Source organism: Lissotriton helveticus, chromosome 12 (assembly GCF_964261635.1).
Source record: "Lissotriton helveticus chromosome 12, aLisHel1.1, whole genome shotgun sequence".
Lineage (NCBI taxonomy): Eukaryota > Metazoa > Chordata > Amphibia > Caudata > Salamandridae > Lissotriton > Lissotriton helveticus.
In genome coordinates this window covers 682,280,192-682,424,370 of record NC_136073.1, presented here as the reverse complement: position 1 = coordinate 682,424,370, position 144,179 = coordinate 682,280,192, and the positions used below count along the sequence as shown (strand labels likewise).

At 46.6% G+C, this 144,179-nt stretch overlaps 2 protein-coding genes across 2 annotated transcripts; one reads left to right on the top strand and one right to left on the bottom strand.

Annotated features, from left to right (window-relative positions):
- Positions 1–93,309: 93,309 nt before the first annotated feature.
- Positions 93,310–94,125, bottom strand: IMMP2L (inner mitochondrial membrane peptidase subunit 2). Its single transcript, XM_078670434.1, has one exon. It carries the CDS (start codon positions 94,005–94,007, stop codon positions 93,450–93,452), a length of 558 nt encoding a protein of 185 aa, XP_078526560.1. The 5' UTR covers positions 94,008–94,125; the 3' UTR covers positions 93,310–93,449.
- Positions 94,126–94,353: 228 nt separating this feature from the next.
- EXOSC6 (exosome component 6) lies at positions 94,354–142,622 on the top strand. Its single transcript, XM_078670433.1, has 2 exons — positions 94,354–95,133; positions 139,701–142,622. Exons 1-2 carry the CDS (start codon positions 94,429–94,431, stop codon positions 139,860–139,862), a joined length of 867 nt encoding a protein of 288 aa, XP_078526559.1. The 5' UTR covers positions 94,354–94,428; the 3' UTR covers positions 139,863–142,622.
- Positions 142,623–144,179: the final 1,557 nt, after the last annotated feature.

The following is a 144,179-nucleotide window of genomic DNA, read 5'->3' as shown; positions in this document are numbered from 1 at the left end:
CCGAGGTCCCCGGTCAGGCCGCCACCGCATGTTCCTCCGCAAGCACCCGCGGAACGCCCAAGGCCTAGAAGACCTAGATCTCGCTCCGGACAGAGAGGGAGATCAAGGAGTCGCCGTCGCTCATCGACGAGATCTAGACTACGCCATAGGAAGGGTCGGTCTAGATACAGCACGGGTTCGTCCAGCGCAAGGGATTATTCGCCAACTCTATCAGAATCCCCTTGGACGAGGGTATCCCCTGTGGACGACGTGGTCTCCTTTCAGGAAGTCTTGTTGAGGGGTGCGAGCAAGCTGGGCATCCAACTGACTGTGCCCACGCCTACAACCACCGTAATATTTGAGACTCTCCACAAGAAGCACCTATCTAGGCCTCTGTTGCCCTTAGTGCCTGGATTAGTGGAGCCCGCCATGGAGCTCTTCCTCACTCCGGCGGTGGCGAAAGCAGCCCCCTCTAGGCTGCAAAAGAAATACAAGGCTCCTGATGCGGGCCCGGCTTTCCTCCGTTTGGATCCAACTCCGGATTCCGTAATTGTGACGGCGGCCAGGAAGCAACATGCCACCACTCCATCCTCAAATGTGCCTCCGGACAAGGAGAGCCGCTGGTTGGACTCGGCAGGCAGGAAGGTGTGCGGGACAGCTGCTACCTCTATGAAGGCTGCCAGTGCATCTGCGCTGTTTGGGTGCTATGATTGGGCGCTTTGGGAGTCCCTCCAACAGTTCGCCGACCTCCTCCCTTGGGAAAAGAAGGAGGATTTTATGGAGATCCTGAATGAGGGATTTCTGGTGTCGAACCAGCTGATCAGCGGAGCTGCAGACTCGTCGCTCCTGGCAGCCCACGGGTACTGCCATGGAGTTAATTAGAGGTGCCACGCTTGGCTCAGACTGAGGTCACTGAAACCTGAAGCCCAGCAGAGGGTGGCCAACCTGCCCTTCTCGGGCGAGACCCTATTCGGGAAACACGCCGACGATGAGATGGCCCACATGAAGGCGAAGGCTGAGACTCTGACGGCGGTGGGCTTGGAGAAGCCCAAGGACCAGAAGAAGAGCTACCGCCCGTTCCAGAGACAGTATGGGGCACAGGGCAGAGGGCGAGGTCAACAGTCTGGACAACAACAGCAGCAGCAGCAGTTCCAGAGGAAGCCCTTCCAGAAACGTCAGAGGAGCAGGGGTGGGCAGCAGTCTGCCACCGTGATCAAAGGCCCGGCCGGGTCAAGGCCCTGAGCGATTACTTCCCCGTCATCCGTTACCCACTCCGGTGGGGGGAAGCGTTCAATATTTCCTGGCAGAGTGGAGAAAAATTACTCCGGACAAGTGGGTGCTGAATATTGTTTGCAATGGATACAGTCTTCGGTTCACCAGCCCGCCTCCAGCAATTCCACCGGTTTGCTCGCAGTTTCAGCTGCGCGAGCTCCAGGCGGAGGCCGATACCCTGTTACGAAAAAGGGCGATAGAAGATGTCCCTCTGTCTCAAAGGGGAAGAGGTCTGTACTCACGGTTCTTTCTGGTCCGCAAAAAGGACAAGAACGAGTTTAGGCCTATTCTGGATTTGCGACAAGCAAACAAGTGGATTCGCAGAGAAAAATTTTGCATGCTGTCTTTGCACCAGATTTACCCTCAACTGCAGAGGGGAGACTGGCTGTGCGCGATAGACCTACAGGATGCATACTTCCATGTGCCCATCGCACAGAAACACCAGAAGTTCCTGCGATTCCAAGTCGGCGCCAATCACTATCAATACACAGTGTTACCGTTCAGGCTGAAGTCTGCGCCCAGGACCTTTTCCAAATGTATGGCAGTGGTAGCGGCACACCTGAGAAAGAAGAAGGTGTTTGTCTACCCGTACCTGGACGATTGGTTGATCAAGGCATCCTCCTTATCGGAAGCTCAAGCGCACTTCCAGAAGACGTCCGTTCTTTTGAACAAGCTGGGGTTGCACATCAACATGTCCAAGTCTGTCCCGACTCCGGTCCAATGCCTACAGTACTTGGGAGCCTCCATCAATACGCTGTCTGCAAGCGTGTCTCCTTCGGAGGAAAGACGTTTATCACTCCTTCGGAAGGCTCAGGCTCTTATGACCGCTCCATCTACAACAGTGAGGACGGTGTCTTCTCTACTGGGGTCAATGGCCTCCTGTATCTTCCACACGCACGGCTACACATGAGACCGCTGCAGGAGTGTCTGGAGGATCAGTGGGACCAGAGGAGAGGAAACTGGGACGACAAGATACGACTGTCTCTGCATGCTCTACAGTCTCTGAAATGGTGGTGTTCAGCGGAGAATCTCCTCAAGGGAGTTCCCTTCCACAAGGACATTCCAACTCAGACTATCGTGACGGATGCTTCTCTCCACGGCTGGGGAGCGCATTCCGGGGAGTTACAGATCCAGGGAACGTGGTCCCAGACGGAGTCCACGTATCGCATCAATTTTCTGGAACTCAGAGCTGTTCACTTGGCACTGAAGGCCTTTCATCCGTCCTTCCAGACCAACTCTCTGCTTGTACAGACTGACAATACGACCACGATGTATTACCTCAACAAGCGGGGGGCTCGAGATCGTGCACCCAGTCGCAGGAGGCGCCGGCGATCTGGCACTGGCTTCTTGCCAGAGGACTGACGATAACGGCTACTCATTTACCAGGTGTGCAGAATGTTCAGGTGGACGCACTGAGCAGACTGACCCAGGAAAACCACGAATGGGTCATAAACGACGAAGTGCTTGGAGACGTCTTCGCCAGGTGGGGCACTCCAGAAGTGGATCTGTTCGCCACCGCCGAAAACAGCAAATGCCGAGACCTCGCATCCAGGTACTACCAGCAGGGAACGCTGGGGAATGCGTTATGGATCAACTGGTCGAACAGCTTTCTGTACGCTTTTCCACCCATTCCCCTTATTCCGGCGGTGCTCATCAAGCTGGCCCAGTCCAGGGCGCGGATGATCCTGATTGCCCCGGAATGGCCCAGGCAGTGGTGGTTCACGGACCTGCTTCATCGGTCTCTCCTTCCTCACATTCGGCTGCCGTGCCGGCAGGACCTTCTCACGAAGTTCGGGGGCAGATGGTGCACCCCATTCTCTTGTCTTTGAGTTTGGCGGCATGGCTTCTGAGATAGTGCAATATGGCCATTTGAATCTCCCTGCAGATTGTATGGACATACTGAAGGAATCCAAGAGACCTTCCACTAGGACTTCTTATGCGTACAAGTGGAAGAGATTTTGCATCTGGTGCAAGTCCAAGAACTATGATCCAACGACATGTAAGGAAGATGTCATCCTTCCGTACCTTTTACATTTGGCGCAGTCTGGCCTTAATTTTCATTCCATTAAGGTTCATCTCTCTTCGCTGACTGCCTACAGGAAATGCCCTTCACAGACCTCCTTCTTCCAGATCCCTGTGATCAAAGATTTTTTGGAATGCTTGAAGAAAGTGTTTCCTCCTGTACGGCTTCCTTCACCTTCATGGGAATTGAATGTGGTGCTGTCCAGATTGATGAAGGAACCTTTTGAACCTATTCATAAGGCTTCGTTGCAGCACCTGTCCTGGAATGCGGCGTTCCTCGTGGCCATTACATCGGCCCGCAGGGTGAGTGAAATTCAGGCGTTGTTACCAAGAACCTTATACTGTATTTCATGCTGATAAGGTTGTTATGCGTACTTACCCTAAATTTCTTCCTAAGGTTATTTCTGATTTCCATGTTAACCAGACCATAACTTTACCTACGTTTTTTCAGAATCCTTCCTCTCCAGCGGAAAGATCTCTACATTCCCTGGATGTCAGGAGGGTGTTGAAATTTTATCTGGATAAAACTAAGGATATTCGTAGGTCAGACCAATTGTTTATCAACTATGGGTCAGTCAGGACAGGTCTTGCTACCTCAAAACAGTCCATTTCGAAGTGGATTGTGTCCTGCATACAATTGTGTTATCAAAAGACTAATAAGACCTTAGGGGGTAAACCTAAGGCTCATTCCACCAGGGGCAAAGCTGCCACGACTGCTTTGTTATGTAATGTTTCCTTTTTTTTTTAATTTTTTTTTTCAACATCAGAGTTACAAATCTATAATACGTTGCCAGAGAAACAGAAACAGAAAAACAATCTTACAATTCAGAAAACATTATTGTCAAGTTTAAAACAAATAAAGCATTTTTTCCAAAAACACAAAGAGCTTTAGACTGGGAGGAGTCAGTTGGAAAAGTGAGAAAAATTGATCTCGAAAAACAATAGAAAACAGTCATTAAGAATTATTATATAATCTTAATTGCATCTGACTCACCCCATTTCATCTTAAGTCTCTCCCAGCCTCCTTTTCCATTCAATTATTGGGGCCCATATCCTCCGTCCGGCCTCTTTTTTTCTCTCCCTCTTTTTTCATATAGGGCCATTTCTAAGATATATATGGCCAGCACACGGGAGATCCATTGTTGTAATATTGGGGGGTTAGGATCTTTCCAGAGTGTGGCTATGCATAGTCTGCTGAGGGTCATAGCTAAATACAAAAACTCATGGTGAAGAACATCTACGCCCGCCCTCACTACTCCCAAGGTCATAACTTCATCTGTCAAAGTTAAATGTATCCCCAGAGAATCAGCGAAGAATTGTTCCAAAGATTTTTTAAATAGATCCAGAGAGAGCGCGATGCAAACATATGAATTGTATCTGCTTGCGTGGATTGGCATCTCGGACAGATGCCCCCATTATTTCCCCCCCACTGCGCTATTTTATGAGGGGTGTAATAAAGTTCCAAGATAGTCTTGTATTGTTGAGATTGTAAATTTGCCACTCTTAAGACCGAGTTTGAAAATTTTAATGACTTCTCTGCCTCGTTTCCTGTTAAACCTAGTTTAACTCTCCACTTCTCATACATTCTATCACAATCATCCTTTTTATATTTACAAATGTCTTCATATAGTTGCGAGATGGAGGATCCCCCTTCATCCCTTACACATTCCAGCAATTCGATTCTTTGAAAATTCATGTCTCCTCCCCGTTTCTTTAGCAGAACTGACCTCACTTGTAGGTACTTAAAGAAGTCTCTACGCCCTAAGTTATATAAGCGTTGTGCCTGCTCAAAAGAGATCAGACCGGTAGCCCCTATAAGGTCCCCGATAGTTTTAACCCCTAGTGCGTCCCAGCCCCTCATAACTGGGTCGTGAAATACCCCCGGCAATGATGGGTTCCCGTACAGAGGGGTATAATAATTCATTCTCCCTATTTTTAATTTTCTCCTTATCCCAGACCAGACCGACCTTGCAGCCGACAAGGTCTTAAACCTTACTTTTTTGTGATAGCTCCTCTCCTCATATGTGAGTAACCATTGATTAGAGTTTTTCACTACAAGTTCATATACGTCTGGGACACCATCTCTACCTCTCCATCTATCTATAACACTCCCCCCCAGCATACCTCTAGTGTATTGCAGGACCGTTGCCCAATAATATGCCTTAAAGTCTGGTAGTGCCAGCCCCCCTCTCTCTCTTGGGAGTGACAGAAATTTTTGGCTGCGGCGTGTTTTGCCCTTGGCCCAAATAAATCTATTTGTCACCTTTTCTAGCTCCCTGAACCAGCTGTTGTTAAATATTAGCGGTATGGTCCTAAATAAATAAAGGACCTTTGGCATAAACGCCATGTTAATGACATTACAGCGACCAATTGTTGTTAAGTGTAGATTGTTCAGTTTGTCAAAATCAATTTTGCCCTTATCTATGATGGGGCTTAAGTTCTTCGATACCACTTTAGAAAGGTCTGAGGTTATGCGAACCCCCAAATATACTGCTGTCTCTACCACTCTTGGATCGACTAAAGATATTTTCTGATTTATTACTACCTGGGTCTTATTTGCATTTAATTTGTACCCAGACAGTCTTCCAAATGTGGCGGCTTCCTATTCTATTTCTATTAGGGCTGATATTGGTTCGCATGATGTTATGGCCAGGTCGTCCGCATATCCTAATATTTTAGTTTCATTCCTGTTCAGTGTTATGGGCAAGATGTTTCTGTTCTGCTCTATCCTCCTAATGAATGTATCTATATATAAGGCGAAGAGTAGCGGGGAGCAAGGACACCCCTGCCTAGTTCCTCGTCCAATATCTATTATACCACTCATCTCCCCCATGATTCTAACCCTTATTCTTGGATTATGGTATAAGGGTTTCAAAGCTCCCACATAGCCCTCCCCCAGATTCAGCTTCTCCAGCGCAGCCCAGAGAAATCCCCACGAGACCCTATCAAATGCCTTCTCAGCATCTAAAAGAATCAACGCCATAGGGTCTCGTGAGGATGCCGTGCCATCAAATAGCGTAAGAACTCTTCTGACATGTTCCGCAGTTCCTCTCCCTGGGATAAACCCGTGCTGCCATGGAGAAACGATCTTGCCAATTACTGCTGCTAGCCTATTTGCCAGCATCTTAGAGTAGATTTTCACATCGCTGTTCATTAGGCTTATCGGCCTATAAGACCCAGGATTGGTTGCGGGCTTATCTTTTTTTAGAAAAACTATCATAGTTGCCTCTCCCCATGACTCCGGAGGTAGCGCACCCTCTTGAATATTTACAGCCATCTCATATAGTTCTTCTTCTATCTCCGCTAAGAATGTTTTGTAAAACTCCAGGGGTATAGAATCTGGGCCTACTGCTTTGCCGGATGGTAAGTCATAGATTGCCCTCTGTATTTCTGTTTTATTAAATGCCTTCTCCAATGTCCCCCTGTCCTCTGTCGTTAACGAAACTAAAGATGCCAGGTTAACAAAAACAGAATGGGGGAGAGTGAAAATGAAACAGAAATGCCTATGCGGATAGTTTCACTGAATGTTTGCGGACTAAATGATGGTAAAAAACGAAGAGCTATGAGGGAATATCTAAGAACATTGCACGCTGAGTTGATCTGCTTACAAGAAACACATATAGAGGCCTCTCAAAAGAGACTCTTAGAAGAGCTGGGATACCAATTAATATCATATACGACGCAAGGAACAAGAACAAGAGGGGTAGCGATCTTAGCAAGGCATGGATGTGTTGTTGTAAATAGGCAAAAATCAGACCGCTATGGCAGATGGGTTTTGGCGGAGTGCCAGGCACAGGGTTTTTACTTCACACTATGCTCACGGTATGCTCCCACTGTAGACGACCCGGAAATTATGGACTCTGTTAACTTAGAAATAGCCAACTGGCCTCTGCCATTAATAGTTTGTGGAGACTTAAATGTTAACGGACTGAATGGCTTGTGGAAGAACGATCCGGGGAAATTCTCGGGCCGGAAGAAGAGAAGCCACAGATCACTGATTCAATTGATGTGTGATAACGGTCTAGTAGATATATGGGAGCTGCAAAATAACTTAGGGAGCGGAAGTACATATTATTCTGCCCCTCATAAGGTCTTAGCAAGGCTAGACTATTTTTTGGTATCACCAAAAGTAGCATCCACAGCAAAGATTAGCATACTACCCCGGGTAATGTCCGATCACAACCCGCTTATCTTAGATATAACAACAGCTGCCCAACAAAAGAAGGTGACAAATTGGACATTTGAGAGAGCCCTGCTACAGGATTCAGAGTATACCGCCCTAATGAAAGAATGGATAAGAAATTTTTTGGTACTAAACAAAGGCTGTGCCCCCCCCTACAGTAGTGTGGGATACCATGAAAGCAGGTATACGGGGGGGAGACAATCAGATATTCAATTAGGCGGAACAAGGCAGAGAGGGAGGAAGTAGAAACGAGAATAAGAGCAGTTGCTAGACTAGAACATGAACTTAGTAGCGCAATTAGGGCGAATCAGGATATTGTTTGTATAACATATGAGCTTGCTATGGCTAAGGCAGTGGTTGGGGAGCTTTTTGCGTCTAAAGCAGCAGGGAAGTATCTGGCATGGAGAAAGGATCAATATGAGTATAGTGAGCAGATAGGCCGCATGCTAGCTGTCCGAACAAGGCAGGCTGCCACTAAGGGGGATATTTCCGAGATCAGGACTGAGAACGGCAGTGTCTCAACAACACCCAAGAGTATATGTGCTAGCTTTCGGGACTACTATCAGAAGCTATATGAAGCTGACTATATGGTTCCTAGTGAGGAAATAGAGAGGTATCTTGAGAGTGTTAGACTAGAGAAACTAACGACAGAGGACAGGGGGACATTGGAGAAGGCAGTTATGTAATGTTTCCATTGCAGAAATCTGCAGGGCGGCCACTTGGAAGTCGGTCCATACCTTTGCTAAGCATTACTGTCTGGACACTGATGCCAGGGAAGACGCTCAGGTTGGGCAGGCTTCGCTGTGGAATCTGTTCGCACAGTAGTGGTGTTGTACTTCTTTTTCTCCACCGCCGCTTTGGTGTGGGGATGGGCTTGCCATTCCATTCACTAGATTATGACTATACACAGAGATCCCCTACTACAGAAGGAGTAGTTTCTGTCCTGTAACTCCAGTTCAGTAGTAGGGGTATGTTTGTTATAGTCATAAACGCCCACCCTCCTCCCCGGTGGAGAAAGATGTTCATGTTCGGAATGCTACAGTACAGGTCTAGCGTTATACGCCTTAAAAAAGAACTGAAAGTAAATGGGACCTGCTGAGCATTCCGGGATACCAGGAAAGTTCTGGAAAGTTTTCTTAAAGGCACGGTATCCTATTTAAGCCACATAATGGCAGCCTATGGGGCTTGTCTGTCCTCCCCTTCCTCTCTATCATTCCAGAGGCTTTGTTGGTATAAGGGAAAGTTTTTCTCTATGAAGAAAACTTGACAGGCTGTGCTGTTTGTGGTTTTGGTGGAATGTCTAGTTGAAGTACTGGACAGTGTAGCCTGTGGATATAGGCTGCATTATATGTCTTTAAATCTCTCTTAAGTGTCTTGCAGGACTTCATTTTTAGACAGTTTAAGAGATTATTTTTGATTGCTCCGGGGTCCATGCTCATGAGCGGGACTATTCACTAGATTATGACTATAACAGAGATACCCCTACTACAGAACTGGATCGCAATTTTGCGTTGTGGTATGTATGAGGCACATCTATGTGCAAAATAAGGAATCGCAAAATTTGTGATTACTTATTTTGCAATTGCATTTAAGGAATCGCAATTTTTGCGATTCCTTAAATGCAATGTAAGAAGCACCAAAAAAGTGCAATTTGGCCTTAAGAAATCGCAAATTACCACCAACTTCAAGTTGGTTGTAATTTGCGATTTCTGTGAAAAATGCACTTTTTGCATTTTTCAAAGTGCAATGTGAAGCAAATACATGCCCTTAGGGCATGTATGTGCGCCACATGTGCACCGATGCCTATTTGAGGGGTGCAACAGGGTGTCCTTTTTACACCCTTCAAATTGCATTCTCAATTTGCGATTCGCTAATTGCTAATCGCAAATTGAGAATGTCTTCCCATTCATTCCTATGGGCCTCTAGGCCCCCATATGAATGAATAGGGAGGTATTCCTTAATTGTGAATGGCAATTTGAGATTCGCAATTAAGGAATATGTAGGATTTGCAAAATGTATTGCAAACCCTACATACATAGCATTTTGCGATTCTCAAAGAGCGATTCACAAAAAATCGCTATTTGAGAATCACAAAATGACTTTTTGATACATATGGCCCATAATGTAACAATTTGAAGTGTGCAACTTTTACGAAGGTCCCACTTTGTTGCATTCAATCTCCTGTACCATTAGCTGTTACACAAGAAGCTTGCACTAGAAACTGCTTTCTGCCCTCGTAGGTAAACATGCTAACAACTTCCAGAAAAGGAGAGAATAGGGGCCTGAACTTGAGAGAGGTGTTGACTACCCCCTGCAGGAAATCATAGAGGTGTTGGTCCAAAAGGTGAGCTTTAAAGCTGAAGCTGCCTTTGACAGGCAAATAGAGAACACTTGGGAGAGGGGCAGTCCCATTGTTTAGGCAGACTCGCTGGCACCTGGGAAGGAGCGGTAACCCTGTTGTCAAACCTTTTTTTTTCCCCCCACACCTATGGTCTGGGCTAGGGAGTTCTGGGCACCGAGATGGGGTTCTGCCATGCTGGGAGTGGGCCGAATAGTGCATCTTGGGATATTAAGATTCCACACTCACCAGGAAGTGGCCCTCTAGGGAGGGAACTTAGCAGCCTATCGGCTACAAACCGCATCATATCCTGAGCAGGGCAGATTCTCCATTAGGGCTGTGCCCCCCCCCCCCCCAATATTAAATCGATCAATTCATTTAGAGTTATGATTGTATCTCTAAACAAATCGATGTTTTTAAGTCTGGGCTGTCTGTCCCAGGCTGCCTGACCTGCTTCGCTCTGAAGTAGGAGACAGAAGCCAGGCAGTAAATCAGCTTTCTGATTTGTGACGCAGGGCTTATTGTTCAAAAGCTCTTCATAATGAATCATTGCCATTGTACTCTATGCCAGTATCCGCTATAGGCCAGTGACGCTGTCAGCGTCATGGTCTGGGGCGCTGGAGTCTCCGTCCCTGCATGAGAGCAGGCGTCCCTCATGCACTGACATAAATGACACTCTTTCCAATTAGTGAAAGGGAAGTGGGAGACCCAATCAATAGACCTTTGGAGGCCAGCTACTCAACAGCTGTGAGTTCGAACTCAAACACGTTTTAAATGGACAAGACTACATCATCTTTTCTAAACTACTAATGTAGTCCTCAGAGGGTCATTCAACATATGAATTTAACGTCCTGAAGATGGTCTAGCAGATGTCTTCACAGCATAGACCGACATAGACAACTACACCTTCTTTGTGAATCTTTTCCACTTAAAGATTTGTTTTCTGTATGATCATTCACAATTTCCTTTTGTACATCTTGTTGGGTATAGGTGATCACATTAGTGACAATGAGAAGAATATAGTAACAAATGACTTCCGAATCTCAGTCACTGTGTGACGGTGTATGTTTACGATATGTAGCATGTTTTGTAGTTCACATGTTGAAATAAGTAATCTAGCTTGTTCAAATAACTCAATGTGAGCTACTGTGTAGAGCTCATTGCTGACGATTGCTCGTAAGCAAGAGAATAATTTTTGAAAAGAATCCCTTGTAGGCACGTTTACCCGTTGACCTTTTCTAATTTAGGAGTGGCTGCAAGCCCATGTGTTTTGATGCCATGTCCTTGGTAATGATAAGTTTTAGAATCGTAATCTTCTGTTATGTATATTGTTCTGAGACCCCTTACCACCCCAACCTCCCCCACTGTGACACCCCAGGCTCTGGCTGCAGTTGCTGACCCTAAGAAGTGGAACTGTGGCTCTTGTTCCCTCATGAAATGGATCCAAGAGACGAGCAGGCCAGGGTTCTTGCTCCCTTGTGAAGTTGATCCAAATATGGAGTCAAGGGCAAAGGGAGAGATGAGTGCTACAATAGCCAGTTATCTGCTGTATGACATTTAAACTGGCTCTATTTTATGACATTAGCAACATTAATGCCAAAAACATGGATTGATTTATGAAGAATGAGTATTAACCCCTTCGATGCGGATGACAAAGCCAGCTCGTCATGGGCGTTACCTGCGCTACGCGGATGACGAGCTGGCTTTGTCACAAACCGCGCATTTTTGAAATTCCAGCACACAGCGGAAAAACGCGGTAGCGGTTACAAACGTTGAGGCAATGCATGTCAGCGATAGTGTGGTCAGCCCTGAGCGTGTACCGTGACAAAGGGACGCACTCCAAGGGCTCTGGTCCATGACCCCACATTGTAGTAATTATAAACACAAAGGGTTACCCAACACCACATCATAAGACATAAAACAACTCTAGAACAGGATTTTGGGTTTGCATCTAATATATGAAAGGATAATTTCTCAATCATTTTGGTTTGTATCTATTACACAGAAAGGGCTTTATCTCATTGTTCTAATGTTATTAGTTGAGCTCTTGTTTCCAGCCGCTTTTTAGGTCTCGGCTAAAGACGCGCGGAAGCGCGTCTCCGCCGAGATCTTATGTTAGGGAGTGTGCTCCCCAGGAGACAGTTTGGGGCGCGCGCATCCCTGGAGCCGATTTGAAACGGGAACGCGCGCTGTGGCCAGGCGCTGTCTCCTGGGAAGCGCATGCGCATACACACACAAGCACCCATGCACGCACATACATACATACATACAGAGACACACCCCCCTGACACATACGCGCGCACACACACAAGTGCACCGAGGCCCCCCCTCCCCCCTCCCCCGCCGTCACCGTCGCCATCGCATACACACACGAGCATACACGCACACACACACACACAAGTGCACCAAGCCCCCCCAGCCTTTTGAAACTTACCTGGGCAATGTCGGGGACTCTTCTCTCAGCACGCGGCGCCCAACCTCCTGCTAGCGCGGCCCCGGGTCTCCACACCGCTCACAGGAGCCCCGGGCCGCGAGACGCATCGACTCCGCCTGCCTCCTCTTCCGGTCTGGACGTGGCCCCGCCCCCGTCACAGGCGACCGTGCCTGACTTCCGGGGCGGCCTCCGTGTATTCCGTCCGTGGATTCTTTCCGTCTTCTGTTTTTCTTGTTTATTGTCTAACGGGAAGCCATTGCACACGAGACGTCCCCAATTCGGTGGCAACAGTAACATCCTCGACCCAGCTGTGTGGACGCGGCAACCATTTTGAAACAATATGGCTCTCTGTCAGTGTTATTATCACACAAAGAGATATTTAGGCAATATATGTTTTAATCGTGTTATCCTTTCTTATGTGGCATCGTTTTACACCCCTAGGACAAGAGCAAAGGTAGCAGCCACGTTTTAAGGGAACATTTACGCTACCCAAGAAAGGGGTAACTGCTTCGAGCCCGGCAAGCAGAGATGCGAGCAGATATCGGGAGTGCGTGAGACAGCATCACCCCTCCGCCCTCTGGTCCCGCCGGCTCTCGCGTGCTCCGGTACATAAGTTTCAATTTTGAGAGCCTTTGCCTGGAAATGCATGGAGACCGTCACCCTCTCTGCTGCCCTATCTAGTGCCTCCGTTCATAGAGCGACTGCAAGCAGGTTGCTTCAGGTTTGGCAGCGCGCACCCCCCCCCCTATTTTCCCCCGATCGGCTCCGCTGAGCCAGCTTGTTGTCTACACTGGGATCACCGGGCAGATGCAATTGCATTTTCGCTGCAAAGCTGAAAATCTCCACGCTCTTTCTAGCAGTTGCTCCTAAGCGATAACTGCGCGCACCAAGAGCACTGAAGTCTCCTGCCACGGCGCCTTCAAAAAAAGTGGTTAATTGAGTCTAAGTGCATGCTGTGGTGGTTTATGAGTGTTTTTGTAATACTGTGTGAGTGGATTGCGCATGAAGCAGCGGGGTGTAATGTTTTTGTGAGCATATGTGTTGGATGCAAAAGTGTTTTTGGAGTAGTCAGGAGCAGGTTGGGGCGTGCGTGTGTGTGTGTGGATAGGTGTATGCGTGCATCGCGTGTCTGAGGCGGGTGTAAGTTTGCCCTTGTGTGCGCTTTTGCTCGTGTGTGTTTTTGCAATGTGGCCAGACCTGGACTCAAGTGGGTGTTTTGACAGTGAGATGATTGGTTAGCATGTGTGCTTTTGTGTGTGTGTGGGTGGGAGTGCGTTGTATTCCTTGCACTAGGAGGGCAGATGACGTCGCTGTGCTTGCATGGGACTGCTTTCTCTGGCCGCGTTGTTCAGGCAGAGGCTCGGTTTCTTTCATTCACGTGAGGCTGACGCTGGAATAACACAGATAATGGGTTTAGCTCTTTCATCTCGCAAAGCAGATGTGCGGGTCCCTGCACCTGCTGACGGGGTTGAAGTCTCTGCTTTGTCCTGCTGCTCACACACACACTCTTGTCCCCCGCCTCGGGAGACAGCCCATCTGGTGGGGACTGCCGGCTCTCTTTTGGGGTGTGCAGCCGGAGAGTGCCACCCCCAACCAGCATTGTCTGCCTCCACTCCTCGTGCTCCACGTGGGACCCACGTCCTCGAGCATGGATTAAAGGGACGGCGTCGCATTTAACTTGCTGCTCTAAAGGTAAAAAGATATTGGAGAGGAACAGCAGGAAACACTGGTTTTCAGGCTCAATGCACTGCTGTTCTGGCAGATAAGTGAAGCATTGCGCAGGGTGGGGATGTGCTGCCCAGGAGCGCACAAGTTTTAGTCGAGGCTGCCGAGATTAGAAGACAGGTCTGCTTGTTCCTACGTCAGCAACAAAGTCACTCAAGAGAGGCACGGAGTGCATGTCTAGGTGAATACGTGCTCTTGTGCCTACGGGCCGGATGTACTTTATTTTTTATTTTTTACAGTTTTATATAGCGCGAACTTGAGCCAAAGGTTTCAGAGCGCTTTACATGAGCACCAGTTGCGTGACAGTCGGACACATTAACTTCTAGGCCGGGGACGGGGAGATGAAGTGATTTGCCCAGAATCACAGGATGCTTGAGTCTCCCATCAGCCTTGAGCCTGGGCCCCAGCTTCAAAGTCGTCTGTTCTAGCTGTTAAGCCACATCCTTTCCCCTCCGAATATCCTGTCACAAAAATTGCGGAGCACTGTAGTTGGAGGCTATCACAGGGATGGTGGCCTGGTCGGAAAAGCAGAACACCATGTCTGTTATTGACTTGCAGTAGAGTAGACTTGTTTTACTGCAGTCTGATGTACTTAAAAGAAAGAGGACTGCGTTTAAAATGAAAAGTTTACTTTTTGTTTGTTTCTTTAGTAGTTTTGTGGACCACTGCCTACCCTTTAATAGTTTTTTATAGCCCCCCTCCCCTTGCTGCCTCCCTCACCTACTCTTAAAAAAGCTTTTGCACGTTATTATTATTTTATTTACTTACCTATCCAACTTGGAGCGCTAAATAAGACAAAAGGTGCCGGCATAATTTACAGGACCATGCGTGTGTGGTGCACATGCCTACAAAACCACGTTTCAGTTGCATCATAGGCTATTTTGTATTCCTTTTTTTTGCCATGCTGCACAGCATGGCCAAAACCATTCACAATCCAAGAAGTCCCTAAGTTAAGATCTAGTGGCTTGGCCGCCAATGCTTCTTTCATCTCGTTATAGATAGAGACATAGCCATTTCACTAGCGCGGTACATTTTATCTTCATAAACCTGCTTTTGAAGGTCAATTGCCATATTCTTTGTACTCTAAATTATAGACTGTGTATTTTGGAAGGAATGAAAACTGATAATCATTGTCTAATGCAGATTTTTACTTATAAAGCCACAAAACAATTTAAGAAGAAGAAGGAAACAGCTTGCAAATGAAAAATATTAAATTATACATGCTGTCATTTTTTTTCCTTAGGAGATCAGGCAGTTGATTCTGTTAGCGCTTGATATATTCATGTTATGTATTTGTTTCCATTATTTAGTTAAATATTATTTTCTCCTTTTACATTTCAAATAATGTTCTTAAAATTCAAGGTGATGAAGACCAATTACATTTTAAATCAAGCATTGGCAAACTCAATCGGTCTGGCCCTGGAAACTGGTGTGATTTTTTTAAAATCTTTAATTTTTATTGCAAGCATACATAACTTAAAAAGAACAACAAACAAGCATTTGCTATGCAATAGGTCTCGCATTTACGCAAGTTTAAGCTATTGGCATTGTAAATGACAATGCCTTTTATTTATGTTTTAAAAACGAAAACGTAAATAAAAGGCATTGTTATTTGCAATGTCTCGCATTTGCGAGAGTTTAACCTTTTGGCATTGTAATTGACAATGCCTTTTATTTACGTTTTAAAACCCAAAACATAAATAAAAGGCAGTGCCATTTACAATGCCACTGGCTCAAACTCTAACAACTGCGAGACCTATTGCATTGCAAATGCTTGGTTTTTTTTTGGAGATAAGAGATGGCACAGGATGTGTTTTGTAGATGTTGAATATTTAGTAAGTGGAACAGGGTTTGCAGCACTGGCTGCAGCCTGATCTGCAAACTAGAATTAGAAAGAAATCGTCTGTTTGAATATTATTCACTTGCATTAGATCAGTAGTTGAAAGTATGCATGGCACAGAAACCTTTAAATAGACACTTGTGGAAAGCCCCGTACTCTGCACTTTCCTTTCATTGACAAGATCCAGAACATGCACTAGTTCCAGGGCGCATTTTTGAAATCTTAACCCGACTCTTCTTTGGCACGGGTAAAACAGCCTAGAAGTTGAGTGCGCGCCGGTAAGATCTGCGTTAGCTGTAGATTCGAATTACCTCAAGATTTACTAAGCCCTTCATCCTCCAATGATGATAAAACGTGTACCAGTATTGCACCAGATGTTTTGGAAATAAAATCTTCGCTACAAAGCGCGGTGGCAGAAAGCGCTATATCCGGTCGTTGTTTATTTGCACAACAGAGGGTAGCTGCTCATGTGGGCTGAGTATGTCTAAAGGAAGGTAAAGGACCAGCCCTGTGCTCCCTTGAGGCGAGGCATTCTGCTTTGTGGTGCTGTGCGCTCTGAGTGACAGTACTTATCACTATGTAATCCTTGCAGTCTCTCATGACCTCAAGGCGCTGGAGGGCGAGGGGCAGGCGAAGAACAAGCAGAGGAGAAGCCCGACTACTTCATTACACGCTTCAAACCATGTCTTCCTTTAGGCAGCTATGGGGAGTTCTTTCAGTGTACTCCTTTTAACACACATTTCCTCTCGCACCCACTGTGGCAATAAAATATTCAGCTTTGTGCTGGATCAGGGCTTCAATGTGACTGAGGTCAGGCCAGAGCAGCGCGGAACATTTTATCTCTCTATTTTCATAGTATGAATCTAAACTACAATATATTGGATGTGACTAGATCAGTAAGATTATTGCCTGCAGGTTGCTGACTAAAACCTCTTTAGTGCCAAACGTTCTGGTATGGGATTAGGGAATTTAACAAAACAAACCTCCTGCCCTGCTGCTACCTGAGCTGGTAACTTGTGTACGATGTTTACAGATGCCCCTGATTAAAAACTCATAAGTTGCCAAGAATAAACCATTTTTGCGCTTTACAAAAGGACCCCTACTGAGCTTGAACCAATGGTTGTTTATTCATCAGAAAGACACGAGAGTGGGTGAGACATTACAACATCACAACTTTACCCTGCGGCCTGCGCTTCACACTAAACGACTCCCGGAAACCGGCGGTTGTAAGAGCAAGGCCTGGAGGGGGGTCACGCCGCCCCCTGCAGCCATTTGTAAAGAACGTCCGGACACATGGGCTGCAGGAATAACTTTGTTTTATTGATGAATGCACCAACACAAGCTCCGAAAGGATCAGAGCGCAAGGAAAGCCCCCGCTCAGCCGGCTACCAGCTGTCAACTGTCAACATTCCAGTGGTGACAGCTGGTGAGGTAGGGAGCTGAGGTACGGTGTCCGTGTGCGACAGGAGACTCCCCTTAAGTAGAGAAAGGAAAGGAGAGAGAGATAACCAGAAGGCGAGAGAGAGAGAGAGAGAGTAAAGAAGAGATCAGAGTGAGGCATAACAAGGAAATAAACTGAGGCGTGATATTACAATATATATATATTACTCATTAACATAGTCCGACAATTTCACAGGTGGCAACAACCTCCTTCCCGCCCTACTGGTGGCAAAGTTTGAGGCAACGTGTGTGGGTGGTAACCTTCTACCAGTTCTACTCGTGCTTGTAGAACACGGCCCTCTGAGGATTGAAGCGCCATCGTTTGGTTTATGAGTGGGGTGCCCTGTTGTGTTGCTGGTTTGTGGTTCACACACTATTTCTTTGTCTGACAACCCAGTAAATTGACTGGCCAAGGCATTGGCATGTGTTCGGGTGCTGCTGTCGGGGTCAACCGGGATGTTTTTGCACTGTGAAAGGGCTGAGAAATGCCACACCTTACCATCGCTGAGCAGGGCTGAATTGCAGTACACTTTGCGTACAGTTAGTGGCTTTGTGAATCTGTCACTGCCCTTGCTTACATGACCGCTTCTCTTAACCTTGACGGTGTCCCCCTATCTCTAGCTTGACTGGTTTCCACCCATGCTTTAAATCATACTTTTCCTTGCAGCTGGCTTGAGCTGACCTTAACTTTTCCTTAACTTGCTCTGTCGACCAATTGACCCTTTTGGCTGCTTTGAACCAACCTACATTATCCTTTGATAATGGAGTTCTGCCTCGCATCAGCTTAAAAGGGCTGTGACCAGTAGTACTGCATGGTGAGATGCGGTACGCCCACACTGTTTTGCGTACTTCCTGTTTCCATTCCTTTCCATTGCTATTAGCTAGTTGTACAATGCCCTTGATGACTGTTAAACCTCTCTACCGCCCCGTTACCAGCGGGGTGGTATACAGAGGTGGTTTTGTGACAGATTTTGTTTCTCTGGGTGTAGCTCTTGAAGGTGTCGGACGTGAATTGGGACCCGTTGTTACTTATTATGGTTTTAGGAAGTCCCTCGCGTGTAAAGACTTCGTCAAGAAATTTCACCACACTTAAAGAATCTGGCTGAGTGACGAACTTAATCTCAGGCCATTTGGAGAAATGATCAATAATGACAACTACATACACATGTGCTCCCATTTGCATTATTGGCCCCATGATGTCCACCCCTACCTTCTCCCATGGCATGGACGGGCAGGAAATGGGTTGTAATGGGGGCCTAAAAGTCACCTGGGATTTGTCTGGTTTAAGACACAAGGTGCAGTCCCTGACTACTCTTTTAACTTCTAGACTTACTCCTGGCCATCAGTAACTGTTCTTAACTCTATTCTTAGTTTTAGCGATGCCCAGAGGCCCTTTGTGGCAGATGTCAAGCATTTTCCTCCTTAGCATGTTTGGTGGAACTACCTTTCCCCCCCTTAACAGCAATCCGTTTTCATGTGAGAGTTCATGTTTCACCTCCCAGAAGTGTTTTAATCTCTCAGGCAGGTTTTTCTTTGAACCCCAACCATTTGTTTTCATCTCAATCACTTCACACAGTATCTTATCATTGTTTTGTTCAGAGATCCACTCACCAAGAGAAATTCCCTCTAATTTTTCTTTTACACTAGCAATACATAATTCTTCACTCTCATCATGTTTCTCACGTTCTGGTAAGGGCATTCGACCTAAAAAGTCCGCAACTACATTTTTTACTCCTGGTACATACTCTACGACATAATTGTAATCAAACAATCGCACGCATAGTCGTTCTAGCCTAGGTGATGCGGCATATAATCCCTTAGTGGTAAAGACTTTTGTCAACGGCTTATGGTCGCTGCGCAGAACAACCATTCCACCCCAGACAAACTGTCTGAAGTGTTCAAGGCCCCATACGCATGCCAGTGCCTCACGCTCAATGACTGAAAATTTGTTTTCACTCGGAGTCAAGGAGTGTGAGGCAAAGGCTATAGTACACTCATTACCTTTATCATCTCTTTGGATTAAGACAGCACCCAATCCTTTACAACTTGCATCCGTTGTAATAATGTTCTCAAGTAAGGGGTCAAAACCTTCCAATGGAACAGTTGAACACATATCCCTCTTCAAAGAATTGAAAGTGTTCTGACACTCTTCATCCCATATAAATTTGTTTTTCAATTTTAACAATTGTCTAAGTGAATATGTTTTGTGAGAGGTTCTTTATGAATTTTGCATAAAACTCTACCAAACCTAGGAAGGGTCTTAACTCCTCTTTGTTCTTGGGTACTGGAGCTTCTTTGATGGCTTCCAAAAGCTCTTTCTTGGGACAAATTCCCTCTCCTGTTAATTCATGTCCCAGATAGTTAACCTTACGGCAAGCGAATCTGCACTTCTTGAATTCCGCTGTCAAGCTCTTTGCCGCAAGTATGTCAAGAACTTGATGTACCTTGACGTCATGCTCCTGCCTAGACCTTCCCATGATGAGGATGTCGTCTTGGAACATCAACAGATCTGGGATGCCTGCGAAAATGTTTTGCATCAGTCTCTGAAACATTGCGGCTGCAGACGCCAATCAAAAGGGGGCTCTGTTGAACCGGTAACATCTGAAAGGCGTTACAAACGTGGTCAGTTTCTTGCTCTCCCAATGCAGAGGGACCTGGTGGTACACGGATTTCAAGTCTATTGTTGAAAACCATTTCACCCCTTTCGTTTTAGCTAGCATTTCGTTGATCCTCGTCAACGGGTATTGTTCAACCACTATATTTCGATTAAGATCGCGCAAATCGATGCACAGTCTCAAACTACCATTGGGTCATTTGGCCACGACCAATGGTGCTACCCACTCAGATGCCTCAACGCTTTCTATAATTCCATCCTGGAGAAGCTTGTCCAGTTGTGCCTTCACTTCTTCCTTTACTGAGAATGGCAAGTTGGGTACTTTATGCACTGCTGGCACAGCATCGCTCTTGACTTGTATTTTATGTGTGTAATCCCGTAAGTGCTCCAATTTCTCCATTGAAGGCACTAGGAAATGTATTTAACAAGGTCTTGTTGTAATTCTCACTGTCATGTACGACCAGAACTGGATCTGGCCTACTTGGGTCAAGCTTCATTCCCAGATCCCCTTGGTCCATCCACCCTAATACGGAGGGTCCCACTGCAGACACATAGAGCTTGCAGACAGACTCCGTTCCTTTGAAGGCAAAAGTCAATTTCCTGAATCCACACACCTCGATGGGGTCCCCAGTGAATGTCTTGATTGAGATGTCTGCTTTGTCCAACTGTTCCCCTAGTTGAGGAGCAAACTTCTCCTTCCATACTTCATTGTTCACTATTGTGTACGGGGAGCCAGAATCTGCCACTATACTAATCTCAATTCCACCGATTGTCATGTCACAAACAGGTTTCTTTGACTTGGACTTCTTTGCCACATCAACACTTGAGACGCATTCCTCATCAAAATTTAACACAAACATGTTTACGTCCTCGTCATCAGATGTGTCAAGGTTTGATTTTTCCTCACATTCTACCATTTTTACTGCGCTTGTGCCTCTTCTGTGGCACACCTTTTGGAAGTGACCCATTACACCACAAAAAGTACATTTTACGCTACGTGCTGGGCACTTTTTGTCATCAGCTATGTGATTTGTGCTTCCACACCTATAATAGCGCCGTCTGTTGCTGTACTGTGTTCTTCCTTTCATGGGTTTGTAACTCCTGTCGTTACTGTTCTGTTTTGTTACTATTCTTTTAGAGTCTGTCACCCAGTTTACTGTTCCTCCTTCCTGCTTTTCGTTGCTTTCAGCAGTGACTGCTTTGCAGGTGTGGGTTCGGATCCCACCCTCGTCGCCAAATTTCTGTAGAGAACGTCCGGACACATGGGCTGTAGGAATAAATTGGTTTTATTGATGAATGCACCAACACAAGCTCCGAAAGGATCGGAGCGCAAGCAACGCCCCCGCTCAGCCAGCCACCAGCTGTCAACTGTCAACATTCCAGTGGTGACAGCTGGTGACGTAGGGAGCTGAGGTATGGTGTCCGTGTGCGGACAGGAGACAATCCTAACACCATTGGCGCACAAAAGGGCCCCGACCCGGTTTAAAGGTTATAGATAGCTATGTGATATGAAAGTCTAGGGGGTGGCTCATCATACTGCAGGGGGCTCCCATCATTTTGTGGTACACAACTAGTCAATGTGTTCTCCTGTTGACCTCTAATTGATGTGTCTGTTTGGCTGAACCTGCTCTTTGTTTCTCCGCTTTGTTGATACTGACTATCGATATTTAAAAAAGAATTTATTCTGACCACAGCAAATGGGTGTTTTGTATTCCAATATGGAAGAAGAGACCAAAGTGATTGACCCAGACTTGGCACACACGCTGCTGTAGCTTCATCGCTTGAGATTCATCCAATTGCAAATTGATACATAATTGGCAAGAGTGATCTGACCTTGGGTTTGGGATGCGCCATGTGAGCAGCCTTGTGGACTTCGAGCTGAGGCCACTACACCAAGAGTGTGCAGAAGCAACTTCCCAAATGCCTTTTCTGGTAGATGCAGAGTTAGCATTGTGGTGGTTGAAGGCCAGGCTGGACCACAAAGTACCAACAAGGCCTCATCAAATTATACTGCTCAGGATAGGAATTGGCTCTCCAACTATTGTCATTTGTGAAGCTGCCACATGTTCAAATGATAATGTGCCCCTCCCACAGAAAAATGAGTAGTTAAAATCATGTATTGTGTAAATTCAACACAGTGATAATCTCTCTCTGCGTGGCTGCATATCTGCTATGCACATTCAAAAATATTAATTTGGTCAGGTGTGGAATAAGTGCACACTTGTTATCTTCGCTACAGTAACAAAAAAAACCATTTCAGCCTTGACAAGACTAATTGTATTTGAGCAGAACACGCTATACATGAAGGCCCCTCTTTATTGATGCTGTAACTACACTTTCACAATTACTTTATTAACCTTGTTTTGTTAAATTTGCTTGAAAATACACCATTTGCCCACCGTTTTTCAAAGTTGTCTTGCTCGCTTGCCACTGGGCACTCATCCAGAAATTATATGCCCACCAATTTCTAATGTTACCGGCCGCCACTGATCCTGGGGGTATTTTTTTTTAAACATAAATAGGCCACCCCTGGCACCCAGAACGCAGATCCGGAATGGACTGGAAGAAGGAAGGAAGGAGGACTGCCCTGCCCTAAACGTAGTGGCTAGCAAAGAAAAGGGACTGTGCCTTGCTCATGGAGAAGTCTTCTCCAGAGCCCCATCAAAGCAAAGAGGCTCCAAGGGTCCGTTGGCTGACCACCTCTTCAGAACACAGGATCACCAAAGCTGAGACACCTCCTGCGGCGAATTGGTAGCCCAGAACCTTTAGATCACCGCCAACCGCTGTTGTGCAGCACCGTAGACCAGGACCCAAAGCTGCACCTGACTTCGCTAAGCCTTTCCTGCATTTTCCCTATCATGCAGCGTAGCAGGGTGGGTACCGGATAGCCAGTTCTAGCAGTTTTAGGTGGAAGCCCTCCGGTTATTGGTCCTGAATCTGGGAAGAGGAGTTTGGGAGTAGCCATTCCAACATCTCAAAGAGTTTCTTGGTCACTTTTAGTGTGTGAACCCCGGATTGAGGAATACAAACTCTTGCTACACTGGTTAGAAGTTTCTGTCCTGTCCTGCTGTTGTTTATTCCATTTGTAACTCCGGAGTCCAGTTTTGGGCAGTTCTGGGTTTTTGCTTATTCTTTGCTATGGGGTGTGAGCAGGAGGGTTAGGTGGAGCTTGAAGTCTGTCATTAAGAGCAACTCAAAGGACCATAAAGGCAAGTTTGGCGGTGCCACTTAACTACCTGTTAACCTGTGGAAGTTGGTCCTCCCAGAGGTCAGTGGGCCAGGAAAGGGCAGGTAGAAACTCCTCTCTTAACATTCCTCAGGTTGACCCATTACAAGGGCTCCATGAAGAGTTATTAGGAGGGGGGGCTGCAATTTACAACTGTTGTTTGGGTTCTTCCTTTAACTGTCCATACTAGGCGCCACCTGAATACAGTAAGCACAACATGGAATTCGGCGTGGCCATGTGCAATCCGCACATACCCATTGCACATATAAGGGAGATGCAGACACCTGACATCCATGTCCCACGTGGATGTGGGGTGGACACTGTTTTAGTGGACTGGCAGGCCGATTTAAAGAAATGCAGGAGAGCACAGTAGGCAGCGCTTTTTAGCAGGTGATGGGTAAAAAGGCCAGTCCTGCTATCATAATTGTATAGCTGCCACCACTGTCAATCCACTACATTCTGGTGAGTTGAGAGTAATCCCCCTTGACAAAGAAGGTGCCCATGTCATGCTCTCTAGACCATAAATGGTACAAAAGGGGGTGATGATGGACGGAGCATCTGAACCAATCAAACACTCACACCCAGTCAAAAGATCCTGGCTGAAGATGGCTGGAATGCCAGAAACCGGTCCTAGGAAGCTTGTTTCCGATTCAAGCAAGCCTGGCAGAAGACGGCTGGAATGCCAGTAACCGGTCCTAGGAAGCTTGTTTTCCTGATTCAAGCAAGCCTGGCTGAAGACTGCTGGAATGCCAGAAACCGGTCCTCAGAAGCTTGTTTCCGATCCAGGGAAGGCATGGCTTGGCAGTTCGGGCTGGACTGTTCCCATGAGGCACAGGGTCAGACTGATTTGCATATGGCCATGTCTGAACTGGGGTGGCAGAGTGGGCTAAAGAACGGTGATGGATTAAACCCAGATCTTTTGACTGGGTGTGAGTGTTTGATTGGTTCAGATGCTCCGTCCATCACCACCCCCTTTTGTACCGCTCTAGACCATAAATGTCAAATGTCCATTCTAGGTCCCAATCCTTGGCATATAGGTGCTGTTAGTACACTTGCATGATTTTCATGTGTGCCAAGGCAAGGGTCAAAAATCACAACTTGCTTATGGTGATGTGTAGGCCGGGGCAAATGCGCCCCGGAGGCTTGAGGGGGGAACCTTTCTCCATCACTACACTGTCAGTTTTGTTACAGCACTGGAGCAGAACTGACCAGCTATTCCCAAAACCAGCATAAAGGTGGGAAAACAAAAAACAGTGGAGTACTGTTTGATGAGAAATCCCAGCACACTTGTAAAAAAACGAATCAAAGCCAATGGTAGCGTATCATGTAAACCTATCTTAAATGCAGCAGAACTTTTTTTCCAGATAAGGATCGTATATTCTTTATGATCTGGCTTTTAGAAACTGCCTGCAAAACACAGTGTTCTCTTATATGTTGTACACTCTGCCTCTTTAGGTAAACACAATGGGAGCACCTCAAGGACAGGTTATACTTGGCACAGACATATTCCTAAAGTTTAGCTTCTCAAAAAGCATTCTCAAGTGTGAGAATCACAAAAGACTTACTGCCCAGTTGAAGGCGCAGATGTTCTTCAGAAGATTTTCAAGCAATCAGAGATATCCCCAGGCGCATCCATAGGGAAAGAGGCCTTATGGTAATAGTAGATTTCACAGCATTTAAGGCTAACTCCATCTCCAGGAGAGACATTAGTGTACCTTGTCCCAATGAAAGCAACCTATGGCCAAACAATTTTCATCAGTCGGTATGACCTTACAATTATCGGTGCCTCAGATACAGTCCCCTAACTGACTTTGCCTGATAAATCTATGCAACTGCAACTCAACGGCTGCCAAACTTCCTAAAGAACCTAACCATGGTACTGGAGAATTGGATCAAGCTTTTTACAGCTTTAGCCACATGGTGGCTCAACAGTACTCCATGCAAATCGGATCCACAAGTAGTGATAATGTCCCACACAGAAAAATTCCCTAATACATTGTACCTATGTCATAGCTGTTGCCTTTGTTGCTTGTATTGCAACAAATGTATTCCCACAATACCCGCCACAAAAGTTCCGAAATAAGATAGGAAAAAAATGTGGCCTTGGCATTCAGCATAGCACTATACAGAAATAGCTGAACTGCCATGGGCTTGCGGTGCTCCATTGGTATATCTGCATAGTGGTACTTGTTACCCCAGGGAGGTAATTTAGGAACAGGATAGAAAGAGTTGTTGCTTAGATGCATCCTTTCCCAAGACCATGGTTACGGAGGCGACCTGTGTTGGTTTCTTTTTTGTGGCAAAATGGTCCTGAGCTGAATTATCTCCTTTTCCCCTCATTCTGGCTATTCAGTTGCCGTCTTTCTTTCAGAATTTATTTCTGGTAGTAGGTAAGGCTTTACATACTATGAAGGTCCTAAAGGCTATGATATATGACTTCATTGAACAAAAGTGATCAAATAGAACAGTAACGTTTTAATCCCATGCCTGACATTTAATTTGAAGATCTTTGACTAAAGATTAAAGTAGTAGATCGTTAATTGTATTGATTAAACGTCTTTAAAGGTGGCCGGGAATACAAGCATAGCGGATGCAAGAACCTGAGTCTCCTTTTAGCTAGCCAAGCAGATCCATTTTATAGTGGTAGAAGTCTCCTTGTTGGGCAGTACAGTGCAGGTAGAGACAGGGGAATTAAAGGTAGACCAGTGGCTCAGAGATGAGAAAAGCAGAGTATAACCCAAGATGGTACAGACATAGAAATAGGGCAGATCATCAAACAGAGGAGGCCTCACATTGGAGGCTATGGGGATGACATGGAGGCCACGCGGAATGCCAAAGAGGAGAATTAAGTAAAGATCCTCCTTCACTGCACTGCAATGGGCATCTTCAGGGAAGCAAAGGGAGTTCTCAAGACTGAGACCGAAGCAGCAGTTAGACAGGGTGGAGCGGTGGCCCATGAGTGCTGGAGGAGTAAGGGACCCCATATTCGTTGCCTCATGGCCATACTCTCCTCTAGGGCCTGAGGGCAATATCGAGAAAACAGAGGTTACTTTTGAGACCTTGCTTATCGCCATAGGCAGCCCTTGCAACTTTACGACATCCAACACAGCCCTTTTGCTGTGCAACAGGATGTGGTGATGGCAGAGACTATGGCACCACCATTCTTCTTCTACCTCCTCCCCCGCTACAGGCAAGCCGCTTTGATTCCCTCTCTATCTTTGTGTGCAACACGTAGGAGCAAAATTATTTTTCCTGCCAGACTAGCCTGCTAGAACTTCAGACCGGTGGGTGCTGCAATTTGTTTAACAGAATGATGCCCTCCCTTCACATCCAACTCCCACATGGCACCTGTTTTCATTCGAAGTTCAGTAGATCAAGCCTCATACTAGTGCAGGAAATCCAGCCCCAACTGGCCATAGAGGCATAAGAGTGGGTCCTGTAGACTAACAAGGGCAGGGGAGGTCTTACTCCCAGTATTTTCCACTGTGCATAAAAGACAGGAGACTATGGTCAATTCTAGACCTTCAACTTTACAACACCTTCCTTCAGAAGAGCAAGGTCAAGATGTTGACTTGAGCCCAGGACGTTCCACCCAGAGTCCGGTGGAATGGATCGTATTTTCGAACTTGTAGGATGTGTAGTTTGATCTCAGCACTTTCAGTCTGTCATTCTAATTTCTGGCTCTCCCTCTGCCCCTCGTTGTTCACAAAGGTGAAGGTGGTGTTGTTGCCCATATTCACAGGTCAAGGATACATTAATTCCCCTCCCTCAAAGACTGGCTACTAAAGGCGACTCATCACAGCGTAGACCATCTCCAAATGACAGACATCCTTCTTTCATCTCTAAGATTTTCATTCGACGAGCTGAAATTGTGCCTGCAAAGAGGAGGATTCCCTTTGTAAAGGCCATCCTAGACATATCATTTAAAGCCTTTTTGCCCCTGCAAGGAGTCTGGGGGTACAATTGGGTTTTGTTCCCGATATTTAGGGCTCAGTCCTGGATTCCGCTGTGGATATTTCTATTCTTCTTGGCCTCATGCATCTTGCTGGTCTCACATGCCCATTGGCACATGCAGGCCTTGTAGTGTAACCTTTGCCTATGGTGGAAACCACACCAGTGTTGCTGTTCGATCAACACCTGCAGTTCAAAGGAGACATCCTGCCACCTTCAGGGATGGCTGGTGGATACCAACATTTCTTGACAAACTCTTCCTACCACAGCCAGAGCTCACAGTAGTGACAGATGCATCATCTCTGGGCTGAGGCATTTGTCGGAGAGGTGGAAGTCGGGGGCCTCCAGCAGAGAAGTACTCCACAGCAACCTCTGGAGCTTTGCGTCATTTGTACGGCTTCAAAGGCCTTGCTCTTATCCATTAAAAGGAAGCCAGTTCAGGTTTTAACATGCAGCACAATTTCTATGTGGTACTAAAAAAAGTGGGGCTATATCTGTTTGCGGATCCTTTGTCAGCGGATACTGTACCTCTAGAAATGGCTGGACCTTTAAGGGATCTCCTTGGTGGGTACGCAGAACACCAGAGCAGACAAACTCCGCTAAGTCCGCTTGTGTACAACAAATGGCATCTTCATCCACAAGAAGGCATCTGTGCAAGGAGGGGCTTCCCTTGGTTGGATGTTTTTGCCAATGGAATTTTCGCCAAGAGGTTCTCTGCAAGATAAATTCTGCCTCCACTGAGAGACAGGTCTCCTGTACACCTTCCTCCTCTGCTTGAGTTCTGTAAAATATCAGGAAAGAGTGGACTCAGTCATCTGACATCTCTTTGCTGGGCCAGGAGAGTCTGGTATCTTGATCCATTGAGCCTAAGCATTTGCCCTCCGATCTTACTTCCTCTTCTGGATGATCTTCTGTCTCAGCAGCAGAGAAAGATTCTGCGTCCAAGTTTCCCCAACCTACACCTTCAAGCTTGGCCATTGAATGGCAACAACTAAGCAGATTTGTTTTGCCTGCTGAAAAAGTGGATGTTTCTCTTGTGGCTAAGTGAACCTCTACCAAATCTGTTTACTTTGGTCGATGAGCAAAGTTTATGATCTGATAGAGACTACTAGCCATAGATTCCTTCACGTAGAATTATCCCCAGGCGTGAGACTGGATCCGGAAACTTTTTTGCCACAGTATCCCTGCGCGCCGGAGGTGGGGCGACATCACACGACTCCGGCCAGGCGTCGTCCGTGTACGTGACGTCAGCGCGGTCACATAAGCCCCACCCCGGTGCGCCTATGTCCGTTTTTTTTCCTTTTCCTTGTGCAACGCGGATCCGGTCTTGCTACGGGCCTGTTCTGGGCCCTTCTTTCGCCTCATTGTCTTTTCTTTTGGAGAACAGTGTGCGAATGCCTTCGGGCTTCAAGACTTGCACGTCGTGTGGGTATCTTATGTCGGCGACGGACCCTCACCTCATTTGTATGTGGTGTTTAGGGGAGGATCACAGCACCACTGATTGTGAAGCTTGCCAACAGTTGAAGCCGAAGTCTGGCGGGAGCGCCGGATGAAACTACTCTCGGTGCATCTCTCCATGTCGACTTCTTCCCCTCGATCAGCCTCGACAGACGGCTTCAGATTCGGATGTGATTGTCGTCCTCGCCCTTTTCCAATGTCGCGTGAGCATCGCTCCCTGGTGGGTAAGTGTCGCAGTTTGTCCCCGGGGGCTGGTGTCCGGCCTACCGGGGGCATGGGCTCTCCGCAGGTGATGCGGCCCCGCGTGTCGTCCTATCCACCGTTTCCCGGTGATGGGGCGTCGAGAGTCCAGATGGAGACATACGCGGCAGCTTTGCAGGCCTCGCTGGCGTCTCCTCCTCCTTGGGCGTCAGCGGATCCCTCGCCTTGCGCGGGGCCCTCCGCGGCTCCGCCGGCGGCTCTGGCCCCGGCGCCGACTGGCTCGGATCCAAGCTTGGAGGATGTGGTGCTGTTGGGGTCCGGCCCCTCGGGGGTCCCTCCTCAGGCCATGGCACCTTTGCCTCGCCGCAAACTCCCGCGGGACTCTATGTGGTGTTGCAGAAGGTCGCAAGGACTCGGGTCGCATCCCCGAGCCCCGCTCGGCCCCCTGGGCAGGCGAGAGCCTCATCCACAGCTGAGCTGACACTATTACCGTGCCAGCACTTTCTGCTCTGGGCGGCGCCACAGGGGTCATGACCTCTCCTCGTCCCGCTCTGGGTCGAGGCTGGTTGGGGATCCCTCTCCGGACCACTCTCGTCCCTCCCCGCGGGCGGCTGCCTCGTCTGAGGGTGAGTCGGAGGTTGAGTCGTCCCTGACGCCGCCACATGGGTCACCGGGCCACCTCCGCTACATTCTGGGCCGAGGCTGGCAGAGGGCTTCTGGTCACTCCCCTGGTCATACTCGTTCCTCCACGCAGGCGGCTGCCTCAGCGGAGGTCGAGTCGGCGCCGGAGGCCAGTTTGGCTCTGACCCCACTCCGGTCCCCGCCGTGGTGTGACTTGGGAGGAGCCCTGTCTGGCGTCTCCCTCGGCGCCGGATGGTGTTGACGTCCTGCCTCAGGCGGCGGACTCAACGGCTCCACACAGAGGTTGGGCCGTGGATTCGTCTTCGGACGCTCCCTCTTCTCCGGAGGCTGGCTGCATATTGGTGTCGTCCTCCCCGGAGACTGGCAGCCGTGTGGTTTCTTTTTCACCTGCGTCGTCAAAGGGTGGCTCCCCGCCATTCCTGATGCCAAGGTGTTTGTCGGAGGAGCGGCAGGTCCCCCATTCTTCAGTTCCTGCTGACTTCCAGGTCTGGCCTTTGCCCGTCCCGCTTGGCTTCTGAGAAGGCCGCCTAAGTTTTCAGCCGTCGCCCGCGTAGAAGCTGCTTTCTCCACTGCGGGGCCCTACTGAAGCGGGTGCGGCCTTCGCTCACGCAGTGTCCACGGCTGTGGGCATTCTGCACATGGGTGAACCCGATTGCCCATTTCCCCTGCGGACCATCTCTTGGAGGTTCTCCACCAGGGCTCTGGTGGGAGGGAGATCTTGCTTTCCTTTGAGGGTTCCCTCCTTTCTTCTCTGACGGGTGCTCCGAGGCGTCCCACCTCAAGGGATCCGGTGCCTCAGCACCTTCTGCACCGACACCTTCTGGCGCCGCGTGACCCGGTGTGCCTTCCCCTCCCTCCATCCCTCTGCTGCCAGTCCACTTTTGCGTACCGCTTTTCCCTCCTTGCCGCCACTGTTGACTCCGCCGTCCCGGGAGGCCCGCTGGCTGTACTCTTGGGGCCGCAACATGTTCACCTCGACCAGCGCTACTCTGCGGGCCCTTAACACCTGTGTGTATTGGCTAGGGCCTCCTCTTGTTTGATCTGGGATCCGCAGCTTCCCAAGAGACTGTCCAGGTGGACTTACGGCATCATGCTTTGGATGGCCGGGAGCTAGCGGCGTTTATTCTCCACTCCGCTCTGGACATCTCGGAGGTTCTGGGCGCCGGGCCGTGTCAGCTTTCAAGGACTAAAAAGACTTGGACAAGAGACTGTCAAGCGCACGGAACCTGCCGGAATCGGATCAGGTCGCGCGCGTGAACACGCGCTCCGATTCCGGCAGGCTCCTCAGTCACCATGGATCACGCACGCACACAGAGACACACACACGAGCGCACACATACAGACACACACCACACCACACCTCCCCAGCCCCCCCCACACACGAGCGCACACACACAGACAATCCCCCCCGCCGCCGCCCACACACACACGCACACATACAGAGAGACCCCCCCCCCCCCCCAACTAACCCCACTCACCGCATCGCCGGACTCTGCAGCCTCCGCGGGGCTCCCCCTCGGACATGGGAGCCCCGCGTCACCACTCCTCTGGCCAGGCACTCCGTGTGCGGGCTTCTGAAGACGGAAGTTCCGCCCCACACCAGGTTTCAGTTTCGCTCATCTTCAAGCGTCCCTGTAGTTCAAAACCGGGCCCCGTCCAACAGCCGCCTCTACAATCACAAGCCGCCCTAGGGTAACGAGGATCACAACCCCTACCCCTCCAGACGATTGATGGCTCTTGGGCAGCGCTGAAGTTCTTGAACACCTCTGCTCAAGGCTTCACTCGGCACCCTGTGCACGGAGATTAAAGATGGGCGTGGGGCTGGGGAGGAGGACGCAGAAAGGACCCTGGCAGGGAGGAAGGCCCTGGATGGGAACCAGGCGCCTCCCTGGCAGCACAGTGGAGACAGCAGCAGGAGTGAGCTTTTAATTAAAGAGGGACAAACGGCTGAGCGAAGTCTGCGCAGCTGCCAAGTAACCCAGCCCGCTGCCCTCCAATGCGGCCTGAGGGGAGGGGAGCCCTGGTCCTGTGCAGGCCTCAAGCTCTGGAAGATGCAGAGAGCTCAGTGGGTTAATGCCCGCACCGTAGAAATTTCTACATAGCAGGCCAGACACAGGATCACTTCCTAGGTAGGCCTTTCTGCCTCTCATCCTTCAGAGGTCGGCAAACTGAGCCCCGTTACATGGGGTGACCGGGACACCTGCTATTTACAGTGCTTGAAAGCGGCAGGAGAACGGTTTGGAGCACGATTTAGAAAGTTCTTATTTTGCAGAGGTGAATCCCTCGAGTGATATACAGCTGGACAAGAGCAACAAGTAACTATTAGGTCCAGTACCTGCCTCTCCTGTGGACACTGGAGCCTGGAAACCCCGAGCCGATAATGCCGCACGGCCTGCCTATCGCAACACATTTGGAAGATGGGTTAACAGCCTCGTAACCTGTGCTTGCGGGTGTAAAGCCAGGGTGCACGCCACGGAGCACTTCTAGTAACTTACTTATCAAGCGCCAGTTCAGCTGAATGCCGCTCTAGGCGCTAGTCAGGTGGTCCTTAGCGGGAAACCCATTTCAATGACAACCATTTTTTCCAGACCGCGACGTTTGCACATTGTGCGAGCGGCCACTGTGACTCCTGACACATGGGTCGGCACTCTGGCCAGGTGCCCCCCTCCCGACCCCCTCCACCAGCATTAACAAGATGGCGGCCCCTCAATGGCACTGGGCACACCTCCCAAGGACCCTAATCCAGTGACTCTGAAGGTAAGTGCTGGCCACGCACTACGAGAAAGTAATGGGAAGGCTGGGCTTATTTCTGACTATTGGTAACAACTAGTTTTGTTTAAGCACTCTGACCGTCTGTTTTCCCACTGTCTCTGTTGTATCTGCATAAGATATTTTCATAATGTGGTGCAATGGTAGCCCTGTTATTAGTTATTAGTCAGCAAAACAGTGAGAGCAAGCAGTAGAGGCTGGCAGGGAATGAGGGTGGCCAAATATTAACAAAACAAAACAAGCATTTGCAATGCAATAGGTCTCGCAGTTGTGAGAGTTTGAGCTATTAGCATTTTAAATGACAGTGCCTTTTATTTATGTATTGGTTTTTAAAACATAAATAAAAGGCATTGTCATTTACAATGCCAATATCTTAAACTCTCACAAATGCGAGACCTATTGCATTGCAAATGCTTGTCTTCCTCCTCTTCCTGTCTTGGCATTGGATGGAAGCCCTGTTGCCTTGTAAGGGAGAGGGGTGCTTCAGCCTCTCTAGCCTTGCCCTTGGTTCCCCTGCTCTGAGGGTACAGGCCTCTTCAGTCTTCTTTCTTCCTCCTACACCCTCTGGGGTCGTGGTGTTCTTTTTGTGGGGGTTCCTCTTGCCTGGCGGGGATGAGGTTACTTATGTGGTCCACAGATCTGGTCCCCTGTGGGACCCTCTGTTCTGTCCAGGCTGGTGGGGTCCTTTCGCAGACCCTCCTTCCCCGTGGGTATTGCTAGGCTATCTATTCTACGTGAAGGAATCTGCGGCTAGTAGTCTCTACAGATGTATGAGTTACTTACCTTCGATAATGATGTATCTGGTAGAGACAATTCTAGCCACAGATTCCTTCACGGCCCGCCCTTCCTCCCCGTTCTGCGAGGACCCTAGGTTGGTCTTCGTTGCTCGCCTCCCGGTGGGGGGCTGTGTCTCCTGTGAGTGCCTTCCTTTGCTCTTGACGGGTGGCTTTGTCTGGTTGCAGTTCATTCCTTCTCTTGGTTCTTGGAGGATGAGGTTACGGTGCTATTGCGCCCCGCTGCTCTGGTTACTCCAGGTCTGCCTTCAATCTCTCCTTCCCTCTCCTCCCTTCCCTTCCTCTTGCTGCTAGGGGACTTAGCCCCTCTGCTGACCTCTGAATAGGGGTCCTCTGGCCATGCCTTGCCCTTGTTCCTTAGGTGGTGGTTACCCTCTATGCTGGGATGGTTTGGAGGTTTGTTGTTCCTGTCTGTCAGGGGACTGGCTCCCTTCTCTTGTTTCTGGATGAGGGTGGTAGGCCTGCTACATGGGTCATGATTTTTTATGCATGTTCCTTGTCTCCGGGACACAGAGGGGGATGGCTGTCTACATACTGACAGGGTGGCTGCTCAGGGCTCTGCTCTGTTCTTTCTTCTGCCCCTGCCTTTGGACACTGCAGTGTTGCACTGTTCCTTATGGTGTCGTGTGTCTCCATTCTCTTTTTTCTGCTCTTTCGCACACTGTTCCATGCTCCCATAGTTTTTTGTCTGGTAGCTCCGAGTTGTGGTGCGGAAAAGTTCTCCAAAGAAAACTGACGTAGGCGCGCCGGGGTGGGACTTATGTGACCTCGCTGACTTCACGTACGCGGAATCTGCGGCTAGAATCGTCTCTACCAGTTACATTGTTACCGAAGGTAAGTAACTCGTACATCTGGTGCTGAGACTGTTAAGTTGACCTTCTGCAGGCCAGAATACCAGATGTTTTGTTTATTTTATCTCTGGACTAGCACTGCTTTGCGGTGGGCACTGTTCAAGGTTATTTGTGGCCCTTTCTGCCTTTCTATGTTTGCCTGACTCAATTTAATCATTTAAGTCACCTGTAGTGATGCGTTTTGTCAATGGTCTCACTTACATTTTCTCCATCCTTCATTAAGCCTCAATAGGACCTCAATTCCTTTCTTTGGTACTACATGTGCAAGCTTTTCGAGCCCACAGATGTTCTCTGAAATGTTGGCCATCAAGGTGGTATATTTAATTGTGATTACTTCTGTGCACTGAGTCAGTGAGCTGCTGTCTATGCAACTGCTGTACACCATATTTTTCCCCAGATATACTGGTTCTGCAAACTCGCACTTCCTGGTTTTCACGAAAGTGGTATTGCCCTTCCATGTGGGACGGTCCATCACGCGCCATGTATTTTTGCGCTGTGCCCCTCCCCTTTAAGGAGGCAGGAGGCTTTACCAGAAGCAAACCTTGGCAAGGTGGATTGGCCTGTGCTTAAAAACATGCTATGCCCTGGCCAGAAAAGTTCCTCATAAGGGTCTTTGGGCTCATTCCTCCAGAGCCAAGGTTGCCCCAAAGATATTGGCAAGAGATGTTCTGGTGCTGGACATTCTATTACATGGGAGTCTGTGCGCATCTTCACTGGGCGTTACTGTCTCAATAGTCAAGTCCGCAGGGAGGACATTTTGCCTGCTTGGTCCTACATGAGTTCCTGGTTCAAGGCCACTCCACAGACCTTCCAGCTTTTCAGCGGTACTGTTTTAGTTTGTATTCAAAGGTGAGAAATCTGCAGGTAGAAGTATCTATCAGAAGGATACGTTATTTCAGTAACTCTCGCTCTTATGGGTACTATATCTACCAGCCTATTCCTCCTGCCACCTCTCCTCTCCATTCTGTGGAGTGGACTGTTAAGGTCCTGAAAAGGTCTCAAATTTGAATTTGAACAATGTTATTCTTCCAATATGTCATGGGGGATCTGTTTCTTGGGACGCTAAGAGTTTGAAGGTAATCTGCGCTCATAATGCAGGGATGGTGCCTATATATGACTCCGGCACATTCGCTTGGAGGCATTGAGGTCGCCAGAGTCTGGTAGTTCCAGCTGCCGGCTCGCAGGAGCAGTTGCTATGAAAACATTCCAGATCCAGTTTGGTGCCTTGGGGAATTCCAAAGGTGAAGAATCGGAGTTTAATAAAGTGTCCACCAAAAAGAGTGGTGACTAGTTCTTCATGAACGGCGAACTATGGTGGTGGACAGAAGAGGTGGATCTCCGCCTGGACATATAATCATGTAGCTATATACCTGCAACTTGGTGCCCACACATCTGTGAGGCCTACCTCCCGCCTGAGCTTCAATTCTGTCCCACGCCCCTATGTTAATAATCTCAGCGTTGGCCCATACCTGAGTAACACCCCCTCAGGCGAGGCTGACAATGGTCATGAAGAACACCCGCCCCAAACCAGAACATGCAATCTCTGCCCAAATCAATAGAAAGACTACATGATGCTGGGAGAGGCACAAAGAAACTGTGCAACACAATAAACACCCTGAAATAAATGCAGCTTACAATGCAAGGTGGTAAAAACAGCAGAGAACATCTGCACACTGCTGGATTTTGCTCCTCTGGACATTGTATGAAGTTTACATAGTCGAGCCAGAGAGGGAAGCAAATAGTCTCTCATTGTAAATCCCAACCTGGCTGACTCAGCAAAATTGGACAAGGAAAGGGAAATTCACTTAAGCCTTAGGAAATAAATCTTAAGGACATGGCCGCTAGGATTGACAGAAGGCTTGAAAGGAAGGCCAGCATCAGGAGCTCGAAGAGGCCAGTAGGAGTTTGAAGGAAGCAATAGGGGCAATGCTTGGAGATGTGAAACAGCTGAGGGGAGACAATAGTTGAGACGGAGGATGAAAAAAATGAAACTATTAAGCTCATTGATTATCGCTGAAAAAAAGAAACTCAAATTCAAAGTAAAAACTCCAACTGAAATGTGAATATTTAGAGAATAGGCAGCAAAGAGGCAATAATGGATGCAGAATGTCTCTAGGATTGCAGAGGGCGCTGACAGCGGAGTATTGCATTGCATTGTAATTGCATTTATATAGCGCTTACTCCCCCTGATAAGTAAATGTAGTTGCTGTTTAGCCATGTGCTACATATCCGTAGTGATGGTGAGACAGAGTGGAAAGAGGGCATGGAGTACGTCTTAGGAAGAGAGGAACGCCTTCTGCCCCAGGGACATAGTGGTGGAAATAACATTTTACCCGAAAAATTGAGACTACTCCCCACTAGTGTTTGATGAGGGTAAACTCATCCTGCTACAAGACTTGTCCCAGTCTTGGAGCCACTAACAGACGTGTTGAACAAAAAGGATATCAGAGTCGGATAGACATTTCTGAGTGGAAGAAACTTTCAGAGGAGGATAGGAATCATCACATCCAAACAGTCCAAAAGGTCCTGGAGCTCTGAGGACACCAACAAACACTGAAGAAAATTTGGAGAGGACAAGCTGCTGAGAAAGGGATCATGTGTCACCCACTGAGGAACAGAGACAGGAACATCCGTTCTGCAAGGCTGCTTTAGAGAAAGAGAAAAGTGGCACCGATTCCCCCAGCTACCAAATACCAAGCAGGTTTGATATGACTGACAGTACAGACAGCTTCTACCTTGAAACGAGGCAGCTGAAAATCTAACTAGCATTTGCAAACCCAATAGGTCGTACCTACAGGAGCTATTGGCTTTGTCGATATTTTGTAACCATGCAAGTTTAACTTCAACAACCTGAACATAGCTTTTCTCAGTGTCTTATTCTTAGGATATGAACTTACAAATTAAGGTAAAAGTCTTGCTCCTAACTTTCTGGGAATAAATGTGCTAAATTGCAACCAACATCTACACTTAAAAAGTTCCCATCCCTGTTGGGATTTCTGTATTTTGGCAGAACTTACATACCTGATTATGCACAACGTATTGAACCTCTTGGTGCCTTAATACGTCCTGATTGTTCCGCTTCCCATTGGACGTCGCAACACGCAGCAACCCTCAGGCCTGTACAATCTGATTTTCTTGAGACACGCTATTTACATGCCTGTGTCAATACTACAAAGTTAGTCATTCATATTGTAGTGTAGCTCCTATTTTCCCAATAGGCTCTGCGCATTGGAATAGTACCTACAGCAGTAAAGGCCTAGACCAGACGTTAACTAGGTCTACTACTGTCGATACTAGACTTAATTTTTGGGTTTGCCAGCGTAGCTCAGAGTTCGCTAGAAACTTTCTCGAATGTTCAAGGAGGAATTAACTTCCCTGATTAGACAAGAAGGGATTTAGTTTCTGACAACCATAGAACATGACAACTTTGCTCTCCCCTAATCAAGAGTCAATCTCGAGAGTCGTGTGAGCACAAGGCAATTATTTTACTCAGTCAGTACGTGCATTCTTAGTCTCATCAGATTGTAGAGAAAAGGAAGAGACGGGCGTGTTCAATAAAAAGTGTTATTTATTGATCAGTCTCTTTTCTCGTACAAGAGAAATGGATCGATATTATTGCAATACTTATAGTTAAGTAAAGTGCATACATTAAAAGCAATAGTATAAAATAATACTGTAAAAACATTGATATGGTTTCTGAGCCATATGATGTTTAAAATGATTAAAATATATTTACATACACATATACATTTGACTAAATGTACTCAACTGGTGTTTCTAAATACGCCTACCCCGTGTACCTGACCTAAGTCTAATGCGTGGGCGGGAATAGAAAGTTACAGTTTAAGTTAAGTTTGTTTTTGCCAAGTGAATAACTAAAGAATTCTCTGTGAGGGGTTATTCAGTTCTGTACCTGGAAGTTAGGATGAATGAGGAATGGTATCTCTTTCTCTGCTCTCGATATTCCAGGCTGCCTGCGAGGGCTGCCCAGAAACGCCGGTGCTGGGTCTCTCGGCTTGAGATAGCAGCGCGTCTCTCAGCGCGTCAGGAAGGCGGGGCTGCTGCCAGCGGGGTCTGCTTCTGCTCTCGGCTTCGGCAAGTGTGGCTGCTCCGTCTTGTCACCACGCGTGTGTTTGCATAGGGCAAGATCGGCAATATTTATACCTTAAAGGTGCCGAGATTGACGTAAAGATGGACATAGATACGTCAATAAAGATGTCATACGACTTGCTCGTTAGCACATTCTTTACTAAAGTTCTCTGTGAAATCAAAACAATGGCCGCACGGATTTTCCAGGTTGTCATACGTTTGATTTGTTATGAGAACGTCGTATGCCTTATCAGGGGCTGGAGGAATGTCGCTTGTCTAATTAGATCTCAAGCGTTATGACCTAATCAGATAACACGTTCCTGTGCCGTAGTGTGACTGCGTCAGATAACGGTATCTGCATCATGGGGGCTGTTCTTGCCTCATGGGCTGACTGTTAGTTAACTTGATAGTTAGTTTAACCAGAATAGGGTCAGGAATAGGGGGATCGATTCAGAACCTATAGGAATACACGACACCCACTCCACGCTAACTATGGTCATATTTACTAATCTATGCATAGTATAACATAGTACAACATACTATAGACAATAGTGTATACCTTACCACCCCAAAATACATAAATGCATTTTGAAATTTTCAAATATACTGAAAAATTGCAGTCATATATATTGTATGCACTCAAGCTATGAATTAAATGCAAAAGTAAACACGCATTTGTATGCATTATTGCTAATTTGGTATTTGAAAAATACACATGAAATGGCTCTTAATATAGCTATACAGAAAGGAAGTTCGAGACCATCTCATCACATAATAAAATATTTGTGAACATCCCAGCGGGCAACTAAATTTTATAAAGTATCTAAAAATAGAAATCTTAGTTCTCTAGGAATAGTTTCTTACTTTAAGCAGAAGATAAGTGTCCCGAAAAATTTGTGAAAAATAATTTGGGGCTGCTAAAAAATTGTTGTCCGTGAACTGGTGGGAAGAATTGTTCATGTGACTTTATTTTTAAAGTTGAAGGCCGAATTCAGGGAACGCCGTGTGCGAGCTTGCTCAAAAGTCTCTATTTCTGTTCTGGAGAGAACATCATATCATTCAGGCTTTCGAAAAAACTGTCAACAGCTTCATGGGAAAGTTCCACTAAGTCGGAAATAGGGGTAACCATGCATTCGTGCGCATGATTGTCTGCATTGACATTCTGATTCGCATTGCTGACAGAAGGTCGTACCTGTTCGATGCTGCTTTCATCTTGAACTTCACTACTCTTCAATCGCAGTGGTGAAGATTCCAGGAATGCCGTCATCAGGATTGGCAGCCTTTGAGGGCAGCACAAAGCGTGAACCTTGGTAGGAACCAACAGTGTATCTGCATCCACTGGCGCATCCGATTGTAGCGTCAGACAGGTGTCTAACACGCATTCTTCTCCGCATAGCAGACACCTTAGTACAGGTAAAACACACCTTTGCCACATTGGTCGAAATGATAGAAACCAGGTCATGTTTAGGTCTCTAAGCCGGGAGAGTCCCAGGATTTTTGATATCCGGTCCCGGTATCCAATGGCTAGGATCGTATCTTCCATTGTCGCGAGAGTTTGATCTGTGACATGGGTTGCCATAACGAAAAATAAGGACTAAGAATAGGATTCCTGCAATTAGTCCCAGGATCAGGGGAAGTCCGCCAAAAATCGAATGGACGAAATCTGGAAAAATACCCAGTATGGCTTTGAATGGTGTTAATGCCATCGAAAATACTGTCTTAAATACCCCTGAGATCCCATTGGTATCAGAAATACCCAGTATGGCTTTGAATGGTGTTAATGCCATCGAAAATACTGTCTTAAATACCCCTGAGATCCCATTGGTATCAGAAATATTTAAGATTTCGCTCAGGATTTCTGCGAAATGTACGGGGGAATTAGTTGATAATAATGTATGTATCTCTGCAGTCGTCCTTGCGACTTGTAGATCATACGTTTCTTTTGATGACGTGAGCCTTGTAGGCGTCTGAAGAAGCACTGTTTTCATTCTGCTTAAAGTATCTATTCGAATAGAAGTAATTTTCAAATTGGGCCATGCCCTTGCCTCCCTGTCTGGAAAGGAGCTGGGGAATAAAGAACGTCCACAGCACTTGACCTTCGCCGTCGTAGTGACTAGATAAGGAGTCCCGGGCATAAGACTACAACATCTGCGGTCTACAATAAGAATGTAACTCCCATTATAGAGTCTTTGAAAGAATGGTTCTATTTCAGTTGCAGGTGCGCCTTGCTGGTGACATGAAAGGTTGTACGAATTCCCTTCACAGGCTCCGTGCAAACTAATACCGTTACACAGAAGCGTGCCGCTTAGTGACATAGCACAATTGTTGCCACTAAGAAACACTTTCTGTCCTTTATTACTGACACATGCATGTGAATAGGGCAGGTTCCAAGTTGTTTTAAGGTACCCCTTTCCCAATTTCTCGTACATGCCAGCCTGTATATATTTTTGGCAGTATTGAAACCTGAAGGTTGAGATTGGAATATTTATGATTCCGTGTATTATCCATTCACTGACAGGTCGTTCTGACATTGTCATTGGTAATCTTTCTAGTTTTTCAATGCTCAAGATTGTATAATCAGCACCCTTTTGCGCCATACCGATTTGTCTATCAGTAAGGTTAAAGATTTGGAATAGTGACGTTGTGTTGATTAAACGCCAAGGCACATAGCCTGAACGCAGATTTTGTAACGTCCAGCCAAGTTGTACAATAGAACGCAATTGTGACTGACCATGTTGTAATAACAGTAAGTCTTGCGATAATATATCGATTGCTGACGACACAATGCTGTCCAATGAAAAAATTCTGGAGGACAGAGTCATTAACCCATTGTCCACTACAGATAGTGATTTTTCCAAATTAATACGGTCAATTTCCCGTATTCTTTCTGCTGTCTCAATTTGAGTAACCTTCCAGGCCTCATTGTATGCTGCATATACAGAGGCTGCTATGAAACGCTTTTGACGCTGTTTGCGTGGTCCCATTATGAAATCAGGCAAGTCAGCACCATCAGTAAGTAAAGTTAGGTGTTGCTTAATTTCAGGCAGTGTGGAAGTTTGTAGCCATTGAAGGCATAATTTGCCCACACTGTAGGTTGTTATTATCCCGGGGTAGACGTATTTAGAAACACCAGTTGAGTACGTTTAGTCAAATGTATATGTGTATGTAAATATATTTTAATCATTTTAAACATCATATGGCTCAGAAACCATATCAATGTTTTTACAGTATTGTTTTATACTATTGCTTTTAATGTATGCACTTTACTTAACTATAAGTATTGCAATAATATCGATCCATTTCTCTTGTACGAGAAAAGAGACTGATCAATAAATAACACTTTTTATTGAACACGCCGGTCTCTTCCTTTTCTCTACATTCTGATGAGACTAAGAATGCACGTACTGACTGAGTAAAATAATTGCCTTGTGCTCACACGACCCTCGAGATTGACTCTTGATTAGGGGAGAGCAAAGTTGTCATGTTCTATGGTTGTCAGAAACTAAATCCCTTCTTGTCTAATCAGGGAAGTTAATTCCTCCTTGAACATTCGAGAAAGTTTCTAGCGAACTCTGAGCTACGCTGGCAAACCCAAAAATTAAGTCTAGTATCGACAGTAGTAGACCTAGTTAACGTCTGGTCTAGGCCTTTACTGCTGTAGGTACTATTCCAATGCGCAGAGCCTATTGGGAAAATAGGAGCTACACTACATCTACATCTACATCCTACTACACTACCCTATCCCTGGGTGGTGTCTTTGAGGATATCTAGGGTCTGGCCTGGTCATTTTGAAACCTTGTGTTTTATTCAGGAATCTATCTTGACAGTTATTTGTATCTGTGGGCCAGATCAACCATTGTTTCCAATCAGGATGTGTTCTGTTTTGGTTTAGTATATGGTTTACGTCTATCTCTTCATCTGTATCAGAGCTATTGCTAAACATTGTTGGCTTTGGAATAGACGGTTTAATTAAATCTTTGATTTTGGCTAAGCCAAGACAGGTGGTTTGTTGAACAGTGTCATTTAAAAATATCATTTGTTCTGGGATCATGCAGGCTCTAAACAAAGCTTCTAAACCTTGTACTTGACAATCTTTTGTACCCCAAACACTTTTCAAATCAACATTTTTGTCCCAATAATCAAATCCAAATGTATTCATTTTTTCAAAGAATGAATCTGAATATATCAATTTTGTGTTGGTTATCATGGTTTTCATCCCTGTCTTGTTTGACAATTTAAAATAAAATGTTTCAGCATTACTTGTGTTAAAACCTGAAAAATATGAATATTTGTCATATACGGTTCTAGAGCTCCCTTTTGGAGGTGTAGCACAATGTTCCCATTGATTATAACTTAAAACATTTCTAGGTTGTGCAGATTTATGTAAAAAATGGTTACCTTAATGGTTATAGCAATACATACTATCATAATTTGTAGAACCTTGCAAATAATCATGTTTTGTAAATTTAGCAGACATTACTAAGTCAGACATCATGTTGTTAATACTTTCGAAGTCCCAATCATCAGCAAATGAGTTTGGTTTTGCAAAGTCACTCAAGGAGATCTTGATTTGGTGTGGATATTTCAGGATCTCGACCGGACCATAAATTTCATAGTCAGTGTTGTCCCAGGCTACCCCACCAGGTGTAGGATTGGCTGAAGAAAGTTCTGAAGAAAGTTCTCTTTTCTCGACGTGTGAAGATGTGTGTGGTTTGAGGATCAAGTTGATGTTCTGACTTGCTGTGTCCATTTTAGCATATTTTCCCTCAATGAAGCGTCCCAAAGTAAATACCATGATGAGCCAAAGTATGAGGATAAATGCACCAAAACCCACCCAAAATTCAATCCATGGAGAAACCAGATATGTTTCTTTCAGTTGTTTCAAAAGTTCCTTCGCTTTGTCTTTAAAGGATTTTGATGATGGCTGTGTCTTTGATTCACTGAAGCCGTCAGAGGAATCATCGAAGTTGATGAAGTAACCGGATGCAGTTCTGTCAATTGTTCCAATTGGTTCAGGATTTCTGTTTTTTGCATTTTCACTTGGTACTTCAGTATAGATTGGTGTGTCTCTGCTAAATGTCTTTATTTGGGTTTTCAGAGGTCTGAGTTCTATTGCATTGTTGCATAGTCCTTCTTGTTCTTCTGCAGGCGTTTCGAATGTGATCAGCCTTTTTGTTAGGACCTCTGTGCTGGTAGCAAACCTTGGTGTTCTGCTACTTATTGGGAGTCCACTTGGCCTACTGTTTGTTATCGGCCACATGTTGTGGTTTTACCAGGTCGATGGATACAACTCGGTTCTCCTTTTTACCAGCAAGTGGCGGTAGTACAACTGATCTTGTCCCGTTGACAGACAAGACAGGAACTGCTTTTCTGTAGGAAGGCCCAAATTCCTTCTTTACCGCGATCTTTTCCCTGACTAGATCCCCGACTTTTGGAATCCAGACAGGTCTTGCTGGGACAGGTGGTGATTCTTCAGTGGTCGTTGGCTGTTGTTTCAACTGTATGTTGCTCAGGTCTTTTCTTGTTTTGTTTAAGTCCTGCAAAATAGCCAAACGGTCTTTGACATCAAAGCTTTTTTCTTTAACCACTGAAGTCTGACTATCAAGGTCAGAGATCAACATCCTAGTTCCAAATAATAATTCGTACGGACTGAATCCCTTCAGAGAATTTCTTGGCAAGTTATTTAGACTACGTTGGACACTTATTAGATGTTTGACCCACCCAGCTCCCGAACCTAATATCCTTTCCATTATAGATTGCTTTCTGCCTTGGTTTTTCTTTACACCATCCAGTACCCTCAGGAAGGAAGTGAGAAGATTCCCGCTGGGCTGTGCTCATTTGGCCATGTTTCCCCCCAGGCTGGTGTGCCAGAGTGAAAACAATGGTCAAACGTAACATGCTCTTAGCGTATATGCCATTTAGACTCGCAAATCTTGTATAATAGTCCGGACGTCAGCCGAGTGCTGGTGATCTACATTATAAGTGGAAACTAGCCTGTATATGTTAATCGCAAGCCATTCTTTTTGCTGGTAATATTATCTGCCTTTATACGACGAGGTATTAAACTGCTTCTCTCCCCACTGCGATCTCTGTTGCAGTTTGGGCAGTTTTTTACAAACATGGTGTAGTGCAGGCTCATGCCTGGCCACCAGTACCGTGATTGTAATTCTTCCAGAGAATCTTTCAGCTTGAGGTGTCTGAGACCCTCGCCCATATGTGCGTCTGCGATTAACAAGCTTCTCCTGTCCATGTTTGGAATCACTCTATCCCCCACTCCAGGGATTCGAGCAAAAGGGACGGAGTTTGCATCGATTATGTATGTATAATTGAGTGGATAGTTGATCGGTAACGCTGAGCAGTCGCCTTTTGATGACGTTTTCACCGCCAGCATTGTTTCACCGTCAATGTATTTTAATGTACGCTTTTTTCGATCTACGGGAGCCGGTATAGTGGCTGCCGCTGCGGCTGCTTCAGCCAATGAATTCCCCACAACGTGAACGCCATCACGCTGATGACTCAGTGAGTGTGTCACGTGAGTCTTTGGTAGTTCTTTTTGTAAAAGAGCTACTTGTTCCCAGAGCAGTTTCTGCTTTATTGGTGCATCTGTGTCATCTTTGTAACCATTCTCAATCCATGTCTGCAAATCCTTGTTATATGCTTTGACGCAGTAATATGAATCGGACACTATAAGTGTCGGGAATTCACGATCCGCATTATCCAGCGCCATTTTTAATGCTATTATTTCAGTTTGTAGTTCTGAATTAGTTTCTACTGAGTGTGATTTTGTTAATAGAGGTCTTAGTTTACCTCCGCGCCACACTTCTTTTGTAATCTCACATGTGGGGTTGTATGCATGTTCTCCCCAAACGGAGGGTTGAGCATGTCCGTCTGTATAGATTACACAGGCGTAATGTCGTAGAGGAAGAATGTCGATTGGCAGAGGATACGTCTTTTCATATTTTAGATTTTTTAATTCTTCTAGTTCTTAGAAAATTGTCAACCAGGCTATACTTGATAATTCATATCCTACGTACAAGACTGTCAGATGGGCAATTCTGGACTTTTTAAAGTTGAATTTGTAACCCTCTGCAGCGAACCCAAGTATTATGGTGTTCACCCTTTTCAAGTGAGTCTCCAAGTCATCATCTGTTAAGTAAATGTCATCGACATAAGATAATGCTTCATCATCATATAGTTGTAGTAATTCTGTTACTCTCGCTGAGAATACCCCCGGGCTGTTCTTGTACCCCTGGGCTAACCGACAGAATTGTTTTTGAGTGCCATTTACTGAGAATGCAGTTAAATATCTGCTCTCTGGTGCTATGTTTTGACAAAAGAATCCATTGGAGATGTCCAAGGTTGTTTTGTATTTTTTGCGCACTATGTTTTTCATTAGTGCAGCACTGTGTGAGTTTTGCACTGCAAAGGTTTTGCAACATGTGTTAAGGTGTCGGTAATCCAAAACTAGACGATATGAATTGTCTGGTTTGGAGACCGGAAACAAAGGATTGTTCATTTGTGAGGTGCAAGTTTCAATCACCCCCTGGTATTCTAGCTGATCTAGTATTTCATTTACCTGTTTTTTAGCTTCTTGCTTAATTGGGTACTGCCTTTGTGCAGTAGGTTGTGATTTTAACTGGATTTTGTGAGGAGGGGAGTCCTCATCCCATCCTACATGATTTTTATATAAAGCAGGTGCTAAGGCCACTGCCCACTTTCTAGCAAGTGTGTATTTTTTATGAATCGGGATTTGATTCGAGAAGGCAGGCATAATTACTTCTTCGCCATGAGGGCACTCCCTGACAAACTCTGGTGGCCAGTCTTTTTCAGCTAGAAGGATGTCATAACCCTTTGAGAGGTTATCCCAAAATAGTCCCCTTATTTTCCTAGTCTTATCTCCCTCTATACGTAATGTTATCTCGTATATCTTGTGGGGCTTGCTAACTCTGGTGTCTGCAGTTTCCACTTGAAGGTATTCATTCGTGTCCACTGTCTCCAGATGATTCATAAGGACTTTGCGAGCTATGCTCACCTCTGCTGCGCTGTCTAGCATCGTCTGAGCCCACTCTCCGTTTTTCAGTTGTGTCCTCAGTATTCTCGGCATTTTTAACTACCTTGATACTGGCTACCTTCTTTTTGGGAAATTGTAATTTCTTTTTTAGTTGAGCAGGTTCCTTGTCTTTGGACTTGGCGTGCTCTTCTGATCGTCCTCTTCTTTCCGATTTCTGCGAGGAAGTCTGAAAAGATTGAGAGGGACGTGTATCAATGTCTTGATAGCTATCAGGTTTTTTAATATTATCCCTATTTCTAAGGTTATATCTATTCCCAGAGGGGTCACTCTGCGGTGACCTCTGTCTTTGGTTTGGAGATTTCTCTCTTCGCCTGGGAGACCTCCCTCGGGACTGGAATTTCTTTTCTTTAGGATTGGATTGTTTGTTTCCATCCCAGTTCTTTTTTGGTGAATTATTATTAAAAAATATTTTTTCTGGACTTGTAGTCAGTTGCGGTTTTACTGGTATTCCACCTAGACTATCTCTGCCTAGTTCTTCATAGGATTTTTCTATGATTCTGGCAATTTCAGCTGGTTGGTCTGCTATATCTGTCTCTTTTAACCTCTGGCGGATCGCCACGTTTGCTGCTTCACCTTTTATGTTGGCTAATAATATAGCCGAGACCTGCTTGAAGTCTTTTAGTAATTTCATACCAAGAGTTAAAGCAGGTTCTGGACCGTATTCATCTTGAATTTGTTTTAGCACATCTGGTATTACCGAAATGGATGGAACACCGTGCGTTTTTGTGTAGATGGAAGCAAAGACTGTACCCCAAGTGTCACAGTCCTCAATGTGTGGTGCGATTCCCATTGGGAGACATATAGTCAGAATCCTGTGTTTTTCTAATGGGGTGCTGTCAGGAAACACCGCCTCTATTTGGGTGATTTTCTGTGCCAACCAGAATGGTATCTGTTCCCGTTTAGCTGGAACTTTACCTAAGCAGGATTGGATGTTCTGTGGTGTAATTTTATTTGTGTTCCCCTGGTGAGGGGTCAGCTGTGGAAGTTTAATCGCTGGCTGAATTGTTGAAGTCCGCATTACATACTGAACTAATTGTCTATGAATTTTTAGTAGTTGTTTTAGCTGTATTAACAGCTCTGCTGCAGGCATTCTTTCGATGTCTGGATGTGGTGTGTATCCGGCTAAGACCGGCCACGTTGCTCCTGGTCTTCCTAAAGGACCGAGCCTTGTAATGTGATTGTTATGTATTAGGGCGCCATCAAATAAGAGCAAATGCTCTTGGAATTTGAGTGGTACTTCCACCTCCTCGAAAGGAGTGTACTCATTAGGAGGTTCCTCTACTTTGTAATAGTGGAAGTACTTTGTTACAGCATTAGCTGCTGGAAAATGTATCCATGAATAGTATACCTCTGTCTGCCGATATTCGTGTGCCTCGATTACGAATATGACTGTGCCACCTCTAGGTGTCAGTCCATTTTCTATAAGTTTTAAGGTTATAGATCTCCTTTTAATGACCGGAATGAGTGTTATATTCGGGTCTGCTGCTTGCATGGTAGCATCAGCATCTGCGAGTTCAGTTGCTAATCTAACTGCCTCTCTTTCATCATCACTCTCTGCCATTTTACAGACAGGATGGTATTATGTTTGTTTGTAGATCAGGTTTCTTTATGGAAACAGAGATTAGATGCACAATATTTTGGGACTGTTTTTATCCTTCAACGTTGACTATACCAAGAACCATACATAGGAGTTCCCTCCTGCGAGGTTTTGGAGGATATTACCTTTCACCCACTCCAGACGTCTTTGGAGTATTTGGGAAAAGGGGTCTGAGTGAGAAAGCACGACTGAGTTACTCTAAATGTCTTACGTTAGTTTTATCGCCCTTTCCAAACGCGTTGGGCGCCATGTAGTGTAGCTCCTATTTTCCCAATAGGCTCTGCGCATTGGAATAGTACCTACAGCAGTAAAGGCCTAGACCAGACGTTAACTAGGTCTACTACTGTCGATACTAGACTTAATTTTTGGGTTTGCCAGCGTAGCTCAGAGTTCGCTAGAAACTTTCTCGAATGTTCAAGGAGGAATTAACTTCCCTGATTAGACAAGAAGGGATTTAGTTTCTGACAACCATAGAACATGACAACTTTGCTCTCCCCTAATCAAGAGTCAATCTCGAGAGTCGTGTGAGCACAAGGCAATTATTTTACTCAGTCAGTACGTGCATTCTTAGTCTCATCAGATTGTAGAGAAAAGGAAGAGACGGGCGTGTTCAATAAAAAGTGTTATTTATTGATCAGTCTCTTTTCTCGTACAAGAGAAATGGATCGATATTATTGCAATACTTATAGTTAAGTAAAGTGCATACATTAAAAGCAATAGTATAAAATAATACTGTAAAAACATTGATATGGTTTCTGAGCCATATGATGTTTAAAATGATTAAAATATATTTACATACACATATACATTTGACTAAACGTACTCAACTGGTGTTTCTAAATACGCCTACCCCGTGTACCTGACCTAAGTCTAATGCGTGGGCGGGAATAGAAAGTTACAGTTTAAGTTAAGTTTGTTTTTGCCAAGTGAATAACTAAAGAATTCTCTGTGAGGGGTTATTCAGTTCTGTACCTGGAAGTTAGGATGAATGAGGAATGGTATCTCTTTCTCTGCTCTCGATATTCCAGGCTGCCTGCGAGGGCTGCCCAGAAACGCCGGTGCTGGGTCTCTCGGCTTGAGATAGCAGCGCGTCTCTCAGCGCGTCAGGAAGGCGGGGCTGCTGCCAGCGGGGTCTGCTTCTGCTCTCGGCTTCGGCAAGTGTGGCTGCTCCGTCTTGTCACCACGCGTGTGTTTGCATAGGGCAAGATCGGCAATATTTATACCTTAAAGGTGCCGAGATTGACGTAAAGATGGACATAGATACGTCAATAAAGATGTCATACGACTTGCTCGTTAGCACATTCTTTACTAAAGTTCTCTGTGAAAATAAAAACAATGGCCGCACGGATTTTCCAGGTTGTCATAGGTTTGATTTGTTTCGAGAACGTCGTATGCCTTATCAGGGGCTGGAGGAATGTCGCTTGTCTAATTAGATCTCAAGCGTTATGACCTAATCAGATAACACGTTCCTGTGCCGTAGTGTGACTGCGTCAGATAACGGTATCTGCATCATGGGGGCTGTTCTTGCCTCATGGGCTGACTGTTAGTTAACTTGATAGTTAGTTTAACCAGAATAGGGTCAGGAATAGGGGGATCGATTCAGAACCTATAGGAATACACGACAATATTTTACCGGGTGCAATTGGATTTACATATATTACCTTTAATGAAGGTGAAACACTACCCATAGTGTAGGAAGCTGGCTCTGTATATGGTATTCCACTAGGTGGTTATACCATGAGTCCAGACATTCCCCAAAAGTGTACAGGGCAAAATGCAAACCCAAGTTGCTCTGTTAGTGGTATTCTGGGCGAGCAGCCTTAGGCCTAACAAGGCATTTATTGTACATCACTGACCAATAAGGGAAACACTATTCAAAAAGCAGACCCACACCAATTTTATAAAAATAAGCTTTGTTTGAGTTTTATTTTAAGACCGAGATCTTTGTAATAAGGTAAGTATGTTTTTAAATAAAAAATACTTTTCAATTTCAAAAGTCTACAGTGCAGTTGTCAAAGAGTTCAATGTTATCCTATTGAGGAAAGCAAGAATGTGGTTATACAGGTAAGTATCCATCTTACAGTCCTAACTTTGATACCAAAGGTCAGCAAGAGGCAAGGGGCAGGCGAGTCTCAAAATTTCTCCACCAGTGGCACGGGGCGGCCTGGTTCAGAGGTCAAAATCTTAGTTCAACCCAATGCGTATCAATGAAGACTGGGGTTGCTCAAAGCCATTGTGCTTGCAGGTAGGTAAATCGGTAGCAGGGGCCAAGCTTCGCTGTCAGGGGGAGCCTCTGGATTCAGGCTGCAGGCATTATCACGAAGTCCAGGAGGGGTCAGTCAATGTTGGACTTGAGGTCAGGATCTCTGGAAACCCTGTTCTGGGTCGGTGGTCCACCTTGACACGAGCCGGAAGCATCGGGTGTAGAGTGGGCAGGACTCATGGATCTGCAGGGCACCGGAGTCCTTGGTGTTGGATTCTTGGGGACAGACCGGCTGTACTCTGGAGTTCTGATCTTTTTCAAAGTTCAGGCCGTCTTCCTCAGGTTTCTGGAAGTCACTGGCTGCATGACAGGCGTTTTCTTCTCACAGGGTCTTTGAAGCTGGAGACAGGCCAGTGGGGCTGAGGGCCAAGTCAGTAGCTCTCTTTAGGCTTAGCTGCATGGCGTCTTCTTCCTCTTTCTTCGGTCGCATATAACTATTTTCACAGTCTGAGGGATCCTCATAAATACTAGATTTAGGGGGCTTTTTAAGGGAGTAACCGGTAGGACCAATCTGCACCTCACTTGGGTTGATTTCACCCTTTTTTATGCCACCCTGCTGTGGGAGGGGGCATAGTCCTAGCCCTGATTGGAAGAGTTCCCTCATCTTCAAGATGGAGGGGATTGAAAGTGTACTTAACTTCACCTCCTCCACCTGAGGGGTTGAGTTGGCAAAAGGTGGGCACACCGCCTAGCCTTTTTTAAGTTTTCCCGCCCAAAGTGGGGGTGTAAACTTGGGGCTGCCATCTTCTGATAGCAGCAGAGGCTGTGGGTTGCATTTCAAAGGCGGCAGGCCTTTGACGCTTCCACTTCGAGCACTGACCCCATCCTCAGTGAGATGGTGTGACACCTCCGCCCTGGATATGCATTGTTTCTGGTCCCAGAGAGCAGAGGCTCTCCACCCAGGAGCCCGGAAACATGTCTGTGTGTGGCAGGCGGCCTAAAGCCAGTCAGTGATCACACCAGTGTTGGTAGGTTTTCAGGAGGCACCTCTGAAATGATGAAGTGATGTGAACAGGAAGGTGTGGATGCAAAAGAGGTCGAGTGACGTGCACAGTTCCATGCCTTAATTTAAAACTGTGCCCGTCCTGCTATTAAATCCTGTAAATGCCCCTGATCCTTGAATCCCCCCTGGGACGACCCTGATGCCGACATCTACTCAATGCGACCATCTAAATATCACGTACAGGTTTCTTCACACCGACGTCACAAGTCCCCTGATGGCTTGGTATACTTACTCTTACCAGGATCCACCACGTTCACCTTAATCGCAGACATTCTTCTCAGGCATCAATTGTAATGTCCTGATGATGATTTAATTACCAAGTTAAGGGATTGAAATGTCGTCGACTCCAGCACCTCAACACAATTGAGAATTTGTGGTATTATAAAGTGATATGGTGCTAATGTGTATGTTCCTTGGCCCAAACTACCTATCTGTACTTTGGCCAATATAGGCAATGCCTGAGTTTGGAGACCTGTGTTGTTTGTAAATTGTCCCACTTTTATGTTCTTGTGTATTTCTTGTATTGAAATATAAACATCCATTTGAATATATGAACATAGATGTCATTGTATCTCTATCATCAATAATAACTCTGATTCCATCTTGAATTTCCAGACAACTATGTTACATATACGTAACTGTAGGAATAGTAACCATTTAAAGTTGAACTGATCTTAGTCGGGGCAACTCGAATGTCTGGACTGCTGAGCTGGGAATGCCACTTCAACCCTCAAGATCAGCCAAGAGTCTTGGTGTTGCAATTGACCATGACCTCTCTGTGAAGTCCAAGATTCGGATGGTAGTTACCACCAGTTTTTTCCAGCTTCGGAAGATCAGGAAAATTTGTAGATTTCTTACTCCAGAAGCCCTCATTCAGGTTGTTCTATCCTTGGTCATCTCTCACATTGGTAATGCTAATTCACTCTACTTCGGCCTCCCGGTGTCCTTAACAAGAAGACTGCAGCTGATGTAAAGCCAAGCAGCTAAATTGATTTATCATCAGCCGAGATGGCACCACGTCACGCCTCTAATGAGGAAGCTACACTGGCTTCCAGTAATACAATGCAGTGCATTCAAGATAGGGTGCCTTCTCTTTAAATCCCTTCATAGCGAATGCTTGGAATTTGTCTCCACCCTTATCCAGAGGTATGTTCCCGGCCGGAACCTGAGGTCATCTCACCCTAAGCTCCTGGCTCTCCCTACCTTTAAACAGAAGAGATTAGGTGGATCTAAATGTGCTGTTCTGGCCCCTCATTTTTGGAATTCTCTCCCCTCTAACATAAGATCTTCAATAATTTACCCTCAATTCAGGAGACTTCTAAAAACGTGGTGTTCTCCCAGACATTTGAATGACTCAATGAACAGCAGGCTACCTCTTACATTTAGCACCAAGAAACCATTTGGTATATGTGCGCTCTACACATATTTTTAACATAGCATAAAATCCCTGTGTTAAACACAAAAGCGAATCTATGTTGTGAGGGACCACTGTTCCTATACAAATACTCACACCCAAGGTCCCTTCCGGATAGCTTGGGTGCCCTTGTTTCTTCAAAATATATAAAGGGTTAGCCAGGATGATGTTGTTAGGCATCTTATAAATGTGACTGTAATACGGGTTTTATGGTGTGTCATCTTTCACCTTCTAGCTGTATTTCTACACTAGAAACTCAATAATGGGAGTTTACTTGTCCATCTGATCTGTCTATCTAAACTTGTCCATCCGGCATCTCCATCTAAATGTATTCAACAGTTGAAGTTCTAGTAAAATACTCTTTGGCCACAAGCGTTCTAACACTTGTGAGAAACGTTTGTAGGGAACCAAAACATTTTGGTGTTCCTTTCCCATTCTGATGAACTATGCACTTTAAAAAAAAGCATGACACACACTCTGGATCTGGTGTTTTATTTAAAGTGTATAGTACTTCAGATTGGGAAATGATGTGTTTTAGCGCTCTGGGAACCTTTCTCATTACTTTAAATAAAGCACTATATCCTTAGTGCACTTCCTGGACTTTTGTTCTATCACAACAAACACATACATGTATATGCATGCATTTGCGTCTGTACAAAATTAATTATACATATAAGATCTCTCAGTGCACAAAATATAGATTTCCTTTATTACAGAGGAAAACCACATTTAGGGCCTGATTACGAGTTTGGCGATGCCAGAGCAGAATGCCACAATGGCAGCCCGCTCCAGCACCGCCAAATCATGGTCGCATGCTCGACTAGTGTGAACTTGGCAGCTAAATACCACCGTTGTCATACGCCTGTAGTAATTGGTTGCTGTTCCTTGGGGACCACCGAGGAGGCCAGAAGTTGTGCACCTCGGTCTGTGTTCCTCACCCAGATTAATCCAGTGTTGATTGGCAGCCCTAGCACAATCTTTAAGACCATGGTTCAGAAGCTGCACCTGTCCAGCCGGTGATGTTACGGAGGCAGATGTAGCCCCCAACCGGGCCAGTATAAACACCATAGCAGTTGCAAAACCACCAGGCTGATGCGAATATCACTCGTCACCAAAGGTATCAACCTAGTGTGATGAAAGCTGGGCACCAAACTCGCGTGGCGCCAACCGCTCAAGCGTGGGGAAGGAAACAATTCCTTTTTGTTAAATAACCCTCACACACTCTAGTAGTGTCATGCTTCATCATCGGGTTCAACCTGACTCCTAAAAGTCAGGGTGGGCTCCACCGTGTTTCAGGAAGCACTTAAGAGAGATAAGCCAGGGGGGGTCTAAAGATTAAAAATCCTTCTAAGTCTCTAGGTATCCCTTTATTAGCGGAGTTATAGGGAATATTTACGATGAATTGAAGGGGAGGTCGTCAGGAGGTAATGGTCCTATGGCCCTAATGTCATGCCAACATGTTTAAACCCTTTTGGATGGTCCACGTGGATCCTGGGCTTTCTTCAGGGTGACTTGGGGTTCCCTCACTGGTTCTTCAGTTAGGATATTTCCCTATCTTTTTCTCAATGAAGAGTGCAGATAGCTGCACTCTTGTGGAATGGTAAATAGTATACTTATCTCCCATCCAGTACTGTATTGTTTCGAGACCGCCCCATTCAGGAGGTTCTAATATGTCTCAAGGGACTGCGGTTATTTGGGGTAGCCTTGTAGTCAAACTTTCTTCAAAGGTCCTGCCCCACAGTCTCACCTGCTTGGGTCCTGCGTCTCCCCGCGTGCTGTTAAACCTCAACGCCTACCAATTGCTATTCCTTAAATCAGAGTTCTTCAATCTGTGGGGCGCGCCCCCCTGGGGGGGCGTGACACCATCCCAGGGGGGGCGCCACTCCACTCCAATCTTACTTTTGTTTGGAGAACTCTGGTAGGGGGGTGCGAGTGGAAATCGATGGGGCACTACGCCCGTCCTTTTGTCTGGGTAATTCTCCCAGGAGGGGGTTAATTCAGGAGTTGACAGTTTCAGCAGCAGTGTGAGGCAAGGAGTCTCCTCTGCTAAAAACAAAGCAAACAAACAGACACGCTTTCGGTTTTAGCAGAGGAGACCCCTTGCCTCCCACTGCAGCTGAAGTATTTCAGCGCTGTGAATTAACCCCCTCCTGGGAGAGCTAGCTCTACGTTTCCAGAGAAGTTTTAAGGCATGGGCAAAGTGGGCTCTGGCCCAGGGCCCCAGCCTTTCAAAGGGGGTGGGAGTGAAGGGGGGTGGGGCGCGGTGAAAGAGCCAGCTCTGTTCTACAGAGTCTTGCCCTCATGACCTTGAGTAATTTTAAAACAAAGTTGTAAATAATGTTTTATTATCTATCATTCATATTTAATGTGTATTACAGATATTTTGCAGACAAAATGTGTTATACAAGGAAGCCATAGCTGGATGGATTAGTGAAAGTATGAATGGATGAGTGAAGGGGTGAATGGAATGATGAGGGAAAGGATGGATAGATGAGTGAATGAGTGGAAGGATGGATGAGAGAAAGGGTAAATAAATAGATGTCTGGGAAGAATGGTAGATGTATGGGTGGAATGGTGGGTGGTATGGTAGATGTATGGGTGAAATGGTGGATGTATAGCTGAAATGGGGGATGTATAGCTGAAATGGGGGATGTATGGGTAAAAGGGTGGATGGATGAGTGAAAGGATGGATAAATGAGTGAAAGGGTGGATGGATAATGAGAGAAAGGGTGGATGGATGCATGAGTGGAAGGATGGATGAGAGTAAATAGATGTATGTATGGGTGGAAGGGTAGATGGATGGGTAAAAAGGGTGGATGGATCAGTGAAATGGTGGATGGATCAATGAAAGGGTGAATGATGAACGAGTCAGTGGATGGATGAGAGAAATGATGATGGATTGATGTATTGATAAGTGAAAGGGTGAATGAATGAATGGATAGATGGATGGATGGATGAGTGAAAGGGTGGATTTAAGGATGGATGAATGAGTGAGGAGGGTTGATGTGCAAAAGGATGGATAGAAGAGTATAAGTGTGGATGAGTGGTCAATGGATGGATTCATGAGTGGATGAGTAAATGGATGAGTGGGTGGATGGATGAAGGGTAGATAGAAGGATGGGTGTCTAAGTGAAAGGGGAATGGAGAGGGAAAGGGAGGATGGATAGATGGATAAGTGAAAACATGGATGAATGATTGGCAGAATGGATGGGCAAATGTGTGCATGGATGAGTGAAAAGAAGAACAAAGATGGATGAGTCAAAGAATGCATACATGAGTGAAAGGGAGGGTGGAGAGCAGGAAGAAAGGATGGATGGATGAGTGAAAGGTTGAATGGGTGGATGGATAAGTGACTGGGTGGATGGATGAGTAAGTGAAAGGATGGCTGGATGGGTGAAAGGGTAAATGGTTGGATGGATGAGTGAATGGGTGGAAGAGTGGATGGATGAGTGAAAGGATAGCTTGGGTGAAAGGGTAAATGGTTGGATGGACGAGTGGATGGATGGGTGGAAGAGTGGATGGATTAGTGAAAGGATGGATTGGGTGAAAGGATGGATGGATGATGGATGGATGAGTGAAAGGGTGGATGGAGAGATGGATGAGTGAAATGATGGATGGGAGGATAGATGATGGATAGGTTTGCAAATGTTTGAAAATGTTTGGATATGGATGGGACACAGATGGAAGGACAGAATGAATGGTGAAAGAATTAATAGATGACAGAATGTACATGATAAATGGGGAGGGTTGTGATGACTTACTTTGCTTTCTTGGTGCCATAAGAGCTGTAGTTCAGAGTGGGAGGTATTTAAATTGTCTGGCTACTCCCTTGCCTATGTGTTACTATTCTGTATTCTACGTGTGCTCATGTGTGGGATCTATACAACATGCATATGACATTTTGCGTGCCATCCAACTGCTACTTGAATGCAAAGCCCCCATAAGCAAAGTCAGGTTCCATATTTTAAGTTCCACTTAATGAAACACCCATAATGTATTCCCTATAGTGGGTTCATCACAACAATCCTCCCTTTAGTTCACTTATGCATGGTGCTTTACATCTTACAAATTATTTATTTATTTATTAAGGAGTTTGTGAGATTGGGTTCTCACTACTTGCGGTATTAAAGACTAAGTACCGTTCAAGACTGGATGTGGAGCACAACCTGCGGATGGCAGAAGTAAAAATCCACCCACAGATTGATAGTCTAAATGTGGCTAAACACCGGAACATCCGTCACATTCATGTTGGTGGTGTTATTATTAATCTATGTCCTGTGTAAAACAAAGCATCCTAGTAAAAATAATTTGCGCACATTTTATCTTGGAAAATTATGTTTTGGGCTGTGTAATACGCCTCTGTCATTTCACCACACCCACTCACAAACCTGCAGTTTACTAAACACTCTTATTGTGTTGAACATTATTTGCCGGATATGGCCCGTAATAGGCACGTGGCAGTCGATCATGTAGTGTACCAGATTCCAGAAATTTCTGTCAGGTGGTGGGGGGGCCCAACATCTAAAATAATTCAGCTGGGGGGGCTCAACCTAAAAAAGTTTGAAGACCTCTGCCATAAATGATGCTATTGCCTTTCCTGTACTACCCAAAGTAACAAGGTTAGGGTGCATGCGTTTCGGTAAATAAAGTGCTGGTGCTTTTACTACCTGCACCAGTTTTGCAAACCAAGCAGGAGTGGTGCAAATATGGCTGGCGTCTGTCACTTCTCATGCCTTATAGTTAATCTTTAGGCCACCCATTGCTGCCCATATCAGTTGGATGTTACAATGCTTGTGCATTGGGTGAGGAAAAGTGCAAGTGCTCTTGCAGCTTACCCAGTCTTGCGCTCCGGAGAGATAAAGTGAAGGTTAAGCCAGAACGTAAACCTATTCCCGCTCATAACAATTAGCCATTGAGCTACCCTGAGTTTATCAACTGACTGTAACATGCTTGTGCCTTAGTTAGTAAAAAGTGGTAGTGCTCCTGCCCCCTGACCAGTTTTACCTTCTATGTGATGAGAGCAATTGTTCTTGGGTATTCACCTCCTGCTGCGTCCTTAAAATTAAACTCTAGTCTTCACAGTGCTGCCTATACCTACTGGCTGTTAAAGGGCTTGTGCCTTAGCTGATAAAGTGCTAGTGTTCTACACCTCAACCGCTCTTTCCTTCATAAGGAATACAATTTGAGTGCAGATTGTATCCAAGGATTAGCCTCATTCTGTTCATCACAGTTTGATTTTATGCTGCCCTGTGCTAACCAGAATGATTGACTGTTAGGGTTTTTATGCCTTAGCTAGTAAGGTGCTGATGGATCTGCTACCCAATCAATTTAACAGTTCGGAAGATGCCAGCTGAATTAAGCTTGAAGCTCCTTGGCCAGAACCCTTATTTCAACCCTCTAGAGAAATGTCACCATTGTGCAGCTCAGTCAGGGGTCAGAGGGGTTGAATAAAACTACCACTGCCGCCCTACATGTCCTTATATATCTCTCCTTCACTTTCCTGCGCAGGATTATTCGGCGGTCTCCCAAAGTGGATCTACACAGGCACAAAGCGTGAAAAATGTCCACAGAACCTTGGCTGCACAGCCTGCAGGTTCTTTGGCCTTCGGTTCTTTTCCATGTAGGATAGGGCTTTAGAACAGGCAGTACCCCAGCCTGTATTTCATGAACTTTAGCTTAATCTGGTTACTACAGGGTTCTCCTAAGTAACTTTGAGGTTTAGCCTTGGAATAATTACCAAGAGTCATCCAGTCATTACTGTGCCTCACCAAGTTGGTTTTAGCCTATATTGTGTGTTGAGTTTTATCAATTTTTAAGTTCCAGACAGCTTAGAGGTAAGGGCCAGGCAGAGGAGAGGCCAAAGTAGCAAGGGCCCAGATGTAAGTAGGCTTTTGCAGGAGAGCAAGCCCTACCTTGTATTTCCAGCTAAAGGTGGTGCTCCAGGGAGCCCTCCAGTGCAAGTTTTAGGCCGTAACAGCAGTTCACGAATGCCGCTTGACATGCCAAGCTTGCTTTACTGGGCCAAGCTTCAGTCTGATTTGGGCATGTGATGTATATGCTGGTAGATGAAAGCTGGACCTATAGATTTTCATTATTGTAAAGTGAAGGACGGTGCTGTCCCTACCCCTCAGGGTTTCGCTCCCATTGGTCAATGTGTGGAGAACCTTGGCTTGGGCCACTTGTAGTACTAGAGTTACCATTGGCCAGGACCAGCTCCTCTATTAGAACAGAGGAGTGTGGCCCCGCTAATTACAATGTCCCAGAGATGAAAAATAAAATGGTAATTAAATTAATTGATTACCATTTTATTTTTCACTACCCCTGTCCCAAGCTGAGTGCCAGACATGCTCACTTTAAACCTGTCAAAGATCAAGCACAGGCCTCCAGTGCCCTTGGGGACGCTGTGAGAGCCCGCTCCATCCAATCCTGGCACTTCTCTCATGCTGGTTAACAGCCTAAGAGCATAGCCAGGATTGGTTAGGGGAGTTATATATAAATTTCTTTATTCGGTTTTTTATCATTATAAAACCATAAAACCAAAAGTAAGAACGAAACACAGTACATTAATAAAATTCACTCAATATTAAAGATTTTTCCTATGCCTGATAATACATTTTAAAAAATTTAGTACATGATAACAAGTACGCTCAGAGTCTAACATCTGTAGGGATAGCATAGCCGGGCGACATTGTCTGAAACCCCAAGGCTTTAGCAGTGGAAATAACCAAATTTTTCTGTGGGGCTGAAAGTATTTACAGAACAATATCGTGTGCATACACGTCTGTGAAGAGGTATCGTCACACGGACAACAAGTCAGGTTTGGATCCCAAGTGTTCTTTTTTGGGAAGGCCACTAGTCTATGGAAAAGGTTGAGTCTGAATCTAGTCAGGAGCATCTTATCATATGTGCTGATTTCCAGTGTGAGATAGGGCTGAATTTGTAGAGTGAGCTGTACCATATTTGCATGTTGGACAGATTGTTTAGTTGAAAGCAGAGTAATTCTAAGTGTCTCTAGATGATTCATCGCTTTCTGCTTCAGCTCTTTCTTGGTTATCTCAATTAAAGATGCTGGAGTGAGATAATATCTTTCCAGGCCCATGTCTGTGAAGAAACGCCTGACGTAGGTGAGCTAGGCTATTTTATTTGTTTATTTATTTATTTTTTCTTTTTTTTTCAAAGTACCGTGTTTTTATTCACAGAGTATTCTCAGAAAACTTGATTAATAGGCAAGGATAAGTTTCAACAATGATTTCGCACTTTTTTTCTTTTTTTGCGACGGCGGCTTGTTAGACGCTGTGAGGCAGCTCCCAAGCCAGCACTTCGAAAGAAGCAGTATAGAGAAGGAGAATCGAAAAATGCCTCGCTAATAATAAGTAACAATTGAAAGTGAGGCACTTACCCTATTTCTTGCTGCAGTTGAGGTTGTTAATGCCCAAATGGCGAACCTGGCGTGATGTCCGAGATCAGAGCTGAGGATCAGCTGGACCCAAGTGCATTACAGCAGCGTTTCTCGTTCTGCACTTCCTTGATCGGTGTGCTTGTTCTGCGGTTCATAGCCCGCCTGCAGAGCAGTGGAGGAGCTGAGCGAGCTACACAAGTGAGACGGGACGGGCCCCCGGAGTTAAAACGGCTCACGGTCACAGCTTCACCTCTACTGAGTCTCTCCTGCATCTCCTGCGGTATGGCGCCGAAAAACGCCGCTGCTGTAGCCGCTGCTGCAGCCAAGACGAGGGCAGCAAAGCAGGCTCTTCTTCGGGACAGGGAGCTAACTACAAAACGAGGCGGTACACGTCTGGAGGGCAGCAGTGACCTTACCGACCTCGATGCGGGAGCAGGAGCTGGTAAATCGGCAAAAGCTTCGAGACAACAGCCGAGCACACCTATTGCTGGTCCTTCTGTGATTGATTTGCTCCGGAAAACTCCCGCTTCAATGTCTGCTCCGGTCCTGATCCTGGCTCCTACACCACAAAACCCAGCAGTTCTGCCGATAACCGAGGCTATCCTGAGAGTCAACTCAAGGTCTACAGTGGCATCTAGTGGGCAAAGAGAAAACGGCATAACCAAGGAAAAAGAGAATAGGAATATTAGCGTAAATATTCCATTAACTACAGGAGAGGATTCCTCAGTGAAATGTATGGAGCCTACAGTCGTGGTGGCAGGAATATTAGATCCTAAGGCTGGGGCGGATTCAGATGCAGAAATACAAGGTATGGAAAATCTTTCCTTGTGTGAAACTCCTGATTTTTCTACTGTTACGTTAACTTCTTTAACTTCAGTGACACAGACCAGTCCAGCAGGCGTATCAGCATCAGCGCCAGTAACAGAAACAGGACTAGAAACTACACCAACAGCCCATGAAGCCCCAAAGACTGTAGTTGTGCAGGAAATACTGCAAAATCAATCATCAAGCAATGCACTAGAGAGTGATCTCGGGACATCAGATTTTAGAGATATCACAAAAAATCTGGGCGACTTGCTGGAGGTCACTGATGGCAAGGAGAGGAGTGACAGAGATGCGATAACTTCCGACCCTAGCGACACTGATAGGGATCCATCAGACTTTTATTCATTATCGGAAGGGATAGAAGATGCAAGATGGTCAGATGACTCTGAACTGGAAATCGAAACTAACACTGGCTCCGAGACGGAAAGTGACCAAAAGACGAGAACGGTAGAATCCAGGGAAAATAAAAGGACTATTATACGGAAGAAAAGGGCCCAGGGGCTGACGTGGGATTACTCCCCTTCGATCGCATTGGGGTCTCAAGAACATGCCACCGGTCCTCGTCCAACTCAACGGAGCTCTACACACCAACAGGATGCCACGCTCTCCACGGTAATGGATACAGTCCTCCAGGCTATCGCCTCACATCGAGAAGAGACATCAAGGGATGGACGCAAAGCACAATTAGCGCTACATAAGGTTCAGGGTGTAGTGCGTAAATTGTCAAGATCTGTTAATACCTTCAACACCAGAATGACAGAGATGGAAGAACGAATAGTCATTAACGAGGCGGAGGCCACAGCCACACAGGAAAAAGTAGAATTTCATGAAGCAGAACTAAGCGATGTCAGATGGAAGCTCGAGGACATGGAAAATCGCCTACGGCGTAACAACCTGCGCGTCCTTGGAATACCAGAAAATATTGAAGGTTCCGATATCCGAGCCTTCATCATCCAACTCTTTAAAGACACCCTTCCAGAACTCTCTTCATGGAATTGGGAGCTTGAAGTGCAACGAGTGCATAGAACTCCAATCACTTTGAAACCCACTGGAAAGCAGGGGGGTTATCCACGAGCAGTCCTTGTATTTTTTGGAAACTTTCTTCTCCGGCAAGCCATCTCAGAAAAAGCCAGGCCAGAAGCACGCAGGACCAGGGACTCCATTTCCTATTTTGTAAGACCTGATTTCTGCCACACGACGGTGGAAAGGAGGTGGCGTTTGCGGCAACTTATTAAACCCTTTATGGAGAAGAAAGCACAAGTCTACTTAAATAATCCAGCCAAACTGAAAGTGATATACAATGGCCAGACCAAATTTTTTACTTCTGAAATCAAAGCGAAAGAGTTTTTAAATAGTCTCACTTAATGATTCACTAGTGATAAAACTAGAATAGACGGCCTTTTTTTTTTTAGTAGCCATTGGATGAGAAAAAGAGAAAACAGAGAATTCGGATGCGGGATTTCAGTTAGTCTAGATGAATATAGAGAGCGTATTGGACAGTACTGAAACTCCATATGGATATACTAGAATAATTCGCCTCTATATGTCTCTCTATATTTTCCTAAAATTTTTTCTTTTTTCTTTTTTTCTTCCATTCCCATCCTTCCTTCTTTTTCTTTTTTTTTTTTTTTCTTCTTTTCTGTGTTCATTTTTAGTCTGGGCCTGGCTTGGGAGTGTCTCTCCATCACCAAAGACTCTCATAGAGTCTAATTGCCTCACATTGCGGGTGGGGGAGGGTGGTGGGTGGGTTGCATGGGTTTGGAGGGAGTGGGAGGAGGAGGGGGAGGGTAAAAGGGGGGGAGAAAAAACTGTAAAAATGAGTGTGATCTATAGTATAAGAAACCTCAAAGAAGTTTTGGCTATTCTAATTTCTTTAAATAACTGGAGTACTTTACCATGTATTTTGATTAACCTAAACAGGGAGAGGAATGTCAATTTGTATAATGAACTTAAAGTAGGATGGTGGTGGTACAGGTACAAAATATATTATAGAGATGTGTGGAAAGGCCACAATACCTGCCTTAACAGAGAGACATCCTCGCGCGGGGATGAGTCCGTATAACCCAGAAGACAACTTGTTCCCTCTCCATAGGACTTCTTCTCTCTCTCTCCCTCTGCAGGTACGCCGAGGTCGGAACCCGGAAGACGGACAACCGGAAGTAATCCTGCCTGAACCCGGAAGTCCCGCCCCCGACTACCTCCCGGAAGATAGAAAAACCGGCGAACCACAACAAAGGGCGTTCCAACCCGCGGACTTGTGGCAGGAGGCAGCAAGGAAGGAACCGGAGCTGAGAGAGAGAGACGGGGAGTCGGAGAACCAAGCGGAAGAAGTGGAGGAGGACGCCGACGGCGACGTGTGGTCTGAGGACTGGTTGAGTCCTCAGGAGGTGGCTGGAGAGCGGCCGCAACTCACCAGGGAGTTGCGGCGGGCCACGTGAGTACCCGTCATCCTTCTCCGTGTGCCGTTTTGTAGATAGTTGTAATTAGTGTAAATAGTAGAGCGCTGCACCTAGTTGAGCACGAGAGCACCATATATGTATATAGACAGAACCCCCCCCCCCTCACCACGAGCACCCTGTCGACCCCTTTCCTTCCCTCCTGTTTGTCGGCCTCTTCCACCTCCCCGTTTACCCCGCCCCTCACTATCCCTTTTCCGTATCCTCACTTCCCGGTGGCGGTGGTTGTTACCGATCTTGAGAGGAGCAAAAGACTAACGGCCCTCTGTTTCTTTTCTCGCCCCAACCCTCTGAGGCCCACCGACGGAAGTCAAGGACCCTACGGCACTGCAGAGAAGGAAGACGTACCCCTTCCTGACGACAGCAGCCCAGCGGCCGGACGTCTTCCACTTCCCTCCCGGACCGGACGTCTTCTCTTCCTCGGACTTGACCAAAGGACTCCATCCGCCCCCCTTTGTTCAGAGACATTTTGATCACCACCTACCTGTGTCCACAATAAAACTCGCTAAACATAGCGCACTACATCTGGCCTTCCCGCCTGTTATTCCGACCCGCTGAAACCCACACCCCACAAGTGGTGTCAGAAGTGGGATACCCCGGAGGCATGGAGGCCGCAGTCAAGAAGCTGGCCGAAAGCCAGGAACAGCTTGGACTGATGATGGAAAAATTCCTGAAAACCGCGGAGGATGACCGGGTCAACTCCACGACGTCCTGAAAGGGCAAGGCACAGCCCAGGACCAGGCCCTTGGGAAACTCACGGAGGCGATGGGACAGCAGAGGCCTCTAGCACCTTTACCATCGGTGGTTTTACAAAAGTATGTCGCGGGGGAAGACCCCGACTTCTTTTTCACAAACTTTGAAAGACTGGCTCAAGCGGCGAATTGGCCTGAAAATCGCTGGGGACATTATCTGGGTCCATTGTTGACTGGGGAATTGCAGTCTGCCTATCAACAGGACAACCTACAGGGGCAGACGCCGTATGCCGACATCAAGACCTGCATCCTCGAGCGTCTGGGGATAGACGAGGAGTCCTATAGGGTCCGCCTACGACAAGTCAGAGAGGGGCCCCAAGAAACCCCTCGGGCCCTCTCTTATCGCATCCAGGACCTGACCACCCGGTGGTTGAAACCCGCTACGGCCACGAAAGGCGAGATAGTGGCTAAAATCAACCTGGAACAATTCCTCGCCTCTCTTCACCCGGGCACCCAAAAATGGGTGCGGCAACATGCACACCTGACGCTCGACAGGGCGGTGGAGATAGCCAGTGCCTACAGCAAAGCCCAAGAAGTTCAGAAACCCAAAAAAGAACACCTATCTCGGGGGCCACATGGTGGTCACATCCGTCCACCCAGACCTCCTGTTCCCCGAAAACCAGATCCTGTCCCTTTCGTGCCCTATCCGATGATGCCCCGACCAAACCCACCCGGACCTCAATGCTACCACTGCGGGGGTTTTGGCCACATCGCCCGTCATTGCCCGCAGAAGGAGGAACCCATGGAGGTCGGGGTGACCCGGAATTACGTGTGTCTTACGGCAGGAGTCTCACCCCCACCGTTTCGGTGTCGTGTTAAAATCAATAACCAACCCCTGATGGCACTGGCCGACACCGGGTGCAGACACAGCGTAGTACGACCTCAGGACATGCCGAAACCCGTCGGCCCCTTCACAGGATCAGTAGCCATCAAATGTGTCCATGGGGACACCAAGAGCTACCCCACAGCACGAGTCACAGTACAAACCAGCACCGACCCCGGAAGGACCCTGAATGTAGGACTAATACCAAACTTGCCAGAGCAAGCAATACTAGGAAGCGATTATAGCGGTCTACCCCTTCTCCTACGAGACACCACAGATTCCCTTGAAAAGTGGTGGAAGGAAGCCCCGTTTTCGCAAAACCAAACCCTGAACCCCTCACCCGAGAAACAGACCAAAACCAAGAGCCAGAAGAAAAAAGAACGAAGGAGGTACGTGGAAGCTTATCCGGTACAAGAGGCCCTGCATCCCTGGGAGACGGATCGCGAATTCAGAGCCTCACAGCAGGAAGATCCCGCACTACTGAATGCATGGGGACAGGCCCATGACGACGAGGATCCGCTGCATGTAGGTCCCTACTTCTTCCGGTCTAGAGGACTGTTGTATCGGAAAGCGGACCCACAGAAACCCCCCCCAGTTAGTTATCCCGGGTCCGCTCCGGGACAAGGTGTTGTTCCTCGCACATAGCCATCTCCTGGGCGGCCATTTCGGGGAAGAAAAGACGGGACAGGCAATACTCGAGAAATTTTACTGGCCGGGAGTGTATAGCCAAATCAAACAATATTGTAAGGAATGTGCCATCTGCCAGAAGAATAGCCGCTACCGACCCCCCAAGGCACCCCTTCGCCCTCTGCCGCTCATCGACATACCCTTCAGCCGGGTAGGAATGGACCTTATTGGGCCCATGTTGCCCTCTAGAAGCGGTTGTAGATATGCCTTGGTGGTGGTGGACTATGCTACACGCTTCCCGGAAGCCGTCGCCCTGAAACATCCCACCACCCAGAATATAGCGAAAGCCCTGATTTCCATCTTTTCACGGGTGGGTTTTCCACGGGAGATCTTAACCGACCAAGGGACCCCCTTTGTATCCGCCTTGATGCGTCAGGTATGCTCCCAGTTAGGAATCAAGCAACTAAGAACCTCGGCATACCACCCCCAGACCGACGGGTTAACGGAACGCTACAATGCTACCCTGAAAGCCACCCTAAAAAAACTATTGGACCTGGAAAGCAAGAGGTGGGAGGAGATGCTGCCTCTGGCTCTGTTCGCCATCCGGTGCAAAATGCAAAGCAGCGCCGGATATTCCCCGTATGAACTGTTGTATGGAAGGCCTCCCAGAACACTCTTAGATATGGCTCGCGAAGCTTGGGAGGCGGAACCCGATCGTACCCGACCCCTACCCGAGTATGTTGAGAACCTGAAGACACACCTAACCCAAATCCGAGACATTGTACGACAGCACATGGAAAAGGCCCAGACAACCCAAAAGCAACAGTATGATAAGGGAACCAAGAAGAGGTCCTTGGCTATTGGTGATCTGGTGTTGTTGCTCCTACCTTCCTCTGACCACAAACTTCTAGGGCAGTGGCAGGGACCATTCTCCGTCATCCGACAGGTAACTCCCGTCACCTACGAGATAGAGACCGAACCTACTCGAGGAGTCCGGCAGATATATCACATCAATCTCTTAAAAAAATGGGAGGGGCCACGACCCGTCCTATCCGGCGAACCAGTGGTTACCCCTATACCCTTTGAAGGGTGCATAGATTTGGATCTACCTCTTCTATGAAAGAGGAACTAAAAACCATGTTATCCCCGGTACAGAACGTCTTCTCCTCCCTACCCGGACGCACAACCCTAGTGGAACATGCCATCCAGACGGATCCCGGGGTAACCGTGAGACAACGGCCATATCGTGTTCCGGAAGCCCGCAGAAACGTAATAAGGAAGGAAACAGAACAGATGTTGCAGATGGGCATTATCGAGCCGTCGGTTAGCAGCTGGAACTCTCCGATAGTCCTGGTCCCCAAACCCGACGGCTCGGTGCGTTTCTGTATTGACTTTCGAGCTGTAAATAAAGTCTCACGATTTGATACGTACCCCCTGCCACGGGTTGATGAAATGGTGGAAAGGATCGGCACAGCGAAGTACATCAGCACCCTCGATTTATGCAAGGGGTACTGGCAGATACCCCTGAAAGAAGATGACAAACGGAAGACCGCCTTTTCTACCCCTGACGGCCTATATCAGTTCCGAGTAATGCCTTTTGGCTTACACGGAGCCCCTGCCACTTTTCAGAGGGCCATGAATAGGGTCCTACAGCCCCACTCCCACTATGCTGGGGCTTATTTAGACGATATAGTGATTCACAGCACTACCTGGGACCAACATTTGGGACATCTCAGGGCGGTGGTGTCCGCTCTGGGCAACAGTGGGTTTACCATAAACCCGGCCAAGACAACATTAGCCGCTCAAAGCGTCAAATACCTGGGCTATCTGTTAGGGGAAGGCCTCATCCGGCCCCAAGACAACAAGATAGAGGCCATCCGATCGATACCATTCCCTCAGACCAAGACAGAACTTAGGGCCTTCCTGGGACTACTAGGGTATTATAGACGGTTCATACCGAAATTTTCCCAAACAGCTGCCCCCCTGACCGACTTGCTGAAGAAGAGTACCAAAACAGAAGAGGCCCTGAGACATCCCTCTGTTCCTTTAGTGCAGGCATTTGAGGCATTAAAACAGGCCCTACTATCCCGACCCGTCCTTGTTAGCCCTGACTATAGCCAACCGTTCATCCTCCAAACGGATGCCTCCGATCAAGGGTTGGGGGCCGTCCTATCCCAGAGAGACCCCTGTGGGAATGAGAGACCCATTTTATACATAAGCAGGAAGCTCTATCCCAGGGAAATGAACTATGCCTGTGTCGAGAAGGAGGCCCTGGCTATAAAATGGGCAGTGGACAGTCTCCGCTATTACCTAGAAGGGAGGGAATTTGTGCTATATACGGACCATGCCCCTCTGGCGTGGATGGCCTGCAACCGAGGCCACAACGACCGTGTCCTCAGGTGGTTCCTTTCTCTCCAACCCTATAGGTTCACCACCGAACATAGAAAAGGGGCCGATCAGGGAAATGCGGATTACCTATCTCGGTTTCCTTGTTCTCCCACCCCCACAAGAAAGACAGCTAGGGAAAGGGGATGTGGAAAGGCCACGATACCTGCCTTAACAGAGAGACATCCTCGCGCGGGGATGAGTCCGTATAACCCAGAAGACAACTTGTTCCCTCTCCATAGGACTTCTTCTCTCTCTCTCCCTCTGCAGGTACGCCGAGGTCGGAACCCGGAAGACGGACAACCGGAAGCAATCCTGCCTGAACCCGGAAGTCCCGCCCCCGACTACCTCACGGAAGATAGAAAAACCGGCGAACCACAACGAAGGGCGTTCCAACCCGCGGACTTGTGGCAGGAGGCAGCAAGGAAGGAACCGGAGCTGAGAGAGAGAGACGGGGAGTCGGAGAACCAAGCGGAAGAAGTGGAGGAGGACGCCGACGGCGACGTGTGGTCTGAGGACTGGTGGAGTCCTCAGGAGGTGGCTGGAGAGCGGCCGCAACTCACCAGGGAGTTGCGGCGGGCCACGTGAGTACCCGTCATCCTTCTCCGTGTGCCGTTTTGTAGATAGTTGTAATTAGTGTAAATAGTAGAGCGCTGCACCTAGTTGAGCACGAGAGCACCGTATATATATATATATAGACAGAACCCCCCCCCTCACCACGAGCACCCTGTCGACCCCTTTCCTTCCCTCCTGTTTGTCGGCCTCTTCCACCTCCCCGTTTACCCCGCCCCTCACTATCCCTTTTCCGTATACTCACTTCCCGGTGGCGGTGGTTGTTACCGATCTTGAGAGGAGCAAAAGACTAACGGCCCTCTGTTTCTTTTCTCGCCCCAACCCTCCGAGGCCCACCGACGGAAGTCAAGGACCCTACGGCACTGCAGAGAAGGAAGACGTACCCCTTCCTGACGACAGCAGCCCAGCGGCCGGACGTCTTCCACTTCCCTCCCGGACCGGACGTCTTCTCTTCCTCGGACTTGACCAAAGGACTCCATCCGCCCCCCTTTGTTCAGAGACATTTTGATCACCACCTACCTGTGTCCACAATAAAACTCGCTAAACATAGCGCACTACATCTGGCCTTCCCGCCTGTTATTCCGGCCCGCTGAAACCCACACCCCACAAGATGGTACTGGTTTAATTGGAAACAAATTTGAATGGGGAGAGTAAAATTGCGATGTTGGAATATAGCAGGTCTTAATGATGGGAGAAAAAGGGCCCAACTCTTTCAACTGTTACGTCAAGACCCTGTAGACATCCTCTGTATTCAGGAGACCCACATAGCTGGCTGTGATAAAAATTTGTTAACAATTCCTGGGTTTAATTTGTTAGCAGCAACAACACAAACGTCTAAAACACGGGGGGTCGCCATCCTAGCAAGACCCGGAATGGGGAGTCCTAGACGCCAACTTGTCGACAAGCATGGCAGGTGGGCTGTGGTTCAATTAGAATCAGATATAACCATTTGCTCACTTTATGGTTCTAATTTGGATGACCCACAACTCTTTATTGAACTAGAACTGGAATTGGCCTCCTGGGTCGGCCCACTAATTCTGTGTGGGGATTTTAATATAAATCTCGAAAAATTAGTAGCTAACCGACTCCCACAGAATTATAGTGGCCGTAAACCCAAAGTTTATAAGGCAGTATCCCATCTGATGGATAGTCACGACTTATTTAACGTTTGGGATATGTTGAAGCATAATGCAAATGCCTTTACCTATTATTCTTATCCCCACAACAAGTATGTTCGGTTAGACTACATTATGACATCATTACACAAGACAGCCTTAATAAACATAATTAAATCCCCCAAAACCATCTCTGACCACAACGCACTAACACTAACTTTTGAACTGGATAGTTTTAACAGACCTAATATCCAATGGTCATTTGACCGAAAGCTTCTTACTAACCCAGACTATATTAATCATATTACACTATACGCTCAATCTTTCTTCGATAATAACCAATACAGTGCACCCAGATTCAGTGTATGGGACTGTTTTAAGGCAGTAATCAGGGGAGAGACGATAGCGTTTGTAGCAAACCAAAAGAAAACTCAAGATAGTATTAATAAACAACTAAACGTAGAACTCACCAATTTGGAAATAGTGCATGCCAAACAAATCCAGCAAGGAATATCAACCGCCGATACACTACAAAAATTACTGATCCTTAAAACAGAAATTAATAGCTCGCTAACTCAAAAAGCAGCAGAAATATATCAAGCGAACAGAGCTAGAATCTATGAAGCAGGGGAAAAAGTAGGGAAGCAATTAGCTCTCAAAACTAGACAAAAGCAAACATATAATAGGATAAAGAATATCGAATATGAGGGTCAACAACCTACCTCCCCTCAAGATATTGTAGAAGTGTTTCGAAAATACTATCAAAAACTATATCAAAATGAGAATGAACACCTATCTACAAGAGATATGAAAATCTTTCTTAGAGAGTGGTTACCGGAACCAGGGATGTCTAGAATACTCGATCGAGTTGATAGAGAAGAACTGGAGAAAGAAATCACAATGGAAGAACTAGAAAATGCACTATCAGATCTAGCTAATGGGAAGGCGGCTGGGCCCGACAAGATCCCATTAGAACTATATAAATTGTTGGGTAAACAGATACTACCCTACTTATTGGATCTGTTTCTAGGGGTACAACATCACTCAGCTACACCAGAGTCATGGAAGCACACCAATATAGCGATATTTCCTAAAAAAGGAAAACCACCCCAGCTTCCCTCTTCATATAGACCCATATCGCTCATAAACTCTGACTCAAAGCTTTACTCGAAGGTACTTGCAAACCGTCTAAGGGGGGTCATCGAACATCTCGTATCCCCATGGCAACACGGCTTTATCCCAGGGAGGGGAACGACTGATCATACTCGCAGAGTCATTGCCTTATTCGACATCATGGGTGCCATGGGGGGAGAGATGTCGATGGTCCTACTCGACGCCGAAAAGGCATTTGATCGAGTGTCTTGGCGGTTTTTATGGGAAATTATGAAATTTAACAACTTCGGCCCTGGCTTTATTAAAGCCCTGAAAGCTCTCTATATCAACCCTAGGGCTAAATTATCTATTGAGGGTTTTGAGTCAAAGTTTGTAGAGGTACAAAGAGGTACTAGGCAGGGATGTCCCTGTTCCCCGATATTATTTGCCCTAGTAATTAATCTTTTAATTTTAAAGCTTCTTAACTCCCCTCAAATTCAACCAGTTAAGGTGGGTCCGTATTCTACTAAAATATTGGCATACGCCGACGATATTGCTGTGCTCACAACCAAACCAGCAGACGCAGTAGCTGAAATAGAGCAAATAACTCAAAATTTCGGACTCCACTCTGGCTATTCACTCAACAGAGATAAAACCATGGTTTTATGTACAAGCAACATCATATACGACAGTCCCTATAAAGTTAAAAACGCAATATATCTGGGTGTAAATATCTCTCCTGAGATAAAAGAAATTAACCGGCTTAATTATGATCCTCTGATCAATTCAATAAAAACAGATTTGAAGAGGGTAGATAACTTGCACCTTTCAATAACAGGGAGAGCAAATTATATTAAAATGAGTATATTTCCTAGAATACTCTATCTATTCCGGGCTATTCCATTGATGGCTGAAGGTACCACTGTTAAAATTTTTGACTCAACCATATCTAAATTTATTTGGAATTATGGTAAAATAAGGAGAGCATTACCAGCTTTAACTCTTCCCCTACATAGAGGCGGCCTAGGTATCCCGAATTTGACATTTTATCTCTGGGCGACACTACTCCAACAAATGGGCCTGCTCTTCAAAGTGAAACCTTCCAACGTACCCATCATAGATTCTTATATCCCCTCTATTTTCGAATTTGGACTAGGAGATAAATGCCGAGGGCTATTTATGAAACAGCTCGAAGCATCATATTATAAAAAGACCAAGTTCAAGGTAATCGAAGATGCATGGAAAGTCTGGAAACTTGCCTCCAAACAACTAGGCATACCGAAAATAACAAGGTATACCTCTCTCTGGAACAGCAAGATCGTATCATCATCTCTAATAGACACTGTCTCCAGGAGATGGGAGAATTCAGGCATATATACACTTGGTCACTTTTTCGGGCAGAATGTTGCTCCATCTTTTGAGGGACTACAACAGAGATCTGATATACCAACTACAGATTATTTAAAATATTTTCAAGTATATACCAACATTTGTAACTTTAAATCTACTATTAATTTAGATAGTTTTTATTTTTTTTCTATTATAGGGAAACGAGCTACTAGAATAGGTACTCTATATGATTTATTTTTCCAATCTTTTAATGATGATTTAGATAGTGTTGAGAGATCCTGGGCACAAAAACTTGGAAACCCAGATGTAGATATTAATTATTCTATAACTCTTTACACAACATTATTTTTAGCACCTAACCTTAAAGCGCAATACTTTAAAACTATCTACAACCTTTATTTTACTCCGGCTAAACTCTTCACCTGGGGTATGCGAGTAGACGACTGCTGCCCCAGATGTAGACAGGGACAAGCAAATTTAATCCACGTTTGCCGAATGTCCGAAACTAGATAACCTACAAACAATGATTGGAGGATTTTGGACTCAAGTTTTCGGGCGGAATCTCAGATCCTCCGCTACTCTATATCTTCTAGGTCACGACGAATCCTTAGGTTACAGCTTAGAGGAACAGAGGATTGTCTTTTTGGGTACTGCCGTCTTTCGTATTATTCTTGCGGCACGCTGGAAAGATCCCAATGTACCCACCTTTCAGATGTGGCTTTGTCGATTTCTTGCCACTTATAAGCAGGAGATAGCTATATATCGCACAAGGGGTAGGAAAACTAGAGCCCGGGGCACCCAGATCTGGGCCCCAATTTCTAATTGGTACTCCAATGTAAGATCCCCCCCCCTGATATGAGAAGGGCCGACATGGGCTGACATGGTAAAGACGAGGCAAACTGTGTAAATTATAATTGTCCTTCTCCCTCATTTTCTTCTATTTTTCTTCCGTATGTATCTTGTTCTTAATAATTTTTCGGATGTATTATTGCTTTATTAAGAATTTATTCCTTTTTGTAAAGAAAATGTTTTTTTTTAATACTACAGATCATGCTCAATAAAAAGAAAAAAAAAAAAAAAAAAAGAGCCAGGCTATTTTATGCGCACGATCCAGTGCCATTGAGTCCTCTAGGATGTTTTTAGTCAGCATGTTCTTGTCCGCTAACCAACTGCGTCTCCAGATTAACAATGGCTGAACTTTTATCAAATCCTCTATGTAGGGGATTCCCAGTTCCGCGTGACATGCGTAAATGGAGGAACACTTTGGGGCAGATAGAAGAAATCTCATAAACGAGTTCTCAGCTATTTGGAGGGAGCCAACATCAGCGTGTCCCCATACACCGGCCCCATATAGAGCGATGGCTTGACATTTTGCGATGTAAATTTTTAGCAACTCAACTGGTGGTCTCCTTCCGAGTCTTTGTGAAAAGTTCATCAGGGCAACGATAGCTCTCTTAAAAAGGTGTCTCCTGGACTCTATAGCTGCTTTCCAGTTTAGTCTTTCATCTATCATTATGCCCAGATAAGGGTATTGGGGAGTCCTCTCAAGTTTTTGTTCATTTAGGTGGATGTTCTTTGTACGTTTTCGCCCTCCACCTGCCACCATGACAAAAGTTTTTTTGACATTTATGTGGAGATCTAAAGCGCTCATAAATTCAGCGTATTTGTTCAGGGATTTCTGAAGTTCTATTGGTGTGCGGGCCAGGATAACTGCGTCATCCGCATAGAGCAGTGCGGGGATCAGGCGTTGTCTTAGTCTTGGTAGGTCTTGCCCCCCCCTCAACATCCTCTCCTCTAGCCCGTTTGTGTACAGAGAGAAGAGGAAGGGGGCAAGGACGCACCCCTGCCTGACTCCTCGCTCTACTCTAAATGACGCAGTAAGCTCTCCCTTTGTCCCATAGCGCACTCTCGCAGAAGCTTCCCCATATAGTTCTCTTAGGAAATCCAGGAGTGGAGGATCCACCCCCATATTTCTCAAAAGGGTCCATAGCTTCGCGTGTGATACGCAATCGAAAGCAGAGGACAAGTCCACGTATACCATGTACATTGTCCCCTGCTTTGCGTGAATGTACTTGGACACGATTATGCTTAGGTTGAGGGCCTGTTCTACGGTTCCAAAACCTTCTCTGAACCCGAATTGTAAGTCCGATAGGATCTTTCTTTCATCTGCCCATTGCTGGAGTTGTTCTAGGACTATTCTACCAACTACTTTTCCTAGAGAATCTAATAAAGAAATAGGACGGTAGCATTTGACGTCTTGGCGGTCCCCTTTTTTAAATATAGGCACCATGATGGAGTTGGACCAAGACTCCATCAATCCTAAGTTCGCTGCCGCAATGCAAACTCTTGTCAGTATGGGGGCCCAGAGATCCGGAAGATGTTTAAAAAGATCTACAGGCACCCCATCTGGTCCTGGTGCTTTGCCCCCTTTACTTAAGTTTAATGCCTGCACTACATCAAGTATATCAAATTGTAGGCTGATTGGGAAGTCGACGGGAGGAAGGGAATGATACAATTCTTCTATTGGGGATGTTAATTTAAAAATGTGGGAGAAATGGTTTACCCAGGTTTCCTCTTCTATTGCCACGTCGATCTGGGGTCTATTAGAATCGGATAAAAAGGGGGTTTTTACTATTCGCCAGAAGGACTCGCTATTTCTTGTAAGTGTGCTTTTATGTAAGTCGTCCCATAGAGCCTGTTTCAGCTCTAGTTTCCTCAGTTTCCTGGCCTTTTTGTACTGGGACCTTAAATGCTGGATCAGTTGTTGATCTCTTTTCGGATGTCTGAGAGCCTCTTTTAACTTGTTTTGCGAAACGGTACAGTCGTGGTTAAACCAACCTACTGGTTTTGTATTATTTTGATTGTTTTTTCTAGTCAGCATTACTTTTATTTTGTCCAAGATGATCTTAAAATTTTCGAGAATAGTGTTATCATCTGTTTCCAAATCTAGACATTTTATTATATTAGGGTATAATGTCTTTATTAAGTTGTTAGTAAGTTGGATGCGGTCTATCTTTCCCCATTTTAACGTGAATCCATTTATTCTACCCAATTCGAGTCGATTTTGGGAAAGAGTGTGTGCGATCATTGTTGTATGCGTTAATTGATTAAAAAGGTCTAAATCCAATCTAAGCGCAGAATGATCGCTTAGAATGTTTGCCAGTAGTGTAAAGTCCCTAATTAGAGGCCTCAGCCCATCCGTCGAGAGAATGTAGTCAACGGTGGTCTCATGGCCCCTCCCCAGATATGTAGGTTCTAATGCGTTGTTAACAGGGTTTTTCTTATTTACTTTTGATAATTCAAGGTCTGTAAGAAGGTTGTTCATTACTTCCCCTATTCCATCATGATGAAAGTGCACGAGAGGGTTGTCGTGCTCGTCCACTAACCCGCAATTCTGATTGCTCAAGCGTGGGCAGGGGTGCAAATTAAAGTCCCCTCCCCATAATAAATGGACAGTGGCCTTTTTTTTGTACAGTTGTCTATATTTGGTAATTTTTTCCTGAATTATTGAAAGGGTGTTAATAAAATGGTCCTCCTCTAAATTATTATAAAAGTTTATTAGAATAACAATAGCTTCTTTTCCTACTGAAAGGGAAAACAATTGGAAATTTGGCGTGAATTCTGTTTTTAATAACTTCAGGCTTGGAGTTGTATTCGCTATATATGTAACCAAACCCCCCTTAGGCCTGCCCGCACTACTTGGGAGGGCTGGGAAAAAAAATGTTTTATAACCCACAATATGCAGCTCTTTCGTGGCCCATGTTTCTTGTAGGCATATTATCTTGCCTTCTTCAAGAAAATGGGCTGCTGAACCGTCCTCTATTTTGGGGCAGAGACCCGCAATATTCCAGAAAATAACAGACAGAGATTGTGTCCTGTTCTCTGGAACTGCGGACGTCCTCCGTATGAGATCTAGGGGTGAGATAGGTTGTTCATAAGTGGGAGATTCGGGTGATGGTCAATCGACCATTTCTAGGCCGCTAAACCGATTCATGATCGGTATACCCGACCAATTTTCCCAGTGTGGTATTTCTCTATAAATAGGTCTATATGGTCGCTGAGGTGGTGCACCCCATTGCTCCCATTCTCTTCCTCTGTTACGGGGTCCCACGATCTGCCATGGACCCTCCTGTGGCTGATAATTGGGATCTACTGGCCACCAAGGGATCTCATGTTCATTTTGTCTCGGGGCCATTTTTGGTCTAGGAGTGGTAAATTCCCAGGGCTGTGGGACTGCTTTGCGCCAAATATTGTCAAATTCATTAAGGTGGCTATTGTGATGTTTCTTAGGGTAAAAGAAGGAAAGACACTTTGTGTCAATCCCACCACTTATATTGTGCTGTTCCCAGGAGCATATGTACTCGACAACTCTTGGATCCTCGAAAGTAATCACAATGCAGTCTCCCTGTATTGCTTTTTTGGTGTGTCCCACCCATGGGGTCCTGCATACCGTTGCTATCCTGCTTGACCAGTTGGGGGAAATAGGTCGATTTTTTTTTAACCAATATTGGACCTTATTTTTTAAGGACCAATTAGGCTCTATGGTCTCCCCCGTTAGTTCTGGTACCCCGGTCATCACAACCACGAATGGTGATGCTTCAGGTGGTAGATTCGTATAAAGTCTGCTCTCATGAGGTCCTCTCATGGTTGCTTTGTTCGCTATAGGGTTTGGTTTTTTTTGGGCAGAGATTATGGTAGCTGGTGTTTTGGGGACTGGCGTTTTTTGAACTGTTGTTTTTGTTACAGGGATTTTTGAAGCTATATTGCTCTGAGGGGTAGGTATTATAGCTTTCGGGGGGGGGGGGGATTTCGCCGCTGTGGGGACTTTTACTACTAATTGTTGTTTGGGTGGAGGACAGGCTAAGGTTGTTTTTTCCTTTTGTGGGGCTAGTACTGCCGGATTGTCTATTCCTTTTTTTTGAAGTTCTTGAATGGGCCTAGATTGGATAGATTTTGATATTTTTAGCAAGTGATTCTCGATATTAGTTAATCTAGTTTCAAGAGGTAGAAAAAGGGAATGTAATAATGAAGTTATTTTATTTACTAGCTCCGGAGTATCAGGTTCATTACTGTAAGGAATTAGAACAGGTGAGCCTGAGACGATGGTGCTTGGAATATTATTAAATGAAGAGTGGTGTACCAATACCTGGTGGTCGGTGATGTCAACCGTTTTGAGGGTAGGACCTACTGAGTTTGAGATTATTGTTGGATCAGTTAGGTCCGCCGTATCGATGACTGTGGTTTTGTCAACTTTTTCCTTATCCTTTCTTTTCTTAACAGCCCCCTCCCTCCTCCCTCTTGCTTGTCTTACTTCCTCTGGTGTGTGGTCACATAGAATTTCGGGTGTTTTTTCTAAATCAGAGTTTGAGAGTGATAGAGAAAGTTGGGAGGCTGAAAGGTCTACTACATTTGGGAGACTAAGTCTATTGTTGCCTTGCAACGATTGTGCTAAGGTACCCTCTGCCTCTGGGGATCTTACTCTGGCCAATGGCCCCAAAGAGGATCGCCTCGCAGTAGCGAGGTCAGTAGATACTCTGCCCTCTATTAGGCTGATGCTTTGATCAATAAAAGTGTTTGCCTTGGTGATAAAATCGTCCATAGGCCCTAACAACTGTTCACCAATCCCGCCCTTTTTTAACTTCTTGGACTTACTACCCCTGGTGTTCATTTTCGATGGGAGAATTTCTCAGGGTCGTGATGAGTAGGTGGGAAATAATTTGAGTGTGACGAATGTGATCCGTTTATGGAGAACTTAGGGGGGAGGCCCGGTCTCCTCACGTTCTCGAACGGCCTCAAACGGCCCGCTCTTTGCCCGGTCTTCGCCCCGGGCTACGACCCGCGCGCGTCCCGCGATGCGCGTTAACAGGCCCACTTTTGGTTGGCAAGGTATGGCAGTGAAAATCCTCTCACGAGCGGCACCCGCGGAGCGGGGGCCGCGAGAGGTAAATAGCTGGCTGGTAAGGAGGCGTGGCACTGGGAGGGGGCGCGGCTCGGGCGGGAAGAGGAACCAGCTGCGGATGTTTCAGGAATGCTGGTCCTCGCAGTCCCGCTCGCCGCGCCTCGCACCTCCTCTGCGGCCACGTCCAAGTGTCAGGAGCCTGCACCCAAGTCCAAAGGGGAGAACGACTTCTTGTGCCACTCCAACAACAGAAACCAAGGTATGGCAGTGAAAATCCTCTCACGAGCGGCACCAGCGGAGCGGGGGCCGCGTGAGGTAAATAGCTGGCTGGTAAGGAGGCGTGGCACTGGGAGGGGGCACGGCTCGGGCGGGAAGAGGAACCAGCTGCGGATGTTTCAGGAATGCTGGTCCTCGCAGTCCCGCTCGCCGCGCCTCGCACCTCCTCTGCGGCCATGTCCAAGTGTCAGGAGCCTGCACCCAAGTCCAAAGGGGAGAACGACTTCTTGTGCCACTCCAACAACAGAAACCAAGGTATGGCAGTGAAAATCCTCTCACGAGCGGCACCCGGAGTTGGGTAGTTGGCTGAGGCCCATGCTGGAGGAGAGAAGAACATTGGAACCAGAGCAAGGACGTGCAGGAAGGTAAGCAACTTCTATTTCCTTTTTTAAAAATGTATTTTATGTCTGTTACTCTGTCTGTTTATGTGCACCAAATCACCGACATGCATTACATTACCAATTTAGAGTTAAACATTTGAACTTTAAAATGATAATGTAATGCATGTTGGCCATTTAGTGCTTGCATGCACTCACTACCTTTTTGCCCACTGCACTACTCCCCATTGTTGGCATTCACCACTGGCTCTGGCCCACTTTAAATTCCTGTACAGAGACCCTAAACTAGTTGTCAGTGCATTACCGTTCCTTTTGATTTCATTCAGTTGGTCAGTAAACCTTCCTTTTGAGTTCATTCAGTTGGTCAGTAAACCTTCCTTTTGAGTTAAATAGCACATCAAGGTACTTGTAGCCATTTACAGACTCTACCTTATCTCCACCGAGGACCCAAGTGCATTTTTTCAATCCTTTTCCTTGAAATGTTAATGTTTTGGTCTTTTTCATGTTGATAGTCAGGCCATTTGTCTTTGAGTAGGCCAAGGTGGCATCTAAAAGTTGTTGTAACACCACACTGGTCCTGCTGACTAGTACTAACTGGTCAGTGTAGGGTAAGTTTGAGAGCTGGGGGCCACCCAATTTTTGGCACGTTGCAGTTCACATAAAGCTGGCGGGAGATCCGCCAGAAACAAGTTAAAGAGGATTGGAGCCAACACACAACCCCACTTAAGACCTTCCATTGTTGGAATAGCCCTAGACAGGTAGGAGCCATCCCCCAGCTTGACATGAATCCACATATTAGTGCGCAGTAATTGTATGGCCCTGAACAAGCCGGCTGGAATGTTCCATTCTGCACATTTTTTCTATAGCTTTCCCCGGTCAACCCTATTGAAGACGGATTTGTAATCTATGAAACAAAGGTGCACCGAGTAGTTATTTACTCTTGCAAGGTCGCTCAGCAAGGAGAGGGCCATAATGTTGGTTATAGTCCCCATTTGCTTAGTGAAGGTGGTTTGGTTTAATGGTATCATGGTGTTTGCTGCAACCCAGTGCTGGAATTCTTCTAGAAGGGTCCCTGCTAAATATTTGACATCATTGTCTATTAGGACCACCAGGCGATAGTTCTCTGGGTTTTCTTTGTCGCCCCCTATAAAGATCGGTGAGATGATTAAGCCATGCAATAAGATGGGAGAATAGATCCAGCCTATGACGAAGTTGAATAATGGAAATAGTTAATCTGCCCAGTAAGTGGGCTCTTCCTTATAAATCACCGGAAGGATCTAGTTTGGACCCAGGGCCCCTTCTCAGCACCCCTTAGATATTTTCCTCCGGATGGCCCTTCTGCTGATTGAAGGCTTGAATACGTTAACAATAAAGGGGCTGCTGGAAGATCCTTGTTCGGCAATATACCATCAAGACCCAGGTGAAGTGCCAGAGCTGGCACCTACAGGGTTATTTGCCGCAATACAATGAGAGACCTTCCTGTTGGGTTTTGTCGGCTCCTTGTCCGCATCAAGATAGAATTGCTGCACGTCAATCATGTGATTATGTTGCAGCGTTCTCCCACCAGAATACACAGGGTTCCCAGAGTCAAAATATCCAGACAGGAAATGCATGCAGGCAGACTCCGTTATGTCTCAATTAGACACTCTGGGAGGAGAACTGTCGTTCAACATCCGCCAATAGCTAGCCAAGTTGTTTCTCCTAATATCGCACAACAATTTTGCCCAGACGCCCCTCAAGTGCTCTTATTTTGATATTTTGAGCCCTTTCTTGGCTTCCATGACCTCTTGACGTAGGTCTAGGTCAGTTGGTGACCTCCTAAGGGCCCTCCACAGCTGATATATTTGCGTTTTGCATGCCTTAATAGAACGATTCTCTTTGCACGCATATTGATGAGGTCAGTTACAGTTGGTGATCTTTCTTCGGGCCAAGACTCGTTTGGCATGTCGACCAGAGATTATTGTGGTGAAGCTTTCTCAGAGGCCTTCTTCCTTCCACCGTCATTTCTTCCAATGTTTGCTTGCCGCCCTGGCCGAGTTGTTGTAGGAAGGTGGCCGTGCATGTAATACACGTGTTGTTAATTGTGTAACATGAGATTCCCTGATCAGCATAGATTGCATGTTCTCCAATAGCAAATAACAGGGCTCCCTCTTGTGGAAGATGGTCTCTGCCTGATCTCTCGCCATATCCAAAAGAGATTGCAAACTGCAATAAGGGGAGACTCGCCAAAGTAGTCAATCAGAGATGTACCTGTTTTGAATGATATGACTGTCCTGGCGGTATATCTGGGGCAAAGCGAACATTCAGAACTCGAAGGCCAAGATGCTCTAAATTGCTAAGTAGCAGCTGGCCTATTTTATCTTTTTTGTGCCAATATGCCCTTTCTTGGTGTGGTATAGCCCAGTGTGATTCTTGTGCCTCCAAAATTTCGTTCAAGAGGGGTGAGCCCATGAGCCACATGTTAAAATCTCCTGAGAGTATAAGTTCCGTTTCTGCTTTCTCTGTTTGGCCTCATGATCAGGTTGGTCAATTTGACTGCAAGCTCCATCCTCACTATTTGCTGGAGTGGATATATACATTCCCTATTTTGATGGTTTTAGTAATGCTTTCAGGTGAATTCAGAACCATTTCCACAGATTGCAGGCCATCATCACTGCCTCCCACTTCTTTTCCTTCTATAGCAGTGGCTGCTGATATGTAAATTGCGAGTCCCCCCTTATAGTGCCCATGTTTAAGAGCTTTGGTCACAGAGGTAAAAAGTTGATAAAACACTCAAGTGACAAGGAGCCCTGTCACCCATGTCTCCTGTAGTAACACCACTTGGAAGGTGAGAAAACAGTGAAGGATTTCCGGATCTCTGTTTGCTGGTCAAGCCACTGATGTTCCAGGAGTTCTCTCTCAACATATTATCTGTCTGGGAGCTTATGTTTGCTTCTTGTCATCTGTTTCAGCACTTTGCTTCAAGGCGTGTTCACTGTGCTCATTCCTATTATGCCCTGGAGATTTACTTAGTACGTTTCTCAAAACGGATTAAGCTCTTTTTAAATGACTAGGCAGTGTCCCCTCGAACTTGAACGCTCTGAGTAAGTATGGGTAGCCTGTGCTCCTTAGAATAGTGATTGAAATCCCCCAGCTTTTGAAAGTGTCTGCCTCATCCAACACCCTCAGAGCCTGGTCAACAGTCAAAGAGTGAGGATGGGCGGCCGCTCATTTAGAGTGGCGGCAGCTAAATTGTGGAATTCTCTCCCACTCACTCTCAGGAGCTGCAAGGACTATCTTCCATTCAGGAAAGCCTTAAAAACTCATCTCTTTCCCAAGTAATAGCTGCGCGTCTGCTCTGGTCTTGTGCGGTGGGTTCTCTGATCAAAGCGCCAGGATGCCCTCTGGGTGACAGGTCTGCGCTCTAAAAGTATGCGAAATAAATAAATAAATAAATAAACAGAGCCCCAAGTAACTTTGGTAGTTTTACTATTTTGTCCATGGTTGGGATCAAGAACCTCATTTGAGACGATGTCCTTGGATGTAACTTCCCGAAGCGAGTTGATAGAGTGGATGAGCTACAGGACATTGCCCCTGTTTACATATCGAAAGGCTCTTTTGATATGCTAGTCTGGATGTAGTAGGGTGCTTGCAACTTTAGTGTTTGTGCCTTCTACCCCATGTTTTGTGGCTGCTGTGGCCATTGTAGGTGAGGAGTTCTCCAGCTGGCTGCATCGCACCTCTTCGCCAGTGAGTGTAAATTCTACCCCCGGCCTAGTGACTACTAAGGCCCTTGTGGGGACTCGTTTGTCCAGCTGTCTTGTAGATGGAAGACTGTTGAAACTGTATCCCGAGTTCGAATTATCTTTAACTCTCTTCAGGAGTGTATTCATTTGATGAGTTTGAGGGTGCACTCTTTGCCGAATCACCGGGCTAGAGACTTTTTCTTCTTTAGCTTGTCCATTGCATCTTACATTTTGAGAAACCTGAGGGTGGGAAATTGCCTAGTGACAGATCCTTTGAGGGGAGACATCTGGGATAGTTTGAAGAGTGATTTAATCTGGTTGCATGATCTGACTTATCTAACTGCACCTAAGGAGTCACCTCCAGATCCGTTCTTCCGGATCTGTTCCTGTTTCAATTCTTCTTTTGAGTACATTGCTGGATTCTTACTCCATGCATTTCTTCTAAGAGCGCATCTAAGCCTGTTGCATATTTACGGTCATAATTGAGGAGCACCTCCCTGCTTTGTACATTAAAAATTGGATAGGTAGCTAGCTGGCTTGCCGCAAAAGATTTTTTATTGCGATCCTTTATTTTCTTAGCTCAATTGCCTTTAGAAGTTGCCCCTGCCCAATGGAGCTCACAATCAGTACTCAGAATTTGTGTTGCTACATATGTCATCCCAGGATGCAAATCCTTTTGTGCTGTTTCATTCTGTTGTATTGCTGGCTGGGGACCTTTGCCCTGGGGCTCTGTTATTAATCAATAAATCAATCAATCAATCAGGAGTCTGTAGAGCGTGCTACTCACCCGTGAGGGTCTCAAGGCGCTGGGAGGGGGGAGAGGGTGCAGCTCTGGTTCACTCGAAGAGCCAGGTTTTGAGGCTCTTCCTGAAGGTGTGCAGCGTGGGGGAGTGTCTGATGTTGACTGGGAGCTCATTCCAGGTCTTTGCTGCGGCGTAGGAGAAGGCTCTTCCGCCTGCTCTGGTTCTGCGGATGTGTGGTTTCTCTGCCAGGGCAGGGTCGGCGGAGCGGAGGTTCCTTTTGATTATGTGGAAGGAGACTCTTTTGTTGAGGTATTTGGGTCCAATGTTGTGGAGGGATTTGTAGGCATGGGTGAAATGCATGAAGGTTACTCTCTTCTCGATAGGGAGCCAGTGGACGTCTCGTAGATGCTGGGTCATGTGCTCTTCCGAGGACGGTTCTGTCTGCGGTGTTCTGGATGGTTTGGAGCTTGTGTAGCAGGGTTTTGTTGATTCGGCGTAGAGGGCGTTACCGTAGTCCAGCCTGCTTGTTATGAGTGTGTGGGTGACTATCTTTCTGTGTTCTGGGGGTTCCACTTGAAGGTTTGCAGACGATGCGGAGGGAGTTGAAGTAGGTGGAGGCGACCGCGTTAATCTGGCGGGTCAGGGTGAGAGAGGAGTCTAGAATGATGCCGAGGTTCTGGGCGTGGTCCATCAGGGTGGGTGGGCTTTTGAGGGAAGAGGACCACTAAAAGCTGTCCCAGGCGGTGGGGAAGTTCTGAGGACCTCAGTCTTCTCCGAGTTCAGTTAGAGGCAGCTGTCACTCATCCAGGCTGCTATGTCTTTCATTCCTTCTTGGAAACTGAGTCTGGTGTTTTCGGGGTTCTTAGTAAGAGAGAGGATGAGCTGGGTGTTGTTGGCGTACAATACTGTGCTGAGCCCATGCTGTCTGACGATGGCGGCGAGGGGGGCCATAGGCCATGTAGATGTTAAAGACCGTAGGGCTGAGCGAGGATCCTTGGGGTACTCCACAGTTGATCTCAGTGGGTTCAGAGTGGAGGGGGGGGGGGGGAGTATGATCCTTTGGGTTCTGCCGGAGAGAAAGGAGCGGATCCAGTTGAGGGCGATCCCCTGTATAACGGCGTCGTGGAGACTGGCTGCGAGGGTGCAGTGTGAAACGGTGTTGAAGGCAGTGGCGAGGTCTAGTAGGATGAGGGGGGCGCCATGTGTCCCTGGTCGAGCATCAGGCGGATGTCATCGGCTGCAAGGAGGAGGGCAGTTTCAGTTTCTGTGGTTGCTGCAAAATCCGGACTGGGAGGAGTCGAGGATGGCGTTCTCTTCAATGAAGGTGGTCAGCTGGGCATTGATGAATCTCTTGGTGACTTTGGCTGCGAATGGGGAAGAGGGAGATGGTCCGGTAGTTTTCCGGTTCGTTAGGTCGGCTGATGGTTTCTTGAGGGGTTTGACCTCTGCCTGCTTCCAGTCATAGGGGAAAGTGCTGGATTTGAGGGAAGCGTTGATGGCCCGGCCTAGTTCAGGTGCTATGGCGGCTCTGTGGTAGATGTGCAGTGGGCAGGGGTCCGTGAGGGCTCCCGAGTAGGTGTTCTTCATGGTCGTGGTGGTGTCTTCAGGGGTGGCAGGTTTCCAGGTGGTGATGGTTGGTTTGTTGTCGGTGTTGGAGAGGGGGGTGGTGTCTGGAGTCTGTTCACTGAAGTTGTCATAGAGGACCTTGATTTTCAGGTGAAATTAGGAGCTGAGCTTGTTGCAGAGCTTCTGAGATGGTGTAACATCCGTGTCTTCGCTGGGGGGTTTGGTGAACTGTTGTATGGCGTTGAAGAGTTATTTTTGGGTTATTTGCGTTGGAGTTGATTTTGTTCTTGATAAATGTTATGGCCTCACTGCCTGTCACCTTCGCCCCTGCTTTAGCCCCAGAGGGCTCAGGAGTCTTGATGCATTATCCGATTCAGTTACTGAACCACTGGGAGACGTTTGTTTGACAGTTTCCCTTAGATCTTTAAGTAGTTAGTAAATAGACTCTAGGAGAGTTGCCAGTTTATCCAAGATGGGCGAGCAGCTGCAGCGTTGCTCATCGCCCTGTGTCAGCTTGTTCTCTTATCAAATTGTTCAGGCATGCAATCTTCTCATCGATCCCCGACACATACAAGGCCAGGGTGTTTAAAAGGCTAATCCATTTTGTTTGCTTGGTAATTGATTGCCTCTACCTAGCTCTGTAGTGTTCTGAAAAGGAGAAGCAAATGGCCCCCTCGTGGTTCCTTGCTAAGTGCTATAATGGGGCTGGCATATGAGGCTAGCATATCTTCCTATTCCTTAGCCTCGGGTATGAAATGTCTTTTGTCTGATCCTGCTTGAGGTCAGTAGCTGATGCAGTTTCTTTTTTCTTTCCGTGCTGATTCTTGGGGCAAATTCCTTTTGCTCTCACTTTGCACAGTTGGACATGCCATTTCCACCACTCGGTTGTCGTTCCCAATTATGGGGTGGCCACCTCCCATAGGTTCCATGTCACCTATAGAGGCCCCTTTGTTGCCAAGTAGTTACTGCCTGGCTTCCTCCTCCTCCAATAAATGTATTAGGTGAGAGATTGTCCCTGCCTAACGAGGACCACGGCAAGGCCATAGAGATGTCCTTCTCTGCCCTCCTTGATCTCTTCGGTGCAAGGTTGATTCAGAGAGCTGAGTCAAACTGGTAGAGGGCTGGGCCTTGTGAAGTTAGTGGAAGCAGCCTCCCCGTCCGTGCCGGCTCGATCTATAATATCCATCCTATCAAGAACCCTCAGGTTGATGCCAGAGGCTGCTAAGCCACCCCTGTTTTCAGTCAGTAGTAGGGTGTCTAGACCCCTCTGTTTTGGCACTACCGCGGTGGGGCTGAGTGCAGTGGTAGCCCAGTAATGTTATTGTTACTTGAATAGATTGCAGCATCTGCATCCTTTAAGTACTTGAACTTAGTTGTAATTTTTGGTTGTGATGGACTTGGTCCCAGATTTGGCAGAGCGGGTTCAGGAAGGGCAGCCATTGCGGGTTGCTGGGGAGTTACCTAAATTAGCGGTGAGGTCTAACCTGTGTGCCCAGCCGCTAACAGTGTTCTCCTTTTCCTGCAGTTCAGTGGCCTCACTGGGCCCCTGGTTTTACCAGAGCGTATAGTGTGACTTGCCCAATGTTAAAACATAGCTCCTTACAGCCGTGAGCTTTCCCTATTGAAGTTGATCAAGCCTTGTGCAGACTTGTGATTGCAAACCACTTAAAAAGTTCAAATAGGCGAATTTGTAGATTGTGTGGTATGACATAATCCAGGTGAACCAATTAATACCAGATGCGTAGGTCAAGGGAGCAGTTCGATTACGCATTTTAAATGGTGTTCCTAAAGTGCTCATCTCAATCCTGGATTCAATGAGGGCAGTTTTCAACTTCCAATGAGAGAAACAATGCGATGAGGAATGCAGGAGCAGGCTGACAGCGGGGATAGCAAGCGATTATGTAATCTGTGAGGCAGACATTGAGCCCTAAGGGTATGTGCCTGAATTGTGCTATCTTTCAGGTGTGTGGGCTTGAAAGCCCCTCTATGGGGAGCAAGCCACACCAGCCCAACAGCAGCCGCCTCTACCCCATGCAGAGAAAGCATTGATGCCTACTACCTGCCCTCACGCTACACACTGCCGCGCGCAGTTCCAAAATGCTAACCACTCAGCACTTTGTATCGTGCTCCAGGCCGTACCTCTATTGCCTTTATCTTTTGCTGGCTCTGCATATCCCAGCTTATTCGACTTCTTTAACATCCTTAAGATGCTGCTGCAAAGTGCGGAGTAGAGAGCAGTGTGGCACAGTAAAGTACTGAAACAGTTGCTTGAAGCCACAAATTCCGAGGTGCCGGGGGGAGGAGGGGCAAGCCGACAATCCTCCAAAGCCCATGGCCACTTGCAAACATTGTGCTGCAATGCTGGGCACGCCCGTTTCCTCGCCATCGTCAGCTTTGCAAGGGTAGGAAATCAAGAGCCCTCAGTTCAGGCCAATTTTGCCTCGTAGGTGTAAGAGAACAAGAGCGCTCTACCAAGTTTCCGAGTATTTGTGACCTGTCACCACAGTCAAATAGGAGGACAAGCACTAGTCTTAAATTCATAAAGCTTGCAATTTTCCGCAAATGGACTGCCACTGCAGTCTAAATTTGTTGATGGTCCCTGCTTATTCTTTCAAGTTGGGTTTCCCTTATCACAGGCTAGATCCTTTGTGTTATGGTAAATGGTCATGTTTCAGAATATGGAGCTGGTGGTGTGTCTCAGGCATCCCTTTGCGATTTGCCTAGAAGGAGACAAGCTTTTAGTTACTGGTAATCACTCCTGGCGACTGAAGAACTGTTAGGACTCTGAATGTTCAATTATGAATTAAGGAAGTGTAGTGCTACTTGTATTTTTACATTGTGAGATTGTGGTGACCTATGACTGAGTTTTAACTGACTCCATTTTGAACGTACATCATTTTTGTACTCTTGCGCGATTTCGTTTTGTGCTTTTTTGCAGCCTCAGAGTGGGATGTTTTCTTTCTTCTAGTTAGGACTGATAATGTTTTTATTGATTACAGCATTGCATACCCAGGGTACAAGAGAAACAGTTCAGCTTGATCAAGATGGTGTTTTATTATTCTGAGATGCATTTATTGTCTAAGGCAGAGTATATAAGCTTAGGCTCTTCTGAATTAGTTTCAGGATTAGCCATTTATAACAATAGGGGCATTAATAAATGAACATGTTGGATTCTGTTTGTGTATTTCTCGCATTTATTTTTGTAGCAGAGTTATTATTAGATATACAGGAGTTATTTTAGGTGGAATAATCACAGTAGTATGTGTCATGATTTGATTATGTCACTGTTTTTAATGTGTGCCTAGTTTTATATTCATGATTACACCCAAAAAGCTGTGTGGTGATGTGTATTATGGAATATAGAACTCCACTGTGTCACTGAGAATGTATCTCGGAGAGTGTTCTACTGTAAGCAGTTATTACCTGTACCTTCGCCTGTCTGCTGGGACGGCTCTCCTTTTCTTGGAATAAATCTACATTGAAAAGCCATTTATCAGTTTCATTCGACATTCAAGTTGTTTTTAGATATGTATGTTACGAGAGTCATAGGTCATGGGGAGGACTGTAGTGGTACATGTATTTTTACATCGTGAGATTATGGTGACCTTTGACTCTGTTTTTACTGACTCCATTTTGAATGTACAGCATCATTTTTGTGCTCCTGCATGATTTCAGTTCATGCCTTCTTGCAGCTTCAGAGTGGATGTTTTCTTTCCTCTCAGCACAGAGCATGACAGCTTTGCTTAGAACAGAACATGTGGGATGTGCCTTTGAAAGCAATGGAGGGGGAAAATACTTCTCTGTCTCGGAGTCAAAAAAATGAGGGTTGGCCAGCTTCTGTCTTGACCTCGAAACAGATCAGTACTGTCAACCTTGGTTTTACAATAAATTAAGAGAGGCGGAAGTTCTAGAAGCCTCTCTCCGTGTTAGTAAAAGGTATTAAAGACAGAAAGTTTTGGCAAGCAGACAGCAGCTCACTCGTGGGGTGGACGCACCGTATCAGAGAAATGTTTGCTGTCTTGACGAGACTTCTGGATGACTGAAAAGGGCTTTTCAGACAAGCTGACCAGAATGTTGTGTTCAACTCAATAGATGATGTATAAGCTATCAGTTTCAATGCTGTGTGATGTTTTCATGTTGTTAATACCCGCTGTTGATATTTGATTCGAGCATTTGACAATGCTTGTTTCTTGCATTGGACGTTCATTATTATTTGTGTGTGTTTTACTATTATCTGCTTGTGTTTTATCTTGTGCAGTTGGTTACTTGTGAGTGTTTTATTATTTGCTTGTGCACATATATATCTATGTACATGTGTATGTTATTCTACCTGTTTCATTTCACATCTGGGAAAGTCTTTCGGTTAGAGTGTTACGTTAATAAAACCCCACGCTTTATTTTGAAACTGCCTTTTGATGAGCCTCATTTTGTGAGTGCTGAATCTCCTTACCAAGTGCCTCATCTTGGGAGTGCTGAATTTATTTTATTTCGGAGTGTAAAGCAAGACCGGATGCAAGCACAATTGTTGGAGGATCTGACCTCCATTGAACTTCATATATACCACAATCATTAAGAAAATTAGAAACTAACAACTTATTCTAATACTGAAAAAATGGGATTCCCTACCTCGAAAGACATGATGGTTTATTTTGATGTTGGGTACACTGGTTATACTGCTATGAACTTTCGATCTATTGATGTAGTATTGGATGAACACTGTTGAAAAGTTGTCCACAATAGAGTAATTTGCTCAAACGACGATTCAACACTGGTTAATACAGATATTTGTTGATTTTACTACTTTAAGCTGTCTGACTGTAGCGCCTACATTTGGGTTTGTGATTTAAACAAAATACTTGTTGGATAACAAATACACTTGTGAGGGCACCTTTTTAGCACTGGGCAATTATCAAGTTTCCCAGGTTGTGCTAATTATATACAGCTACCACTAGAAGCAAATACAATAAATTATAATGTGGCAGAGGCAAAACTGTCTACTGAAGTTTCCATATAGCAAAAAAGTATTAGTAAATGTGAACATGAGGTAGAAACTGCCACAAAGGTGAACAGCCATGTATCCCCAGACTGATCTGGTGTGTAACATGATAAGTCTGAAACAGTGTGGTAGCTTTTGTGAGGCAGAAATAAATCAAAACAAATACCATGCCTATTTAAACTGTACCTGATCCGTAGGCTTGGGTTTGCAAGAATTACTAAGCTTTAATAAGTATAAGCATGTCAATACTACAATTGTCAGAACCCTGAAAAAAGATCAAAGAAACGTACAGCAAGGAGCAACAATTTTACGTTTGCTCTACTTATGAACTTTATGTAATTAATCCATACTAATTGTAACACATTCTACATGTGTTGTAATTAAAACAAGGTAATCACTAATCCAAAGTGGATATTGGGCCCAACCATGTCTACAGAAGTACTTACAGCTCTCCCCTAACTAGTGCTTTCTTATAAGCCTTGTAACGGCCTTCTTACAGTAGGGGCCCGGCAAGTCAACTAACAACCATTTGGATTGTCAAGCATATTTGTAACCCTGGGCGTAGTTTGCGAAGTAGCGCTACAAAGAGCTACGCGAAGTGCACTTCGCAAGCTACACGTAGCACTATGCGAACTGCGTAGTACCCTGTTCGCACTGTGCAAGATGCCGTTTTCAATGATTGCACAGTGCGGACAAGCATCCGGCACTGTGCAATCATTGAAAACGGCATTTTGCATAGTGCGAGCTGTCGTTTTCTGCTGCTCGAGGGGATTTTTACTCGAGCTGCAGCTTTCTCAACACAGACTGGTAGTTTCTCATCGCGAGCGGTCACGAGCATACCCGACCACTCGCAATGAGAAACCTGACCTCCCCACGTTGAGAATCTTGCCGGGAGGTTTATTTTCCACGCTCGCGATCGGCAACTTGATGTTGCTGTTCGCGAACGAGGAAATAGTCTTGCCAGGATGTTATTTTGCTTGCTCGCGGTTGCCAACTTGACCTTGAGGACCGCGAGCAAGCAAAAAATTACCACTACGCTACGTGTGTTTGCACTGTGCTACGTGCAGTTCGCGTAGTGCGAAGTTGCGCAAACTACGTGAGCATAGCGTAGTGCTTTGCCATGGGTTACATATTTGTAAAGTAACATTTTATGACAAAGTCTTAAAAACAAGAAAAACAGGACAGGTAGCAAATGATGGCTACATGCAACAAGTGACTGTAGAATGTAAAGGGGAGACTTCCTCAGAGAAGTATTCTAAGGGAAGATTAATTCTGTATCTGCTGTTTTAGGCTGGTTAGGCAGGGTCGAATGAAGTGGCAGCTTGTGCCTCGCCTCACATTTGGTCAACTCAATACTCTAATCTCACAATAGCCCTCTTTTGCTTTTTTCCCCCCTGGCAGATCTGCCTATGGTGCTGGGCTACTTGCACTTGTCTTCTCCTAAAACGGTTGAGAGCTTGGAGCCAGCCTGCTGTATAGGCATCAATTTATAATGTCCGATTTCACACCAAAAGAGGCCTGGAGATGCTCTCCAAAATTAAAAATAAATTAACTGAAAGACAACCTGGATAGGACTAAGTCTGATCTTTAGAAAGAAAGGGGTTAAATCTACTTTGAGGTTAGTGTATAATAAAATAATTGCTATCTTTTTATACCAAAATGGGCCTTTGCTATATTCTCTCATGTTGCTACTTTGTTCTTTAACTACCATCTCTCTATCCTGCAGACCTCTCAAACCATTTCCCCTTTTCTGCTCCTATGACTTGCCTTTCAACTCATCCGCACTATTGCAATCTGTTCTACTCTTTTATTTTACCATGCTACTCCTTTTTGGGTAACTTGTTTTTGTAGCATTATTAATTTTGCTGCAGTTTCACTGTAAGAAGGGTTCCTGTTCTCCAGTGTTGTTTTACTTGTAAAGTCAACTGACACCCAGGCTGGGTTCTGTTGTGCTGTACGAAAAGGCTAAATAAATAAAATGTATTCAGTGCAATGAGTGAAATTAGGAGGTTTGATGCACAATTTTTCAACCTATCTAACTGCAAAGGAATTTCAACGTTGAGTAGTATCTCCAGCCCTGCACGGGTCAGAGCTACTGACCCGAATGGGCAGGTAGACGTTTAAAAGTGAAAAGCTTGTCAATACAATTAAAATACAACTGTGCTAATGTTCAAAGGATTTGTTAGCAAAGACAAGAACTTTGAATTTCCTGTGTATGCACTAATAGTAATATTTCAATAACGCATCTTAAACAGGTTAAGGGAAAACAAACTAGGATATCCAAGGCCAAGAAAGCACATTAGCTTGTCATAATGATCATCTTGAAGGTGGCAGTTTGGCTAGAAAGAGAGCAATACAGAAAATAATGCTTAAGTAAAATTGGGCCACAATCACAAACGGAGACCTTAGTTGTATTAACCAGAGAAATGGTTTCCTTGATTTGAAGTAGAGAAATCAAATATTAAAACACTAAATAGGAATTAGCTTGGGGGAGCAGAGCCTGTGTTTTGTGCTTGCAATTAACAACGAAAAATCACATTCAATCTAAATGTGAAGTATTTGAGGCAGAACTCCATCCAAAGGAGCTTATTTTATTTCCCGTCTGTAAAGTTGGCATTCATTCTGCTTCAAACGCAGCATGGCTTCCCAAAAAAAAAAAATCATATTTAAATACCAGGCTGCTGTCACCTTGGGGGGCACTTGAAGATTTGCAGCAGAAATTCAGAAGACAAACCATTTATCTCATCAGACGTTTACGGGTACTATAAACGAGTACTGGCAATGCCAATCGGTATGTTAAGGTGTGCGATACCAATTGGCCTTGTCAATGATTGTTTAAATCTTGCAATAGGTTTTGAGAAATCTTTTTTTAAAATATTTTTGGGGGAATGGATTGTAATCCATGTTTGTAAATTACTGTATATATTTAGAGGCATTGATCAATAAACATGGCTGTTATTTTGTCATGAAATCGCATCCTTGTTCAAGTGTTGCTTGGAATAACATTAATTTATTTAGCCATATAACTGAAACACTATGTGAAGCACAAGGGGCAGACTCGACCATAATCAATCGTCTCTCTTTTGGTTGGAAGTATAATTACTACCTAGTATTGTTGGGGTGTTGTCCTGATTGCATAACGGGAATCCTTTAAGCTTCATCTGCTCGAACATACACGTGCCCTATAATAGATCAGAACATGTCCCTAGAGAGAGGTACTGCTGGCACAAATGTAAATGAATGTTACATTTATTTCTTCACACAAATTTAGAAAAATAAATAAACGACTGTTTGAATTCAATGTTCAAGTATAACACAGCCTAATATTAGGTCACGTCAATGCATAGAAACGGTGACATTCAAATAACTCACGGCTGAATTTGATTATACCGATTTTACATTCATTAACAAATTCAGGCGTTCTATTTTACATAAGGGTATTTTGATTTGCACTGCTTGTTGGTAAAACCTTTTAGGGGTCTATGCTACGGATGTCTTAAGGTAGGAAATGTCACTGAAATGAGAGGGTCTCTCCATTTTGAATAATTCACATTTTAGCAACCAGTGGAAAAGTCTTATCCATTTGGGACGCAGTAGTTCAGCTTTGCGGCTGCAGGGCCATTCTCTACTTTGGTGTCAATTAAATACCGCGTTGAACGCTACCCTTTTCTGTGGAGGGGTTTTCAGTCCACACAAAGCAATCCGCCAATGAGTTTTTCTGAGAGCTGCTCAGCTGCCCTATACTCAACTGTTTTTAAATGCGAGTTTGTTATCCACGTGGGAAAACAATAGTCTGCTCCGGTTTTTAAGTGGGGATAGGATTAACCTCTGAATTCCCTGAGGGAAACCCGATCTAGAGGAAGTGTCAAACAGCGTTTCTAAATAGTTTTGACTAGATCTTGGCTGATGAGAAAATGCCCACTGTGCTTCATTCACATTAGTTTGGTTTTCTTGGCAATGCATGTTCACTTAGAGTCAAGTGCCGACAGTGAGCAGGTCGCGCATGTTTCGTTAGTCTTGGAGTCTGTTTCTAGTACCCATTTCGCAGATCGGAGTGTTAACTGAATAGGAAGTCAGCAGACATGTGTAGTGTACCGTGGTGCCCTCAATGTGGGAAAGAAAACATGCTATTAAAAAAAAAAAGAATTTACTGGCAGTCTCGAATTCGGATCTCAATGGACTTCTTAGTTTGGGAATATGTGTGCGGCTCATGAGGTTGCTTTTTGAACATGAGAACATATATCACAATTCTTGAAATGCTTCTTCGTCATGGAGGTAGTGGTGTCAACACCCACATGTCTTTAGAAGTTATCTTATGAGGCAGGCACGTGTGTTATTGAATCCTGGTCACGGCGTAGTCCCCGTCTCTGGCAAATGACACTTTCCCCCCTGTGCCCAGGGGCCCTCTGTCTGAGGGAGGCTCCCTGCTCAGCTTCTGCCACCGTCCTGGGGGCCACAGGATGTGCGTGGCCTGCGCGTGCAGCAGCCCCAAGGGGACAGGCCCGAAGGCGTTGCTGTCAAAGCTATGTCCACGGTGGTCGCCCTCCACCCAGGCGTGCCCGCGGGGTACCCGCAGGGGCGAGCGCCGGGCACTGAGCGGCTGCACCAGGTCCCCCTCCAGTGCAATCAGCCGCTTGATTAGCTTCTGCCGCGGGTCCCTGGGGGAGAGCAGCGACACCACGTCCCCGCGCTGCACTTGTCCGCTCCTCGCCCGCCAACGGTTCAGCAGCACCACGTCCTGAGCCGCTCCAGGGGGGTTCAGTGCCGGCTGCATAGAATTACCCTCTACCCGAGCTATGCAGGCAACGCGGTCAAGGAAGGCTACAGTCACCGGCACTGCCACAAAAAAACCGCTGGCGAAAGACTTTAGAGCCCGCCAGCCCCGGGCCATGGCTCCAGAAGCAGCCCCCGGGATCACGGCGGGCACCGCGCGAGCCCTTTAGTGCAGGTGTGGGCAGGAAAAATCAGCTCAAAGTCCGGGCACCTCTGCCACGATCGACCTTTGTGACGGAAAGGGAAAGCGAACTGACGTAATGTGGCGGCCATTTTGAAACAGGTTGCCTTGCATAGAGTTCAGTAGACAGGGCGCGTCTTTTCGGCCGCGGAATAGTCAATTTTGGGAACGGCCATAATCGGCCACGTGTTTATTACACTCTTTCATACGCAGCTTCTTGTTTCACATAGTTCTGATGAGAAGAGGAGCAATAACGTTCTCTTCGTCGCCGTCGGAAGCACTGCGCCAGCACCGGAAGTATTAAAGACACGCTCTGCGGAAGTAGCACGTGCGACCTGGAAGTGCTGGTTTGACAGTGATGGCGCGCGTGGATAGCCGCAGGATCCGAGGGCCGGAAGAGTCTCAGTCTCCGCTGCTGTTTGTCGCTCAGCCTGCCCCCGCTGCTGACACCCCGACAGAGGTCGGAGCGCTGCGGACAGACGGGCGGCGCCGGGACCAGGCGGACTTAAGGCCGGTGTACGCGCGGGCAGGACTGTTGAGTCAGACGAAGGGCTCGGCGTACCTGGAGCTGGGCGGCAGCACCAAGGTCCTGTGTGCAGTGTACGGGCCGCGGGAGGTGACGGAGAGGCGGGATGCAGCCTCGGCGCAGCGCGGCGGCCGCTTGATATGCGACTTCCGATGGGCCCCCTTCGCACGCCGAGGGCGCTCGCTGCGACCCTTCACGCACGCAGCGGGCACGGGTAGCCCGGAGCGGGAGATGGCCCTGACCCTGCAGGAGAGCCTGGAGGCGGCCGTGCGCCTCGGAAGCTACCCGCGAGCGCAGATCGAGGTGCTGGTCCTGGTGCTGGAGGACCGGGGCTGCGCTCTGCCCGCCGCCGTGTCCTGCGCCGCACTGGCCCTGGCCGACGCCGGCATCGAGATGTACGACCTGGTGGTTGGCTGCGGACTGTGCCGGGGCTCTGGGGGTGGACTGCTGCTCGACCCCACCGACGGCGAGGAGGAGCCACGGCCTGGCGTGCCCGCCGCCTGTATGAGCGTGGCACTGATGCCGCAGCTGAACCAGGTGAGCAGATGATGCAGGAGCTCGATCAGGAAGAATGCCAATGGCACTCACGCATATAATACAGCAGCTCGGTATAAAGTAGGCGATAGTGGTAGGTTGACCAGAATTTTAAAGCCAAAAACCGGGACATTTCACAAAAATAGGACTACAATTTTACTTCAAGCGATCAATCAATCAATCACGACATTTGTAGAGCGCACTACTCACCCGTAGGGTCTCAAGGCGCTGGGGGGGGGGGGTGCCGTTACTGCTCGAACAGCCAGGTCTTGAGCTTCTTCCTGAAGGAAAGGTGGTCTTGGGTCAGGCGCAGGTCGGTCGGGAGGGAGTTCCAGGTCTTGGCGGCCAGGTAGGAGAAGGACCGTCCTCCTGTTGTCGCTCTTCGGATGCGGGGGACGGCGGCGAGGGCGTGGCTGGTTGATCTGAGGTGGCGCTTGGGAGTGTAGAAGTTGATACGGTTGTTGAGGTAGATCGGGCCTTGGTCGTGTAGGGCTTTGTGTGCGTGGGTGAGGAGACGGAAGGTGATTCTTTTGTTGACGGGGAGCCAGTGCAGGTCTCTCAGATGTCCGGAGATGTGGCTGTTTCTTGGGATGTCGAGGATGAGTCTGGCTGAGGCGTTCTGGATCCGCTGGAGTCTTTTCTGGAGCTTGGCGGTGGTTCCGGCGTAGAGGGCGTTGCCGTAGTCCAGTCGGCTGGTGACGAGGGCCTGGGTGACCGTTTTCCTGGTCTCGGTGGGGATCCACCAGAAGATCTTCCGTAGCATGCGCAGGATGTTGAAGCACGACGAGGAGACGGCGTTGACTTGTCTGGTCATGGAGAGGGAGGAGTCCAGGATGAAGCCCAGGTTGCGTGCGTGGTCCGTCGGTTTGGGTGCGGTGCCCAGGGCGGGGAGCCACCAGGAGTCGTCCCAGGCGGAGGGCGAGGAGCCCAGGATGAGGACCTCCGTCTTGTCTGAGTTCAGTTTCAGGCGGCTGGTCGACATCCACTCGGCTACATCTCTCATCCCTTCGTGCAGGTTGGCTCTGGCGGCGGCGGGGTCGTTGGTCAGGGAGAGGATCAGTTGGGTGTCGTCGGCGTAGGAGATTATGTTGAGGTTGTGCTGGCGTGCGATGGCCGCGAGGGGGCTCATGTAGACGTTGAAGAGGGTGGGACTCAACGAGGATCCTTGAGGGACGCCGCAGATGACTTCGGTGGCCTCTGACTTGTACGGTGGTAGACGGACTCTCTGTGTTCTTCCGTCGAGGAAGGAGGTGATCCATTCCAGAGCCTTCTCCTGGATTCCGATGTTGCCGAGGCGTTGCACTAGGGTGCGGTGGCAGACAGTGTCGAATGCCGCGGAGAGGTCCAGGAGGATGAGGGCCGCTGTTTCTCCGTTGTCCATCAGGGTTCGGATGTCATTGGTGGCGGCGATGAGGGCGGTCTCGGTGCTGTGGTTGGCTCGGAAGCCAGACTGTGAGGGGTCGAGGGATCCATTCGTCTCGAGGAAGGCGGCCACCTGTTTGTTGACGGTCTTCTCGATGACTTTGGCCGGGAACGGGAGGAGTGAGATGGGACGGTAGTTCTTGAGTTCGGTGGGGTCCGCTGTAGGTTTCTTGAGTAGAGCGCTGAGTTCGGCGTGCTTCCAGCTCTCAGGGAAGGTGGCGGTGTCGAAGGAGGTGTTGATAATGTCCCGCAGGTGGGGTGCGATGACAGTGTCGGCCTTGTTGAAGACGTGGTGAGGGCAGGGGTCGGTCGGCGATCCGGAGTGGACGGAGTTCATTGTGCGGACGGTGTCTTCGGTGCTGATCGGAGTCCAGGCGCGGAGGGTGGTGGTGGGTGGTGTTGCTGCGGTTGTGGCGTGCGTCGGTTGGATGCTGAAGCTGTTGTGTATGTCCGCGATCTTGTTGTGGAAGTAGGAGGCGAGGGAATTGCAGAGGTCTTGCGATGGGGTGATGTCGTTGTTTCCGGCGTTGGGATTGGAGAGCTCTTTCACGATGTTGAAGAGTTCCTTGCAGTTGTGTGCGTTGTTGTCCAGCCGGTCCTTGTAGGCGTTTTTCTTGGTGGCGCGGATCAGTTGGTGGTGTTCCCGGGTGGCGAGCTTGAGGGTGGTCATGTTGTCCGTTGTTGGTTCCTTTCTCCATACTTTCTCGAGGGCTCGGCAGTTCTTCTTGGAGCTCTTGAGTTCGTCGGTGAACCATGGGGCTTTTCTGCTGCCGGGTCTGCTGGGCGGGGTCCTCAGAGGGGCGAGTTCGTCCGCGCAGTTGCTGATCCACTTCGTGAGGTTGTCGGCGGCCTGGCTGGGGTTCGCTGAGCCGGCCGGAGGGTGCTGGCTCAGGGAGGCGGTGAGCTGGTCGGCTGTGATCTTGTTCCAGCTTCTTCGGGCAGCTTGTTGCTGGTGGTGGTGGATCGTCGTTCTTTTGAAGGTGAAGTGGACGCAGCTGTGGTCCGTCCAGTGGAGTCCTGTTGCGTGGGTGAAGGCGATGTCTTTGCTGGATGAGAAGACGGCGTCGAGTGTGTGTCCGGCGAGGTGGGTGGGGATGGACACCAGTTGCTTGAGTCCGAGGTTGTCGAGCAGGGTGGTGGTGTTCCGGTCGCTGTTGTTCTCCAGGTGGAAGTTGAGGTCCCCCAGGAGGATGTAGTCGGCGGAGGGGAGGGCGTGCGGGCTGATGAAGTCGGCGATGTCCTCGCTGAATCGTGTGCGTGGTCCCGGGGGTCGGTAGATCAAGGTGCCTCTGAGGGTGGTCTTCGGGTCGGTGTGGATCTGGAAGTGCAGGTGTTCGGCGGTGGTTAGGGTGTCGTCGGTGTTGGTCGTGACGCGGATTGTGTCCCTGTGGATGATGGCGATGCCTCCTCCCGTCTGGTTGGCGGTGCGGTCCCTCCGGGTGATCTTGTAGCCCTCTGGGATGGCGATGGCGGGCGCTGAAGAGGCGTTCATCCAGGTCTCCGTGAGGAAGGCAACGTCAGGGGCTGTGGTGTCGAGGAGGTTCCAGAGTTCGACGGCGTGTCTGTGGACGGAGCGGGTGTTGAGCAGGATGCACTTGAGGTGGTTGCTGCTGGAGTTCGGCTTGGAAGGCGCTGGTGTCGGGTAGGTCCGGATGCAGGTGAACTTGCAGGCGTGGCAGCTGAAGGGTCCGTGGGTGTGCTTCGGGGTGGCTCGGTGGCATCCCGGGATGCCGCCGGTGTTGAGTGCGATGAGTTCGGCGGCGTTGTAGGTTCGTCGGGTCGGCTTCCGTCGGTGGGGGCCAGGGGTCCTGGCCCTGGGCGCGGACGGGCGCAGACGGGCTTACCTTTGGCGCGCCTTCGGCGCACAATCGGCGCGCCTGCTGCACGGTCGCCATATATGGCGAAGTGCGCGGGGGGCGGAGCAGCTGGGAGGCGGGAGCGGGGAGGGTACAGAAGGCAAAAGGGGCGGGGTTAGCGGCGGTGGCGGGAAGCGGGGAGGGAGGACGAAGGGCGGCAAAACCCCAGGCAATACAAAAGGAAAAACACAGTAAACTGGAAAAGAAAACAGGCACAATGGACAGACAAAATATCAGTAAAAACAGCAACGCCGACAGGGGCCGGTCAGGCGAGCACGGACCACGCCGCTCGGAGGCAGGGGGCGTGGTCACGCGGCGGTAGCGAGGCAGTCAGGCAGGCACACACAGCAGCTGGTGGCCGTGCGGCGCGGGGGTGTCCTAGAACTAGGTCACACTCACCTGCGTCGCACGGTCGCCATATATGGCCAAGTGCGCGGGGGGGGCGGAGCAGCTGGGAGGCGGGAGCGGGGAGGGTACAGAAGGCAAAAGGGGCGGGCTTAGCGGTGGTGGCGGGAAGCGGGGAGGGAGGACGAAGGGCGGCAAAACCCCAGGCAATACAAAAGGAAAAACACAGTAAACTGGAAAAGAAAACAGGCACAATGGACAGACAAAATATCAGTAAAAACAGCAACGCCGACAGGGGCCGGTCAGGCGAGCACGGACCACGCCGCTCGGAGGCAGGGGGCGTGGTCACGCGGCGGTAGCGAGGCAGTCAGGCAGGGCAGGCACACACAGCAGCTGGTGGCCGTGCGGCGCGGGGGTGTCCTAGAACTAGGTCACACTCACCTGCGTCGCACGGTCGCCATATATGGCCAAGTGCGCGGGGGGGCGGAGCAGCTGGGAGGCGGGAGCGGGGAGGGTACAGAAGGCAAAAGGGGCGGGGTTAGCGGCGGTGGCGGGAAGCGGGGAGGGAGGACGAAGGGCGGCAAAACCCCAGGCAATACAAAAGGAAAAACACAGTAAACTGGAAAAGAAAACAGGCACAATGGACAGACAAAATATCAGTAAAAACAGCAACGCCGACAGGGGCCGGTCAGGCGAGCACGGACCACGCCGCTCGGAGGCAGGGGGCGTGGTCACGTGGCGGTAGCGAGGCAGGGCAGGCACACACAGCAGCTGGTGGCCGTGCGGCGCGGGGGTGTCCTAGAACTAGGTCACTCACCTGTGTCGCACGGTCGCCATATATGGCCAAGTGCGCGGGGGCGGAGCAGCTGGGAGGCGGGAGCGGGGAGGGTACAGAAGGCAAAAGGGGCGGGGTTAGCGGCGGTGGCGGGAAGCGGGGAGGGAGGACGAAGGGCGGCAAAACCCCAGGCAATACAAAAGGAAAAACACAGTAAACTGGAAAAGAAAACAGGCACAATGGACAGACAAAATATCAGTAAAAACAGCAACGCCGACAGAGGCCGGTCAGGCGAGCACGGACCACGCCGCTCGGAGGCAGGGGGCGTGGTCACGCGGCGGTAGCGAGGCAGTCAGGCAGGGCAGGCACACACAGCAGCTGGTGGCCGTGCGGCGCGGGGGTGTCCTAGAACTAGGTCACCGATGAGAGCGCTCCTCAGCAGAGAATTACAGAACAGGCAGTAAGAACATACATAAAATGCAATTTGTAAGCCTAGTAGCTTGCCTGTTAATTAAATTGCTTTCTTGAAACAACTGCTAACTACCTCTGCTTTGTAAAACATAAAAAACACCTCCCACCGTTTTCAGTCGACCCTCTCTAAAAACGGGGACATGAGCTAAATTTCTTGAGATTTGCTGGGACATCTGGTTAAAAACAGGGACCGTCCTGGCAAAACTGGGACGCCTGGTCACCCTAGATAGTGGTAAACTGAAGTGTAAGTCTTTATTAAGTACCCAAAGGATCGTAACATCTTACCGAATAAGAACCGACACATGTTCATCCCCCAGCATTCTGACATCGCATATCTCGTACACAACTCTGCACGAGAATAACAATGTCACGCCACACTTCTTTCTCTTTATACAACTTAACTAAAATTGTACATGCAACAAAACAGCATTCCTAATAAATATTCTATAATGTATGATTTTAAACCGTAGCATAAGTATGTACTCCCCCCCCCCCCCCCATCTGCACCTTTAAAACTTAACAAAGTCCTTACATTTCCCTGCTCGTATGACCTATCTACCACTCCTAGTAACTCTGAGAAGTAAGCTCTTTCTACCAGCGTCAGTCACCATCTTCTACATTTTCTTTCGAAACGTTGATTAGCACCAGCATACAGATCAGAAACGCCTGACGCATAAGCTTCCACATAACCTATTTCATCAGTGTTCTTAACTGTTTTATCTAATCGTTCAGTATCCTTTCACCATCCACAATTTGGTAGGCCAGCACCATTCTTCCCCTTCCACAAAATAATTTTGCTGCACTTCACCAACCTTCTAAGGTGCTACACCTTATCATTCAACTCAACCGCATTTGAGAAAATGTTACAACACAATGGTTCACTGTACTTGCCCATACCTTTCTTGGTTCCAACACGATTAACAACACAAACCCAGTCTCTAAATTCTAACGTAACATTCCCCACACCACTTTTTTCAACCCATCCAGGTATTTCTGAGTCAATAGATGACTATGCTGCAGCTTTAAAGAAATTGGTCATTATTTCTAAGTTTGATGCTTGGCATGAAGAAATCTGTGGTCAAGTTACATACCAACTATTCTAATCTCCAAGAGAGACTGTGTGTTGGTTATAGGTGATTCTTCTTTAAAATAAATTGCTGCCATAGCAAATAATTTGGAGTTGTCTAAAATATGTGCTAAGGCAGCTACTAGGAATAGTATGTCCAATATAGCACATGATGGGGGAAATTCAGTTGTGTGCAAGGTTGCTTCTAAACCGGAGTTCAAGTCTGTGCCAAAGACAGAAGCTGTCTTTGGCACTGGAATCGCAGTGCATTTTGCCAAAGTGTGTAGGAGGAAACAAGTCTGAAGTGTTTTGTTGAAATATAGGAGTCTGAATCTAAGGAAGTGTGTTGTTGAAATATAGGAGTCTGAATCTAATTAGGCTGATGAAGATTCTTCCTCATATTGTGTTTTGAGCATTAACCACAGTGTTGAATATTTGGAGTGGGAAAATTGAACCATTTTGTCAAATGACCTTGGATTTGAGGTACAGATTGTGGTGTATTTATGCTCACCTTACACAATTGTAAACACATCTTTTTGGTCTGCAAATCCGGTGGAAAATTAGGTAAACTGTTCTCACTAGATCCACACCCTGTAAGTTATACAGCAGAACAACTCTGTGCATTGGGATGAATAGAGTTGTTCTTTGTCTTCAAATGTATGCAAGCCAAATGCAATCTGTATGTTGACGTGAATGGACCCTCTGTGCTGGGTTGGATGGATCAGAAGGCATTGGGGATAACCTTGGATCACAACAGTGTGGAATCTGTCCTGTTGGTTGACTGTGAGGAATCAAGGATGGGTGTGCAAAAGGAAAATGGGTCACTTGTGTGTTTTCGGGTGATGTTGGGGAAACTCAAGGGGTTTTCCCACAAAATAGTTTCAACGGGGTAGGGGGGACCAGTGTGTCAAAGTCAGGAACAAACCTTATACTACTGGAAATGAGGTACCGTCTGTATGAAACACATTGTTGAGAAATGGTATTATAGAACCAGTGGAAAGTACTGAATGGTTGGCCCCTTTTGTTGTGGTGTGCAAGGCCTCTGGCCAGGTGCATTTGTGTTGACTTGAGACCTCAATAGGAACATTGTCCTTGATAAATTTCCTTTACCAAATATCCACTAATTACTTGGACAAACTAAGGGTGTGAAGTGTTTTTACACTATTTGACTTCTGCAAACCATCAGGTGGTTTTGCATCCAGATAGAGGGGAGTCTTAACTTCCTTTGTGATCCTGTTTGGTTGCATTCAATTTGAGTGGGTGCTATTTGGGATAGCATCTGTGGCTGCTGTGTTTCAGAGGTTGATGCATAAATTATTCAAGGGTGTTACAGAAGTTGTTTTTTCATGACAACATACTTATCGGGAAGAACAAAGACAATCGCGATAAGCTACGGAAGTGAAGCTTTCTGTGATACCTTAGGGTCACCCCAATCCTCAGCGCTGTCATGCCAACCTCACTCCTCTTCTTGACCATAGCTTATTATACAGCAAACACATTCCCCTATGGCTAAATCATATACAGTTTACATTAAAACAATGACGTACACATATTATTGTATGATATTCATAACCATCACAGTAGTAAATTACTTTATTTCGGCAACAAGTGCCATAAAGGTTTCTGACCAACAAGATAAAAACCGACATGTACAATAGACACTTAGTTCTCGTGAAAGTTATTAAATTAAGTTCATAAAAAGAATAAAACCTCATTACCGATATATGAATATTCTAAATATTAACATTGTTCATACTAAGGCATTATTAGGTAGCCTTGAAATCAAGGAGAGGGGGCTCTTTTAATCCAAAAGGATGGAGCACCCAGTAACTTACAAGTTAAAAAAAAAAAGGTTCTCTTTGAATAGAATCTAATTTTACCAACTCAGACTAGTCTCAACTTTTGTACCATACACAGCCACACTCCATGATTAAGGCACTTATAAATCAACCACTAATTTAAATCCAATTATTCATATATTTTATTTAATGCAAAGATGAGAACAAATTCTTTTTTTACAAATACATGAGATACTCTGAATTCCCAAAATATAAACATTCATTCTGTTAAAAACACAACCCTCTAAAAAAAAAACAGTTAAAAAGGAGAATCCACACACAGTACACTGTCTTTTTATGTTTTACTTTGGCTGTAACATGCGGGCAGTGTGAAGCATGGGTCTAAATCCCCTGTCAGTAGTTTAATGCTGACTCTTGCCAAATTTAACACCACACATATGAGCGTCAACACGTTTCAGTGGCACATTCTTAGTAGGACCCCCTTCTTCAGGACATTAACATTCTTTCTCCTCTTATATTAAAAACAATGCACAGATATCCGTTTTGTATCCACCGGTGCCACAGCACTCTGTATTGGAAATCAAGTCACTTCCACTAGTAATTGTAGCTGACGGGCATTTTGTTTTTTGTGTGTTTTGTAATTTCAGATATTCCCAGTATTCTTTATCACCGAAGGTTCTGGTTATGAAGATTGCATATGATTCTTCAATAACAGCCCCTCAAATATGAGCACACCGGACCTTAATCCACATCTGCCAGTCTAGTAACAATCCTTTTTTAATATGTTTCTTGTCACAGGTTTCACAATAGTCTTGTGATTTTGACACAATAGGGTGCTTCGTTAGTGGCTGTTTATTCAGACGAACACCGCGTCCCCTAGGGTTTCGCCTCCGTTCGAAATTAAAAAGATCGAAAACTGAGGCGAAACCCTAGGGGACACAGTGTTTGTCGGAATAAAGAGCCACGAACGAAGCACCCTATTGTTTAAAATTCACGGGACGATTGTGAAACCCATGACAAGAAACTTATCCAAAAACAATCGTTTGTTACTAGACTGGCGGACGTGGATTAAGGTCCTGTGTGCTCATATTTGAGGGGCTGTTATTGAAGAATCATATGAAATCTCCATAACCAGAACCTTCGGTGATCTGGAATACTGGGCATATCTGAAATTACAAAACACACAAAGACCAAAATGCCCGTCAACTACAATTACTAGTGGAAGTGACTTGATTTCCAGTACCGAGTGCTGTGGCACCGGTTAATACAAAACTGATATCTGTGCATTATTTTTGATATAAGAGGAGAAAGAATGTTATGTCCCGAAGAAGGTGGTCCTACAGAGTGTGCCACTGAAACGCATCGACGCTCATAATATATGTGGTGTTAAATTTGGCAAGAGTCCGCATTAAACTACTGACGGGGGATTTAGACCCATGCTTCATGCTGCCTACATGTTACAGCCAAAGTAACACATAAAAAGACATAGTGTACTGTCTGTGTGGAGTCTCCTTTTTAGGTCTCGGTACTATCCGGTTCGGCAGAACCTGAAGTAGAGAGATCTTATGTTTCTTAGAGGGGCTCTTAATCCCGCCTCTAATTTTGGCTCCCTCCCATTGGCTGGCTTCCTAAACAGAGGCCAGCCATTGGAGGAGAGAGCCGTCCCTCCAAAGAAGCTCCGTCTTTTTCGGATTCTGGGGCGTGATTTTTTGCATTCTTTAGACAGTGACGTTGTCTGTCACTCAGAACCACAAAACCACGCCCCCGATTCCGAAAAATCGGAAAGCTTCCGGCCGCCATTTTACGGCTCCTTAAGTTGAGGTAGGCTTGCTGTCCTGGTTTCCCCGCCGTCTTTTTCCCGCCCCCCTCCCGCTGTCCGTCTCTGTTTCCGCCCTCCTCCCGCAGATTAGGTCGGCCGTTGTATTCTTTCCCTGCCGTGGTCTTTTTCCCGCCCCCCTCCCGCTGTCCGTGTTTGTTCCCGCCCTCCTCCCGCTGATTAGGTCCGCCGCTGTGCTGTTGTATTCTTTTTCCCACCCCCCTCCCGCTGTCCGTCTTTCTTCCCGCCCCCCTCCCGCTAAATAAATCATTCAGTGGTGGCCGTCTTTTTTGCCGCCCCCTCCCGCTGTCCGGTTCCCGCCCTCTTTTTTCCCACCCCCTCCCGCTGTCCGTGTCCCGCCCGCACAGGATCTCAGCATCGCAGCTGGTATCTTGAACGCCGAGTGCTGCTGCAACTCGGAAATGTGTCGTAACAAGGTACACTTGGAGCTGAAAGTGCACAGGGCTGACTGGCGTGGAAATTGCACTGGGTCTGAGGTGACCGCGAACAAGCTGATTATATTTCAGTGGGCTGCAAATGGACGTTGCGCTGTAGAAACGGGACATGCCCGGATGAAGCTGGTAAGTGTTGGTTGAAGGTGTTTAAATTCTCGTGCCAGTGCAAGATAAGATAAAATGTGATTATATGAGGCATATTTTATATATCTTCATAATCACTATAATTATAAGCACCCCTATATTTTCTTAAAACACGATTAATTCATAATACACATCGCTGGGCCATCTTATTTGTTAATGGCTCAATCCTCCTCGCACATAGTATTATGTTTTCAACAGAACTCTAAAATGTGTGAAATAATAAATTCTGTTTTCCTAAACCGTGCCTTCGCATCTCACTGGATCGTTTGCAGAAAAGTTTCCACTCTGTCTTGGGCCAGGAAGCAACTGCGGGTAAAATGAGAGACACTTCCGAGACCCTATTCAGCAGGGGGACTTAATGCCCCTGACTTTGAAGCATACTATTGGGCTGTGCAGCAGATGCATGCATCTTATTGGCTGCATGGCGCCCCGACGCTCCACAGTTATTTATTGAAACAGTAGCCTCTGAATCTCATTCAGTAACACAATACCTTTCTGAGACACTAACTAAGCGCTATCATGTCATTGACCCGGTGGGGTGCACGAGGAGCTCCCTCTGGAGAGCGGCTACTCTGCAAGGTCTCACTTTACTCTATTCCCCCAAATTGCCTCAGGAAATGTGTTGGTGGGTAATAATGAGGAAGGAAAAGGAATTAATCAGAGTAAAGCATGCATTGGGCATAAACACTATTGTGACTTTTTTTTGGGATGGGAAGGTGAGGCAATGGGACACACTCCAGACAGACCCCGTGACGATTCCCCGGCTAGTGCATTTTCATTTTTTTCGTGCACGCCACACGCTCAGAGCGACTCTAGGAGGGGGCATGCCAGAGCCACCTGAATTCACTCTAACACATTTGCTGCGTGCGCAAACCCCACAACACATGATTTCGACACTATATACGCTCACTAAATTAAATACAGACTCCATTGACTCGAAAGCACTCCGGGACTGGCACGTTGAATTACAGATAGATATTACTGACGAACAGTGGGCATATTGCTGTATGTGTACTACAGACATTTCACAAAACGGGATACACCGCCTTAAACATTTTACGTTTTTGCAGAGAGCATACTGCACAACAGCTTGCATGTTCAAGTGTGGGCTTCGAGACGATGATGGATATGAGATGCGGGCGACTGATGAACATTTTACACACCTTGCATGGGATTGCCCGGGCGTCCAGGGGTTTTGGGAAGCGGTACATGTTGCACTACCAGACATAGCGGGAGTGAGTCTGCCCCTGACTCCCATTGAGGCGCTGTTAGGCTTCACTAAGGAATTTACCAAAAGTGCACGTAAACTATTAGGACTAGGTATTCTGATTCCGTGATCAAATAATGGTGTGCCGATCTGTCCCATTGTAATATTCACTCAGAAAACTTTAACGCTCTCATGCCAACACGGTGCCAGCCTAAGAACATTTGGGAACCGCTTCGGGCATATTCGGCCAGTCACCCCTCTGACAAAGAAGCAGGCAAAGATGAGGACAGGACGGGGGTTGGTTGATTCCGAGGTAGAGCTGAGTGTTGTTAAAGACGTCCAGACTAGCTTCCCACCATGGGTCTTTGTTGGCCAGTTTGCAACAGTACTAGTCGGAATATTTCTCCTGAGTGTAAGAGCTTTCTACTGTTTTAATATTTCTTTGTGGTTGCCTGTTCCGGTCTAGGACGTATGGTCCTATTGATAGGGCCTGATGCCCCATAATTTCAAATGCCTGGTTAAAACCAGTATAAAATACATGCATTCAGTTTTAACTGTCAGAATTAGCTATTTTTGTTGTGCCTGCTGCCGTCTGTACCGCAATGTCTTGTTGATATATACCTTGTATGAAAATAAAGTAAAAAAGAGTGCTCTCTTTGACACTGGCAGTGCTATAAGAGGCCTGATTGATGGCCAGGCAACCATGTAAGTGAGCAGTCTGTTCAACAAATAGCTTACAAAGCTATTATTAAGGATGACAACCATCCAAAACATTGTCTATCTTCTGGCTGAGAATGAATTTCTTCTTATTTAATTCTTGAGTGGTCCCAGTGTGTACAAGCAGTACTCTAGAATCTGTTTTCAAAACGGTGTATTTTTTCATCTGTAAATTTCCCCAACCGTAACTGAAAGTTTGTAATCTATGGACGATCAAAGGCAGGATATGGAAAAAAGAAGTTGCTTCAACTGCAGTGCCAGTATTTTTCATTGATTTAGTTGAGCCCCTCTCTCATGTGTGATGATCTATTTACTTTTCTTTTTACTTGTAGGGGGAAAATTTGCAGTATGATTCTTGTGTGGCCGACAGAGGTTCCCCACCTAATTGCTTGCAATACTAGCCTAAACAGTGAGGTTGATAGGTTGCAAACACTAACCTGTTGAGATAAATATTCTTCTGATTTCATACTACTTTGTATAAAAAGTTTACCATGACCATAAACTCTCAAAAGCAAACCCTGGCAGTCAAATCTGTATAAATTGGCAGTTCCTTTTTTCCACACTTCCACAGACATGGGATCTGGGGTTTTCAAGGTTTCCTCACGAGCGGTGTAAGGCTTAAGCACAGTGACCAATTGCCTTCCTGCCAAGGGTTAAAGTGATAAGGGCACTCTCGCTACCTGTGTCTGTCCCTACCTCTACACTCTGACTTTTTTTTCTCTGTTGCCCAACTCTCTCGCCACCTCAGTACTCTGCTCCCACTTGCCTCGCTACATCTCTCCCACTTTTATTTCACCTCTCTTAATCTCATCTCTCTCAACTGCAACCTATATCACCTTGTCTATCTGTACCATACATCCACTCCCTCCACCCTCTTCTTGCGTTAGCTCTATTTCATTTCTCTCTGCCTCCTAGCTCTGTACCTTACCATAACCTAATCTATATTCCACCTACATATCTCTTACAACCCAACCTCTAAATGTACCTGCCATTTATTTACTACCTCACCCTCCCTCCTTCCAACTCTATTGCCTCTCCCACTGCCTTACTCTTTTCTCCCACCTCTTTTCTGTACTAGTTCCCTTTTCTCGGTCATTACCTGTGTGCTCTCTCATTTCTCTGTACCGTCTATAGTTCAAATAATCCTCTTTAACTCTGCTCTCTTTCAACCTAATTCTGCATTTTTAGGTCTCGGTACTATCCGGTTTGGCAGAACCGGAAGTAGAGAGATCTTATGTTTCTTAGAGGGGCTCTTTATCCCGCCTCTAATTTTGGCTCTCTCCCATTGGCTGGCTTCCTAAACAGAGGCCATCCATTGGAGGAGAGAGCCGTCCCTCCAAAGAAGCTCTGTCTTTTTCGGATTCTGGGGCGTGATTTTTTGCGTTCTTTAGACAGTGACGTTGTCTGTCACTCAGAACCACAAAACCACGCACCCGATTCCGAAAAATCCGAAAGCTTCCGGCTGCCATTTTACGGCTCCTTAAGATGAGGTAGACTTGCTGTCCTGGTTTCCCCGCCGCCTTTTTCCCGCCCCCCCTCCCGCTGTCCGTCTCTGTTTCCGCCCTCCTCCCGCTGATTAGGTCGGCCGTTGTATTCTTTCCCTGCCGTGGTCTTTTTCCCACCCCCCTCCCGCTGTCCGTGTTTGTTCCCGCCCTCCTCCCAAAATGTGAATTATATGAGGCATATTTTATATATCTTCATAATCACTATAATTATAAGCACCCCTATATTTTCTTAAAACACGATTAATTCAGAATACACATCGCTGGGCCATCTTATTTGTTAATGGCTCTATCCTCCTCGCACAAAGTATTATGTTTTCAATAGAACTCTAAAATGTGTGAAATAATAAATTCTGTTTTCCTAAACCGTGCCTTCGCATCTCACTGGATAGTTTGCAGAAAAGTTTCCACTCTGTCTTGGGCTCCCCCGTGGAAGCTTCCACTCTGTACTGAGGAGATAGGATATTAATATCTCTGTAAACAACAACTGCCGCTCTCGCTCCCTCGCCCTGATCAGTCAGCAGTCTGGCCGCTTCTCGCCTCTTCCTCCTCCTCAGCGCCTCGGGGGCAGCACGCTGTGTTCGCAGGGGGAGCGCGTTGCGTCACGGGGTTTGTGGTGTCTGAGGACAGCTGTTCCCACGCCTTCTCGAAGAGAATTATCTTGGTTGCAGCGTGCAGATGTTTCTTTCAGCCTGTGGATCTGTTCGATAGCACCGTACCACTAACAACATGTTTAACACCGCATATCCAAACAGTATGCATGACAAACGCGGCTGAGCTGTGCGTACAGTCTTCGCACCTTATCTTACCTGCTGCGCAACCAAGACATGACCCAACCCATCGCCTGGCGCGTGGGGAGCCACGAGGCGCCAAAGCACAGACGCACGCACAGCCACACGCACGAGTGCAGGAACAACAGGGTTACATCGCTGTGTTTTGAAACGTCAGCATGAACGGTATTAGTAATGGCATCACCATTTATTTAGGTATCAGGTTTTATATAGCGCGAACATGATCCTAGCGGGTATCAGAGCGCTTTAATATTGGCCAAGAAGGAGAAGCAGGCTGAGAAAACAACAGCATACTCGAGAGCAGTACAAGACGTAATAATAGATCAGGTCAGGGAGGAGACAAACACAGAGGCCAGAACAATAGATCAACAAGCAAGAGAATAACAAGCGATCAATAGACCTAGGTGTAGATACTGCATCATATCGAGGCCAGGTGAGTAGAGCTGTGAAAGAAAATATCACTTGCCCTGTCACTTCCTCTCACGACTCAAAGATATTCATTTTCAGAGACTTCTGTCCTGAGCGGACATCGACCAACTTTCCTGGAGCTAGAAAATGATTTTTTTTTTGATTGGCCGGTCCTGGCCTATGCAATGTCTGTCCCTTGTATAGGGTATGAAAAAGGATAACAGCCAGCCGCTCTTATTTTGCTTGAGACACTTTTATTCCGTTCGTGCTTTTATAATTGACATTTTGCATGCTGGGGTTGTAGTTTTCTCTTTTCCTTTTTAGGTCGAGGGACCGTTAAAGCCCCATTAACTAGCTTGGGCCTTGCCTGTTTGCTGTGGTGCCCTGGTCCTTCCTCACCTCCTGTTTGGGGATTTGGGAATGTGTTTGGAGGAGATCATTTTACAAAAGTCGTTGCAGCCTCTGAGGGATCCCTCTAACCCAAGGCCTGCTCCCAAGTGACAGCAGGCTCTCTCGATAGAGACAGGCCAAAGTGGGCCCACCAACTCCCAGGGCTGCTCCCCTCCCGCTGTCCGTGTCTTTTTCCCGCCCCCTCCCGTTGATGAGGTCGCCGCTCTCGTTTCTCTTGTGCCTGGAGAGTTTTGCAGTGTATCAGGAAACTGTTGCCTTTTATGCCAGGTCCATCATGGGCAGTTGAACGAGCGCTAATGAGCCTGGGATAGCTTGTTCTTGTTTCTCCTGACAGCTTATGCGTGCTGATCAGCGGCATGAGAGGTAAGTGCCGGTCTTGGGGTGGGAGGTATTTGTAGCATGTTTGTTTGTTGCTTATTGTTAGCATGCATTCCACATCACTCTCGAACACACTACCTCACAACTTTACTCTCTCTCTATCTCAATAGCTCACTCTCTCTCTATCTCACTACCTTACTCTCTCTCTTTCTATCTCACTAAGTCACTTTCACGCTCTCTTTCACTACCTCACTCTCTCTCTATCTCACTACCTCACAAACTCACTCACTGTTTCTATCTCACTACCTCAGAACATCCCTCTCCCTCACTACCTCACTCTTTCACTACCTCACTGTCTCTCACTACCTCACTCTCTATCTACCTCTCACTACATAACTCTCTCTACCTCACTACTCCACTCTATCTCACTACCTCACTATTTCTCAACTTCTCTCTCTCTCAAAACATCACTACCTCACTCTCTCACTACCTCACTCTCTAGCCCACAACTTCACTCTCTCTCTCTAACTCACTACCTCAATCACTCTCTATCTCACTACCTCACTCTTTCTATCTCACTAACTCACTTTCACTCTCTTTCACTACCTCTCTCTATCTCACTACATCACATCACTCTATGCTTATATCTCACTACCTCACAACATCCCTCTCCCTCACTACCTCACTCTTTCACTACCTCACTCTCTATCTCACTACCTCACTCTCTATCTACCTCACTCTCTCTCACTACCTCACTCTCTCTCTATTTCAATACCTCACTCTCTCTCACTACCTCACTCTCTCTCTGCTAATGCAATAGGTATCACATATGCAAAAAAAAGCTAATACCAATTGAAATGACAATGCCATTTATTTAGGGATACAAAAAAGATAAAAAAAATGAGGAATACCAATAGCTCTACCTATAATATTGCCGAGACCATTGCATTGTAAATGCTTGTTAACTGTGTTTTTAGTGGGATGTGTTTTTTATAGAATTAATGTTTTATATTTTTTTAATTCAGAGTATCGTATGTATTTGTAAAAAAAATAATTCATTCTCATCTTTGCATTAAATAAAATATATGAATAATTGGATTTAAATTAGGGGTTGCTTTATAAGTGCCTTAATCATTGAGTGTGGCTGTGTTTGGTATAAAAGCTGAGACTGTAGTCTGATTGGTAAAATGAGATAGTATTAGGTAGCCTACATTTAGATTTGAAAGATATGGTGTCTAAAAAATGCAAATGGAACTGCAAGTGCTAGGGGCCCAAGAGTGGAACAAAGTACCTCTTGAGGGAAGGCATGCAGGAAAGAAGATCCTATGGCTGTAAGCCTGGCTTAATAAAACCTTCCTCCATACGTTCCACATCCTGCCCAGAAATTTTGCAACCACACAAACATATAAAATGCTGGGTTCAGTTCTCAATAATCTGAGGGCAACCTCATGTTGGCGAGTACCCAACTGCCTGCATACTGGCTTAATCCAGGTAGATCGAAAACGAGAATAAGGTCCACAGGTGAATAAAAAGTGTGCCACAGTTTCGTTAGTAGTTTTTCTACCTGGACATACCAAAGATGTTGGTGATAGTGTGGACCATTTAGCTGTAAATGTTTTTTAGACTCAGTGAGCCCACCCCGAATTGGATGCAGAGCTTCCTGTCCGTAGGATCTGTAATGCTGTCCAGATATTCTCTAAAACATTGGCAGGTTTAAATTCTGCAAACTCCCTTGTCAGTACCCCTCTAGTAGAATTTGGCTCTTCATTTTTGGGCTACCCACTCCCAATAACACATTTCCAATTGTTTTTTTTGTGGTAATGAATTCAGATGTGGGAGAGTTACAAGCCTCCTGCATGCCCATGGAGTATAGGATCTTATTAATATTACTAAACCAGATTACGGAATCTGTCCAGCCTGACTAGTTCCTTAAAGTTTTCAGTGTAGGATGCTAACTCTGGAGTAGAAACTAGTCCCCTCCAAAACAAGCTCTGTCTTGGATTGATTTTCTTCCCATGTCGAGCTTAAAGCGGTGTAGATGAGTACTATCCAACAAAAGCACTAGTTTCCTTGGGAACCTATGTTCTGACCTAGTTATATCTATGATATTGAAGAACCTCCCTAAAGTTCTGCTCCATACAGGGTGGAGCCACAGCTATCGTGTCGTAGATCTGTAGTGCGGGTCTTACTGGCTTGCTGTAAGCTACACAATGCTCTTTCAGTAGAACACATACGACTCATCTGTTTCATGGCCATTTTGTCGACATGGGGCTTTTAGGGCATGTTAGTTGTTCACTTAATACTCAGATAATCAAAAGCTTCCACCCTTTCAAGTTCGACCCCGGCCACCCCCATGAACATCATCCTACTCTGATTGGATTTATGACCATGTATTTGTTCTTTATCGCAATAATCTCCAAACCACGGATGGTACAAAATTCCTTGAATCGATTTAGCAGGCATTGCAGGCCCCCTGGGGTTTTAGAAGTTAAAGCGTTAAAGCAGCGAAGAGGATTATAGAATATTTTTCCTTGGCAAGAGAGGGGACATCAGTGGTACAAAGGAAGTAGACGACTTCATTAAGATATAACAAAAATAGTGTCATAGTGAGCACACCTCCCTGGTTGAACTCCTTTACTCACATATTTGGTCTTTGAGCTGCCTCTGCTCTCCCCAGCAGATTTTAGCCAACGTGTCCTCATGGGGGCTAGGACTAAACCAAGATTTCCTGCAGCACTCCTAAATCGTGCAATTAGAGCAAGGGTTTTTTTCAGGGTAACAAACCGAAGGCTGATTTCAAACCAACAAAGGCCACATAAAGGTGAGCCCTGTCGATCAGGACAGTTTTTCAGTACAAAAGGAGAAACCGGAAGACCTGATCTATAGTACTGTTTTTTTAGGTCTCGCGACCTATCAATGCGCGCATTGAGCGGAGCGAGAATTCATGTCCTCAAAACGTTCGTGAAACCAAGGGTTTAGTTCGTGTGGTTTTCATTAAGTTCACGTGGCCACAGGCACGCGCTTTTGGGCCATAAACTCTGTTCCCCAGCTCCAGCACCTCCCCTCTCTCTCTCCCTGCAAACACAGCCTTACTTTCATTTCTCCTCCCCCTCCCCAGCCAGCTTCCCCCAGGCTGTAGCAGCACTCCTCCCACACCCCTGCTGCTTCATACCGTGTCGCATTTCTCCTCCCCCCTCCCCTTCTCTGCCTTCCCTCCGTCTTGTTGTAATGCTTGGATTTATCTGTTTATACAGAACGAAAAGCGGAACTTTCCAGTATGTGACTTGATTTTGTCTAATGTGAATCCATGAAAAGGTGCTACGGGTCACACGCTGTTTATCACCCATGCCGTCATTAAAGGTGCACGTGCGCAGCATTGCGAAGGGGCGAAAGGGAAAGGTCACTGGCACATTGTACACGGTGCGTTCTTTGTTTAAAGTATTCCTGTACAGTCCATGCGCCTGCTCCCCTCAGCCTTTCCATACAGGCTTTCCCCCGTCACGCCCTCTCCTGCACTCCTCCTCAGCCGCCCTCTTCTCCCGCCCTAACTGCCCCCACCCCCCCAAGTCTCCTCAGCTGCCAATTTTTCTTTCAATCCTTGCCCCCGCTCCTCTTTCTTCACTCTCCTCGCTTTAGCCCTTCTTTCTTTCCCTCCTGGGTCCTCCCTTTCAGCCCTTCACTTACACACTCCCACAGCCCCCCTCTCCCCCATTTCTCATCACCCCCACCCTTCAGTCTCAATAATTTCCCTTCAGTCACCTTTGCCTACTTCTCGTTTCTGGGTGGTGTCTTCTGAAGCCGATACATTTGAATCCCAGCAGGGTAGGCTCAGCCCCTCATTCTTCCGGTGTTGATTCAGCGTGTAGCTTCCGTTGGGTAGCTGTACCCTCCCCCTTCTGTTCCCACTGTTTTCGATGGTTAGTGGAAGCGCATCAATCATGGAGTGACCCTCATACACCGCGCTTCGTCCTGCCCTCCCCAGACCCCCCTTTATTCTTCTTTTCACCTCCTCGCGTTCATTCCCGCTCCCTTACTTTCCGTTCCTTTCCTTCCTTCTCGGGTCGCTCCCTTCCTCTCAGTCCAGCTCCCTTTGTTTCCCCACTGTTCCATTTCTCCACGTCAGGCGGTGTTTTTCTTTACACCCATCCTCCTTCCCTCGTGCCCTCCCCCCATTTTGTTCTCAGTTACTTTCCTCCTCTCGGTACTCTGTCCTCCCACAGACTTTTAATCTATTTTCACTTCACAATCCTTCTCTATTTTTGTGTACGCCCTCTTCCCCATGTTCCTTCATCACAACGTCTCACTTTCTACTTTCTTCCCCCTCCCCCCCCCCCTACAGTTTCGTCTTCTCCCTTCAATTCTTTTAATCAGGCCCCCCTCTCTCCCCGGCCCTCACTCAGTCCTCACACCTCCATTTCCCCCTTCCATGCCTGTTTTCTCCCTCCCCTTGCCTCTCTCTTGCTGCTACAGGTGTGATCTGCACAGCTCTCCCTTCAATTCTTTTCATCAGCGACCCCCTCTCACACCTGCCCCCCTCAGTCCTCACACCTTCATTTTCTCCTTTCATGCTTACAAACGTTTAAGCTATTGCCATTATACATTACAATAACTTTTATTTAAGTATTAATTATTTACAAAATTAAAACCCATTGTTATTTGTAATATCAATACATCTAAGTCACGTAAATACAACACACATTGCATTACAAATGCTATAGGTGTCACATTTGCGAAAGTTAAAACTATTGACATTGTAACTGACAAAGCTATTAATTTTGCTATTTTCAAAACCAACACATACATTTAAAAAGTGTCATTTACAATACCAATCGCTCAAACTTTCCTAATGCGAAAAGTATGGCCATTGTAAATCACAAAAAAAAAATCATTTAGAAAACCAATAGCTCAAACTTTCCTACTGCGAGACCTATTGGCAACGCCAGTGCTTGTTTTTTCTGAAGCCAGCCTGCAGGGGGGTAAATATCTATTTCATCAATCCATTACTGAATTTTGGTCAAAGCCGTCCAACAAAAGACCTTTTGGATTGAGTTGATTAGACTAAGTCTATAGTTGGTAGGTAAATGTCGGTCACCCTTCTTGAAGATGGGCACCACCTCAGCTCCTTTCCAAGATCCAGGAATGGGGGCACCCCTAGCAATTGCGTTTGACAGAGCAATTATGTATTTGGACCAGCTTTCTTTTTCATGGACAAAAATATCCTGTGGCATGACATCAGGCCCTCGGGCTTTACCGCGTACTATGGCATCTAGGCAAATACTAATGTCACGTAGGATGAACAAACCAGCCTGCCCCGGAGATAAAGATCGAAAAAATAATCCATATACAGAAGTTCATGATTTGTCAGTATACAGATTTTTGAGATGGTTAAACCAGTCAGACGGTGACATGAATGTCAGTGCTGAGCTACTTGAGGGTGACTGGATACTGCAGTCTTTACTAGGCAAACCATTGCAGGATCCCGAACACAATGTCTAGCAACACAGCACTGATAGTACCTCGATATGCTAATTACTCACTGCCTCTCATATAAGATACATACCTGACTGATCTCAAATTTCTAAGCTGGACTGCATCAGGCTTGGTGTGCAACCTGGATGACACTGACTGGTGTGAGTGGCTTTGGCAAACACTTTAAATGGGTATTCCAGGAAACTTGGGCCCTAATCCCCTGCACAGGTCTGGCTAATTTTGCTGTGATCATTCTGCTGTTAAATAAAAAAAATCCCAAGGGGAGGCCATAGGGTGGATTGTTCATTTGGATCCATACCTCTCTGAACTGCAAGTTTAAGGTCAATACTTATAATCATCCCGACATTCGACACTTGCTCTTAACTTTCTCCAATCTGCAAATCTCACTCTTTAATGTGTATTGCAGAAGGGCTCCAAAAGGAGAAATCACAAAAGCACATTTGACCCTTGAGCAGGCACTTGCTGTTTGCATCTCAGAATCAATATGTGGCTGCAACCTGATGTTAATCTTCACAAGAGATTTCAGTACCTTGTTTGAACCTCATGAAGATTACTGACTGTAATGTGATGGAGAATAAAGACCAGGCATAGGTAATCTATCCTTAACGGAACGGAACCTGAGCCCCATTATATCAACAGGGCACCAGCTAGCCTGGGGGACTCTATTATATAGCCTACGTGCCTGTAATTGGAGACAATGTCCTTCTGGACATATATATCAGTGGGGTTGAATGCATGACCTGTACATAGAATCATGACTAGGAAGCGGCCATTATGCATTGGTACTTTTATTCATCCTGGTAACCTATTCTCACAGTACACCGAACACCAAAGATTGCAACCGCCGCCAGGCCATGCAGCTCCATTGGAGGCTGACATGGCAAGAAAGCACTTTGCACCAATACCTTATCATTAATTTCCACTGCCTTACAAGATGCTTTACTCCAAGAAGAAAGCTCCTTTTCTAGTCCACAGCACACCATGAACTAATGCAGCAGCCTCAAGGTACCCTAAAGGGCCACTACTACCGAGGCCAATTCTGGGCAGGAAGAAATATACCATCAAATTTGAGCAATAGTTTGTTCTTTGGCAGTCCTGTCAACTGGATCACCTGTTGCCAGATGTAAACATGCTGGATCCCATGGCCTAACTAATTTTTACTAAAAGAGGAGATAGCAGCCATAAACGAGCTAAGTCTGGCATGGCCTTTATGGGATTCCAGCTGATCTCTGCTAAATGGACCCTATCTTATGGGGTCGTTATACTACCCTCATCTGCAATGCAATTTTAGAAGGTGCTTCAACCCCTGCGCACAGCTAGAAGCTGAAATGATGCCCATTATCAAGAGAGGTGATGGACAAGACCCTACCTTCTACCTCCCCCGTATCTTGCTTGATAACATCTCAAAAAGTATTCTCATGTGTTTGGCTCCTGGGAATCTTGAGCTGGGCAGAGAATAAGATCTTATCCAACTGCCAGGCTGGCTTCAGAAAAAAATGGGCCCAACAGACCAAGCATTTAGGTACTATCTCCTACTGACCTTAGCGGCCCTGGAAAAAAAAGCAACTGGAAAAAAAAGCAACTGCTTTATGTAGTATTTAAGAATTGCACTATGCCTTCAGCAATGTCCCTCACCATTTTTTGTGGGCTACTCTGTGACCTTGGTATTTCATATGGTATCCTAACTATCAAATAGCTTGCATCAAGGTGATTTTGCAAAGATACAATGGGTCACTGCTGGTGAACTCACTCAATCATTTCCAGTCCAAAGGAGGGTCCGATAGGGTAGCTCCCTTGCTCTTGCATTATTTGTACTATACATCAACAGAGTAGACAAACCGGTCCCATCCTGTATATGTGATGCTCCAGCCCTGGGCAGGACCTAGACAGAAGCACTTCTGTTTGACGACAACGTTATCTTTGTCTCAAAAACCCCCACTGGTCTCCAGGACATATAAAACCATTCATGAAAAATTCTCTTATTTCAGGGGAATTTTAATCAATGCTGCCAAAACTAAGTCAGTGGTGTTTCACCCATGCAAGGGTATTAAGAGTAACTCCCTCTCCTCTTGAACAGGTATTCTATTTTTCATATCTGGGCATAAACAGCTCTCATGATGTGAGGTGGAGGCAGCATCTAATGTACTTAAGAAACCTGATGACCTAGCGAGCCAGGACCAGTTTTTGTTTTTCCTGTAACCACGGTGGCCTCCTGATCCATTTGGCTTTCGATGTGTACAAAGCACAACTCTGTGTGTACTGAACGGTGGAGTTTTTCCAACATACCCAACCTATCACGTTGCAAGCTACAATTCTTCAAACGACTGCTGGAATTGTCCCCTAGCACACCAACTATGGCCATTCTACTTCACCATGGCCCAATGGATACTGGGTGAAAGGCCAGGCTGAGACTTCTATTAGACTCTGCGTGGCTATTTTACACCCCAGAGTTGAAGATATCTAGGGATGACCTGCACAATTTCTATCCTTGGTCGGGTATGGATCTTTGAGTTGGTTCAGGCACATTTACATGGAGCTAACCATATTGCATCTGTGCCAAGTTTGGCGCTCTACACAATCCATCTCAGCTGAGGCCTTGTACACAATCAATCGCAATTTTAAGACCCATTTCTGCAAATCATTGGAAACTCGATCCACTAACCGGTCTGTAACTGAGTTTTACATTCAGGAAATCCGTGCACAACTATGAACAATGCCTTGCCTCAATCCCTTCAATATTGGCGAGATCTTTCTACCTCAAACTAAGATACTGAATCTTTCTTTTGAAATATCCGAGCATTGGTGAGGCCTAGCTAGTACTCAACACTGCCTGACTTGCTCCACAGTCGTTAAGATGAGGCTCACTGACTTTTGGGGAGGTTTTTTGTTCCCACTTCGCCTGCCTTAAGGTACTCTGGCTCAGCCCCTATGCAGATCTGCGTGAGTGCTAACAGCAAGGTCCACCGTAGTCTTACAAAAAGCCTATACATTGTAGACAGTGGTGTCTTCAACACAATTTCTCCATGACACCTGGCAACGCAGGTCTTGGATGTTTCTGATAGTAACGGGCAGAAATAGAGTGCCTATTATACAACACTAGTGATCTGATTGGAATGGTTTTATCTTTTCCCTTTTTATAATCTATTATGCTCATTTATTAATTCAGAAAGTTTGATTAAGATAGTGTTTAAGGTTGCTTTTGTAGTGTTTGTAGTGTTTTATATTTGCTTACGTTGAGCACATTATATTGTACTTTATTTATGTTGTTTTATGGGCCTCGTCCCAAAATAAAGTATCATTGTTGTTGATAGCGTTTTATGGTCCCTTCCAATTAAAACGGTTTGTTATGCTCCAATAACTGGTCAAGTGATGTGTAGAAATTCCAGGGGCAGACTAGAGGGGCTTTGGTTCTCTACCACCCCCTAGCAATATATATATATATATATATATATATATATATATATATATATATATATATATATATATATACACAACTACGGTTTGTTGTCAGAAGGGCTCTAGTTCTAACGAGTATTGTGCAGTCAGTGGAAGTTCTGTTTGTTCTTGCCTCAAAAATTGTATATACCTATAAATAGAAGCTTCATAAAATTGTGAAAACATTCCTATACCACAGTCCAGTTTACATAGCCATTTCACGAGACGCCCTGCACAGTAGAGGCAAACAACCCCAGCCTCCACGTCTTTGGCCCAATAACCCTTTCTGCCCGTGGCCTCACAAATTGAATTTGACACCTGCCATGCCCCTCTGATTTCTGCAGGGGTCTCTGTTTTCAAGTGCGACTAAGATTACCTCTGCCCTTTTATCTTTGAATTAAAAAAATATAGCAGGCCGGCCATAAGGTTTGTAGTCCTGCATACACAGTTATATTTGAGCACTCAAATGGACTATGGGTGTTCTATACTTCCATTGACACATGACTGAGGTGAGTGGGATGGGCGGCTAGCAACTCAACACCCTCACAGCCGCAAGGCAGTATTGTTGGTGCGAGGACAGTGCTAGTCACATCGTGTGACTATCTAGAACTGGGAAATGCAGTGTGTGCGCCACTCCAGCTCATAAAAAGAACGTGCAGGCTGTGAATGTTGTGCTTATGCACAAATTACCTCATGCACCTTAAGCAGCGGCGGAAGCGCGACACATGTATTGCCTGCTGGCTGCACCTTGCATTCCATTTGCCATGCTGCTTCCTACTGCACTTCTGTCTCAAGGCTTGCTTTTGCACTGCTAACCTTCCTAGTTTCTGGTGATTGCTCTGTATGTCTCCCTCCACTTGCATGTCTGAGTAACGCCCTTTCAAGAACACTTGATGTAGTTGATTGGATGCAGTTATGATCCTGTCTCCATTGCACCATGTACCTATCTCTATATCACCTCCCTAGTTACCCCTGGTACGTGGTGGGTTGGTACATTTCTGAACCTTACAGACTTTGTGATCCATACTCCTTTTATACATGTGAATGTACTCCAATACGTTGCTGCAAATCGCTTACTTGTATTTTTTGACAAGCTATCGCTGTGTATATTATGCTTAAATGCATTGTTTCATTGCAGCTATGTAAATCACTATCTTGTGGTCCCAAATCATTGTACACCTTTTGGACTTGAACAGAGGGAGTGGAGCAAGTAAACATCCGTAAAGTATTTTAGTGGGCATGTCTAGCCAATTCTCTCTCTGATACCTCTGAAAGATACGCCTTTGCCCTTTCCAGAGTGTAGGAGAGGGGACTGGTAAGTTCAAACCAATTGTAAATACTTGTGAAATATTTGCATTAGTGTAAAATAGCTTGATGCCTCATGCTAGCGCTAAATCTTTACTTGCGTGTTCAGTAGTGTTCTACTTGCACTTGCTCTTTTTGTCACAGGCAGTGGACCATTAAGATCGTCAGTGTTGTTGGTGTACCTTAAATTCCATATTATGCATACTTGTGAAAGGAGGTGGATCAGACTGGATAAATATTGTTTAACTACCGGTTAGGTGCCACACATTGGTCAAAGGAATGCACACGTGTGTAGTAATTATGTTAAAGCATTTGCAATCTGTGGGCAGGGGTAGAGGCGTATAGAATATAAGCTAAATGTCAGATTTGTCCCTAGACAGTTGAGGTGCGTAGATGTCGCTTTGGCGGGTGAGCGGATGATCTGTTGACGTATTTGTTTTAATTAAATGCGAATAAAAACATTTAAAGCCACATATGTACATTACTATATTCAACCCAGCCGCATCACCCTTCGAGATGTACCTTTATTTTGGAAAGGGTCATGTATTCCCTTAGGACAGAACGCCTTGAATAAAGAGGCAGTGACTAATGGCTTGCTACAGAATTGAACGCAGGCTCAAACTTTTTTTTTTTTTTTGGGTCAAAATTCTTTTTTATTAAACATAAGCATATTGCAAGGTGGTATTGCATTGTATAGATAGTACAATACTCACAGTCCCCATAAAAGCTAACATTCACATGTGGGTGCCTTTTATCGCCAAAAGGATCCCAATTACATGCCCCCCCTACAATCATCTGCTTTGAGTGTCTGGAGTCTTATGTCCTTATAATCCCTTCCCAACTACCCCTCCACCTTAACCCAACCCAAAAACAACTGTGGTGACGACAAAGTGGTACGCATACTGGTCTTGATACGTGTTGAGTGACTCAGAGTGCGTTGTTGGTCCCCGGGGTCGATTCCATGGTCTGTAGGGTAGGCACCCCCGAGCTCGCTTGGGGTCCCCGTAACTGGGCTCTGTTTAGCCTTAAACTGGAACAAGTGCATAGCCCGTAGCGAGGGTGAGAAAACCCCTAGGTGAAGACCCTGTGTGAGGTAAGTGACTTGTGGTCCCCATTTGTATTCAACATTTTTATACTCATCTCTAAAGATATCTGCCAATCTTTCCATGGTGAGTATTTTCCACAGGCGAGAGTGCCATTGGGACAGTACTAGGGATGCTTTCTTCTTCCATGCTGCTGCTATTACAGTTTGAGCTGCCCCTAAGCAAGCCCACAAAATAGCCCTATCTGCTTTCGTTTGGTATTCCAGCTCTGCGTCTCTAATGCCTAAGAGGACTGCTTCTCTGGAGATCGGGATGGGGTATCCTAGCATGTCTTTCATTTGCGCCAAGATTTTCTCCCAGAAAGGTTTGATCGTGGGGCAAACCTGGGGCAATCCCACCAGATATGGCGGAAGATCCCGAACAGACCGCAGCCCCTCCAGCACAGGTCTGAGGCTTCTGGGAAAACAGATTTGAGTTTAAAGGGGTACAAGTACCAATGAAAGAGTTTTGTAGTGGGCGTCTCGCGGGTTTAGGGAGTGATTGCTTTTGGCTGTATCTGACCATAAATGTTTCCACTCCTTTTCAGATATTTCCCTCCCTTTCCCAAAAACTCATGTAGCGGGGCCTCGGAGAATATAGGTTGGAAAGTAGTAGTCCGTATAGGAAGGACATTACCGCCTTCATAGAGCATACCTCCTGCACAAAGCTTTCTTCTATCTGTTAGTTGTTGCATGGCCGCTTCCCTGACCTGTGGATACAATGTTTGAGCTGAAGGTAATGGAAGTGTTCGCTAGGGGTTACTTTGAAATCCCGTTGACAGCGCTCAAAGGTGAATATGGCGTGATTATAAAATAGGTCTGCTAGTATCCGGCAGCCTTCCTCCCTCCACGCATCAAACGGGCCCTCTTGTAGTGCTTGAGGAAACTCCGGGTTGAAGTGAATCTGTGTGTAAGGGAATTCGTCCACCCCATCCCTCTAGTTACCTCGCCCTCCTTGAGGGTGGTACGGGTAGGTGTGCTTATGTAGGCGTTTGCGGGTCTGTCTTTCTTAGGCTTCCAAATCACGTCCCATATTGTTCTCCCCCACAATGGCCCTGTCCATGTGTAACCAATGTTTGTCTGATTCCCTCTTAGACCATTCCGCAATGATCCTCAGTTGGGCAGCTTTGTAATATAGACTAAAATCCGGAAGGGCCACACCTCCCTCACTCTATGTTCGTCTTAAAGTATGAAAGGGGAGGCAGACCCTTCCGTTCTGCCAAATATATTGGGTGATAAGGGAGCGTAGCCTGGTCCCTCTCTAAATCAATTGGGAGAGCCTGGAACAGATAGGAGTCTAGGTAACATTGTCCTGTTAATTGCGTAGATACGCCCTAGCCAGGAGATGTATAGTGGTTTCCAGCGTTTGAGATCTTGTTGAATTTGGAGCAGCAGTGGCGTGTAGATATTCCTGGAAAGACCCTCTAGTTGCAGCATAAGGTGGATTCCCAAATATTGGAGAGTGTATTTGGCCCACTGAAAAGGAGTTTGCTCATGGAGAAGGGTTGCCCCTCTCTCTGGAACAACGGGGGCGAGAGTGGGCATCCCTGCCTTGACCCTCTGTATAGGGGGAACAGGATTGAGCTAGTCCCATTAACCTGCACTTCAAAGTGTGCATAGTTGACCTTCATTATTTTAAAAGCTCCTTCCAAATCCAAAGTATTCAAGTGTGAGGAAAAGGAACGACCAATCCACCCTGCCAAAGGCTTTTTTGGCATCCAGTCCCACGAGATTCGCCGGGATCCTATGCTTAGTCACCTTTTCTATCATATGTAAAGTTCTGGGATATTGTCGTGGGTCTCCCTCCCCTTTATGAAGCCCGATTTGATCAGGGTGGATTAGGTCTGGCATCAGGTCCTCTGTTCTGGCCGCTAAAATGGCAGAGTATAATTTGGAATCCAGATTTAACAGTGCGCTTGGCCTGTTCGAGGTGCAACTCTGCAGATTTTTCTCTGGCTTTGGGATTACGGTGATCACTGCTTCCGCAATTGACTTTGTCACCATGGGCTCTTCCGCTATTGCATTAAACAGGGATGTAAACTGCGGGATAATTTCTGCTGCATATGTTTAGTAAAAGTGAGCCGTCCGGCCGCCTGGCCCTGGGGACTTAGGTTTGAGTGTAGCTATCGCTCTCCCTACCTCCTCGTCAGTGATGGCCGCGTTTAACTGGTCTTTCCAGTCCTGGGGGACTTGAGGCAGCTCCAGTGATTGTGGGTACTGAAGCTGTGCGGCGGTGTCTGTGTGTGCGCTGCTATAAAGCTCTTTATATAATGCCTTAAGAGATTAGCCTTGTCTGTTTGAGTGTACCACATTGCCCCCTCTATCGCAAATACCTCCAGTATGTTCTTTCTCCCTCTTTTCCCAAAGTTGTCTGGCTAGATGTGATCCCACTTTATTCCCCTAAGCGTATGTGATCTGGCAGAGCTGCAGCAGGGTGTGTTCTGCCCTTTTGGAGTAGTTTTTGTTTTTGCACACATTTTACTATAGTGCATCTTCCAATTCGAACACAGTTTGCACTCACTCTTGTTTTGCTTAGGCACTTCCTATTAGCTTTTAACTGGAGGTACCTGCTAACACAAAATATCAAACCTGGGGAATTAAAGCAGGCAAAACGGGTACCTAGAATGTCTACCCACATTATTAAGAGGCAACTATGAGGAGAGAGCATGGATCGGAGTAAAACACCAAAGGAGGCAGTTCACTTAACACTTTTGTCTATATCTGACTAAATTTCCCAACACCACCTGAGGCGAGCGGTGGGCGAATTAAGTGCACTGCTGTGAAGCTGGTCTCTTCCACCAGTTCAAAACAGATCTTCAAAAAGAAGATCCAACTCCCCAACCAAAATGGTTGTATCAGGTATGTGAAGAAAGAGGGAATGACCCCACTAGCCAAGAGACAGAGTACCACAGGTAGTTAATAAAAGAGAACTCTCTTGGATCTAAAGGATGTATATTATTCTCAAATTTCATTCAGGTATATTACTATCACCAACCATCAAAATACTCAGATATATCTCATTGATCACGAGCACGGCCCAAAGAACAATTATAAACACATTGATAGAGAGAGACTATAACTAGTATGGCGAAAATAAATAATTTTATTTAAAAAGATTTTCTTACAAAATGTTCTTGGTTAAAATCAGAAGTGACACAAATGTATTTCCATACAACAAATGATCAAAACTAGGATACACGAGAGACAACAAACATGTGAAACAACAAACATGTGAAACATTAAAAACCTCATCATGCGGTTATTTCAATCATGTAATTGTGTAATTAGACATCGAGAGTACCTTGAATATAACCATACAAAAACAAAGGGCGTTGACGCGTTTCACTGGCAGTAAATTATTCAAAAACTACCTTCATCAGGACGAGTAATGATCGTCTCTCCTATTGGTACAATTGTTAGTACAATTTCATGTCCCCTAATTAAAAACAATTATAAAAAATCGCAATTGTATATTTTTACATCAACTGAAATATAAACACTATAGATTACTAGAACTTAAAACTAATTCTAACAATTTATTCTTCCTAAATCCTCTCAACTAGATGAAACACATTAACAATGTGATTTTAAAATTGTTTACAGGGGTCTGTAACTGCCATTTCTGTCATCCCGCACGCTACCACCGAGCAGGAGAACCACCACTCATTCAGCTTAACCACATTCTGCTTGGTATGTTTAGAAATCTGTTAGCTCTTTGGGAGCTCCTTTGTTTTAAATGCTAATCTCCCATATAGCCTTTGGTTTAGAACAGGAGGGATACCTCACATGTACTCATTCTATTGACAAGGGCGACTCCATCTATTATGCATCCAATCAAAAGTAGCATGTCAGCCCTTGTATCGAAAATGTAGTATAATAATATAAACGACCTATCTGGGTTTAATTCTAAAAACCTTTTATCCATTACACCCACCTTTGCGGTTAATATAGAATGATCTACCAACCTCCAACGTGATATGGAGGCACAGCGGTATTCTAGTTCTTTAAAAACCATGGGCAATATAAAGTCCTAAGAAAGAAATATTTAAGTAAATTGGTCAATGATGACCTACTCGACCATTCCCCATCTCCCCACTGGTAGTGGCTCTATACTTCTATACCTACCGCTTATAATGCTTTACAATGTAAGGACTGAATTTTCTTCAAGTCTTAACCGACATCCAATACGTGATTCACCTCCGGTACCAGACAGAGCTAATCCCCTGTTATATCAGTGAGATCCTAAGTAGGGGACATAAACAATGGGTCTCTATGAATGTCTTTTTAATACTCTATATTCACTCACCCCCTTGTACTACCCTGGTCTAATATTACTGTTCCTAGAGTAAGACAACATCTCACCTACCTTTAGTCTGCGTAATTATCCCTCCAATACAGGTAATTCTGAATATATTCTGTTTTTGTTCCGGAGTGCCAGGAAACAATGACTCTTTCAGTCGCCGTTATGGATTCCCTCTGTTTTTTTGTAAAGTCTGAAATGATCTATAAATATGTACTTTTATGCCAAAGTTGAGATACCAAATAAGCAGCAATGTCGACAAAAGGCATAGTGGAGGTTCCTCTTGGGTACGTGGAGGGAGACTCTCTCGTTGAGGTATTTGGGTCTGATGTTGAAGGATTTGTACGTGTTGATGAGGAGCTTGAAGGTGACCCTCTTTTTGACGGGAAGCCAGTGGAGGTCTCGTAGGTGTTGGGTCATGTGCTCGTGACGAGGTGTTCCGAAGAAGAGTTTGGCTGCAGTGTTCTGGATGGTCTGGAGTCTGTATAAGAAGAGTTCTGTTGATTCTGGCGTGTAGGGAGTTTCCGTAGTCTTCTGCCGGTGAGGAGTGCGTGAGTCACGGTCCTTCTGCAGTCGGGGCGGGGGGGGGGAGAGATCCATGTGAAGGTCTTGCGAAGGATGCGCAGGCAGTTGAAACTCGTGGAGGTGACTGCGTTGAGCTGGCGGTTCATGGCGAAGGAGGAGTCGAGGATGATGCTGAGGTTTCATGCATGGTCTGTAGGGTTGGGTGGCTTCCCGAGGGCCACCAGGTGTTGTCCTGGGCGGAGGTGGAGGGGCCGAGGATGAAGACCTCTGTTTTCTCTGAGTTGTACTTCAAGCAACTGTCTTTCATCCAAGCTGCAACATCCTTCATTCCTTCGTAGAAGCAGAGTCTGAGGTTCTTCATGAGCTTGAGGATAAGCTGGGTGTCGATGTAGGATACTATGCTGAGCCCATGCTGTCTGACGATGGCGGCGAGGGGGGCTATTTAGATGTTGAAATGCGTCGGGCTGAGCCACGATCCTGGGGTACTCTGCAGTTGATGTCAGTGGGTTCGGAGAGGAAGGGAGGGAGTGAGTCTGATCCTCTGGGTTCTGCTTGAGAGGAAGGATTGGATCAAGTTGAGGGTTGCTCCTTGTATTCCCGCATCGTGAAGTCTGGCTGTGAGTGTGCGATGAGACCGTGTCGAAGGCTGCGGAGTGGTCTAGGAGGATGAGGGTCACAGTGTGTCCCTGGTCGAGTATAGTGCGGATCTCGTCCGTGGTGGCGAGGAGGATGGTCTCGGTGCTGTGGTTCGTGCAGAAACCAGATTGCGAGGCGTCGAGGATAGAGTTCTCTTCGATGAAAGCGTTCAACTGGGCGTTTACGAGTCTCTCAGTGACTTTGGCCGCAAAGAGGAGGAGAGAGATGGGCCTGTAGTTTTCAGGTATGTTGGGTCAGCCGTTGGCTTCTTGAGGAGGGGTTTAACCTTCGCTCGCTTCCAGTCTGCGAAGATGTCGGATCTGAAGGCGGCCTCGATGGTCTGTCCTAGTTCGGGTGTGATGGCGGCGACAGCACTGTGGAATATGTGCGCTGGATAGGGGTCCGTTGGGGCCCCTGAGTGGGTTTTCGTCATGGTTGTGGTGATGGCTCGATGGTGACAGGATTCCAGGTCGAGACGGTTGGCTTGTCTGCATTGGTGGTGGTGTCTGGCGTCTGTTCGCTGAAGTTGTTGTAGAGGGCCTGGATCTTAAGATGAAAGTAGGATCTGAGCTTGTCACAGAGTACCTGGGTTGGTGTGATCTCTGTGGCGTCGCTAGGGGGGGGGGGGGCTAGGGTTGGTGAGCTGCTGTATGACGTTGAACAGCTTGGCGTTGGCTGCATTAGCCTGGACCCTGTCTCTTACGAAGGTCCATTTGGTGTCTCTTATGAGCTGGTGGTATTCCTTCAGGGTGCTCCTGTGGTTGTTCTGTGCTTACGTGGTTTTCTGGTTTCGCCTGGTTTTCTCTAGGCGTCTGCAGGAGCGCCTGGCTTCTTGGAGTTCTGTGGTGAACCAGGAGGCCTTCAGAGGGCGTTGTTTGGCGGAAGGGTGCAAGCTTGTCGGCGCAGCAGGAGATCCAGCAGTGAAGTTCTTTGGCTGCGGAGTTGGTTGTGGAGCTGGGGGAGGGGGGGGGTCTTGGAGGAGCGTGCTGTGGAGGTGTTTCTCTTTGACCTTGCTCCAGTTCCTTCATGGCAGGTGTGGGGCGGGTTTGGGTGCGGTGGTGAAGGTGAAGTTGACGCAGTGGTTGTCCGTCCAGTGGGGTTGGGAGGTGTGGCTGAATCGGATGTTGCTTTCTCCTGCGCAGATGGGGTCGAGGGTGTGTCCAGCTATGGGCGTGCTGACCAGCTGTTTCAGTCTGAGGTTGGCGAGGTTATCGAGGAGGGTGGTGGAGTCAGGTTTGTTGCTGTTGTCGAGGTGGAAGTTGAGTTCTCCGAGTAGAATGTAGTCTGTGGAGGTGATGGCGTGGGATGCGGCTAGCTCGGCATGGTGGTTGTGGACTGGGTGCGAGGTCCTGGTGGTCTGTAAATGAGGGTGCCACTTAGAGTGGTCCTGGGGCTGGTCTGGATCTGGAAGTGGAGGTGTTCTGTGTTGGAATGGGGGTCACTTGTGCTGTAGGTGGAGAGTCGAAGATGGGTCTTGTGTGCGATGGAGAGTCCTCAACCTGGGCGGTGGGGGCGGTCCTTTCTCTGGATCTTGTACCCGTCGGGGATGGCGGTGGCAATGTCTGGGCGAAGGTGCTGTTGGTCCAAGTTTCCGTGAAGAAGGCGACGTTGGGCGAGAAGGTGTCAATCAGGTCCCAGATCTCGGCGGCGTATTGGTGCAGGGAGCGTACGCTTAGGGGGATGCATATCAGGATGGTGGTGTGTGCATCGGGCGAGCCTTCGGCGGTGGTGGGGACTTTGTCAATGGTGAAGGATCTACGGCAGGGTCTGCATGAGAACTGCCCGTGGGTGGTGTTTTGTGAGGATCTTTCGCAGTCTGTTCATCTTCCGGGGTTGAGTGCCTGGAGGGTGGCAGTCGTAGCCGTGGAGCCGGGGGGGCATGGTTCCTGGCTGCGCAAACGGGCTTGCTTTAGGCGTGCCAGAGGCGCGACCGCGCAGCGGTCTGCATTATGTCGGGGAGGGGAGGGACGCTCAGCTGTGAGGCGGGAACCGGGCGAGGGCAGAGGGTCAGTGCAGCGGGAATCAGGGAGAAGGGAGGGGTTCAGTGAAAGCACAAGTGAGTGAGGAGCAAAAACACAGCAATGCACAAGAAGGGAAAAAAAGATGCACAGCAATGGGCACAAGTGAAAAAAGAAAACCGTACAATCAGGGGTCAATTACCGAACAAATACCATGAAGCGGCAGGCGGACAAGGAGCAGGCAGAGAGCAGCCTCGAACACCCAGGCTAGGGGTTCAGCAGCGGTGACGGAGCGAGTGGAGCTGCCGGGGAGAGTGCAGGCCTGTGACCGAGGTCAAGGTCTTACACGCGCCCCCCTGCAGCGGTCTGCAATATGTAGGGATGGGGGGCTCAGCTGGGAGACGGGAAACGGGGGAGGAGCTGAGGGTCAGCGCGGCGGAAATCAGGGAGAAGGGGAGGGAGAGGGGTACAGTGAAAGCACAAGTGAGTGAGGAGCAAAAACACAATGCACAAGAAGGGAAATAAAGAAGCACAGCAATGTGCACAGGTGAAAACAGTACAATCAGGGGTCAAGTACCATAATAAACTCTTCCACCGGTAACATTGCAGGGCAACTCTGAAGAAGGGTCGATGACAGTATACACGTCCAGGACATTGAGAGGAGATGGTGCCTGTATATGGAATACCAGTACTAGAACCTCTGAAGTAGTGATGGAGGTTTCACAAATAATGTCCGAGCATGACCAAAGTGGGGATAATGTGTCTTTCACTCTGGTCCTTAACTAGCCATTAATGTTTAGCGTCATCGCAGACTGGGAAACATAGCGAGGTCCTTGTCTGCACAGTAGGGGTTTGACCCAGTACAGATGCCAGGGCTAGCAATGGAAATTTGAAGGCCAGCACTGTTCCTGCCCAATAGAGTATGCAGTATAGCTGCTGCAACACCCAAGGTGTTATAACTGCAGAGGCCAGCTCTAACTAGAATATCTTCTCTTCATTCTAGTTTTTTCTTTTAGGTACATGGTAGGAGAGAGAGCAGCCATCAGTGTTCACAAATGCAATTTGATGAGGCAGTGCACTTGGTAATATGCACTTCACCACTGATGTGATTCGACAAATAGTCCCACCCTCTATGGAATTAGTGTTTTGCCAATACCTTTCAATCCTAAACCCTGAAAGGGTAGATTAGTTATGCTAACACTGCAGTACGAGTGGTAAGAACCTTTATTTGATCATTTAAATACAATCATAAAAGCACATACAAACATAAGTAAATGCATATACATAATAAAAACATTAAGCGTTACAGCAGCACCTACTAGTACAGCACTTCATACAGTTTAGGATACAGAATCCAAAAATCCAATAAAATTAAAAATATAAGCGAATTCCTATGCAAGCTTCAAGAAAGAGCACACACTATAACAAACTGAGCTGTTGGAGAAATAAAAACGCAGGGTTGCACCTGCCCAGCATTTTTAATTTTTTTTTTAGCAAATAGACGATAAAATTTACAGACAAGGGTAAAATGTAAAAGAGTTTGTACTGAGTACTCAGCGATTTCTTTATTCGGTTACATGACCATCAAAGATACAAAACAACCATATAATATAATTACCAAATTTCACTTCATTTAGTATCCTTGATGCAAAAATATAATATAAACATTACAAAAATCATGGGTCATAAAACTTAATTCCAGCAGACTTCGCACAATTTGTAATTTTATTACTGTTGTTGATATAGGTATATATCCAGGTACTCCCCCAAATTGATAATCCTAACTCTGCAAATGCCTAAGATACTTAAAATCATCCCCAAGCTATAAAATGTATACAACTGGTGCTGTCTTATAAAGTGCAATGATCGCTAAGGTGCTGTTAGCGAGGATTGGCCAATAAATAACTACTATATAAACATGTACATAATGCATGAATACCTAAAATAGTTTCCGGAGGGCGTGGCTTGGAGTGTCAAGATGACGGTCGCACTCTGAATGCTCTGGACCCCTAAGTCATCCGACCACAATCCGCCACCGTCAGCAGCCATCCAGCCCTTTAACTTGTAGCTAAACCTTCCGCTCAGTTCGAGGTTGTATGTGCGTGTTAAAAATGCCAACATTTTGACTGCAGAGAGTGCATCCCTGTCCAGGCCTCCAGCATGCTCCAACCCAAGATGGTGGCACTTGCTCCCCAGACCTCGGTCCCCTAGTCTGTTCCTGGTGCTGTAGACCTGATCCGCTCGCCGTTTGGGCCCCCCAGGCGCTGCGCCCCATGACCCTGTCAACATCCTTGGAGGGAGGTACCAGCAGGCTGTGAACCTTTAGTTTGCTCCCGCTCTCTGTTACCACCACACAGCATCTCATGCCATGGCCCGAGGGTGTGAACTCCTCCACACCCCCCCCCCCCTTCCTGGCCGCATCCTCAACGCTGCTGGGGAAAACCTCCTGCCCGCATCCTTAATGCTGCTGGGGAGACCTGTGGAACGAGAGTGGAGGCCGGCGGCGGAGTTGTGCAGAGGCCAGAGGATCGGCTGCCGTACCGGGTAGCGAGGTCTCATCGTTTGAGTTTCCCCCTCCCCCACTGGCCTAACCCGAAGCTGATCACCCGGCAGCAGACCTGGCCTACCCAGGAGCTGGGCTTCACCCGTGCTGCATCCGCGGGCCTGGCAGCGTGACTGGTGGAGGCCGGGAGTAGCTGAGGGGCCGTGCCCATTCCTGGTGCCTAGGTCGCACACCCTGCTGTGCGTTCCGAGGAGGGGCCTCCTGTCCCTGGGCGGGACGCCATCGCAGATGTATCATTTGGGCGTATGCCGTAGAAGGTGTGGCTGCAGGGACTCTGCAAACGATCCTGCCTTGTTGTGGTGGCTGCAGTGTCCTTGGCAGGCGCGAGGAGGCGGCCCGATGTTGCAGTTCCAGGGACCCCGCCGTGGCCGGCATCCTGACTTGGCACCTACGTGGATCTGGAGGCCTGTGCCCGGTGAGTCCAGACGGAGGTGTGTCGGCTGCATGGCTTCTGCGGCGGGGGGGGCTTTCAATCTCCTCCGATTCTGGATCTGCGGGCCTGACTCTGGGGCGCTGCGGCCCCGGCCCTGGGAGCTTGGCTTGCATCACGCTTGGGGGGGGGGGGGGCTGCGGCCCCGGCCCTGGGAGCTTGGCTTGCATCACGCTTGGGGGGGGGGGCCTGCCGCTGCTGGTGATTTGTGGCCTAGCCCTGGGCCCTCCGGATGTCCCAGAGGAATAGCGTCGGCCTGCATGGCCCCAGCATCACTGTGCTGCTGCAGCGGGCCGGTCCTTCCCTACTCAAATGTCTCCCACAGACTGGTGAGGTCTTGATTATCCCAGCGATCCCGGACGAGACCTAGAACTTACCCAACAGGCTCCTGAGGCCCTAGTGAAGGCCAAATAACCCTCAGGTCAGTGCTGCCTACAACCTGCTGCGTGGAGCAGCAGCTGTGGCATCGTGCTGCTCTGCGCTCCTGGAAGGCTCCCCCCGCCCGGCCTACCGGGTGGACGCACGCTCTGCCTCACATAGGAGAACAGACACGCACTCTTATCAGGCCGCAGTGGGGCATCACTGAGGCTGGCCCCTGGACACACTCGAAACACCCTGCCTGGAAGCGACCCCCTGACACTCGCCCATGTATCTGTCGACGTTCCCCCATGTGCGTCTACACACTGGCCTACTGCCTCGCTTGTGTCTATCTGCCTCTCATCTAGGTCACGGAATCTCTGCATCAGTAAAAATCGGACCCCACCGGGGGCACATCATAGCTTCGCTTCGGCAAGATCGCCGCATTGCGATAGCCCGATTCACTGAAGCAGAATCCTGTATCGAGGATGACGTGACCAGCCTAAAAGAACAAGTGGTTCGCCTACAGACTCAGACTACAGAACTTCACAAGAGGGCAGAGGATTCTGAAAACCGATCCAGGCGCAATAATTTACGCCTAGTGGGATTTCCGGAGGGAATTGAGCGTGGCCCGATGGAATCCTTCATCGAAGATTTGATCAACTCCTGGATACCGGAGGGCACGCTCTCTACCTGGCTTGCCGTTGAGCGTGCACACTTCTCCCTGGCTCCAAAGCCCCCCCCCCCCTTCCCGAGCATGCCACACTAGCCTGTCACAGCACGGATCCTTAACTTTAGGGCTAGGGACCTAATCCTGCAACGTGCCTGTACTCCGAGAACTGTAACCTTCCAAAATCATACTATTATGATATTTCCGGACTATACCAGGGAAGTTCAGTCCTCCAGGCACTTCTACACGGAAGTAACACAGAACCCCCATACCCTAATCTGCAATATAGACTCCTCTGCCCAGCAAGACTGCGAGTGGTCTTCCAGGACAAATCGTACTCCTTTGATAATCCTGAAGCGGCTTTGACCTGGCTGACAGAAGAACGCCCCCTTCGACTCAAAACCAAGTCCATGGCGCTAGGATCCCAGGCCTTCGGCGCCTACAACTCAGCCTGACGGTCCAGGCGTACACAGTCTCGCAGAGGCCGGAAAACAGTAAGAGCCAGGTCAGAGTCCCCGGGACCGGATCCGCAAGATCTAAAGGCCAGAACCACCCTCTCCCTCCGAGGCCTTACCACTCTCAGGAAGCTCATTCCCATGATCCTTCACCTATGAGGAGCTCCTCACCCAGGATCCCGACTGACAACTCTGCAGACTCTGATCCCTCCCGCAGTCTAAACTGCCTGAAACTCCACAGGATTCTCATTGCACTACCATGACGTCGGCTACACACGGATGATACCCAACCTGGTCAGATATTTCTGCTGATGTTGTGTTTGATTCTTCGTTGAGAGGGGTCCACCATATCTCACTGACTCCAAGCGTTCTAGTTTAGTTTGCTTCTAAAGTTGGAGGGCGACCAATGCTTCCGTTCCTGAAGTTTAGGGTGGGGGGAGGACGGGGGATGGGGCCGTTGCCCCGAGTTCTAAGTTCAGCATTTCCAGGCCTACAACATCACACCTCCACACCGGCAGGGCACAACCCTGCAATGGTGCAGCCACGGCTGTTCCACATGGCGCATACTTATCTGCCTCCAAGACGTTCACCACGCGGCAGGCTCCCTCCGAATTGCAGGTTCCCCTCACTACCCACGACAGGGTGACCCACCAAGGTAACCCGCTCTGCATCATGTCATGGAACATCAATGGCCTACTAGATGGAATCAAACGCACCACAGTCCTGCAATACGCCCAGAGACAGAGTCCCGACATTCTCCTACTCCAAGAAACCTATCTTTTGGGCAATCTCTGTCCCTTCCTCGCCAGATACGGGTTCGACAGCGCCTGGCACTATGGCTTCTCACTGGGCCCTCGTGGAGTCGCTATCCTCCTAAAACGCAATTTTTCCTTTTGTACCCTCCCAGGTTACCAGATACCCTCTCTGGCGTTTTGTCGCCCTCTCCGGATCCCTAGGCGAAGACGCCCTCAATGTCCTTTCCGCTTACGTTCCAAACGCCACCCACACACAGACCCTACACTGCAACGGTGATACTCGCCTGCATGCCTCCAGGAACAACAATAGTAGGAGGGTATTTCAATGCTGTCATGCAATCCGAGCTTGAAGCCACAAGGATTCCCTCTCCCGCTCGCACCTCTCTGGCTAAAATACTTAGACTGGGCTGCAGCTATGGGGCTTTGCGACATATGGTGAATATGGAACCCAAGGGCGTCCCACTACCTTTACACCTCAGCAGCACAGCAGTCACTCTCGCATTCATTTGGTGTTAACGCCTGACCCTGAGTGTAATAATGTCAGGGACATCCATATCCTCCCCCCGGGGCATTTCAGATCACTCACCCTTGCTTCTAACCATGGGAGGTCCACCCACTGCTCTTCGTCCAATGTGGACAATGAATGCATGGTTCCTTCAAGACTTCAAATTCAAAGAGGCCCTCGAAGCCTACATCGAGCAATACTTCCTCACCAACCAACCCGCGGGCATGCCAAGTTACCTCAAGGCCCAACGAGTAGCCAGGGATAGCAGACGCACTCTCCTTGACACCCAAGCGGCTCAACAGGAAAGAAACGGCAGTGGCTCGTCCGATGGTTCCCACCTGCGTCAACTGACGCTGGTGAGGGATGAAATGGGGCAGATCTCGGACTCAGCAAAGCTCCTTTGGAGGTCCTCTGTAGCCTGTGTCTACGGTTGCGGCGATTAAAAATGGGAAGCTGCTGCATAGATTAACAACATACCCGCTAGCAGCACGAATAATTCCAGAGATGCGTGACTCAACGGGGCATACTCGCCACTCTCCCCAAGCAATAGCCCAAACCTTCTCAGACTTACTCCGAACAATACTCCGTCCAAAACCCGGAATCCTCATTGGTGGAACTGATCACCCGAGAGGACCTCCACCTCCCTACATTATCTGCAGTTGAGTCCGATGGACTAGAAGGTTCGATCTCATTCGAAGACATACAGGGAGCCATTTCACTGGCTGCAGCTGGCAAGAACCTGGGCCCCGACCGGCTAACCACAGGAATACTACTCCGCCTACAGAGACCTACTCACCCCTCGCCTGGCTGCTCTATATGAGGAAGCCATGGATAAAGGCTCCTTCCCTCCGGAGACTGATACAGCCACCATAGTTCTCATTCCCAAAACACAACCTCCCTCCCCAATGTGTGTGGACTACCGCCCCATCTTTTTGATTAACACAGAGATTAAAATCTTTGCCACGGTCCTTGCTCAACGCCTCAAACCATACCTCAACAAATTGGTTCACCCGGACCAGTGTGGGTTCATGCCGGCGCGGGGCACTAGGCACTGCCTACGGCATCTCCACGTGGCGCTGGCTAACCCAGGTTCTAACCCCCAATCTTGCGCTAATCCTAGTCGATTTCGAAAAAGCCTTGGTCGATTTGGTGTTACCTTGGGGACGTCCTGAGGGTCCTGGGCCCAAAGTTCTGCCATATGGTGCGTGTCCTGTACTCCAAACCAACTGCGCAGGTACAAGTCAATGGGGTACTCTCCAACATCTTTCCGATAGGCAGAAGGACAAGGTAGGGGTGCTCCCTTTCACCCCTCCTCTTCGCCCTAATATTGGAGCCCCTAGCCAATTTCTATTGCTCCAACAGTCTGGTTCAGGGCTGGCGACGATCTCTAGTTGACAAAATCTCTCTATATGCGACAATGTCCTGCTGTTCCTTGCAGACCTAGTCCGATCCGGCCCCCTTTGCCCGCAAATCTTACACTCTTCAGAGCAGATCTCTGGTCTGCGTCTGAACTCAGCCAAGTCAACATTGGTCCCCCTACACATCTCCAGGGACTGCTTCCATTGGCAGTCCACCATTCCTGTCTGACGGCAATCCTTCAAGTACCATGGGATTTGGGTTGCCCGGTTACCGGACCTGGCCTGGGCACTTAATGTGACCCCCCCCAATATAACCTAAACTAAACGGGACCTACTGAAATGGGAACAGCTACCACTCCACCCACTAGGGAGAATCACTTTATTTAAATAATGAACCTCCCCTGGTTCTTCTACATTCTCCTAAAATATACCACTAAAATATACCACACCCCATCCCCCCTGCCTGATTCCGAGGCATAGATAGTCTAATCATAAAATTCCTCTGGAGTGGTCGGCTACCCCGTATGGCCCTACGACACTGCCAGATTCCACCCTTTGATGGGGGTATGGAGCTCACAAACCTCTATCTGTACTATCTGGCGACCCGTCTCCTGGTGGCCCATGATTGGTTCAATGGGGGTTGGTCTGACCTGGCCTACAGAACTGAACTCAACGACCTAGGCCTTTGCCGCGTTCAAGCCATGCTTTATGGATCCCCATCCCCGGAGACCTCCCCATGGTTACCTGCGCAGTCTTTTTGGCCTGGCTCGCCTCCCTACAACACACACACTCTGGCAGAACAAGCTATCCCAGCAAACACCGCTTTGGCAGGGTACATGGCTGCGATAGGTGGTGAACCTAGCGGGCTTTAGAATCTGGGATCTCATTGGTATCTCACAACACTTAGGTGGGAGGCTTGGCTGGGTCCACTGGAGGACGAGGACTGGAGGGATGCACTGATGGCACCTAGAACTATTACTGCTTCGGCCAGGCCTCGTCTGGTCCAGCTCTGTTACCTGCACACCTCCTACCTCACCCCCAGTCGCCTACACAAAGCAGGCCTTATTCCAAACCTGACATGTCCGAGATGTGGCTCAGATTCTGCGGATTTATTTCACATAGTTTGGACATGCCCACAAATTGCCCCCTACTGGATCGCCTTAGAAGCGGAACTCAAGGAGGTATTCGGATGATAAGTGCCACACAACCCCCTGAACATATTATTGGGCATCACTGACTGGTTGGACGGGTCATGGGTAGACAAGACATTCCTGGGAACTGCTCTAGTGGTAGCCAAGCACGACATAGCGGCCGCGTGGAAGAATCCCACCCCACCCACTTTAGCTAAATGGCGCCGGGGAGTAGACTGGGGGGCACAAACAGGAACTCGTGTTGTTTGAAGCCAGGGGTTGCCTTTTTATCTGATGATTAGTGGGGAAGCGTCTGATGTTATCCACATGATGTTGAGCTGTAAGGCCAGGCACCTTTGGAGCCTCTGTTATTCGGGGCTGCTTCCTCTCCATATTTTCCAATGGAGTTTTACATGTCTCCCTGGGTGATTAAGGGATGATGAAATCAGCACCCTGACATGTGCTGACAAATCAGTTGGTGAAGGCAAACAGCATAGCACAGTTACAAAAAAGGAGTAACGTTACCCTTTTTGCTTAAGTAGCAGCAGGATTATTTTTGTTGTTTGCTGGCTGCTTCTCTGTTCATTAATAGGGGTGCAAGCCTTTTGCCCATTATTAACAAGCCGCCACTGCTTGCCTCACTAGTGACCAGTAGGTCGATTTTAAGACTTGCTTGTCCGCCTTAAAAGGTGATTCAGGTGAGTCCCACAGCTTAGCCGAGCTCAATTTTTTGGACCAGTCAAAAATCCAACTTGAAGCCAGTGTACCTCCAAAGTATGATCCATATCCCTTACATCCCTCCGGGAATCTCTATATTCAACTAATCCCGCATTTGTCCTGATATGGACCCAAAATAAAAGTGGTTTTAAGTACCCAAGATCAGATACTCTTTTCATCCCCATATCAGAGTAAAGCAGTACATAGGGGGGGGGGGGTACTTGCGGGTATCGTAAGCAATGATCTAGAATGTGTGTTCTCAGTTACTGCAATCTTCGTGGTATCTGTGTAACCCCAAACTTCTGCGCCATACAAGGAAGCACTTAGGACCTTCGCCAATAGGCTTTTTGGGCTGGAGAAATGGAACGCGAATGTGTTCTTCTGGAAACGTAGAATGGCCTTTGATCGGCCTTTGATCTATGTGATATTGTGAGTGCTCCTTTTGTTTACTAGATGGACTCACCTAAATTTATCCGACTGGGTTCACCCCCAAATAATCAAAGCTAAAGACCTAATCCATACAGTCTGTCCTGGCCTTTACAGAACAAGCTCTTATTAACATTCTTACCAAAGTCCATGAACTTAGTTTTAGCAGCATTTGAATCCAAACCTCTGTGGACACAGAACTCCAGAAATATATTTAGCAGATTTTGTAACCCCATCGGGGAATAGAGTACTCCTCCCAAGAATACCCCCAACCTAAATCTTGTTAGTAAAATCAGTTCCCAGATAGAGAGCACGCTGTCCAAATACGGCTCTGTTCACATTTTGGCTCGTATCATGTTCACAGTTGATTGATTTCAGCACCTACACAGCCTCTTTCCTTCTGCCAAAACATTTATTCTAACCCATCATCTGTCTTTAGAACATAGACTCCTGAGTTTAAAAAGATTGATGGTCTACCTAACTTAATGGTGGTCTGTTTTTATTACGAAGAAGACCTTGAATTCGAAGTTCAGAATCACAAGATCTTCCTTCCTCAATGATTTCTATGTTAAAGTGGCATGCAGATTTGACCATAATGAGCACTATAAGTGTAAGAGGGAGCAAATTGACATTGTCCTTAACAAAGGGGAGTCCCATCTCCTCATGGATTGCATAAGCTAGCGAACTAGCTGGCAAGCCTAGAATATGCCAACCACTGCAGGACCTGTGCCTTGTTTACCCTCAGGAGTTTGCACTTGCCTGGAAAAAGTAAATTTAATGAACTCAAACTAGTTAATTCGTTGCCTTACGTTTTTTAGAGGTTGTAAACAAAATATTCTCCCATTTCTTCCACAGTGGAATCTGAAGGTCGTAGTAATACATATCCATCACAGTGAGCATTTTGGAATTATGTATGTTCTCTGAATGTTTCAGTTTTAAACTTGTATCTTTTTCTAAATGTTTTTGACCAGGTGACTGGGCTCCTGTGCAGTGGAGAGTGGGAAGAAGATTCCTCGTCACAAGCGGTGCGTCTCTGCATAGAAGGCTGCCAGAAGCTCTACCCAGTGTTACAGGAGTGCCTTATACGTGCCACCAAAAAGAAACTTTCTACTCCAGATCCTGGCTCTGCTTAACTGAGGATATTGCCACCCGATGGACCCCCCTTGTTGGATTCATGATTAACCGGCAATAGACTGCTAGGCTCTGTTAAGTGGTTAACGATCGGAGTTCTCCCTGCTTCAAGGGACCACATGTTCAACTCAGTTGTGGCAAGGACAGCGGTGTGAGGTCATCTTTACTTTCTAGATACACTTTTTAAGAGGCTTCATATCCCTAATTTTGGCAGACTGGTAATCAAAGAATGTTTTTGAACCAAGTAGTCTGAGGAGTTTCATGTAAACGTCACACTCCTATTCTTGATAAGGAGTGTTCTCCTGTGCTTTAAGCTGCCAGGGGTGTCCAAGCTTGAAGTACTAGTTCACGCGATCACCCTTTATTGATATTTAATGCCACAGCAAGCTTTACAAACAATTTGATAAGTACAGCCACTTGAAGGAAAAATACCCACTGTAATGTGTAAATTGGTAGCTGGATAATATACTGCTGGGATAATTCCAGCTCCCTTGAAATATGGAAGCCTGTGAATATGATGACATCACTTCATAATATGATCATTTCATAGTGCTGATTTCAATTTGCACATGGCAAAACCTCAAATGTTCTCACTGATGGAGTTATCCTAATGGTTGTACAGGAGAGCGCTGGTGTTCTTGCACACTTTTACTAAGGTCCTGTTATAGGAAGGAAGCTTTTGGGTTCTCATCAATACGTGTTAACCCAGTCAGTGGCTGAATGATGTTTTTCTATCTTATGATTCACGGTTTCTCTTGTTTTTTAAACCTATACAAGGTCCTGGACGTACCAGCTCTGGTTTTCTGTTGCTGTAAATGACTTATCCTGTAGATTCCTAGTTTGAGAGTTTGTTAGGGAAATTATGCCATTACACCTATGTGAAAGAAATATATGCAAAGACACATACCTAGTTTGGTCACCTACTAAGATCACAAACGTATATGCCTACAATCTTATCAATAATACAAATTGAGTACGCTTTCCCTTGGTTGGCATACCTACACCCCTTTTACACTAGTACCACACATACTTAAAACAAGTAGTTCACTTTCTGCCAAAACAGATGAAACACACACACACACCCCATTCTCCCAGACTGTCCTCCCGCACCTTCACTCTGACATTCTCCTGCACAGTCAGACAATCACCCTTGTGTACATGAAATGAATTATTGACTAAAATTATATCCGGCACAAACAGATCACACAATCGGTTAGCATTCCCAAGGGTCCCCTTTTTTTTGTAGGGTGATGTGCTTTTACTTGCTTCGTGCTATTTCTAGTAGGTTTCTCCTGCTAAAAAGTAAGTGTACCACCACCTGTCGGCCTTTGAATTTTGAGAAGATACTCAAAATATATCCATCACCCCACCTATATTGAGTGAAGTCACCACATAAGTAAAAAAAATGTTTTCTTTTGCATGTAGATCACATACATACATACCCACACATTATACCAAAATAGCACAAACATGCACTTAAGTCCTTCACGTATTTCAAAATAAGTTGGCTGTCTTTTCCTACAACTACACATTACTTATATTGAAAGAACTACCCCCCCCCCCGCCCTCTCCAATAGAATTGAGTATGGTTATTTAGGTCCCAAGGATGAGTCACATAGACTGACACTTACAAATATCAACACATGCGTAATTTACCTCCACTTTACTCTTTTGCTACTTCACATTATACCCCCACATGCACCTCCAAATGTCTGTACACAGATCACTATATACAGTCACATTATGGAAAGAAAGCCGTTTTCCTTCTCACTCCATGTCATCCACTCAGAGACCCACAGCTTCACAATCCTATATGTGGTCACATATAATCACTGAAAACACAACCCACACAAGTTTAGACTATATACCCTCGTGTTGAGCACGTTGATTAAAGTAGAAATGTTAGTGTCCTTAGTACTTCTGAGTGAGGTGAATTTGAGTGGGCAAACCCACCATTGGTGTTGCCAAACTTGATAACCTGACTTAATTTGCGACGTTTAATTTGCTGTAAAGTAGGTGATATAGTACTTGATCTGGACTTGTAAACATCTGCATAGTTCTGCTCTGCATTAGAGTATTAGAACAATCAAGCAACATGTCTTAATGTCCGCTCAGTAAAATTATTTCTGATCCTGCTAGCCTGGCTCTTTATAGTTGAAAAGTCTTTCCAGAATTTCACATAATTTGCACGAGCTGCAAGAGTGATGGAGGAAATCGAATTCTCTCATGTCGAAAGATGTTTAATTCTCTTCTTTCTGCCCATGGTGTTATTTGGAAGTACGTGAAAACAAAGGCCTTTGTCAATATGGTTTAAGGTAGACCTATTGCCTTTCATGTCTACATCGGGGCAGTTCCATAGGAATAAATTGGCATCATGACGGACTTCATTAATAATCTTGGGGTAACTGATTTTGTGACCCTTTTAGCTCAATCAGAGAAGGCCTCTAAGTATTTACTATTTACCGGGAATATCCCCTACCTCTTTAAAAAATGTAATTACCGTTAATGTTTTTTCTACTTTTCAAAGGGAGACATTGTTTTATTGCTAATTTCTGAAATGTGTTTAGTATGACATCAAGCTTTGCATATTTTGGGATAGTCCGATGTTGGTATGCGGCACTTCCTGGTGTATGTCGTAATGGCTCCATTGTAGCCCCTCTAAATTATTACATTTTAGAGTGCAGTATCTGTTCCAGCTTGCAACTTGTTGACTTCATCAATTTCATTGTGTTATTTTCAATAAATTGATATTTTTCTCACCACTTTCTGCCAGCTCTGTGTGGTATGTCCTTTAATGCTACAGATTGTGACAAAGTATTTTTTGAGAATCTGGCATATAATGCTTAGTTTACCTATCATAAATTGAAGATGGTCCCACTTACTTTGCAGATCCATTTTCAAATCTTGCTCCTTTGGAAATGCAGACTTGCCCATCTCTGGCTCTCTGTTCACTTTGCCTACCAAGATTCGACTAAGCAGGATTAGAAACAAACTTAGGACCATAATGACTAAAATATATACTTTAAATGATATTCATTTCTGATCAGTTTTGCAATTATAATTGAATTTGGTTTTCTCGTGTAGTGCCACACAGAGCTCAAAGACATCAGTCCTCAAGGAAATAGAACATAGGCTGTATTTCCAAATCATTAAAAAAACCTGCACTATTATGTTCTTATCACAGGAAAAAAAATCTGCCAAGTTTTTGCACGCAGCAATAAAAACAAACATTGACAAAGCCCATAAGTCTCTTCTATGCAAGTACTATTGGCTATGCCAATATGTTTAGCCATGTTGTACACCACCATGACTGCTGTTCGGCATGACTAAAAGTTAGTGGGGTAAAGGAGAGTGGAATGGCGTGGAAGTGTCGTAGAGTGGCGTATGTATAGTGTTGTAGAGTTGTGTGGTGTGTCGCGTAGTTTTGTGAAGTGTCTTGGAGGGAGTTAAATGGAGTGGTATAGTGTCGTAGAGTGGTGTGGAGTGTCGTAGAGTGGAGTACTGTAGGAGAGAGGAATGGCAAGAGTTGTAGAGTTGTTTGGCGTAGAATGGAGTGGAGTGAAGTGGCATGGAGTGGCGTAGAGGGAGTTGCGTAGAGCGTCGTATAGTGAAGTAGTGTTGTAGAGGGGCGGGGAGTAGAGTATTGAATTGTGCAGTGGTGTAAAGCGGCGTAGATTTTAATGGAGAAGAGAGTCAGTATTGTGTTGTAGAGTGAGCTAGAGGGAAGTGATGTGTAGTGCGGTGGTGCAGAGAAGACTGGCGTACAATGCAATGTTTTTTTAATAAAGTGGTGTAGAATGCACTTGTAGGAAGCTAGCTCTATATATGATCTTGCCACCTGCTAGTAATACTGTGCACAGAGTCCAGGGGTTCCCAAAGAGTGGCTCAAAGTAAAACCCAAAGTGCTCAGTTAGTGGTAGTGTGGGCGAGCAGCCTTAGGCCGAACACTGAGGAGTGTAAGACATTTTATTGCACAACCGTGATCAATAATGAACAAATGACTCAAGAAGGAGATCCAGACCAATTTTATAAAATTATACTTTGTGTGTACTTGATTTTAAGACCAAGATCTTCGTAATAGGATAAGTAAGTTTTTAATAAAAAATACTTAGCACTTCGAAAAATCAACACTTACAAACGTTTCAGCATAGTTCAGAGTTATCCTATGGGGAAAACAGTTTTGCGGTCAATCGTTTAAGTATGCAGCTTACAGTTCTAGTCTTTGTGATAAAGGTCAGCAGTGGGCTAGGTTAAAGTAGGTACCAACACTGCATCACCAGCAGCACAGGGGTGGCTGGGTGCTAAGGTCAAAATCGAGT

Excerpts from the sequence above, each read along its gene's own strand:
- IMMP2L (XM_078670434.1), bottom strand. The coding sequence starts at position 94,007 with ATGGCCCGGGGCTGGCGGGCTCTAAAGTCTTTCGCCAGCGGTTTTTTT.
- EXOSC6 (XM_078670433.1), top strand. The coding sequence starts at position 94,429 with ATGGCGCGCGTGGATAGCCGCAGGATCCGAGGGCCGGAAGAGTCTCAG. Across the intron at positions 95,134-139,700 it reads TGATGCCGCAGCTGAACCAG|GTGACTGGGCTCCTGTGCAG; the intron begins GTGAGCAGATGA and ends GTTTTTGACCAG.